Genomic DNA, 139,190 nt, shown 5'->3' on the forward strand with positions numbered 1-139,190 from the left:
GCATCCGCCCCTAGTTCTTGGACAAACTTCCATCTTTGGAGGGCTTCCTGTTTTATGGATCAAGCACTGGGACCTGGATGGGGGAAGGCACCCTCGAGTCACACAGGTCTTGGACTCCTGGGCAGCGCTGTTCCCTTGACCTCTGCGTCTTGAGGACCTCGTCATTGACTTCATACTTGTGGGCCAGATGATGGGCTCTGGTTCGGGATGACCTGGGATTTGAAGTGGACATCTGGGGCTGAGCCTAGCAGAGGGACTGCCCCGCCTCCAATGGGCTTGTGAACCCCGGCCGGAAGAGATGTATTAATATCTGGAATGCTTATGATCGGGGCATGTCCTTCCTCCCCTGGGTGAGGCGTTCAGAGTTTCTCAGCCCCTGCCTGTGAGGGCTGGCTGTTCCCACACCTGCTGGGGAGGAGCAAGAATCTCTGAGTGTCTCCCTTCTTCTTTGGGGGCTTCAGGTTCCCTGCCTGTACAGACTGAGTGTGTTTGGGTCCCCTTCTGGCTGTAGCTTCCCAAAGTGATCAAGATTCTGTCATGTGAACACCCACTGGGGCTCTGATTTTCAGTTTAAGACAAACCAGAATGTGGTCCTCTCTGTGCATGTGTCCTGAGCCCCACCTTGTATTAATACAAAGGCACTGGGCAGACCCTGGAAGGCAGCCCTCCCTGTTCCTTGCCCTCCTTGAGAGTCTGCATTCTCAGGCCTCCCAGCCTGGGCTCCCAGCTCTGTGCTCTCCTTGGGATGTTGCCTTCTCCCTGGGCTACTTGTCCTCTCAGTGGCCATTTCTCCTTGGAAGTCTCGTGTCGACTCCCTCCCCTGCCCAAGGTAGGTTTGAGGCCCCTCCCTGGCTCATCCAGGGGTGACATGACCACACCACTCTGTCCTAATGATCTGTTTACTTGTTTACTTGCTGGCTTTCTCATCAGATGAACAGCCACAAGAAGGCCAGAGCCCAGAATTACTTGCCTTAGGGTCTCAGAGCAAAGATGGTAGGGTGTCAGAGTTGGCTAAAGAACCAAAACAGGAAAGGGAAAACAGACAGAACCTGCCCTCGTGGATTTTGCAGTCTGTCTCCCCAGAGAGGTTCTTGATTACAGCTAAAAGGACCACTTGGGCACCTTCGAGAGATTCTTGGATCTCCAAAGAATGGTTACATTTGATTTGCAAAGCTCAGGAAGATCTGTGATTTGAATCTCCCCCACCCCCGATTTTTTCTTGGCCAAGAATCGAGAACCATCCTCCTTTGCATCTGGTCAATCCCTCCCTTGCAGGGCGGGGTGCCTTCTCATCCCCACCCTCCATCCCCGTGGTAATACTGTGGCCCTTCTCAACCTGAGCCTCCTCCCAACTACTCCCCCACAAGTTCCCATGTGGTTCGAGGTGCTTTCACGGTTACAGGAACCTGAGAGTGACCTCAGGCTCCGAGGGGCCCTGTCTCCCACTCCCCACCAGGCTTGATCAACGTCTCCGGAGCTGTCACAAACAAGGGGGTGTGGGCTGTCATGTGGCTTTGAGTAACCACACTCTCGCTTCCGTCTTTTACACACGGCCATTGGGGGTTGGCGCGATCCAAGGCCACGGCAGGGGTGCCACAGCTGTGCTCGGCAGCACAGGCTGGGTCCTTGTCGCTAAAGCAGAGGAACCACTTCTCCTGGGCCCACGAGGTGGCTGTCCCATGGTCTGCTGAGCACGGTAAGTGCCAGCTTGCAAAACCACGGGGAGTGGCTGGGTGGTAGAGTCCCCAGGGGCCAGCAGGCCTGCCTGACAGACAAGGGCAGGGTGGGGGCCAGCCCCGGGCAGGGCCTGAGCTGCAGCCGCTGGAAAGGGCATCCCAGCACTCTGGGCACTCAGGATTGAGGTGTGCATAGAGTTCATAGCTTAATTCTGCTGTCTCTTCTGGGTCCTACCCCCCTCAACTTTCATCTGTCCCTTCCCACGAGTTTTGCCAGCAACTGCTGGCTTGGGGGTTACTGTGAATTTTTTTTTTTAATGGAGAAATCAGGAATGTTTCCCTAAAAATCATCCTACCCCTTCATGGGTGGGAATCCAAGGCCCAGAGAAGAGATTTGCTCAGGCTGTGGATCCATTTAAAATTGCATTTTTCAGACCTGTGTTCTTCACATTTTTATAGGACTGAGGAAGGGATGTGTGTGCACAGCAAATTATTAAAATATTAGAATTAAGAAACTACTGCTAGCAAAAGAGAAAGTCAGAATAATGATGAGAATATTCCTGTTTTGTGTCTGGAGTGCTTTAGGGGCATATAAGGGCATGGTGGGGGGCTGGTGGCTCAAGCAGTGTCCCCCTATACACAAACATACACAGAGACAAGGAAAAGATCAGGGCTGGTAGGCTCTGGTTGCCTGGAAATCTTTTTTTCTCGGAATGTGGCTCCCCTTGCCTCAGGCAGGCCACACCCTGCATGGTAGACATCTTCCTCACTGGGCTTGGCCGGCAGACCGGGGAGACTGAAACTGAACCTCAGCCTTCAGAGGGGTCAGGGAGTCATCTGAGAACTCTGTGCCCCCTTTCAACAGATGAAGAAACCAAGGCTTAAAGGGGTGAAGCAGCTGCCCTTGGCGGCATGGCTGGGAGGTGGCTAGGCTTGCACTTGTGGTGGCCCCATCTGGGGCCCACAGAGATCCCAGGCTTTGGTCTCGGTCTCCTTTTGCTGAGCTGGAGCAGGCAGAGGGTGGGGGTGGACTCCGGCTAGAAAGAAATAGGATTGTTACTGGTTGCGCTGCTCACTGCAGGACAGGACAGTCCATCGAGAGACAAGGTGTTGGTACAAGGAAGAGCAACTTTATCCAGAAAGCCAGCTGGCTGAGAAGATGGCCCACTAGTGTCCCAAAGAACCATCTTACCTGAGTTAGGATCCAGGCTTCTTTTACACTAAAAGGGGAGCGGTAGGGTGGCTGGTTGATGCAAACTTCTTGGAGTTGGAATCCTTTGTTCTTGCAGCTATGCACAGTGGTTCTGGTCACGGTGTTCCTATAAACCTCTATCAAGACAATTGTTGTTTTTTGTTCGGCAACTTTTTAATCTCTATGTGAATGGAAAACTGTTATACCTTTAAAGGTCAGGTATGGGAGGCAGAGCCTTGAGAAACAGTATGTGTATTTCTGGCTATAGGTGACACTTTTTTTTTTCTTTACAAAAGTGCAGAGCCAGAAGGCCTAACCAGAGGCAACTGAATAGAAAGGTTAGAGCTAAAGGAATAGATCTAACGTGGAGTCAGGTCTGTTCTCCCCTGTTACAGTTCCCTACTGTCCATGTCCATTCCACACTGTTGGCAGCAGTGGGGGTGGGGAGGGTGGGGGAAGGGTGGGGGTTGGGGGAGGGGAGGGTCAAGTTGAGAAAGGCCACAGTAATACCACAGGGATGGAGGATGGGGATGAGAAGGCACCCGGCCCTGGAAGGGAGGGATGGACCCTGGCTACTTCCTGCTGAACAAGAGCAAGGAAGGGGTGATGGTGGAATGGAATGTATCACCTTGAAACTGGAAGTGTTCCCAAGTCCTAGGCCGAGCATAAGCCGTTTGCATCATGAGGACACTGCCCCGCCTTTTTACAGTTCTGCCACACTTAGACAAGCGGACTTCCCAGGTGGCTCAGCCTGCCAGTGCAGAACCTGAAGGAGACGTGGGTTTGATTTCTGGGTTGGGAAGATCCCTTGGAGGAGGAAATGGCAACCTACTCCAATTCTCTCAGCTGGAGAATCCCATGGACAGAGGAACCTGGCAGGTTACAGTCCATAGCGTCACAAAGAGTTGGACACCACTGAGTGAGCGTGTATGCACACTTAGACAAGCGCTTGAACACACACACGTGTGTGTATATATGTATAATTCCACTTTACCTATATATAAACTCTAGCACTTGAGGGCACCGAGGCTGCTCTGCCATGTGCTATCTTTGTATATTTCCCCTGTTGGCCACACTTGGACAGAGCTTGATTAAAGCATTTCCTTTCCAGCAAGTACCAGTGAAATGAGAGAGTGAAGTCCTCAGTACTTATATGGTAGGAGGCTGACTTGAAACAGCAACTTAAGATCTAATGGATTGCAAGGCCGAGTCTGTGGACCTATTGGCTACAGGTTCTGCTGGTCAGGAGAATACCAGGAATCCAATATTTCAAAAGGGCTTAATTTAAGCTTGCTTCTGGGAACCACTCTAATCCATTGCAGGGCAACTGGCAAGGCCTTATCCCTAGGTACATGAGTAGTTTCCAGTCAATGTGATACTTGGCTTACATTTGTAGATATAAGCAAGCGCTCTGTCACTGATGTTAGGCAATACAGATTGGGGGATAATTTGCCTTTCTTGGGATGCCATTGGCCCATACTTCTGGTCTTACCTTTCTGTAGACCTCAGGAAGATCATCTAAGTTTTGTCCATTTTTCTGAGTTTTCTAGGAGAGTCCTCTGTAGGTTTCAAAGCAGGTTTTGGTGGGACTCTGATATCTAGCGGTCCTGTCGGAAAACGTCACTTGCGCATTGAGTTTACAGAGGTGATCTTGGCCTAGGATGAGGATAAGGAATTCAGGCATGTACAAGAAACTATATTTTAATATCAGATTTCCTAGTTGGCCTTCCAGTGGTTGTGAAAATGATCATCTCTGTACTTCCCCTAACACCCCTGTGACTCAGGTAGACTGGGAGGTTCTCTGTGCTAACTGAGGGTTTCAGTTCAGTTCAGTTGCTCAGTCATGTCCGACTCTTTGTGATCCCATGGGCTGCAGCACGCCAGGCCTCCCTGTCCATCACCAGCTCCCAGAGTTTACTCAAACTCATGTCCATTGAGTTGGTGATGCCATTCCGCCGTCTCATCCTCTCTCGTCCCCTTCTCCTCCGGCCCTCAATCTTTCCCAGCATCAGGGTCTTTTCAACAACTAAACTGAGGGTTTACTATGGAGTTTGTTTCCCCCGTGTCTACAGAAAATCATCCAGTTTGCTACTCATCGTCAGTTTTACCCAGGGCTTCTGTGGGGATATTTGAATTGAGTGTCGTAAATCCAGAGGAGCCTCAGGCCTCCTCATTCATCACCTGAACATTCTTCCCTCTCTACCGTCCGTCTGATCGGCCCCACTCCTATCCTTTCCTATCCGCTTCTGCTGTTGCTACTGCTGCTAAGTCACTTCAGTCGTGTCCACTTCTAGCCCTCCTTTAAAAACATTTTTTTTATTGAAGTATAGTTGGTTTACAACATTGTGTTGTTTTCAAGTATATAATACAGTGATTCAGTTATGCATATATTTGTCTATATCCTTTTTCAGATTCTTTTCCGTGTATAGGTTATTACAAAATACTCAGTATAGCTCTCTGTACTATACAGCAGGTTCTTGTTGTTGATTTTATATATAGCAATATATATAAATGTTAATTGCATATTCTTATTCCTTCCCAACCCCCTTTCCCTTTAGTAACCATAGATTTGTTTTCTATATCTGTAGGTCTATTTCTGTTTTATAAAAAGGTTATTTTGTATCTTTTATTTTGAGATTCCACAAATAAATGATATATTTTTCTTTCTCTATATAGCTTACTTCACTTAGGATAATCTCTAGGTCCATGCATATTGTTACAACTGGCATTATTTTGTTCTTTTTTAATGGCTGAGTAGTATTCCAATGTGTATGTGTGTATGCAATACACATGTACACACCACGTCTTTTTTTTTAAGTAATTTATTTTTTATTGAAGAATAATTGCTTTACAGAATTTTGCTGTTTCTGTCAAACCTCAACCTGAATCAGCCATAGGTATACATATATCCCCTCCCTTTGGAAACTCACTCCCATCTCCCTCCCCATCCCACCCCTCTAGGTTGATACAGAGGCCCTGTTTGAGTTTCCTGAGCCAGACAGCAAATTCCTGTTGGCTATCAATTTTACATATGGTAATGTAAGTTTCCATGTTACTCTTTCCATACATCTCACCCTCTCCTCCCCTCTCCCCATGTTCCTAAGTCTGTTCTCTATGTCTGTTTCTCCATTGTTGCCCTGTAAATAAATTCTTCAGTACCATTTTTCTAGATTCTGTATATATGTCTTGCTGCTGCTGCTGCTGCTGCTACTGCTAAGCCGCTTCGGTCGTGTCTGACTCTGTGCGACCCCATAGACGGCAGCCCACCTGGCTCTCCCGTCCCTGGGATTCTCCAGGCAAGAACACTGGAGTGGGTTGCCATTTCCTTCTCCGATGCATGAAAGTGAAAAGTGAAAGTGAAGTCGTGTCCAGCTCCTAGCGATCCCGTGGACTGCAGCCTACTGCAGGCTCCTCCATCCATGGGACCTTCCTGGCAAGAGTACTGGAGTGGGTTGCCATTGCCTTCTCCAGTTTATATGTCTTAGAATATGGTATTTATCTTTCTCTTTCTGACTCACTTCACTCTGTGTAATAGGTTCTAGGTTCATCCACCTCATTAGAACGGACTCAAATGCATTCCTTTTTATGTGTGTATGTATATATATACACGTGCGCACCACATCTTTATCCATTCATTTGTCAGTGAACGTTTAGCTTGCTTCCATGTCTTTAGCCCTCTGTTTCTTTAATTCCAGGCGTTCTCCGCCCCAGTGTCCTTTCTCTTTACAATAAGTCCATTGTTTCGCAGGTAGTGCTGGCTTACCTTTCTTAGAGCCTCCCGTCTTCCAGGAATCCAACACAGCCGTTAGAAAAAGAGCATTTCACCGTGGTCTTCTTCTGTCTGTGTTGGTTCTCTACTGTTGACTACCTCAAAAGCAATGTCTACCAACTGAGGGTTCATTCTAAAGGCACCGTCTAATTTTTACAACTTTCTCCCGATATCTGGGGCACGTCGCCCCATAAAGTTTCCCTTTTCCTTCGTTTCTAGTGTTTTCAGGGCCCTCAGGATTTGCATCTTTATAGAGTCTGATAAATTCTTCCACCAGATTTAGAGAGGCCTTCATTTGATTTGTGCTGAATTTCTTGAACTTTTTCAAACTCTTGTTTTGGGACCCCTTTTTGAAGCCCTGCCGAGATGCACTTACGGTAGTGCTCTAATAAGGGCTTTGGGAATCCCTGGGGGCTCCGTGGTCAGGACTCAGCGTTTCACTTCTGTGGCTCCGGCTTTGATCTCTGGTCGGGAATTAAGGTCCGCATGCTGTGCGGCATGGCCAGAAACAAGCAAAAACGGACATTGCTCCCCGGCTAAGGCTCCCAGTCTGGTTCAGCTGTAGGTGCTGCCAAGCGGGCTTTGGGTGCACCATTCGGGTCCATCAGGTGGAGCTGGTATGCTTCTTCCCTGGCCTGATCAGTGACCTTTCTCCTTTCATCGCCTATGAAGATCAAATTGAAAAGACTGTGTATGTCTGTTCAAGTAGGGTGGTTAATGGGTAGCAAAACAATTCTGTCCTTTGCAAAGAATCCTCCCTATAAAGAGGGTTGTCCAATTAAATAAATCCAAGGTTGAGAAGGGTCTGTGCATCCATAGAAACCCAGCCAGCTGGCCTTTTTCATTTATGCCCTCTATGGGGTAATTGCCCTGCTCTGGGAGTGGCTCCCGGTCCAAACTGGGTGCCATGTTGGGTCTTGGAAAGTGACACCAGACCAGGTTCCAGTGCCCAGGAAGATAACTGATCCCTTTAAGGAGAGGGAACCAGTCCAACCACTTCCTGAGCCCTAGTGTTGGGAAGTGGGGCTGGAGCAAGAAGAATGGGGGGCAGTGGGAGTGGCTATGTTGGCATAGTGGCTGCAGCGGCTGGGACAGCCAGCTCCGCCAGAGGAGCACTTCAGGTCGGGGGCAGCGTGGCTTCCGGCTCCTTCCTTTCCTTTTCTTCCTGTCACACAGGTTTCCCCTTTGGCTTCTTTTCAAGCCTTTGAAAAGCCTGTATAAGGCAACAACTGTAGGACTTTTCTCATCCTGATACAATTGTTTGCACAGAGGGGATTTTATCATTCTTCCCCACTTCTTCACAGAATGGCTCTAATTTCACGATTGTATTGTAATTTAGAGAGCCATTCAAAGGCCAGTGTTTCTCAGATCCTAATAGGTACAGTGGCCCCACACCATTACAGTACAATGTCCTCTTCCTCTTAGTCATGGGTTCATAGCTGTAATCCAGAGAAGGCGATGGCACCCCACTCCAGTACTCTTGCCTGGAAAATCCCATGGACGGAGGAGCCTGGTCGGCTGCAGTCCATGGGGTCACTAAGAGTCAGACACAACTGAGCGACTTCACTTTCACTTTTCACTTTCATGCATTGGAGAAGGAAATGGCAAGCCACTCCAGTGCTCTTGCCTGGAGAATCACAGGGATGGGGGAGCCTGGTGGGCTGCCATCTGTGGGGTCGCACAGAGTTGGACACGACTGATGCAACTTAGCAGCAGCAGCAGCGTAGCTGTAATCAGACCACTCACTTACCCAAAATGCACCCCCAGAAGACTCTTTTTGGAGATATTTGAAACATCCCCCATCTTTTAAAGGCAGACAAGGTGGAGTCAGGCTTGTTCTTCTATTACAGGATGGCTGGTGTGTGTGTGTGTTTGTGTGTTGGTCCGTCTGTCTGTCTACAGATAGCCTCTGAAAATTGTCAGTTCTTAAGCCAAAACCAAGTGTAGGTCTCAGTGAATTCATTTGTGGAAGGACCTCACCTCCTCTGTTACCAGACCAGCAAATCTGGGTACGACAGTTGAGACTTGAGGTTTTGTGTTTTTTTTTTCCATTTTTTTTTGTCCACACTGGAGGGGCCTGTGGGATCTTAGTTCCCCAACCAGGATTGAACCCACGCTGCTTGCACTAGGTTGGCGTCTTCACCACTAAAACCACTGGGGAAGTTCCCAGAGCTGGGTGTTTTGGAGGATGAGAGGAAGGCAAAAACCAAACCTTAGATGTCACCATGGTTTGTGTCCCTGTAAAGGTCCACATAACATTCACCAGCTATGAAAAAAATGAAAATGTTAGTCACTCAGTCGTGTCAGACTCTTTGTGACCCCATGGATTGTAGCCAGCCAAGCTCCTCTGTCCGTGGAATTCTCCAGGGGATCCTCCTGACCCAGGGAAGGAACTGGGGTCTCCTGCGTTGCAGGCAGATCCTTTACTGTCTGAGCCACCAGGGAAGCCCAGCTGCCCCCTCCGGTATCCTCACCTGGAGAATCCCATGGACAGAGGAGCCTAGTGGACTGCAGTCCATGGGGCCGCAGAGTCAGACACAGCTGGAGCAACTGAGCACACGTGCGTGATGTCTTGATAGCACTGGGGTAACCGATAAGAAAAGGTTGGGAAGCGCGGGATGGCACACGTGAGGCCAAAAGCCTGCAGAATGCACGTCCTGTGGGGCTGCGAGCCTGTTCCCAGGTCTCACTTTGGTGTCCACTCCTGCAGCACGCCTTTGATGAGCCCCCAGGATGCCAGGCCTGTGGGGACTGGGCATCCACTGGAGACTTGTGGTCTGAAGGAGGTGGCCGGCCATGCTGCCTGCGCTCCGAGGGACCAATACCACAGCACCTACCAAGCACCTGTCTGTCTGCTAAGCCCTGGGCATGTAGCATGAGTCATAAGAGTCTCTGGTTCCTATTTAGCATTTATGGACTGATGGGAATGAATGTTTTGAAAGTAAATAAGCATTTTTTAAAAAAGGTTTAAACACCTGGATTAATCATGCCTGGGCAATCTGGGAGGGCTTCTTGGAGGAAGCAGCATTTATTCTGGCTCCAGAGAATGTCCAGGCCTGGTTCACAGGTGGTACGGAGCTGTGACTATGAGGTGGGCTCTGGAGCAAGACCACCCAGGTTCAAATTCCTGGTCCTTTTACTGGCCATGTGGTTCTAAGCACCAGGTGAGCCTCAGTTTCCCCACATTTCACATGGGGTTAATATGAGGAGGCTGTAGGGCCTGAGTGAGCTAATAATTCATGCATAGCTCTTAGAACAGTGCTCCGGGCGTTGTCTACACTAGGTACATGTGATTCACAAACCACAGGAGACTGACGCTGGGTAGGGTACCCAGGCTTCAGGGGCTTCTGGCCCTCGCTCTTTCTGACTGACAAGGTCAGAAGTGTGTCACAGCTACCCCAGGCTTGTAGATTTTTCAGGGATATGCCCTTCCGTGCAGAATGATGATGACAGCAGCTGGCCTTTAGTGAGCGCCTACCAGGTACTAAATGTTCAGCCTGGACCAGCTCACTTCAACCCGTAACAACCCCACAAAGCATAGGCGCTACTGGAATCTTGTATTCCAGATAAGGAACTCACGGCTCAGAGAGGTGGGTTCAGTTGCCCAAGGTCACACAGCTTGTATGTGACAGAGGTGGGACTGGATCTGGTTTGATACTGGATTTGATCCTGAGCAGGGCCAGGGCCTGCCTGTTACCAAAACTGGGGTCCGCTGTCTCGTGTTCAGTCAAGCTAGTCTACTGACACCATGTTGTTGGGGAGGAAAAGGCAGTGTTTACTGCAGGGTAACAGACAAGGAGACTAGGACAGCTAGGGCTCAAAAAGCCGGAACTCCCCTACGAGCCTTTGCAAAGCACGTTTATTTTTTTAAAGATCTTTTTTGGTGTGCACCATGTTTAAAGTTTTTATTGAATTAGTTACAATGCATGCTTCTGTTTCTATTTTTTAGTTTTTTGGGCTGCAAGGCATGTGGGATCTTAGCTCTCCAAGGATCGAACCCCCAGCCTCTGCTTTGAAAGGAGAAGTCTTAACCACTGGACCACCAGGGAAGTCCTGCAAAGCATTTTTCAAGGCCAGATGAGGGAAGGAGGAGAGTTGCACAGTTCTGATTGGTTGATGGTTAGGTAACAGGGCAGCATTACAGAGGTTAACAACATCAAGCCTCAGGTGCCAGGTCTGGGGGCTATGTGTTCATCTGCCTAGTGGGAGAAGGGCTAACATCTGTAAAACAACTCAGGAAATGTGCATCAGGTACTGTTATCTAGGTACTTCAGGGAAGAGCAAAAGCAGAGAATATCCGGGGGGGAGGAGGGGTGCGGTGTATGTCCTAAGAAGGCCCCACAGTGTCCTCCTTGATCACATGTCCAGTCTAGCAGGACTCAGACCTGAGCTGGGATATCAGGGTGAGGGGAGGGGGGACTCCTGGGCCTCCATTGGATCCCCTCTCTTGAGGCTGCTCAACCCACACCCTGAAATGTTCCATCCTTCAGATCCTCAGATTTCAAGCTTTTGAATGCTGGTATTCAGGATTCCAGCTGGGAGGTCCCAAACTTCTTGAGTCCCATGAGCATCTTTCCTGAGTGGTCCAGGGCAGCTGTGCAGAGCTTGAGGATAGGGTGGGGGTGGCCCCTGGCAGCTCGCTAGTCTGCACTGCCTGAGTGCGGCTCAGGCAGAAGTACCCCAGTTTAGGGTGGAAGGAAATGGGCAGTGTCTGATGGCCTCCGTCGGGCAAGTGACAAGACAAATAGGATGTGGCATCTCTCTGCCCCTCTCTCTGTGCCCCACCCACCCCTCTCCAGTGGTAACTGACTATTTTCCTGCCATCAGAGGAGAGAAGAGGCAAAAGGTGGGGGCTGAAGGAAATGGTTTCACTGCCCTCAGCCTTCCCTTATCTGTGTAACAGGAACCAGAGCAGCCAGCGCTGGGGGGATAGACGAACGGGCCCCCAGATGATGAGGTAGTGAAACGATCCGTCCACAGTGGGGGTTTATACCACGTTGCTTCGTTAGGGTACACGTGTCCAGGCAGGGATGAAAGTCATTACTCTACCTGCCACAGATGGTGCTTTACTCTGCTCCTCTCCTTGTTACCCGCGAGGCTCTTTGGAGTCACAGAGCCCTGGGAACCGTGTGGGTTTCAGTCATATGGGTGAGGCCTGCCCAGCTGCAGCCTGGCTCCAGGCTGCTGTGTCCCCGGTAACCTTTCCCTTGAAGCCAACAGTATGGTAGGTCCCAGGGTCCTGGATTGCCTGAGACTGATGGGGACGAGGGATGGTCAGTGCTAACACTGGGAACATTTGGGATGAGCTGTTTGGCTTAGGCCCAGGCAGGGAGATACTGGCTTTTCCCAGTGCTCCCTGTTGCATCCCGAACAGGCAAGGAAGTCTCTGCTCTCACACAGATCTTGGCAGCTTCCGTAACGTAGGGAGGTAGGGAGGTTGCCACCTCTGTACCCTTCCTGAGTCAAAAGGCCCTCCCCCACCACTTCTCTGCTCCTCTGTCCGTAGCCCCCTGCTGGACAGGGGGGACCTTCCTGCAGCATCTTGTTCAGTTCTCATCTTTGAGACAATACTACCCATCTTACAGATGAGGAAACTGAGGCTCAGACTTGGTAAAACGATCTGCTTAGGTTATACAGCAGCTCAGTGGTCTCTCTTCCGCCCCAGGCTGCCTCTGTGTGAAGGGATGGGTGCAGGGGGAGAGCCCACCTTGGGAACCACAACCTGGCCCCTTCCATGGCACCCTCCCAACCTCCCTGACTCACCCAGGTCCCTCCCTGACCCAGGAGCCAGTGGGTTGGGTATTCTGCTTTTGCTTCTCCCTTTCTGCTTCCAGGAAGTAGCTGAGAGCTCTGCCTTCCAGGAACCAAGCACAGCCCAAGTGGGGATAGTAGGGGTAGAGCCCAAGCTCATAGTTACGAAATATGTCCTAAACATGGCTTCTTCTTCAAGTCCCCTGCCATCAGGAAAGTGGGGCCAAGGTTAGGCCATACACTCTTTCCCAAGGTGCAAAGAATGTCTGCCTCCCAAAGGCCAATGCAGAGGCAAAGACTGTGTGCGTGCACGTGTATGACACACTTACTAAGCATGAGCTGCAAGCTGGCATTTTTGAATTCATTTGCTCATTGCATTCTCCCCAAAACCCAATGAGATGGGTGGCGTTTGTTGTTCCCATTCTACAGATGATGAAACTGAGGCTCAGAAAGGCAAAGATCTGAGTCAAGGTGATTTCACTTGTAAGGGACAGAGCTGAGACTTGAACATCCTTTTGTTGGACCTCAAAATCTGTGCTCTCAACCTTGTGCCCTGCACAGTACCCAGTACAGAGAGCACCAACCTTTCTGGGTGTTACGACCTTCAAGGTCCTCCTGATTCCTTCTTTGCCCTCCCTCTCCTAACTGGGTCCCCAGTGGCAGGCACAAACCCACCAAGCTAAGCTGTGTTCCAAGCCTTTGCTCCTTCTGCCCTCTCAGCTAGGTCTCTCCACAAAGCCTTCCTGAGTTCTCGCTAGCTTCGAATCTTGTCTCCGCGACTTGGCAGCCGTTTGGGCAAGTCGCTCTACTTCTCTGAGCTTCATCCCTCCTCAGTAAAACGAGGATATCTGTGAGAGCCAGATGTGTCTGGTGCAAATATCGTTGTTTAGTTTAAGAAATTATTTTAAAGTACGATCAGACTGGTATCTTAGAAACCATCGTAATTTTAACTAACATGGGAGAGGCTAAATTGAGTCTAGAAGCAGAGGGTCTATGAGTGAGTTACAGACATTCAACAAGTGATGAACAACTGCTCTCTGCTCTGAAGTACATGGAGTACAAGGAAAGTACAATGAGAAAATGCTCTGAAAAAATAGATATATGTATCGACAGATGTATACTGGAATCACCTTGTTGTACACCTGAAACTAACCCGACATTGTAAAATCAATTACACTCCAACTGAAAAAAAAACACAAGGAAAAGTTTTGGAAATTATCCAGGCTCTGCTCCACTCTAGGATGAGCTGGTCGGCTTAATCCCAGGAAGGGAGATATTGGCTTTTCCCAGTGCTCCCTGTTGCATCCCGAACAGGCAGGGAGGTCTCTGCTCTCACACAGGTCTTTGCAGCTTCCCTGACGTGGGGAGGTAGGGAGGTCGCCACCTCCGTATCCTCCTGAGTCACAGGCACCTCTCATCTCCTCTGCTCCTCTGTCCGTAGCCCCCTGCTGGATGCCAGCATCAGGGGACCTACCTGCAGCATTTCATTCAGTTCTCATCTTTGAGACAATACTGCCCATCTTACAGATAAGGAAACTGAGGCTCAGACTTGGTAAAGCAATCTGCTCAGTTTACACAGCAGCTCAGTGTTCCCTCCTCTGCCCTGGGCTGTCTCTGTGTGATGGGGTGGGTTGGGGGAAAAGTCCATCTTGGGGACCACAACCTGGCCCCTTCCATAGTACCTTAGATTGCATATTGCTGAAGGGTACTATGTCAGGGAATCGAGGAATCTCACCCCAAAACACAGGTGTTGGTCACCACAGGATTCTCAGCTGCAAGATTTTGAATCCCACAAATACCAGCCACTGCCAGGGGCAGAATAAGGGGAGAGAGAGAAACCCAGGAGGCATGAGTGTTCACAAGGCCAGGAAGAAAGACCAATCAGACGGTCAAAGAGAGAGGCACTGCCCTTTCTGGCTCCCTGGTTCGGAGGGAGGCTGAGGGGTGACACGAAGACAGACAGTCACTTTTGCTACCCACAGGCAAACGAGATGACTGTCAGCTCCCTGAGGACAGGCTGTTCACAACAGATTTGAGTTTTTCTCCTGGCCCCAGATAGAGCAGTTGATGGCTCTGAGCCCTTGAGGACTTACAGGATAGATTTACCGAAAGAACCAAAGTAGCTGCTATTTGCAGAAGCTGGAGATGGGAGCAAGATGCTAAGAGCTTTCTAGGTATCACCTCATTTTTATCCTCACAGTAGTCTACAGGTAGGTGCTGTCATCCCCATCATGTAAGCGAGGACCTACCCAAAGGGAACTGGATCAAGCCAACACATTGAGGAAGGATGGGAAGACTGAGAGTCTGAGGGACGGGCCAGGGTTGTGTGGGATGGGAGCCAAGATAAGGGGAACTGGAACAGAGGCGTGCAGAGAGAGGAGTCAGCATCACACTCCAAGAGGCCTCAGAGGGCCAAGCGAGCATCTTTATCCTGTAGTCCCGCGGTCACCAAACTCTTGCCCCATCGATGGACAAGATAGGTACATTGCTATATTTACAAACTGTATACAGGTACCGCTGTGCTCACGAGACACTAAACGTGTACAGAAGTAGAAGTGAAGTGACATAAAGGTTCCTGTAAGCAGAAGAGCTAACGCTATCTTTCCACGCCTCAGTAGACTGTCTTGTCCACACTGCACGGGGTCTTCGCTGCCGCACGTGGACTTTCTCTAGTTTTGACGAGTGGGGTGGGGGGGCTGCTCTCCAGTCTCAATGTGCAGGCTTCCCGTTGCGGCGGCGGCTTCCATCACAGAGCACAGGCTCTCCGGCTCGCAGGCTTCCGCAGGCGTGGAGTGTGGGCTCCGCAGCGGTCGCTCAGGGGCTCTGGAGCACAGGTTCAGTAGACGTGGTGTGCAGGCTTAGTTGCCCAGTGGCGACATGGAATCTTCCCAGACCAGGGATTGAACCTGTGTCTCCTGCACTGGCGGGTGAATTCTTAACCCCTGGACCACCAGGGAGGTCTGAGGCGAATATTAATACATTTGTGTGCACTGGGTCAAGGGAGTTGAAGAGCGCCCCCAGGTGGATTCACTGATGCTGGTAAGTAGTAATAGCTGCTATTTGTGGAGGGGCATCTGTGCACCAGGCGTGTGCTGGGGGGTGAGGATGCCCCAGACCAGGTGTGTTACCAGCTGTGGCTGTTCAGGGTCACAGTCAAGGGCGCTTGGTGGGCCCAGGGTGTAGCTCTCCTGACGTCCCGTTGTCCATGTCCCCCTCCAGGTGCCATGCTTCTGCAACTCCTGCTGCTTCTGGCCCTGCTGGGCCCTCGCAGCAGCCTCCAGCTGGCGGAGACCAGCAAGAATGAAACTGTGAAGGCCCCAGGCCCCCTATACCCAGGTGATCATGGGGGACACCCAGAAGATGATGAATCAGACTATGACTATGTGGTACAAACAGACCCTCCGGAGATGCTTGACAATAGCACCGAGGTCCCCAACTTTCTGCCTATGGTGGCAACGCTGGGGCAGAGAGAGTCTGCAGGGCCTACGACACCTAAGTCATTCATTCTAGGGATGTCCACAAGGGACTCTGCTGTCCTGAATGCCACAGGGGCAACCACTGAGAAACTGAGCCCAGAACTGGTCACACTGGTCTCTCTGACCAGAGAACTGGTCACTGAAATCCCTCCCAAGATGAAGGATCCGTCCACAGAGCTGGCTGCAGCCACAGAGGCCACGTCCACGGAACCCAGGCTTACAGAGGCCCTGTCCACGGAACCCAGGCTTACAGAGGCCCTGTCCACAGAACCCGTGCCCACAGAGGCCCTGTCCACAGAACCCGTGCCCACAGAGGCCCTGTCCACAGAACCCACACCCACAGAGGCCCCGTCCACGGAACCCAGGCTTACAGAGGCCCTGTCCACAGAACCCACGCCCACAGAGGCCCCGTCCACGGAACCCAGGCTTACAGAGGCCCTGTCCACAGAACCTGCGCCCACAGAGGCCCTGTCCACAGAACCCGTGCCCACAGAGGCCCTGTCCACAGAACCCGCGCCCACAGAGGCCCTGTCCACAGAACCCGTGCCCACAGAGGCCCCATCCACGGAACCCCGGCTTACAGAGGCCCCGTCCACAGAACCCACACCCACAGAGGCCCTGTCCACGGAACCCAGGCTTACAGAGGCCCTGTCCACAGAACCCGTGCCCACAGAGTCCCTGTCCACAGAACCCAAAATCATAGAGACTCTGCCCACGGAACCAGCCACCACAGAAGCCCCTTTCAGGGAGCCCACTACCATACCAGCCCTGCCCACAGATCCAACCACTGTGGAGGCCCTGCCCATGAGACCTGCTACCACCAGGGGCCTAACCACAGCCCTTCCTGTGGCCTCTGATACTCCCAAGGGCACCATTGTGGCAGCTGGCGACTGGTCTGATGACTTCACTGGGAGCTCTGTGGCCCCGATCCCCCCAGAGGGCCTGCCGGACCCGGGCCCCGTGAAGCAGTGTCTGCTGGCCATCCTCATCCTGGCCCTGGTGGCCACCGTCTTCCTCGTGTGCACCGTGGTGCTGGCCATCCGCCTCTCCCGCAAGAACCACCTGTACCCCGTGCGCGATTACTCCCCCAGCGAGATGGTCTGCATCTCGTCTCTGCTGCCCGAGGGGGGCGAGGGGCCCGCTCCCACGCCCAACGGGGACCTGCCCAAGGCCAAGGACCAGGGCCGGAAGGCAGGGCCGGGGGAGGACCGTGAAGGGGATGACCTCACCCTGCGCAGCTTCCTCCCTTAGCTGCCGAGCTGCTGAGCCGGGGCCCATGCTGAGGCTCTAAGCTATGGGTCGGACTGCCTTGGATCCCCCAGGAGACGGGAATCTTCAGGGCGGGGACCCGGGCCGCCACACACAGGACTGAGAGCAGCCAGACTCCAGGCACCGAAGCAGGCCTGGCAAACAGAACCTCCAGTAGAGGCTGCAGACGACCCCCCAGCTCCCTGCCCAGCCCCCGTGTGTCCTGGGCTCCCTCTAATGCCTCCGTTCCCCGGCCGCTGGAGTCTCATGCTCACGCACCCAGGGGGGCTCAGAGTCTGTCCCTGCCGCCATGCCTGCGACCCTTTCCTTCTACGGCCACGGCACAGGAAGGCGGCACTCGGCACTGGATTCCTTGGTTCACTTCCTGTCGTCCCCCCTCATTTGGGGAATCTCTTGGGGAACCCACAGTGAGTTGTGGGGGCTGGGCAGGTTCCTTAGGGGACCTACAAGCTGTTGTCTAGTGATAGCCTAACCCCATCCTGGCCTCCCTCGCCTCCCCCGGGGGTCTTGAGGTGCTCACAGAGGTCTCCGGGGCCTAGCTCAGGGCCCACGATGGCACAGACGCTCAGTAAATGTTTGGTGGTGAACAAGTGATGGCTGAGTGAATGCTTCATGCTGCCTCCTTCAGGTGGGGAGGGGGTCCTTTTGCTGTTCCCCCAGCCCCAGGGCCCTTAGGAAGCCCCCTGCACAGGCTATTAAGGTTACTTCAGGGGGCACCTTGGTGTATCCTTGGGCGCTGGGTAAGGGGTTCAGGCTGCTGGCCCCAGGAGCCACTTTGCCCAGTGGTACCCACGACACAGTTCAAGCCTGCAGAATTTGGTCCCCCCGCACCCCAAATCTCCGCCAGATACCCCCTCTAAACATCAATGCCATGCACCCCAGAAGCCCACCCTGACCCTTCTCTGTTCTGCATGAGGCTCATCTCCCCTTAACACCCAGTGGCCCCCTCCTCACAGGGGGAGCCTGGCTACACCCCACAAGGCCTTCCTACAACTGACTGGTTGTCTTACAGAGTTTGAAGAAGTGAAGTGAAGTCACTTCAGTCATGTCCGACTCTTTGCGACCGCCTGGACTGTAATCTGCCAGGCTCCTCTGTCCATGGGATTCTCCAGGCAAGGATACTGGAGTGGGGTGCCATTTCCTTCCCCAGCATAGAGAGTCTGGGGCCCCGTAAACTTTTTCTTAAAGGGCAAGATCATAAATATCTTAGGTTTGGCAGCTCACGTGGTCTCTGTTGCATCTTCTCAACTCTGGCATCCTGGCACGAAGGCCACGACTGACTCTGCGTCACGGATGAAGGGGTTTAGCTGAATTCTATTGAAACTTTGTTTAAGGCAGCAGGCTGGGTCAGGATCTATAAGTTAGCTTGTCCCTGACTTCAGTGTAGGGTGACCAGATGTCCTGAGACTTTCCTGGTTTCAGCACTGAAAGTCCTATATCAGTGGGATACAAGGCTTTCAGCTCCAGCAGATTAGGACAGCGAGTGGCCCTATTTAAGCACTGAAACCCAGGGGGACTCTGAGGGTCAGAACAGGAAGCCAAAGCCTTAGAGAGGAGAAGGGTGTGGTTTACTTCCTGACATGGCTGAGCCAGGGTTTCAGACTTTTGATCTTTGCTTCCTAATGCCTTTTAGTCATTTCTGTACACGGGGAAGGAAACACACACACACACACACACACACACACACACACACACTTCTACCTTCTAGAACATTCATCTCAGGGGACTTTTTCTCTTCTAGAAAAATGCCTCCAAGGGCCTCTTTGGGAATTCAGGACCTCCTCCACTCCGTGGCATAACCTGCAGAGAATGAATTCAAAGAAAATATCGAACTGGGGCAGGGGAAGCGGGGGTGTTGGCTGCAACTCAGAGAGAGGGATGGGGGGAAAGGCAGCAGGAACACGGAAATCAACAGGGCCATAGGGAACAGAGTCAGGGATAAGCGGAGAACTGCCTGGTTCTGTCCCCCCTGCCCCCTTGCCCTTGAACCTCTACAACAGCTGTGATACACCGGAAGGTGTGTTCAAGGTGCTTCGGTTGGGGCGCTGGTGGAGCGGGCTATCCGCCATGGGCGGGGACAGACAACCCTGCAGAAGGCGGGTTCCTAAGGCAGCAACAAACAGTGTTTCACTTCCCCTTTATCCGGGATCAGAAAACTCAGCTGGTGGATTCCACATCACTGGGGTGGGGCCCCAGAGGCTGGAGGACTTGGGGGACATTTCAGCAGTTCCTCCGGGACTTTGCTACCCCGTCCGTCTCGGCAAGGAGCAGGTCTCCGGGCTCCCTTAAGGGCCCCGGCGAGCGCCTCTGCTCCCGCACGTTGGTTTTCCGTCTTTACCGAAAGAGGACCGCTTCTCTGCAGCCCTCCTTTCAAGGTGCAGGATTCGTCAGCAGCGGAGGTGGCGAATGCTTGACGATGCCACCAGGGGGCGCCCACCACCAGCTAGTGGAGCCAAGGGCAGCCTGGCGCTTCGCTTGGTCCAGTCTCGGAGGATGAAGGAAGGATGGAGCCAGATCCGAGCTCCAAACCCAGTGGGGTGCTGGTATATATTTACCAACTGGCTTCTCAGGTGGATTGGTGGCCAAAACACGATTTGCAGTGCTTGCCAATGTATTTGCTGTAAATACTCCCGTGGCTGATTTTGAGCAACCAGCCATTTATACGGTAGGTCATACAAAAAATGTAAATAACGCCAATGGCGTAGATAGGATGTAATAAGATCATGAGGAAGCGATGAGTTTTAAGCATTGAGACCTTGCTTTTTAACATAATGTAACTTAATTTTATGTAACAACTGGTTCAAATAATTCTGAAAATTTGACAGCTGGATCTGAGACTGATAGAGGCCGGCTCCTGCTTCCTAGTGCGTCCTTCCACTTGTCTGGACCTCCCTTGCCCTTGAACATCACCCCGTGAATTGCCCCATCCATCCACTGAGCACGAATATCTGCTATGTCTCCATGGATCCCCTCGTACAGCCTATGAAGGAGGAACTAGGATTCTTGCCATTTTACAGAAGAGGAAACTGAGGCTCAGAGAAGTGCAGTCACATGTCCCAGATCGTACATGAGGATCTGAGATTGGAATCTAGGCTTGAATCAGAAAGCCACATTCTTACCACTAAGTCACGTGGTCCTTGAGATCATAGCGGGGCTCTGGGGGAATCCCGTGCCCCAAACTCCCACTCCTGCTGACCTGTCCTGGTGTCTGGAAGTCCCCCTCAGTCACCCTTTGTGGCTCTCAGTTGCTGAGAGAAGGCATTGGGACCTGTTAGTTAGTGGCTCAGTTATGTCCAGTTCTTTCCAACCCCATGGACTGCAGCCTGCCAGGCTTTCCTCTGTCCCTGGGATTCTCCAGGCAAGAATACTGGAGTGGGTAGCCAATCCCTTCCCCAGGGGATCTTCCCGACCCAGGGATCGAACCTGGGTCTCCTTCATTGCAGGCAGATTCTTTACTGTCTGAGCCGCTAGGGAAGCCCCAGGACGACACAGTTGAACCCAGCTTGCAGAGAGCAGGCACACAGCAGACCTGGGATGCAAGACAGACAGAGGTGGCTGCAGCAAGGCGCTGGCATTTCCTGGGCACTCTGTCTATGCCCAGCCCCATGTCAAATGCTTTATCTGCCTGATCGCATTCAGGTCTCACAACAGCCCGTGCGGTGATGACAATTATTACCCCACTTCTCTGCTAGGGAAACTGAGGTTCAGAAAGCTGGACCACTGGCTTCAGCAAGTTGCACTGCTGAGAAACCAGACTCCGCTGACTTCATCTCTGGCAGTAGGGAAGGAAGGAGGGTAGACAGGAAATGGGGGACAGAGGGTGGCATGCTAAATTTACTCTTGTCCCTTTGGAGGGGGGGTGCTGCCAGCCCTGTGGGTGCTTCATCTGGCAGTCAGTCTGGACAAAGGCTCCCCAAACCCTCCTCCATACCCCACCCCTGCCTGCCACTCAGCCAAGTCTTACCTGATGCCTAAGCACAAGATACATCCTCCATAAACCATAGTTTTTAGGATTATCAAATACAGAAAAATGACTGGAAGGAAGTACACAAAATCATTAAGAGAGATTAGCCACCAAGCATGGGATTATAAGTGAATTTTATTTGGTTCTTTTGACTTTCCTGTGTTTTCCTAATATTTTTCAATGGGCAGAACAAAATCATAAGTATTTAGGAAGTCTGGGGGTCCCAGGTCTGGGTAAAATCATCCACTCTTTAGCTATGAATGCCCACACAGGAAGGCTCTGAGCTGGTGGTCCTGACCTGGGGACAACTTTGCCCCCCCAGGGGACATCTGGCAATGTCTGGAGATGAGCTGGTTGTCAGGACTTGGGGGAGCATTGCTGGCATCTAGCAGGTGGTCATGGACCCCGACAAACATCCCGCAGTGCACAGGCCAGTCCCCCGAGGCAAAGAAGGGCCTGGTCCAAATGTCAGTGGTCCTGAGGTGGAGAAATTTGGCTCTTCCCACTTGGCAGTGAGGGCCCGTTGGAGTTCCCCTTCTCCAAAGTGTTTGGAAACCCGAACTGTGCGGCCTGGAGCTTGATTGCTGAGTCTCCTCTTGGTGGCTGGAAGCCTGTAGCCATAATTGCTCAGGCTTTTGCCCCCCGGGGTCCCACAGAGCCAGTGCCCCATGCCTAAGCCTGGCAAAATAAGGATGCTGTTGCTGAACCTGGCAGGGGGGCAGCCTTGGAACTGCTTTTCCGAGGAAAGGAGCAGAAAGGAATAGGCCTAGGGCAGGAGACAGGAGCACCAAAGGGGTGAAGATGCAGTCCCTTTCCCAGGCACATGAACCCTGCGAGGGGCGAAGCATGGTCCCCTCCTGTCTCAGCACTGCTTCCGGGCTGCCCCCTCCTTCGGGGCAGTCCTTCCGGGAGACTGATTGTTCTTCCTTGTGTCTGGCCTCCAGACCTCTCCGGCCTTCAGGGGATTTCCCCCAGAGCTTCAGTGGCCGGCTCAGCAAATCACTGGCTATAAATGAATCTGTAGGACGGTAGGGTGCCTTAATCCCGCCAGCAGCCGAAGCTTCTGGAAGCCAACCCTGCCTGTTTGAACCCCCATCTCACCCACTGACAGACATGTTGGCTGGATGAGGGCAGGAAAGCTGTCACCTCTCACTGTCCTTTGGCTCCGGCCCCAAGAGCCTGCTGGTTCTTTCTTCCTCGCACTCGCCTGCCCCAGGTCCTTTGCACCTGCCGCTTCTCTGCCTACTGCCCTCTCCCCAGAGGTCTGCGGGACCAGCATCTTCTCACCCTCGTGTCTCAGCGTGAATGCCGCCTCTTCAGAGGGGCCTGCTCTGCAGCCCTGCCCCGCTTTGGCTTTAGGACAACCCCCTGCTCCCCTTCAGGGTGGTGGTGGTGGTGCTCGCGCTGCCATGTCTGACTCTCCGTGACCCCGTGGACTGTAGCCCACCAGGCTCCTCCGTCCATGGGACTCTCCAGGCAAGAATCCCGGTGTGGGGAGCCATGGCCTCCTCCGGGGGATCTTCCCGACCCAGGGACTGAATTGCATCTCTCACGTCTCTGGCATTGGCAGGCGGGGGCGGAGGTCTTTACCGTTAGTGCCACCTGGGAAGCCAGGTGACCGTGTGGATGTACGGATTTTTGCTGTGCAAGGGGGGGGGGGCCTCTGCCCCTCACATCACTCTGTCTATGACTGCACAGTGCCTGGCAGTCCGCAGGGGTTCAGAAGACATTGACTGCATTAACAAATGGGTAAGGGAGTTTGGCAAGGGGGTGAAGATGCAGGGACAGCAGTGGGCCTGGCAAACATCTAAGCACCAGAGGCAGAAATCAAAAGAGCCTTAGGTTTAAGGCTTAGGGCCAGGCCTGGCTTTCAATCCCTGCTCTGCTGCTGCTTTCTGGATGTCGGGCAAGGCTAACCTCTGGGAGCCTCAGCTTCCATACCTGTGAAAGGGGGAGAAAAGTCCTTGCTATTCCACAGCTGTGACGTGGCTGGCACACTTCAGGTGAACAACGAGGGCCCACGTTCGAGAGACAGTCCCTGGCTATGGGAGCAGGCGTGGACCCTCTGAGGGGCACCGGGGGGCCTCCACATCCCCCCATGCCTGGAAGTCCAGCCCCCCTGTGGTTTGGGGAGCAAGCCCCCGCCCTGCTGAGCGCGCCGTCTTTTGGCCTAAAATTAGCTCACAAATTCCATGGCTGCCTGGTCAGTGCTTCCAACTGACAATTCAAACCAGATGTTTCCAGCTGTTGGAGCCCTTCCCCCCTGGCCAGCGCCTGCATGTGCCCCGGGGAGGTCGGACTCTACCCGGGGGAGATGGATCGGAGCCCGCACTCGGGGGCCCTGGCAGGAGCGGGAGCCAGCCTGGGCCTGTGGGCTCACCCCTCTAAGGATGGGGGCACCCTCGCCAGCTGACCTGCCAGCGAGTGGGGGCTGGGGTGGGTAACCGCTCTGCCTTTTTCCATTCAGGAGCCTTGTGGAGCGCCTGCTGTATGCCAAGCCTCTGTATTTGCTGCTGTCCAGATACTGTGAGAAAGAGTCCGAGGCGCCGCTTGCGTTGCTGTTATTATTAGCGTATGCATTTAGTGCCAGGTGGCACTACTGGTAACCCTCCTGCCAATGCAGGAAACTTAAGAGACGCAGGTTCGATCCCTGAGTTGGGAAGATCCCTTGGAGGAGGGCAGGGCAACCCACTCCAGTATTCTTGCCCGGAGAATCCCATGGGCTGAGGGGCCTGGCAGGCTACAGTCCATAGGGTTGCACAGAGTTGGACACGACCGAAGTGACTTAGCACACACATATGCACCAAGCTTATACGGGCTTCCCTGCTGGGCTCAGTGGTAAGGATTCCTTCCACCTGACAATGCAGGAGAGCCAGGGTCAATCCTACAGTTGGGAAGATGTCCCGGGAAAGGAAATGGCAACCTGCTCCGGCATTCCTGCCTGGAAAATCCAATGGACAGACGAGCCTGGTGGGCTCTAGTCCAGGGAGCCACAGAGGAACTGGACATGACTTAGCGACTAAACAACAGCAAGGCTTGTTACGTTCTCACAATAACCCAGGAAAGTGTCACTAGTGCTCCCATTTTACAGATGAGGGAACTAAGGTCCAGAGAGGTGGAGGAACTAGCCCAAGGGCTCTCGGCTCAGAAGCAGCAGAACCCAGAGGCCCTGAAGGGTAGGTGCTCTCAGCTCACCCTGGCTGAGTTTCCCTCCTTGCTGTCACCCCCACGGGGCCCTTTCCCTCCTGGTGGATGGATCTGGGGGTTATAGAAGACCCTCTCCGTGAGGCTGTCCCTGGGCTCGGGTGCAGAAGATGGCTCACAGCAGCTGCCAGGAGAGGAGGTTCATTAGGAGACCCGGGAGCCAAGCGTTGGGTTCCAGCTGAGTCAGAAGCCGGAGGCTTGCGGAGGGGCTGTGGGGATCTGCGTGGGCTTCACGGGGGCCTTACATGGAGCCGCTTCCCCAGCCCCAGAGGCGGGACCCAGAGCCCTTTCTGAGGGTCCTCGAGAGGAAAGGTAAGTCTGCACATGCATGTGTGTGTGTGTGCGTGTGTGTGTGCGTGTGTGCGTGTGTGTGTGGCATCGTGCATAAAGAGGAGAGGGGCTTGATGCAGGGAGGAGAGGGCTTCACGCATGTGGGGGGACCGTGGTTGGCCTTCACTCGTGGTAAGAGCCAAAGCCCCCTGCAAATGCCCGCAGAGACCTGGCAAGATCTGGCGCCAGTGCCCCCTGACCTCACCTCCTCCCACCCTCCCTCTCACTCACTTGGCTCCAGCTTCACCGGACACTTTTCTTTTCCACGCCTTGAAAACGCCAGGCAGGGACTCGCCTAGTGGTCCAGCCTCTGAGCCTCCGCACTCTCAGTGCAGAGGGCCCGGGTCCCATCCCTGGTCAGGAAGCTAGATCCCACATGCTCCAATTAAAACTCCTGCTTGCTTCAAGGAAGGTTGAAGATCCTGGGTGCCTCAACCAAGACCCAGTGCAGCCAAAAAAAAGAAAAAAAGAAAAGATTCTCTATGATATCTCTTGCAAGCCTCTCACTGACTGGAGATAAATTAAAAAAACAAAGCCCAGCACCCCCTACCTCAGGACCTTTGCGCTTGTTCGTGCCTCTGTCTGGACCACTCTATCTCTGATCATCTCCCTGGCTCACTCTGCCACGTCCTTCGGGTCTTTGTTTGAACATCACCGTTTCCCTGCTTTGTCTTCCTCAGTACCCCTTATCACCGTCTGCCATTCTGTATGTAGTTACTTAATTACTAAACTACCCTCTTTTTTGGCTGTGCTGGGCAGCATGTGGGATCTTAGTTTCCTGACCAGGAATGGAACCTCTACCCTGCTGCCCCCGAAATGGAAGTGCAAGTGTGTTAACCACTGGACCACCAGTGAAGTCCCAGTGTTATCTTCTCAGGTATTTATTCGTCTGTTCTTAGTTGTGGCACTCGGGTTCTTCGTTGCGATCTTTCACTGAGGCGCGAAGACTCTTGCGGGCGTGTGGGATCATAGCTCCCCATCAGGGATCGGACCTGCGTCCCCTGCGTTGCAACGTGGAGTCTCAGCCGCGGGACCACCAGTGAAGAAGTCCTGCTCCCACCAGAAGGCAAGCTCCCCCGGGACAGAGACTTTTCATCCGTGTTGCTCTCTGCTGCAGTCCCGGTGGTGGAAAGTGTCTGACACATTGCATGTGCTCAGTAAGGACTGAGAGAGACAGAACAAGAAGGGAGAAATGGAAGGGAAGGATAGGGAAGAGGAAAGGAAGGAGGAAGGGGAGAAGAGGAAAGAAGAGAGAGGGAGGGAAGACGGGACAGACGGTCTTAGTGTAAAGGGAGGGGTCGCAGAGCAGGAGACACACAGGATGATGAGCTGTTTGGGTGACTTCAGGGCCCCGAAGTCCAGCTCTGAGCCTTCCCCACTCTGCCCCTCTGCTCAAAGACGGGCAGCACCCACCTCCCCCGCCCCTGCCCCCTGATTTCCAACAGTGCTGTATAGACGATTCAGGAGCACCATCTCAATTCCTCTTCATGATGGGGGCTGGGGCGGGGCAGTGGGGGGCTCCTGCAGAACGGCCTGCCGGAGGGCACCTCACCGAGGGCACCCCATTGGCAGCTGGCAGAGCGGGAGAGCCAGGCCAGGTCTGCAGCCAGGGGTGTGCGTCTACACCCCTACCCTCTGACACGTGGGCTCCCACATGGGCTGCACGGAGCCGCTGCTTGCGCCGGGCTTGGGGAATGTACATGTTTACAAGGCTGTGTGCAGCTGGCCAGGTCACCATGGACATAGGAAGCCAGAGATCCTACTGGCTCTGGTGCCCCCACCCCACCAAAAAAAAAAAAAATGAGAGGGAGGCAGGGCTCTTAATTTTTAAAGACAACTTTGAGTCATACCTACGTAAACCATAACCATCTGAAGTGTGAGGCTTGATTTTCCCATACACACGTGCCCACATAACCGCCACCCAGACATTGTCCGGCTCCAGCCCGAGAAGTTTCTCCGTGTCTCTTTCCAGTCAATACCGCCCCCAAGGGTAACTGCCTTCTTCTTCTTTTTTTTTTTTTAATAAATGTATATCTTTCTTTATTCAGCTGCACCAGGTCTTAGTTGTGGCATGTGGGATCCAGTTCCCTGACCAGGGATCGAACTCCGGCCCCCGGCATTGTGAGTATGAAGCCTGAGCCACTGGAGCACCAGGGAAGTTCTGGGTAACTGCCCTTCTGACTTCTGTCTCCATAGCCTGGTTTAGCCTTTGTTCTAGAACTTGTAAATGGAATCACCCAGTCCGTGTTCTGTGGAGTCCATTTCTTTTGCTCGGTGTGTCTATGAGATTCGTCCAACTGCCTGCCTCCCATCTATCTCATCCTCCCACTGGGGAGGAGTGTCACACGGACCACAGTCCGTGCATCCATTGTCCTGCTGATGGCTATCTGGGTAGTTGCCAGTTTGGTGTGTTTTGGCTCTTACCGGTGGTGGGCTGTTTGCTGGAGTGGGAAATTCACTTAGAATCACACAGCAAAAAGAGTTCAGAGGAAACTCGGCTGACTCCTCCTGGTGTGGGAAGGGAAACCGAGGCTTGGCTCACAGCAGAGCGTGTGGGAGGGGCAGAGCTGGGAGTGAGGAAGGCAGGTCTCTCGGTTTCTGAGCTTGAATGACTCCTGGGCGAGAACCAATTCAGCAGCCCCTCTGGTTTCCCTGTAAGACACTTGGTGCCAAGCCCTTTTCCACCGCAGGGCCTTTGCACTTGGCTTTCTTGGCCCTGGAAGCTGTTCCTCCTGCCCCTTGAGTGCCTGGTTCCTCTTATCTGCACATGTCAGTGCCGATGCCTCTTCCAGGAAGACAGCCCTGACCACAGTCACTAGAATAGATGACCGGACACCTGCCCCCGCCCCTTTCCAAGCTACTTCCTGTCTCCTTGGCCTTTTGATCTCCTTGATGGCATTTTGCAGTGTTAGGGTGTCTTCTTGAATTGCCAGTTGACTTGCTTCTCAACCGATTCCCCTGAGAGGAGCTCCTTGAGGCGGAGCAATATTATGTCAGTGAATCCCTTCCCTGGGCCTCAGTTTCCCCATCTGTAACATGGGCAGGTCGGACGAGAGCCATTCAGCCAGTGGAGGGCACTTACTGAGCACATACTGTGTTCCAGGCACTGGTGCCAGGGATATGGTGACAGAAAAAGCCCTTATTCTGGACCTGAGAAACTGACAGTCTAGAGACACATAGAAACAAGTCCTAACAGGGCACCAGGGGTGCAGGAACATAGAAGGAGCTGCTCATCTCCCTCCCTAGAGGCTGGGGTTCAGGGAGGGCTTCCTGGAGGTGGTGATAACAGAGATGCAACATAGGCAGGCGGGTCAGGCCAGGGGGCACATGGAGGACAGTGCTTCAGGCGGAGGGAAGTCACTTCAGCATCTGTCTCATTCACAGTCCTCTCCAGGCCGCGGGCAGCTCCTGGTTCACGGAGACACTCGGTAAAGAGCTATGGAATGAGTGAACGTCTCTAGTTTACAGATGGGGAAGCTGAGGCATGGGGAGGTTTCACAGTGCGCCTGAGCCCTGGCCACTCCACCTCCTTGGAGCCCCCCACCAGGGGCCACTCCACGGGTGTCCACCCGCAGGCCAGGCCTGTGCTGTGATGGGGCCGCAGCCCAGGTCTCTCCAGCCACATGAAAATCTTGCGATATTTTTGCCCAGAAGGCAGGCCCCAGTGGCTTCGGGGGCTGTGTAATTAGAAGTGGCTCTGAGCCCACCAGAGGCTGGAGCTGGGGGCTGCGGTGGGCCAAGCAGCTTGCCCAGGCTCAACCGGGGAGCACTCTGGCAGGGACTCAAGCCTGGGTGAGGTTTTCCCTCCTCTTCCCTGCCTCCTCAGTCCTGGTTGGTCAGTGGGGCAGGGGTGGGGGTGGTCACAGCTGCTAATTGCAGGCTAGGCACAGGGTGGGGGCTCTGAACTGCTTCAAGGCTGGGCAGAGGACTCTTTGCTCTGTTTCTGAAATTGTGGGTTGCAAGCGAGTGGCCTGGCCCCCTCCAAGCCACAGGCCTGCCCACCCCCGACCCTTGGAGCCATGCGTGGCGCTGTGGGCCGTGGGATTAGCCGGGCCAGGCCCTATCGTGGGTCCTGGAGCTGGAGAATGTGGACCGTGAGTCCCTCAGGATGGATGAGGAGTGGCTAGATCCTAGGAACGTGAGCGTGGAGGGCAGAGTGGTCACTGACATGGTCACAAGCATTTATTGAGCACCTACTGTGTTCCAGGGACCACCCCAGATGCTGGAGTTACGGCCACTCACAAAACAGGTAGAGTTCCTGGTCGCCCCGCAGGCCTCGTTCATGGACTTCTGCTTGATGATCAGAAACTGCTCTGAAGGCGCTGGCTTCCTGTCTGTCCCAGGGCCTTTGCACATGCTATCCTCTTGCATTCTTGCCTTCCTAAACACCTCCACCAGTAGCTCTACTTTCACCTCCTCATGGAGGCCCCCATAAGCCCCAGGACCAGACTAAAGCCCCCCAGATTAGCCTCTCACAGCCTCGGAAATGCCCCATTCCAACTCTTAGCACAGTTTGCAGTTAGATATTCATTTCTTTGTTGACTTACTTATTGCAAGTCTCCTCTCTGAGCCTGTGTCTGCTCATTACTGTCTTCCAGGGCCTGACAGTGGCTGGGTTTAAACTCGATGCTCAAGAAAGATTTGTGGACTGAATACAATTTAGAATGTCACAGCGTTGGAGCTTCAGAGCTGGCAGGCTTGCAGCGGGCATCGAGCAAAACCCCACATTTAGCTGCAGCCCAGAGAGGGACAGAGATTTGCCCAGCCACTCACAGCTGATGAGTGAGCTGGGGCTGGAACTCAGGGATCTTTTTTCCTCCCATTGGTGACTGAGGTTTTTGTTATTCTGTCCTTAGATTGTGTCGGGATATTTGGCTTAAGGGGTGTGTGTGTGTGTGTGAGAGAGAGAGAGAGAGAGACAGAGAGAGAGAGACAGAGAGAGAGAGAGAGACAGAGAGATGGTCTGATAGCTGTCTAACAGGGTCACTGGCCTGGTAATTTTCCTGGCTTTATTTTCTAAACAGCTGGCTCCTCTTTGGGGAGGCGAGTTGGGGCTGCTGGGACCATCAAAGGGAATAGCTACAATCTAGGGCCCTGGTTCCTAAAGGGTAGGCATGATCTGTTGATTCTTGTACTCTCCATGCTCCAAACCTTCCCTGGCTCCCTGTTGCCCCTGATGAATGCTGTTCTGAGCCTTTAGCCCCGCTCTTCCCTCGCCCTCCTCATTTGCTCCTCCCTTTTATCTACTGCGTGCTCCAGCACTGTTTCGTCACAGCCCCCTGTCCGTGTGTGGCATTCTCAGCCACCTGCCTTCATCCACGCTGGGCTTTCCTCCTGGAATGACCTTCCTGGGTCTCAGCTCATTCACAGTCACAACCTCTAGGACAACTCCCCTGCCTCTTCCAGTGGACCTCTCTGTCCTGGGGTTCCCTGAGCTCTTGGCTTCTCTCCTGCCGTGGACCCATTTATGTTTTTTTTTTTTTTAAGCGATTAATGTATGTGTGCTTCTGCTTGGAAGTCCGTGAGCTTCCTGAAGGCTGGGCTATGTCTGATTCACCTCTGAAACCTGCTTAGCACCGGGCCTGGTGCACACAGGTGTTCCTTAAGCACTTGATGGACGAATGAATGAATGAGCGCAGGAATAAATGAATGCAAGGACTGCTGACTCACTGGAGTCCTCAGATCAGCCAGAGAGCCTAGTTCCAGTGCCCACAACTGACTTATCTCAGTTCCCTGGTGGAGCCTCTTGAATGCACCTTGCCTCACTTTCTCAGTCTGTGAAATGGGGCCATGAAAACCTGTGTTCTGGCTGCTTCGTTTTGGGGTATCGCGAGGCCGTGGATCTCAGGATGTTAAGAGGGAACCCACAGAGCTTCCCACCCACCCCTGTAAATGGGGAAACGGAGGTCTGCGGAGGAAAAGGCTCTGACTTCGGGTGTCTGAATTCCCTCCCTGTCTCAGGCCTGACCCTCCACGAATCCTTTAAGCCCAGCTCCCACTCTGCTCCCTGAGCTTTGGAAAACCTGAGTCACAGCTGGAACCAAGCACAGGGAATTTTCCTCCTCACTTCCAGGGGCCTCGGAGCCTCCCTGACCTTGTCCTCTCGGGCTGGGAGGCAGGATCCCTGCTTGCTGGCCCAGGGGTGCTCGGCAGGACGGCCCTGCTGTGTGTGTCTGTCGGCCTCAGTCTGCCCTGGGGACCCGCGGTCAGGGAGGAAATGCCACATCTGGTGTCCTGGGCTGTGGAGGGGGCACCCGTGGAGGAGAGGGTGTCCGCGAGTGTGAGCGGGGAGGGGGACTGTGTGTGGCCGGGCTTGGCCCCGCCCCTCCCCTTGTCCCCACCCCAAACCCACTTAATGAAATCAAGCTGGACGGAGGGAGGGAGTGAGGGAGGGAGGGAGGGAAGGAGGAGGCGGGGAGGGCCAGGGAGGGCGGGTGGCAGCCCAGAGCCGCGGCCACCGGGCACCGCCAGGGACTCTGACTCGCTCTGCTCCACCTGGCGGGACACCCTGTGTGCAGAGGAACCGGTGAGTCCTGGGGCCCCCGCCTCTCTCGGGGAGCCCGGGCTGTCTTGGAGTTTAGGGGGCCGGCGTGAGTGCTTTCGGGGGCTTCTCTAAGTATGTGTGAGCCTTGAGTGTGTGTCGGATGCTGTGTACGTGTGTGACCTGTGTTAACAGGACGGGTGGCCAGCTGTGTGTGCACCGGGACGATGTGTCCTGAGCGCAGCGCTGTGGCGTGTGTGTGCGGTTGGGGCCTTGCTGTAGGGGGTGTGCTGGAAAGTGGGCGCCGGGGTGGGTGTTCCCGGGGTCCGCAGGAGGGTGGTGTGTATGGGGTGGTCCCATCTGTGGGGATTCCCAGCGGGTCAGGGGGTACATTGTGCAAGTGCTGCGTGCATCCGTGCGTGTTCTCTGTGTGTCTGGGCTGGGGTCCGGGTAGCCATCCGGGGTGTCGGGACTCTGTGCATCTGTGTCTTTGGTGCCTGTGTTGTGTGTCTGTACTGTGTGTATGTGTGTGGGTTTCAAGACCTCAGGGAAAGACTCCCGTCCTTCCCCAGGCCTCCCCTCCAAGGGGCCCAGGGCCCTGTCCTTGGCTGCCCTGGAGCAGGGGCTTCAGAGCTTCAGCCAGAACCCCTCCCCCCAAGGCCACTAATTGAAGCCAGGTTTCTGTGGGCTCCCCTCCCCCTCTGGCCACCAGTCCCTGAATGGGGGCGGGGCTGCCCCTGGCCCCTCAGCCTCAGGTCTTGGCGGGGTACCTTAGCCTTAGGGATGGATTTGAACTATCTGCCTATTCCTGACCTCAAGTGTGGGCATCACATTTGAAAACAATGAACTGTGAGTGAGATGGGCTCTGGAGAGGGGCCCTGTTCCCAGCTTGGAGTCCTGGATAATCACGTGGTACTACTAATTGACATCTCCACCGCTATTTCTTGTCCTAACAATAGTCCAGGAAGGTGACCTTCTCCCCATCGTACAGATATGGAAACTGAGGCTCAGAGAGGTGCCATGCCTGACCTCAGGACACACAGCTGGGAAATGACCTCCATTCGGGTGTTCAGAGCCGCCTCTCCAGTCCGGCTCCATTCTGACCAACTGTGTGACCCTGGGCAGGCCTTTCCCAGTGTCGGGCCTGGGTTTCCTCTTGGATGAAATGAGAGGGGTTGGCCTGACCCCACCTCCTCATGGCCCATGAATTTCTGCGTCCTGGAAATAAAAATGAGGAGCAGGGAGGAGCTGAGGGCAGCTGATGGGCAGGACAATCATGTCAGAGCAGCCCAGGTCAGCACACCCATTCTACAGACTGGAAACTGAGGCCCAGAGAGGTCAGGGGGCTTGTCCAGCAGGGTCACACAGCCATCTCCTGTGAAGCCCCGCCGGCTCCCCGCACTCAGCCTACATGTTTCCCAGGGAGCCCCGGTGAGAGGGATGAATAGACTCAGAGAGTCAGGGTCTCAGTCTTTAAGAGCCAGAAGTAGTTTGCGTGGCCTCTTTCCTTATCCTCTGCCCCAGCCCCCAAGGCTCTTGGGGAAAGGAACACTTTACTCTGTCTGACTCATTGCTGTGCGTGTGTGTATGTGTGAGTGTGTGCGTGTGTGTGTCTGGTCCCGGATTCCTCGTTGGCTACAGCTTGGGGAGATTTCACTCAATGAGGTATTAATACAGATTTGGTCTTTCCTGGACGATGAGGGGAAAGAGTGAGCACATTTACATGTCAGGCAAGGATAATCATCATTTGTCCACGGGCGGGGTGGGAGAGTGCCCGCTGGTCTTGGATCTCTGCTGGGGTAGAAATTCGGCTGCTTCTGAATTCCATCTCCTCCCGCCCCCGCCCCCACCCCCTCCAACGGAGCAGCAGCTCCCTACCAGGCGTTTTCTGAACTTGTGGTCTCATCTGATCCTAACAGCTCCAAGAGGCAGGCCCTGTGCTCACCTCCTTGCCCCGCCCCCAGTTTACAGATGGGGAAAGTGAGGCCCAGAGGAGCCGGGCAGCAGAGCCAGACTCGGAACCAGGATCCTAATCCCGGCCTAACTGGCCTTCTCAGTCCGGTGCCTGTAGAGCTTCAGGGCGGAACCTTGACGGCCGCCGCTGCAGGGAAGACCCTGGTCTTCAGGCCCCACCTGGCCAGCAGTTTACAGCGAGAAGTTTCAGCTGCCACTATGAGAGGTCATTCCAGGGCTTACTCGAGGCAGCAGGCAGGGAGGTGACTGGTGAGGGAGGGGCAAATCCACCAAAGATCAAGGCTGTCTGTAGGAACCTAGGCTAACAAGTACCAGGGGAAGGCTCCTGAAGTTCATGGAACTGCTCAAATCCTGGTCCCAGCTGACAAGTCAACCAGGGAGTGTGAGCCCATTCCTGGGTCAGCCGGGGGCACATCGGAGGGTGAATGTGTGTGGGTGTGAGTGAGTGTATGTGTGGATTCTCAGAATCACAAAGAAGGAAGGTTCAAATCCCAGCTCTAACACTTAGCATCTGTGTGTCCTTGGGCAGGAGGTCACTGTCTGTCTCAGGACCTCTAATTCCTCATTTGAGAAATGAAGACAATACTAGTGTTCTAGGTGTCTTTGGAATTGCACCCACAAAAGGGGCTCAGATGAGCAACTGTGGTAAACGTACATGGTGACCTACTCATTTAAAATGAATCTCTTGACTTCCCTGATGGTCCAGTGGTTAAGACTCTTGCTTCCAATGTGAGTTTGATCCTTGATCAGGGAAATAGGATCCCACATGCCATGGAGCCCCCCGCCCTGCCCCAACAATTTTTTTGAAAGAGCCTCTGGGTGAGTGTTGCCTTGTCTGATATCCTGGGAATTTCTTTTGTATTTTGCTATCTGAGCCAGTCTGTCTACATTCATGTCATATTGGGAGGCACCAGGTCACTTGGAACAAGCCAGTCAATGGCCCCATGTCATTCCTACATCACCTCCTGAATCCCCAAGTCACCACGAGTTGGTACCATCACCTGCTTTGCAGAGCGGGGCCTGAGACCTGGGCTCTCATGGGGACCTGCTGCAAGATGTTGGGCACCTGACTCCTTCAGCCCAGGAACTTGCTGTGTGGCCTGAGGCCTGCCCCTTGCCTTCTCTGGGCTTCTGTCTCTCCCAACTGCATCCCCGAGAGGGGGTGCCACAGTCAGGGGCGTGTGAGGCTTTCCCATCCTGGCACATGCAGCCTCATCCAGCATCAGGGTCCTGGGCCCTCTGCTGGGCCAGGCAGGGACTCTCAGGGGGCGGCCTGGGGGGCATAGAAGGGGTCCCTGGGTTGTCTGAGAGGCCAGGCCAACTCACACCAGCTGGGAGAGTTAATGCTTTAGAAGCCAGGCTCCTCTGTAAAGCTGGGCCATAAGGAATTTATTAGTCATTCGGGCTGTCTGGGCCAGGGAGGGTCTGGGGGTTCATGTCGGGAGCAGCCTTCCCATGGGGGAGGGAGGTGCGGAGTTCATCTGGATCCCATTTGGTGGCAGCCACAGGACTCCAGCTCCAGCTTTGTTTCAGGCATAAGGGTTTCCCCGGGGGGCTTTGAGGTGGCGGTTAGCCGTGGGGCACATGCTCACTCAGGCCCCTGCTGAGCTCAGAATCTGGATGCTTCAAAACTTATGAATCTTTTGGTGACAGGACAGCAGATAGGCCAGGGGCAGTGGGGAGGGCTTCCTGGAGGAGGGGGTCAGCTTGCTCAGTTACTCACTGAGCCCTCCCTCCGGTGCCTGCATCCAAACTCCAGCTCTTCCTTAGCAAGTTTTTTGAATTCCTCTGAGCCTCAATTTCCTCACCTGAAAAAATGGGGAGAATGTAGTACTACCGCCAGGAGGCGGTTCCCAGGAGTCAAGAGAAATTTCATCTAAGAAAGATAAAATAGGGCCTGGCACATGGCAAGCGATGAAAGAGTAAGTTCTTCTTATTCGTTGAGCCAAGTCCATCAAGATGCATTTATTGGGTGCTTACTGTGGGGTCCAGGACCCAGATACAATGCAAAACCCTGAAGCTGCCAAGACGAGTAAGATTCAGCCTGTGCCCTCTATAAACTCAGATTGCGGTGAGTCGTTGGGGGCGGGGGAGAACCGACGTGAACCCCGGGATGGGGTCCATTGAACAGTGGGGAGGCTCAGGCCCAGGGAGGGGAAGCGATTTGCTAGAAGAGGTTCTGTGACCCCTGCACCTCCTCGGGGTCCCCTGAGGCCCCGGGGTCCCACCCTGACGTCTCTCCTGCCTCCCTTCCCCACAGGTCCCCGGCAACATGGTTTCCGCAGCGGCGCGCAGCCTCGCTGTGTCTCTGCTGCTGCTGCTGCTGCTGCTGCGGGTCCTGCCCACGGCGTCCCACTCCATGTCCCTGCAGGCTGGCTTCCTGGAGGACACGGGGGGCAGCGGGGAGGCCGAGGGCTCGTCGGCCTCCTCCCCGAGCCTCCCTCCGCCCCAGACTCCGGCCCTCAGCCCCACGTCGGTGGGGCCCGAGCCCACGCCCCTGGCGGGCCCTAAGCCCCCCACCAATTTCCTGGATGGCATCGTGGATTTCTTCCGCCAGTACGTGATGCTCATCGCCGTGGTGGGCTCCCTGGTCTTCCTGCTGATGTTCATCGTCTGTGCGGCTCTCATCACCCGCCAGAAGCACAAGGCCTCTGCCTACTACCCCTCGTCCTTCCCCAAGAAGAAGTACGTAGACCAGAGCGACCGCGCGGGGGGCCCCCGGGCCTTCAGCGAGGTCCCCGACCGGGCTCCCGACGGCCGGCCCGAGGAGACCCTGGATTCCTCCCAGCAGCTCCAGGCTCACATCCTCGCCGCCACCCAGAACCTCAAGTCTCCCTCCAGGGCCGCCCCAAGCAGTGGAGACCTAGCCAGGGCACTAGAGGTTAGGTCAGAGGAACAGGAGAAAGGCCCCCAGGAGGCGGACCTGGAAGTCCAGGGACGTGCGCTTCCGGCGGAGAAACCCGAGGTGCCTCCTCCGCCAGAGGAGCCCTGCTCAGTGGAGATGGACGCAGCTGCAGGTGCGGCGGCAGCCACTGAAGGTCAAGGAGAGCCAGACATGGCTCCCTCACTCGCCCAGGAAGCCGGGGGCCCAGCTGGTCCCCCCGAAAACCCCTGTGCTTGCGGCAGTGTCCCCCCCAGCATCTAACTGACCCCTCTTGAACTGTGGGCCCTGACTGTTGGACCCCTAGCGGTCACCTCCTTGGGCCTAGAAAGGCCCTTGGTCCCCACCGCGCTCTGACCACCCTGCTGCCTCCGCCCCCCCCCCGCTGCAGATCCCAGTGTCTGACCCTACCACAGTGGGCGGAGATGCTGGTCTCTGTCCCACCTCAGGAATCTCACCGACTTCCAGAACATCTTTCTCCGCAGCCCCAAGGGGCTCATCCGAAAGGCAGAGCTCCTCTGGGGGCTGGCGCTTGGAGGCGGGTGTCCCAGTCACAGACACGTCCGCTGAGAAACAGAAGTCTCAGCTCCCTTGTGACAGTCCCTTGCAACGCCGCTGCTTTCCATCAAGGCAGGAAAGAGAAACGGAATAATGACATTTTGGAAGAGGTTGAATGAATGGGGAGACGCACAGGGGCCTGCAGGTACCACAGAAGATCCATCAGGAGGTTTCTGTGAGGGCCCCTGCACGCAGCGCGAGCATTTCCCAAACTGGCTTCCCTGGAAGAAAAACTTTGAGGGCCAATGAACCAGTCGACAAAACATTGCTTCTCTGCTCTGCGCACCGCCTCACCCCCAGCCCGCCCGACTGAAGTCCTCCAAGGCTTTGACAAGTCCTGCAGTAAAGGCGCCCATGGAATCCGGTTTCCCTTAGCCTTTCCCAAACTGCTTTTGACCGTGGAGTACTTTTGTTTTTGTTTTACAGCTACAGAGTAAAATCCTGCAGAGAACACTCTGGAAGTTACTGCTCTAAATGTTCCACGGGGTGCCCCCTCTCCAGTTTCCCGATGGTCCAGGGTGAGGGTGGTAGGGTTTGGGGTCTCAGCCTCTCATCCTGCTACTTACTGCTGTGGGGATGGGGCAAATGAAGTTCACCTTTCTTGCCAGGGACTCCAAGCAACCTAGAAGCGGGCTGGGAGGTGCTGTGTGTGAGGGGACCCCATTCTAGGACGGGTCTGAAGGTATGGGGGAGGGTTTCCGACATCCAGGCTGGAAGCAGGGGTCAATGGCCCCCCATCCTTCACACACACACACACATGCCTGGCAGCCTGTGCCCACAGCATTCTTTAGTCTTCAACAAGGGAGCCTGAGCTTCGTCCAGGATTTGGGGAGGCCCTGTGAGGGGGTTCTTGTTTCTATCCCTCCGTCCAGGCTCCCCCACCTCTGCACAGCTGTCCAGGTGCTGGAATATAATAAACCAGCACAATAAACCTTTATTCAGGCCTGAGCATCCTGGTTTTCTGGGGGTGGGGAGAAGGAGTCTGCTGGGAGGTTGGGGGGCATTTCCTCTGGGCTGTTCTGTGGGGGTGGGGCAACTTTCTGGGGGGTGGGACACATCGACCTGGCCTTGGGGGCCGGATGGGTGTGGGAAATGGAGGGAGGGGTGGATGCCCCATGGGAACAGGGTCCAGAGATTGTGCCCCAGAAGCCCTGGGCTCATGGCCACCGAGGCAGTGTCCATGCGCACCTCTGAGGCTTACGCTGTCTGCAGGAGAACCACCCACCTCTCCGTTTCCCCCAGGAGAGAGGGGCCGTGGAGGGGCTTGGGGCCAAAGTTTTAGTTCCCCCTCTCCCTGCAGAATGGCTGAGGGCCGGTCTGGGTCTCACGGACAGCGCCACACTGGGCGCACCCTTGGCCTGCGGTGCTGGGGTGGAAGGCAGTCCCTGCCTTTTGTCTCCTCACCCACCAGGCTCCTCCTTGCCTTTGATGGCAATTCCTGTGACCACTGCTCCCCCAGCTGCCAGCTGGAATCCAGACATGGCTGGGCTGGGAGCATGTGCTGAATCCCTGGGGTGATGGGGGCAGGAGGCTATCCCCAACCCCACCCCCTGCAGCCCCTCTCCTCCTCTGACCCCACATCCATCTGGAGGGGGCCGGGGTTTGGGTTTGGGTTTCAAAACACACAATGGCCACTGTCTGACTCAGTGGGGAAGGACCCTCCCTATCTCAGCCCAGACAGGTGACCGCCCAAGGACGTAGGGAGAATTGAAATACGAATACTGAATACCAGGATGCTGTGTGGCTAGGACCAAGTCATTCCACCTCTCTGGGTGTGATGAGCCCTCTGCTTGTTCCTGAGCTCCTGCGGGGTCCTAGGCATAGGGGTGTGGCTAGAAAGTACACGAAGCTTCCCCAAGTCAGGCAAAACCCAGGTAAGACAGCAGCAGACATTGGAGATCCCTGGGGAGCAGGCAGGGCTGGGTCTCCGATCAGCAGTGGCCTGGCCAGTGGCTCCTATTATTGTCCACTGGGCCCTCCAGAGGACGTGGGGCGTGTGGTTTTAGCCACAGCCTGTTTCCCCAGGGACTGGGGAGGAGCTTAAGGAGGGGGTCTGAGCCCCAGTGCAGGAATCAACCTCTCTCTCACCTCTGAGCTTTTACAACTACTATTCCCACTGCCTAAGACACTCTTCCACCCCCTGCCTTGCTTTGCTAACTCTAATTTTCTGTTTGGCCATGCAGTGTGGCATGCGGAATCTTAGTTCCCTGACCATGGATTGAACCCTGCAGTGGAATCTCGGAGACCTAATCACTGGACCACCAGAGAATTCCCGTTAACTCTCATCTTTTAGCTTCTGGCTTAGATATCCCCTCCTCCTGGGAGTCTTCCCTGACACCCTCCTCCCCCCCTTCCCCCTTCCCAGTCTCTCTTCTACAGTCCTGTGGGCTCAAGGATGACAATAATCCCTTAGTTAAGGAGTATCTGTTATGTGTCAGGCACCGCTCTAAGCCGCGGACATCATCAACTCAGGCACTGTTCTCATCCCCATGTCACAGCTGGGGAAACTGAGGTCCAGAGAGAGGAAGTCAGCTGCCCAGATCACAGAGCCAGGATTCCAGCCGCGCGGTCTGATCCCGGAGTCTGAGTTCTCCGCCGGGCTCCCCTGCTTTTTCGATGAATGAACGAGTGATTGAATGAAGGACGCCCTTGGGGAGGACAGAACGGCCGCACGACCTCTAAGGCTTGGAGCCCCTCCACCCTGCCCCCCGCATCTGTGATGGAGTCACCCAGGAGAGGCCTTTGATGGGCTCACATCAGGCCGGCATCAGCGGGCAGTGAGCCGCGGAGGGAGACCACGGTGGGGGTGCGTGTAAGGGAGCGGGTGGGGGTGAGGGGTTCCAGCGTTCCCAGGGATCCCGGCGTCTGCCAGGGCAGAAACAGGCCCCCACTGTCCCGGGCCTTGTAAAGCCGGCAGCTGCCCGCAGTCAGGGAGTCTGCCCCGGGGCCAGCCCACAGCCGCCTTCGAGGGGGAGCGGGGGGGGGGGGGGAGGGCGAGCAAAACCACCCTGAGACTGAACCCCGGCTGGCGTGGGAATGGGGCTTCAGGTGACGCGAGGAGGGGCTGGGGTGCTGAAGAGCCCCTTCCCCGTGTCCCGCTCTGCTCTGATCATCTGCCAGGCTGGGCGTAATCTGGCTGGCGTTTTGTTGAGAACAGGAGGGACAGAACCCACGCCTGCCGGGCTGCTCTGTGTTGGGCTCATCATCTTTACCGCTTGGGGTGCTCACCGTGGTCTGGGCTCTCCGGCGAGACCACCTGAGTCAGTGCCAGCTCCACGCTTGCTTTCCTGGCTGTGTGGCCTTGAGGGAGTCGCCTCGCCTCTCTGGGCCTCTCTGGGCCTCTGTGGATAAACAGAAGATGAACCCACGCCAGCCCGCAGTGTTCTCCACCTGCCCAGCGGGGTTACCTGGGAGCTTTGAAACTCCTTTCTACCTGGCCCCCACCCAGACCAATGAAATCAGAGTGTCTGAGGCTACAGCCAGGCAGTTGTCACAGCCAAGATGCAAAGTCCCCCGGGAGAGGGGCCGGGGGTCTGAGCATCACTGTCTCCCCAGCACTCAACACTGCCCCTGGCACATAGCGAGCGCTCTGTGTGTGCGCATGCGTGTAAGGCAAAGGCGAGATGGTGCCCGCACATCCATAACCACATCGAATCCTTCCTACACTCTCCACGGAGAGAGGAGCAATATCATTACCCTCCCCCCATTTTGCAGATGAGAAAACTGAGGCTCAGAGGGGCGTAGTGACTTACCTAAAGTCACACAACAGGGCATAGCTGGTCTTCGAACCCAGGTCTGTCTGGCTTCTCAGCCTGGACTCTTCAGTGCCGAGCCTCCCACCTCATTTTAGAACTTCCTGGTCCAAAGGCAGAGCCCCTTCCCTGATGGTGGGGTGGGCCCGAGCATTTTGCATCCATTGCGTTTCATCTTGAGTCCCCCTTCCTTGTTCTGACCCCACCCTTCCTCCTGGGGTGATGACAGTGACTGCCAACTGCCTGTCTTTGTTTTCATTCATAGATTCTTGGAATCATCCAGTTTTTTTCCTTGCCTGGGATGATGTAACCCTCTGAGTTCCGAGGTGGCCCAGAAGTGTGTAGCAGGGTCATAGATCTTTTGTTTCCCAAATACAGTTCTTTATGAGCACCTACCGTGTGCCGTGTATTGGGGAGGAACAGTTAGCAAAACTTATCTGAGGCTACATTCTAGCAGAGGAAATGAAACTTCATCAAAGAATCATCCAGATGCAACCACAATGATTAATAACGGAAATAGCCACCATTTATAAGTGGACTGTTCTGCACGTGTCTGGCATTTTACCCATATTACTTTTTACAGCTTTACTGAGGTGTAATTGACACACAATAAAATGCACATATTCAAGGGTGCAATTTGATAATTTTGACACGTGTTTAAAGCCATCACCACAATTAATATAATGGATATACCCATTACCCTTTGTAATCTCTCCTTACTGCTTCCCCACCCCAACCCCAGTCCCCAGGCAACTATTGATCTGCTTTCCATCACTTTTATTTTCTGGAGTTTTATATAAGTGGAACCATACAGTGTGTACTCTGTTTTTATGTATGGGTTCTTTCATTCAACATAAATATTTTGAGATTTATCCGTGTTATTATATCTACCAATATTTCATACTTTTTTATTGCTGAGTAGTATTCCCTTGTGGGCGTCCCATGTGGCACAGTGATAAAGAATTCTCCTGCCAATGTGGGAGATGCAAGAGATGTGGCTTTGATCCCTGGGTGGGGAAGATCCCCTGGAGTAGGAAATAGCAACCCACCAGTACTCTTGCCTGGAATTTCCCATGGATGGAGGAGCCTGGTAGGCTGCAGTCTATGGGGTCGTGAAGAGTCGGACACGACTGAGCGACTTCACTTTTACTTTTCACTTTCATGCATTGGAGAAGGAAATGGCAAGCCACTCCAGTGTTCTTGCCTGGAGAATCCCAGGGACGGCGGAGCCTGGTGGGCTGCTCTCTATGGGGTCGCACAGAGTCGGACATGACTAAAGCAACTTAGCAGCAGCAGCCGCAGCCAGTATTCTTGCCTGGAAAGTTTCATGGACAGAGGAGCCTGGGAGGCTACACTCCAAGGGGTTGCAACAAATTGGACACAACTGAACACACACACACACACACACACACAGAGTATTCCCTTGTATATACATATGAAAACTTATCCATTTTCCTGTTGATGGATGTTCATGTGGTTTCCGGCTTTGGCTATTACAAAAAAAGCTATGAACTACTGGATGTTATTTTATCTCTCCTCCCAACCTTATTAAAGAGACGATTGTTAGTGCTCCCCATTTTACAGATGAGACTCATGGAGACTCTGAGAGGTCAAGTAACCTGTCCAAGGTCACACAGCCAGTAGTTGGAGCACAGAATCTTAAAAGAATGAGAATTTTTGAGCTAAGTGACTTTAGAGAACCTCTAAAGTTGAGAGAGACTCAGACCAGGCCCTCATTTTATACTTGGTCATTTGAGGACCAGACGGGCTGGGTCTCATCTAGAGCTGGGTGAGAATTCGGGGTTCTGCTGGGCAGTCTTGCACGGTATCCAGCTGCACTCTGCTTTATCCGGGCTCTTCATCTGGTTTGGGGGAAGGATCTGTCTGGAGTGGGACAGGGATTTGTCATTTTTTCAGGAGGTTTTAATTTCGGGATTCCTCCGGCTGCTCAGAAATAGCAGGAAGGATTTGGTGCTGGCTCCAGGGCCCAGGAGATTCCCCCGCAGCTGCTCCCCCTCCCCAGGCGGGTGCAGGGTTTATGGTGGCAGCTGCAAAGTATAAAATAGCTCTGCTCGTAAATCCGCTCTTGCCAGGGTCCCTGATGCCAGAGGCCTCTGCAATGCTCAGCATGGTTTCCCCCTCCCTGCCTACGGGGGCCCTGCAGTTACGCTGATGGTGCCGGGAAGGCTGGAGGGTCCAGGTCTAGGGTGGTCACCTGTGGCCTCTCACTTAGGGTTTGGAGAGTTGGTCTCAGCTGGAGGGCCTGGAGGGGGAAAAGACTAGGATTGCACAGGCCGGACTGGGGACAATGAGGGGAGAAGGTTGTGGTGGACATGGAAATAAGAAACAGAGACCTAGTCAGGGTCCTCTTATGTGCGACTTGGGCATGTCAACTTGTTGAACTGTAGGTTCCTCGCTTGTAAAGCTGGGGCCCTATCTCCTCAGAATGCTGTGAGGTTAATGGATGTGAGTGCGCTTTACACTGTGTGGGGCAGGGTAGCCTGATGGGTAGGGGTTCAGATGACCTGGGTTGGAATCTCAGTTCTGCCACTTCTCAGCTGTGTGACCTTGGGCAAGTCACTTAACCTCTCTGGGCCTGAGTGAGTTTCCTCGTTTGTGAAACAGAACCTCGGAGGGTTGAGGTGGGAGTTGAGTTCATTCTCGTAGAACAAATCCCCCACAAGTGCTCATTGAGTGTGAGCTCTTGTTTGCTGTAAACTGTGAAGTGCTGTTCCTCAGAAAGAGAAAAGAGGGAAACTTCTGGCTCTAAATGTCTGGTTGTTCTGGGAGTCACTTCTTTCCAGGTCTAGGTTTAGAAGCTTCAGTATCCTAAGATCAGTGATTTTAGAGGCTTGGAACTTCTCATTTTAAACATCTATTCTTGAGGGGCAGGGCAGAGGGTGCTAGAAGGGTTGGTGGACTCAGAGCACCACCGGGAGCCAGGAAAGTCCTCTGAACCCTGGGGAGAGGGCGACAGATGCGGCCAGAGTCAGCAACAGGATGCTGTGGTCATTTGGGGGTGAAAAGTCACCCCCACCCCATGTGCCCCTCTGCAGGGGCTTGGCTCCCAGTAGGGGCCAGGGGTCACATGGCAGCTGTTCCCCGTCTCCCTCTGGGGTGTGGTGTCCCCGCCAGGGTTTGGATACTGTCTGGTGGGTACAGCTGGAGACGTGGCTGTCGATATGGGCTGGGGAGCCCAGGGACTCGGGCGGGGCAGGTGCTGGGGCTATTTCTGGGGGGTTGGAAAGGTGAAGGGGACCCAGTGGGATTAATTGCCAGGTGGCCTGGAATATCTCTCCTTCCCTCTCTGCTGTGTATCCAGTATAAAACAAACCAAATGCTTAGACTGGCCAGAAATTTCTCTAGGCACGGTGGGGGAAGGGCAGAAGGTGTCTGCATCCTGGAAAGCCTGGGGTTCAGATCCCAGCGTTCGGATCCCACCTCCAGGCTGCTCAACCCTGGGCAGTTTCTGCTCTCTCTCAGCACTTCACCTGTGAAACCACAGGTCCTGCCCTGTTGTGAGGCTTAGATGAGAACAATGCTACTTGAGCATGTGGCCTACATGGGAGACCCCCAAGTCCCCCACCTGTGCCTTCCTCAGGATTTAAATCCCACCATGAGGGTGTTTCCATCTCTTCTTCAACACCCACTGTGTAGCAAGAGTGGCACTGAGGACTTTCTACACATTGGGTTCTCACAAAGCTGCGGGTGGCAGGGCATGATCCACCTTCTGCAGAGGGAGGCATGGGGCTCAGAGAGGCCAGGTCACTCCCCCAAGGTCACACAGCCAGAAAGAGCATGAACCGGGTTTTGAATCTCCTGGGCTTGTAGGGATCCCATGCATGCGTGCTAAGTTGGTTCAGTCGTGCCCGACTCTTTGAGACCTCATGGACTGTAGCCTATCAGGCTCCTCTGTCCATGGATTCTCCAGGCAAGAACACTGGTGTGGGTTGCCACGCCTTTCTCGACCCAGGGGTCGATCCCATGTCTCTTATATCTCTTGCAACGGCAGGCAGGCTCTTAACCACTAGCTCCACCTGGGAAGACACCAGGATCCTGTAAGTAGGGCTCTAACCACAGCTCCACACTGCCTGCAAGCCTACTCGTCAATGAAGGAGTGAATGAATGAGCACATGAATGCAGGATAACGGGGTTGATGGGGCCCGAGGCCAAAGTGTCCAGACTTCCATGTGACCTCCACAGCTCAGCTGGTGGCAGGGGGGTCATCGCAGTTGTTGGTACTGCACCCTTGCGGTTCTACGAGGTAGAAAGGCAGCAAAGAGTGCGTTGACGGTAACGGGCCACGGGGTCAGGCCCCGCCTACGCACCAACAGAGGATGAGATGGTTGAGTGGCATCACCGATTCGATGGACATGAGTTTGAGCAAGCTCCAGGAGTCGGTGATGGACAGGGAAGCCTGGCGTGCTGCAGTCCGTGAGGTCGCCGATGCAACAACTGCGCCTGCGTACATCTTGCCTGGGGGCGGGGTCTGGGTATGGGGCGGAGCTTGGCGTCCCTGCGCCTCCCACCACTTGGGGCCTGCCTGCCGGTGTTCAAGTGTAGCTGAAGTGGCCTTCCAGTCCACGTGGCCGGGGAATGACCAAGCTAGTCTGCTAGGCTCCAGCCAATGCTTTGACCCTGCCCAGGATGCCGCATGCGGTCGACGCCGAGAGTCCACCAGGTCTCTGGGGCCTAGCCCACGGGCCCTGAGCTCTCCGGAGGGGAGGCATGAACTTGGAGGTGAGGGGCCAAAGGCAGTCACTCACCCTGGGTCTGGGGCCCCGGGGTGAAGGTCTGGCTCTGCCCCTTTCCTTGTTATGCTTCTTGAGGGAAGTCACTCACTCCTTCTGGCCCCCAGCTGCTTCTCCCACAAAGGAAAGAAGGAGGCAACATCTACATTTCAGGCAGCTGGTGGGCCTCGAACTGTTCCCGTGTGAGGCAGCGATTGTCAGCAGCTGAGACAAGGGCTGCAGAAAGCCATTTTCCCTGAAGTAAAAAGAGTCGCTTGATTCTTGGATGAGAACATCTCGGGAGAACCTGGCGTTTTTTTACCCCCTTGAATCCATTGTGGGGAGAGCAACCACACCCCCACCTTAAGAGACCCCTGGAAGAGGTGTCCCAGCTTCTCGGACGGTCTCTCCAGCATCCGAACAAACCCTTTCAGAAGCCAGTTTCCACCTAAGGGAAGTTGAACCGGCTTGGCCCAAGGGCCGGTTTCCCCCAGCAGAGGCCTAGCTGGGTGGACAGGGCCAGCCATGGGCGAGCCAGTTAGAAACTCTTCTGAATTTTTCCCCTGGCCTCTCACGAAATAAGAACATCTCGACTTTGTCCAGATCTGATCCCCGCACTGTCTGGTTTTGAGTATACTTCAGAAAGAGACAGAAGGAGGCTTTTGGAAGGTGGTGGGGCCACATCGATCAAGCTTGTCCATGTGTTTGCCCCTGAGATTCTTTTCCAGAAGGTACTATGGAAATACCTCTGCATGGGCCCTGAGATGGACCTACAAAGATGGTTGACGCTAGCGCTGATGCGAATAAATGAGAAAAGGGAAAATGACTTAAGTGCCCATCGCTGGGGGAGGGTTAGGGAGATGGCGGCCCTGTCGAGTTCAAGAGGATATTCAGAGAGAATTCGCTTCTGGGAGCAGGGTCTGGACGTAAGGACTGTCGTCAGCACATCCTAATTTGTTTTTCACGTGAATGATTTCATGTTGAAAGATCACTGTGAAGTCGATTCCATCAGCTTCATTGAGCTAATGAGGAAAGCACCCATGCTCAGAGAATTGTTGACGGATGTGGTAACCCCAGGGGCGAGGGGACTTGTCACACCGTGGGTGAGCTGGGGAGAGGGCTCAGCTCCTGGGTCTGGTCTGGCAGCTCATCGCTCCTATGGTGTCTTACATGAGGGAAAGGGCAGCCCTGGCGTGGTGGATTCACGCCTGTGAGTCACCTGTTGGAAGTGTGAGCCCAGACGTCCGCCACCCAGGCTTCGGGCACCCCAACAATGGAACCATCTCAGGGTGCCTCCAGGTCAGGCATGGGGGTAGAGCAGGCCCTGGGTGAGCTCACAAAGGGAGACCACAGGCGGCGGAGCTGGAGGGCCCTGTGTCACCAGGCCATCCTGCATGTGGGTGTCTTTGCAGATACCAGGTCCTACTGGAGGGGCCTTGCCAAGGCCAGGGATAGAGGCATCACGTTTTCAGCAGTGCTGCCAAAATGCGTCACCAGTTTCCATCACCATCTAGGTGTAAGGGTGGTTCAGGGTCCCCACACCCTTGCCAGCAGTGTGAGTTTCCAATCAGAGAGGTGAGGAGTGGTGTTTCATTGTTTTCAATTTGGTTCTCTGATTATCTGTGAGAGAGAGGGGGCTTTTAACCCCATGGAGTTCCTCTCCTACGAGTGACCTGTTTCTGGCCTTAGTTTCCACGTGTTGATTGATTAGGTACGTACTGGTTTTCAACATTTTTTGAGCCATAAAATCCTTTGTTCGAGTCAGCTCTTCCTAGGAATCCTAACATAAGTTGAGTGAAAGCAAAGCTGCCTCCTGGCGGAGGGGGTGTGATTCCCAGAGGTACCTGTTTGCCCCTCTTCCCCCTCTTCAGTAGCCCCTAGGGCTTATAGTTTGCAAACAGTTGGTATAGTCCCACCACTCCAGGTCTAAGTGGGGAAACTGAGACCCAAAGTTGCCCAGAAAAGATCGAGGCAGGTCCCCAGGTAGGCTGACTGTCAATGGTCATTCAAGAAGGATCTCTAGGGAGATGGTCCATCCATCAGTGACAGGCTCGTCACGTTCAGTCTGTGCCCTGCACGCCATTTGTTTTTTGTGTGATGGTGGGGGGGTGGGTGGGTGATGGATGGTGCTGGAGGTGGTGACCTCAGTGTGGAGGTGGCTGTGGTGGTGAACATCTTTGCTTGGTTCCTGATCCTCATGGGAGTGCTTCCAAAGTTTTCCTGTGATGTTTGCTGTAGTTTTCTGGTAAATGTCTTTTCTTCAAGTTAAGGAAATTCCTTTCTATTCTTAGATTGCCAAGATTTTTGAGTTGCAGATGGACAGTGAAGTTTATCAAACGCTTTCCAGTATCTGTGAAGATGATATTGTTGTTGAGTCGTTGTGTCTGACTCTTTCTGCAACCCCCATGGAGTGTAGCCCGCCAGGCCCCTCTGTCCATGGGATTTCCCAGGCAAGAATACTGGAGTGGGTTGCCATTTCCTTCTCCAGGGAATCCTCCTGACCCAGGGATCGAACCTGTATCTCCTGCATTGGCAGGGGAGGTTCTTTACCACTGAGCCAGCAGGTGAGATGGTTCTTTCTTCTCACCGTGGGGCACTGTATGAAGACCTCCCTGGGAAAGTCCAAATGAACTGATTTTGTCTCAAGCATGGAAACTCGCTCTCTCTCTCTCATCCACTTTCTCTGTCCCTTCTTTCTCTTTACCTAAACACAGACACTTTTTCAGGCCCAGGGAGCTGGACAGTAGAGGAGGGCGAGGCATCAGAATAGAAATGATCTCCCGTGCTGGGTCAGCGCTTTCCGCCTGCCTGACTTCTGCTGCTGTTTCCTGTACTAATCCCGGGGGGACCAGCTCCCCCCCATCTGGTTCCAGACATAGCCCGAGACATTCTGAGGTTGCGTTAAAATGCTGGTGGCAGACAGACAGGGGAGGATCTTGAAGCCTGGCATTCCTCCCCAGGATGCTGGAGGAGGGGGGAGGCCGGGCGGGTGTGTGGTGGGGGAGGAATTTGTCTTGAAAGGGGGGCGGGTTGGCTCGGGATGTGGGGAGAAGGGCTGGTTGCTAGGCAGAATCGGCAGAGATGAATCATGTCCTGGCGGGAGCTGGTTATGGGCTAAAATGAGAAGTTATCCAAGGATATGGAATCTTGTTGTTTGAGCTGGAAGGGAGTATGGATTCATCGGGTCCAGTCCCCTCATTTTGCAGACAGAGGAACTGCAAATACAGAGAGGGAGAAAGGTTTGCCCAGAAAGTAAGGAACGGGTCTCTTGCCTCGTAGCTTTTTCCTGGGATGGTGGCCAAAATAAGCCCTTGGCACCACCTCCTGTATTGTACGCAGTTACTGTTCTAGGTAACCGAGATTTCATGGTGAATCCTTCGACTCGCTTTCCCCGAGCAAGAAAAATTCAGTGTTACTCTGTGAGACAAATATATGGACAGTGTGATGTTGGGGTGGAGGGGGGAGGCCTGTCTAGGGAGATGGCATTTGAAGTGAGCTGCAGATGCTGGAGGAGAAGCTCTGGGAAGAGGGCTGCAGGCAGTGGGGCCAGTCTGTGCAAAGGTCCTGTGGTGGGGATGAGTTTGGTGAGTTTGAGACACAGCGGGGAGACTAGGGGGCTGAGGGAGGCATAAGGAGGACAGGCAGAGCCTTGGAGACCAGAGAGAGGTTCAGTGGGAAGCTGTTGCCTGCCCTGCATCAGGGGCGTGATCCCCATCGTGACCCCTTCTCCTGCCCCGTGTTGCCTGCTAAGGGCCTATCCTGTGCATGAATGAGCATTTAGTAAGCCCCTACTGTGTGCTGAGCTGTCCTGGGCCCTTCGTCCACGTGGTCTCATTTCATCATGTGGCAGTCTCTCCCAGGCTGACCATTGGAGGAGGACAGATGGGAGAGGCCCACGTAGGCATCCCTGGCCCAGGCTCTGCCCCTCACTGAGACCCTCTGCTTAGTTAGCTCAGCCGGGAAAGGACCAGCCTGCGTGAGCAGCTTGTCCTTTGGTTCAGCTCCTGAAGAAAAAGAGTGGGAAAGGTTGAGAGGAGACTCCAATCCCGGCGGCCGCCCAAGAAGACTTGCCAGGAAGCAGGGCCATGCTGGCCTGAGCCTTTGGGGTTGGAATGGATGCGCACCCACTGGAAGGGCGGTGGTCCCCAGGGGCTCTGCTGTGGTGGGAAAGTGAGGATCTTGAGCTGGAGGGCAAATGGGACAGTGTGAGAAACTCCCAAAGGGCTCTTTGCCCCAGGATAGTAAGCCCAGCAGATGCCTGGAATTCCACCAGTGATTTACTTGGTGGTGTTATCAAGCCTTCCTTTTGGCTTCTCTTCTTGTAAGATGCAAATCTCCTTTGGAGAAAAGTGAGAAGATGATGTCGCAAACCCAATATTGTGATAAAATTTAGAGATTGTAAGTGATAGGGGCCCAGATGCTGAACAACTCTGAGGGGCCATCAGAGTTTTGTTTTGTTTTGTTTTTCTCCATGGGGTCGCTGGAGACTTTGTTGGGGTTACCCTGCCACCCATCTTCTCCCTCTGCTCAGTCCTGCTTTCTTAGCCAGCCTTCCCCAGGTGTCAATCCCAGGAACACTCCTGGATCAACACCCGGCTTGTTAACTCCACCCGAGAGTCAACCCTCTGGGGAATCTGACCTAGAATACTGAAGGTGGTAATGATGATGGTTATAAAGTTGATGATGACGGTGATGTTGATGATGAAGGTGATAATGTTGATACTGATGATGATGACGGTTATAACGATGGTTTTGATGATGGTGGAAACATTGATACTGAAGATGACACTGATGCGGATGGTGTGATGATGTTGATACTGGTGATGACAATGATAATGAGGCTGTTGATGCTGGTGGTAATGTTGATACTGGTGATGATGGTATAATGTTGGTGATGGTGATAATGTCGATGCTGGTGATGACAGTGATGATGAAGGTGTTGAAGATGGTGGTGATGTTGATACTGCTGCTGACAGTGATAAGGATGGAGTCATGCTGATGATGGTGGAAACGTTGATACTGATGCTGGCAGTGATGATGATGGTCGATGTGCCAGTCTGCTCAGGCTGCCGTAAGACACCACCGATGTCGTGGCTTGAACAATAGAAATTTCTTTTCTCGCAGTGCTAGAGGCTGGAAGGTCCAAGATCAGATTTCCAGTAGGGCTCAATTTCTGTGGGAGCTTTCTGGCTATTAGATGGCTCCTTTGTCCTTGCATGGCCTATCCTCTGAGCATGAGTGTACCTTTGTACCCTTATACCTTTTTTAACCTTAATTACCTCCGAAAGATCCTATCTTCATATGTAGTCACAGTGAGGTTAGGGCTTCAGTATATGCATTTTGGGAGAGGGGACACAGTATAGTCCGTGGCAACGGTCATGGTGACAATAACGATGGCGGTGACCGTGATGGTGACGTTTGTCACTACTGCTGACGGTGGTGATGACGGTGGTGATGATAATGACAAGAATAACTGTGATAGTATTGAGGATGATTATGGTGATGATGATGGGGATGACGGGGATGATGGGGATGTGATGGACAGAGTCATTTCCTAGGCAGGTTGATAAGAAGTCTAGGGGTCCCCAAGGAGAGAAGGGTCTGGAATTCTCAAGGAGGAAAAAAGGACAAACATTTTTTTTCCTTCTACATTCCTTAGGATTATGTATCCTGCCTGAGGACAGTCTCTGGATTAAACCTTCTGGCTAATCCTGTTATCTTAAAATGTAAGTTATGGGAGTAGGTCTGGTGAGATCTTTACAACCTCCAGACATTCTCTGGATTCATTCAGTTCAGTTCAGTTCAGTCCAGTCGCTCAGTCGTGTCCAACTCTTTGCAGCCCCATGAATCGCAGCATGCCAGGCCTCCCTGTCCATCACCATCTCCCAGAGTTCACTCAGAGTCACGTCCATCGAGTCTGTGATGCCATCCAGCCATCTCATCCTGGGTCGTCCCCTTCTCCTCCTGCCCCCAATCCCTCCCAGAATCAGAGTCTTTTCCAATGAGTCAGCTCTTCGCATGAGGTGGCCAAAGTACTGGAGTTTCAGCTTTAGCATCATTCCTTCCAAAGGAATCCCAGGGTTGATCTCCTTCAGAATGGACTGGTTGGATCTCCTTGCAGTCGAAGGAGTCTTCAAGAGTCTTCTCCAACTCATTGGAGAGTATATAACTCCATTGCTAACACTAGCAAGGGGTTACTCTTTCTACCCCCTTCTGATGTCTATGTCAGAAGCTTTCTCTATCTCCTTTATGCTTTAAGAAAACTTTATTTCACAAAAGCTCTGAGTGATCAAGCCTCGTCTCTGGCCCCAGATTGAATTCTTCTCCTCCGGAGGCCAAGAATCCTGGCGTTTTTGCATGATTCAGCAACAACCTTTCATGATGATGGGGATGATGATGATGGTGATGATGGGAATGATGGGATGATGATGGGGATGGTGGTGATGGGGATGGTGGTGACGGTGATGTTGGGTATGGTGATGATGGGGATGGTGGGGGTGATGGTGGGGGTGATGATGGGGTTGATGGGATGATGATGGGGATGGTGGGATGGTGATGGTGGGGATGGTGGGTGAAGATAATAGTGATGGGGGTGATGATGATGGCGATGGTGATGATGGCTAACATTCATTGAGTGTTTATTACATGCCTGGTAATGTGCTTTTTTTTTTTTTCCACTTGTGATCATTCTTTTAATCCTTACAACACATCTATCACTTGCTATTGCTAAGTCACTTCAGTCGTGTCTGACTCTGTGCGACCCCATAGACGGCAGCCCACCAGGCTCCCCCGTCCCTGGGATTCTCCAGGCAAGAACACTGGAGTGGGTTGCCATTTCCTCCTCCAATGCATGAAAGCGAACGGTGAAAGTGAAGTCACTCAGTCACATCCGACTTAGCGACCCCATGGACTGCAGCCTACCAGGCTCTTCCATCCATGGGATTTTCCAGGCAAGAGTACTGGAGTGGGGTGCCATTAGGAGCTAGTATTCTGCTGATTTTTCAGGAAGGGAAATCAAAGTTCAGAGAGGTTAAGTACCTGCTTAAGGTCACATAGAGAGATCACGACAGAGCTGGGATTAGAACCCAAGTCCCTAGATCCCCATCCAAGGTTATTCCCTCACATCCTGTGGTCCTGCTCAAAGGGGCTGTGTGTGGTGGAGAGATGTTTGGTGGGGAGGGGTCCAGCCTGACTTCCCCGCTGGGGCTTCCTCTGCTCCAGCAGCCTGAGGCCCCAGCGGTGGGGTGGGGGGATGGAGGCCCCCAGGACCTCTTTTGCACCAGCAGCTCCAGGGCATCAAGCGTTGTCCTTACCCGGGGGGCCTCCAGGAGTTATTCTGGGATGTGGGCTTCCCTGAGGTGAGGCCACAGGCTGGAGTGCCCAACAGGACATTTCCAAAGATAGCTGGGCAGGGAGGGTGCCGGTGGTATTTGAGGCCTGGCCTTGGGAGTAGCTGTGCTCTGTGGCTGACCAAGTACAGTGGAGTGAGCTTGCCTGTCAAGCCAGGTGTGACAGAAGTCACGTCTGTGTGTCCCTTGCACAGGGGCAGGCAGACTACAACTTGTGTAACTTTGGAGGCCGTGCTCTGAGGGCTCATTCCAAGGCGAAGACACCATAGGCTGGAAGCCTGAAGTTGTAGTATTTTGTTTTACTTTATTAATTTTTATTTCCTGTCACTCTAGTTTTTTGCCATGGCTTGAGGGATCAGAATACCCTGACCAGGAATTAAACCTGGGCCCCGGCAGTGAAAATGCCGAGTCCTAACCACTGAATCGCAGGGAGTTCCTTACAGTATTTTAAAAATAGTAATAGCAGCAGTGATGGTGACAGTGGTTGTAATAGTGACCGTTGCTACAAGTCATGGTAATGAGACCGATGTTAACAGAAGTGAAAACGGCCGTAAGAGAGAATAGGCCAGTCACGGTCTGAGCTCTCGGGCTGGAGCCCCCCTGCGGCCACTTCCTGGCTCTGTGACCTTGGACACATGCCTTTACCTTTTAGTTTCTTCATCTGTAAAATGGGATGATCATAGAATTTTAGGATTTCTGTGCAGAGTAGATGAGCCCATCTGTATAAAGCACCCAGCAGCTGTGCCGGGTGTGTCTCTGCGGCTAAAGAGCCATGCGACCGTGACAACAGTGAGCATTAAGTGCCGCGTGCTTCACACGCTTCCTCTCATTTAATGGCCACGTCAACCAGACCAGGTGGGTTCTACTGTCACCCCATTTTGCAGATGAATGAATGGAGATTTGGGATGGTTGAGGTCTCTTGTTCAGGGTCACACAGGGCTAGGCAGCATTTGAAGCCACTGTTTCTGACTCCAAGGCTCTGAGCTCACCCTGCTCTGTCCTGCTGCTGCTCCCTGGGTGGAGAAGGTCTTCTCTGGGGAGCCCTCCTTGAGGGCTGAGCTGATGTCATCTTGAGGGATGAAGGAAGCAAGCAGACAGGCCACAAAGCCACCAATGAGAGAGGTACTCATATCCATCTTCTGGCTGGGGCTGGAGCTCATCCGCAGGGTCCCTCTAACTCTGCCAAGATTCAGTGGGACCCGGAAATCTGTTCCATCATGAAAATGGACACAGAGTCTGCTCTCTTCTTGTCTCAAGTTCAAGGGGCCTTGATCACCTCTCATTTGCTTGGCTTTTTAAGAAGACTCCAGGATACAGATAGCCGGTTTTGGCAGGACAGTGCTTAATGGGAAGTTGTAAAAGTGCATTTCGACGTGGTCCCAAGTGGCTGGAATCCAGGACTAACATCTAGGAAAGGTTAGACTACAGATGTGGTCATGGCCGCGGTGTGGTGCTTTGGGGGTGGGAGGTGGGCAGAGGACCACAGCTGGAGCTCTAAGCTACCACTTCCTCACTGTGCTATCTGAGGAAAGTCATTTCACCTTTCTGAGCCTCTGTTTCTCCATCTGTCCTTCATCCATCCACTCACACACCCTCCACCCACCCCCTCCATCTACCCATCCATCCACTCACACATCCTTCCTCCCTCCATCCATTCACTAAATAAGCGTTCATGAAGCCCCTAATAAGACAAGAGCTGGACCAGAGGCTGGGTCCCATAATTGACATTTGTTGTTCAGTTGCTAAGTTGTGTCAGACTCTTTGCAACCCCATGGCCTGTAGCCCACCAGGCTCCTCTGTCCATGGGATTTCTACTGGGGTGGGTTGCCATTTTCTTCTCCAGGGGATCTTCCCGACCCAAGGATTGAACTTGCATCTCCTGCATCTCCCACATTGGCAGGGGGATTCTTTACCACTAAGCCACCAGTTCGTTCAGTTGCTTAGCTGTGTCTGACTCTTTGCGACCCCATGAACTGCAGCATGCCAGGCCTCCCTGCCCATCACCAACTCCCAGAGTCTACCCAAACTCATGTCCATCCAGTTGGTGATGCCATCCAACCATCTCACCCTTTGTTGTCCCCTTCTCCTCCTGCCCCCAATCTTTCCCAGCATCAGGGTCTTTTCAAATGAGTCAGCTCTTCACATCAGGTGGCCAAAGTATTGGAGTTTCAGCCTCAGCATCAGTCCTTCCAATGAATACCCAGGACTGATCTCCTTTAGGATGGACTGGTTGGATCTCCTTGCAGTCCAAGGGACTCTCAAGAGTCTTCTCCAACACCACAGTCCTAAAGCGTCAATTCTTCAGTCCTCAGCTTTCTTTACAGTCCAACTCTCACATCCAAACATGACCACTGGAAAAACCATAGCCTTGACTAGATGGACCTTTGTTGGCAAAGTAATGTCTCTGCTTTTTAATATGCTGTCTAGATTGGTCATAACTTTCCTTCCAAGGAGAAAGTGTCTTTTAATTTAATGGCTGCAATCACCATCTGTAGTGATTTTGGAGCCCCCCAAAATTAAGTCAGCCACTGTTTCCCTATCTATTTGCCATGAAGTGATGGGACCGGATGCCATGATCTTAGTTTTCTGAATGTTGAGCTTTAAGCCAACCTCTTCGCTCTCCTCTTTCACTTTCAGGGAAGCCATAACTGATATTACTGTCATCAATAGAAGGCCAAATCATGAACCATCCTACATGGAATCCTGGGTAGCTGTTAATGAGGCTGGTCTACAGGAATTGAAATGGAGAAATATGGTTAAGAGGAAAATAAAAAGATACAGAAGTATGTGTAGTATGCTACCATTTGTGTAAAAAATGAAAAAATGAACAGGCATTTCCAAAGCATATCCACATGAAAATTTCTGGAAAGACAGCTAAGAAACAGAGATCAGAGATTGCCTATGAGGAGGGAGACTGGGGAATTAGTAGGGGTGGTAAGGAAGCTTATCTATCATTCTGTTCCTTTTCAGGCTGTTTGAATTGAGTTAGTTATATTTATTATTCTTATTTTTTACATTTTTATTTGTTTATTCTTGGCTATGCTGGGCCTTCTCTGCCACGCGTGGGCTTTCTCCAGCCGCAGCGAGCTGGGGCTGCTCTCTAGCCGTGGTGCAGGGGTTTCTCGTTGCAGCGGCTCCCCTTGCTGTGGAGCACAGGCTCTGGAGTGCTCAGGCTCAGTAGCTGTGCGGCTCTTGAGCTCTAGAGCTCGGGCTTGGTTGCCCCATGGTATGTAGGATCTTCCCAGATGAGGGACTAAACAGATGTCCCCTGCTTTAGTGGGCGGATTCTTAACCACTGGATTCCCAGGGAAGTCCTGAATTTAAAAAAAAAAAAAGTATATTACCTATTTATTTATTTATTTTTACCTATTTAAATATGAAAAAAAATTTGTTTAAAAAAGACTCAAGTTTCTGAGTAATGATGCAGAAAGACAAGGCAAGGGTGGAGTACAAAAACCATCCGTAATATGTATGGGATCAGGGAACGGCAGGTGCTCTGGGAGCAGCGATGGCGCCTAGCTCAGCCTGGGGGAGTCGGGATCGGCTTCCCTGCGGAGGCAGTGTCTGAGATGAGGCTCCCAGGCTGAGTGGAAGTTAAGGGAAGGTGCCTGGCTGGGCTCTTGCTGGTCGGGGGAGTAGCACAGGGCTGAAAGGAAGGTTTGGTGGGCCCGGAGCAAAGAGATGGATCGATGTAGTAGGAAGTTTGGATTTGTTTGAAGGGCGATAGGGAGCCAGGGACAGGTTTCAAGAGGAGGGACAGGGTCAGAGTAGGGACTGGATTCCAGCAGTGAGGCTGGAGGCAGGGAGGCCTGTGGGGAGGCCAGGAGAGAGGTGATAGAGACCCAGACAAAGGCAGATGCATGAGGTGGGAGGGGCAGAGAGGGAGCTGGAGGTGGAAAGGGACACCTTCTCATAGGAGCGTCAGCCTCCACGGAAATAATTTCAGCAAACTGCTTGGCAAAGTGCAGAGCACTCCACGGTGGTTCTCTCTCAGGGCTGCATTCTGTGAAACTCCCGGCGAGCTTTGGGAAAACATCAGTGCCCAGGCCCTACCCACAAAGCATCAGATTTAATCGGATGTTGGGGTTAAATTGGGCTCCCGGATGACTGAGGCACGGCTGGGGCCAGGCACAGTGCTTGGCGGCAAGTTGGCCAAATGAATGGATTAGGGCTCACTCTGTGTTGGGGGTCACCTCCCGCTGATGCTCAAGGCACAGGAGAGCCTCCGGCGGTGTCAAGTTCTGCAGGAAGCAAACAGGGCAGGAGAATCTCGGCCTCTGAGGTCTCCCAGCCCACGCCCAACCTCGTGGCCTGGGAGTAGCTGACCTCCTGAGCCAGTTTGCTTGTTTGAAACAATGCCCACCCCAGAGGGCTGTGCTGAGGATGGAGGGGATTACAAATGTGAGGGCCTGGCCCGACGCAGGAGTGCACGGAGCTTCTGTCACTTACACGCTGGGATCTCCCGTGGAAGAGTTTATGTGGAGATGCGAAGATTGTTGGGATGTCAACATCTGTAGACTTGAGTTCACCCACGGGGACATGGTGCCCCCCTGTGGTTCAGACTAGCTGTGTCTGGGCCAAGGACAGTCTCTCATGGAAGTTCAACCAAAATGTTCTCATCTTTCAGCTACATGACCACATATTTTGAGGTTTGGGCTATTGCCGTGGCTGTTTATGAAGAGCTTCTGATGTGTAGAATTTAGGCTTGGCTCTCAAAGGGTGTAACTGGGACAAAAATGTCTCGTTTTAAAAAAGTTGCAAAGAACAGTGGTGGGGAATTGCAGGGCGGCCACATATAATGAAGAGACAAGCGCAGCCTAGAGGCACCGTGAATTAAACAGCAGAGACGCCACACGGGACAATGTGACATGGTTCCACCCGGCTGCTCTAATTTGAGATTCTGATGAAGGCCTTGCTCTGTGGCCTTCCCCACTGGGTGTGGGGAAGGGCCTTTGAAATTCCATGCCCTTCCCCAGAACCCAGAGGAGTTTCGTTTCATGTTTTTTTTTTTTTTTTTTTTTAAACAAAGGAGGTATGTTTAAGAGAAGACCCAGCCAGCCTATGCCTGAACGTCAGGACATCTTACTTTTGAAGTTGGAGATCTGAGTCTTAGCTGGCATTTTGAGGTCATGTTTTCACTAGACCATTGGACCTCCTGTAGTGGGGCTTTGAGCTGCTGTGTGACCAAGGGCATCTCTGCATGACCCCCCACCCATCGCCTGTCTACCCTGGGGGAGGATGGGATAGGCGGACAGAAATGAGGTGCCTGTTACTTGTCCCTGAGTCAGAGGTGGATGTTTTAAAACTTTAGATCACCGTATACAGACGGACTGTTCAGAATGAACTACTTAAGTTATCACAGCTGTGCAGGTGTGGACCAAAGAGGTTTCTTCCTGATGGCTTGGTTCATCGCCTCCACACAAAACCACCCAAGAGGTTCTCAAGAGTCGGGTATTGGAACAAACTTATGGCTGCTGGTTGGGGGGGAAGGATGGGGAAAGGGATAAGTAAGGAGTTTGGGATGGACATGTACACACTGCTATATTTAAATTGGATAACCAATGAGGGCCTGCTGGACAGCACAAGGAACTCTGCTCAACATTGTGTGGCAGTCTGGATGGGAGAGGGCCGTGGGGGAGAATGGATACATATATTTGTATGGCTGAGGGCCTCTGCTGTCCACCTGAAGCTATTACAATTGTTAATTGGCTATACTCCATTAAAAAAAAAGTTAAAAAAAAAAAAGTCAGATACTGGAACTGCCTGGCCAAACCTGGAGCAGACCCTGGGCCTAGAAACTGCTATTTAAAGCTCATTCCTCAGGCCTCTATCTGTTTTCGGTCCACAGCTTTAGGGTAGAGTCCAAGCCAGAGTTCCTCAGATTTCAGAAGCCAGGGGAGTTACAGAAAGAATCTCTTGGAGTCACTTTGAGTTGCCAGCCTGCTATTCTGTAAAGACCAGTGAAGAGTAATGGCCATATCCTTCCCCCACTCGTTTCAGGAGACGTCACTGACATCGGCTTTGTGAAGACCTTCACGTGTGATCTTTGCCGCCCAGCTTGCTTGGAGAGGAGCCTCGGTCATCACCCCATCCAGCATCTATGAACGAACCCCGTCGGGCTGAAGGCAGTCCTGTGAAGGAAGGGAGGGGCCCCAGCGACAAGGCTTACCAGAGAGACACTCTTACAACATTCCTTTATTTATTATATAGATGCAAAATCTGCTTTATGTACAATACTTGTATGTTATTTGGTCCTACCAAATAATCTTACCAAGGCATTCTACTGGTCATCTTTCCCCAAAAGATTCAGGTAGAATTAGATATTGTGCACTTCACGACTCCCCAAACCTGAGACTTCGCTACTGATTTCAGTTTTGGGGCCATACACACAGATTGAGATAGACACGCGTGAGGTTAAGGCGATGCAAGTGAGCTGCAGGAAACCCCAGGGTTCAGAACAACTAGGCTGTGTATTTTGCTTGAGTTAGACTCGCAAGGTGAGCAGCACAGGTTGTGTGGACCTCAGAGCGCTTTTATTTAGTGCGAGGGCTCCGGGACGCCTCTGTGGCTGTGTGGCGGGGGTGCTGGCGGCCTGCAGGGCGCTGAGGCCCCTGTCACCGGGGCTCACTTCTTCTCGGCCTCTCCTGCTTTGGGCTCTTGTTTCAGCTTGTAATCAGCCAGGGCGGCCTTGATGGCGTCTTCAGCCAGCACTGCAGGTAATGGAACAAAACACAGCCTGTAGGTTTCTACATCTTTAAGAGCTGAGACAGTGGTGCTGGGACGGGCTTGACAGTCCCCTCACCAGGGTGCAGGGTCAGGAGCAAGCTGGCCGTTTCCTGAGCCACTCCTTGGGGCGGCTCTGGGACAGACCGGGGGGCACACACCTGGGATTCTACGTTAGCTCAGCCTCTCGCTGGGATAGCGTGAGGGCTGTATACGTCAAGTGTCTGGGGCACTGGGGCAGGGGTGGGCGGGGAACGACACAACAGATGTTAGTCCTCAGCTGCTCACAAGGAAGTCGGGATAACACGGTGGATGTCGGTGATGCTGGCTGGCATAACTCGGGTCGCGTCAGTCTGGGGGTGGGATGGCATTTGCCGGATCACTCTAGTGATCCCAAGTTTGGCAGCTTTTATGTTGGAGTCGGTATTAAAAGGGAGGCTTTTGGGGAAACAAGCATTGAGAAAGCTGGAGTGGCGGTGGAGAGCACTGGCTAAGTTCCAGCGCCCATGAAGGCCTGATGAAAAGGCAGGGGTTTCTCTGAAACCACGTGAAAATGTTTACAAGCTATGGCCTTTATTCTCGGGTATTTGAGACTCCAGCTTAAGTGGAAAGAACTAGGGTCTCAGCAGACCTCCGTCCGGGCCCTGGCACTCATGTCTTGCCCTGTGAGTCCTGCCCTGGCAGGAGGCCTGGCTCGCTGCTGATTTTTAACTAATTTGGTCAGTAAACCTCCGTCACTTGGTTAAGGCTACTGTGTCTCATTCCCTCCTTCCCCTAGAAGGGTGAGATTTTTAAGGCTTTAGACTGAACGGGAAAGCCAAGTAAAAGCCTTTGGCACCTGGGCTTTCTCTCAGGACAGTGAAGAGAAGGGTACTGCACAGCTGGGCTGAGTCATCCCATATACACAGATGTAGACCCCGAGAGTAAAGGCCTCTGGAAAGGAAGTGATAAAATGCACGGCAGATGGGATCATGGTGGAAGCCGCATTTTCTCCTTCACCGGTGCCAACTTCACCACGGTGGGGTGGGAACAGCACAGATTCCGAATCAAAGTCTGGGCTTTAGACTCTGGCCCTTTCCTGAGGAGCTGTGAGGCTGGGCGGCTTGAACCTGAGCCCTCATTTCCTGCTCTGTGAGGAGGAGGTGAGGACACGACTGGAGGACATTCTGAAGGGTCAGAAGTGAGGCCGCGACCAGCTCGGCATGATGCCCAACCCACAGCACCCGCCGGGAGACCCTGGGTCCCTGCTCTTCTGGAGGCTGTGAAGACAACCCGAGCTCTAATCCTCTGAGGTTATAAAGGTGGATTCCACGACCCCAAAGAACTCACCATTCACCTGTCCAGATGCACGTGGACACCATTACGGAAACGCCCCAGTCCCGCCCCCGCCCCCGCCCCCAGCCCAAGCCTGTTGGCGTGCTGGAGGCGACACGTACTGGAGCAGTGCAGCTTCACAGGCGGGAGGCACAGCTCCTTGGCGATGTCTGTGTTTTTGATGGTCAAGGCTTCCTCCACCTGAGAGGCAGACAGGACAGAAGGGCAGCTTTAGTGATGCTCTGTCTGGTGGGGCTGAAGAGCAAACATTGCTGGGCTGGGGTGAGCCCAGCCTGCAGAGACACTGTCACAGCCAGGAGCAGAGCCCGGGGAGGCTCGGAGGGATCTCCTTGAGGCCAGCAGCTCCAGCCGTTTTTTTGTTTTTTCTCGGCCAAATGGCATGAGGGAGTGTAGTTCCCGACCAGGGATTGAACGTGCGTTCCCTACAGTGGAAGCACCGAGTCTTAACCACTTGACCACCAGGAAGTCTCCTCGAGCCTGTTTGCCGAAAGGCAGTGATTTCCTGCGTTGGTTGTGTGACTATGAGTTCTCTGATGTCCATCGATTCTGTGAGCTGGATGGTGTCAGCGAGGTGGGCGGGGCCAGGGCCAGCAGCATAGATAGCTCCTAGGAGGAGACCTTGGGGCACATCCCCGGCCTGTAGGAGGACTTTTCACCTCCAGGTGAACTGAAAGAACGCCTGGACTTTGTCTCAAGCCAAGGGCAGACCCGGAGGCAGGCTTCTGTGGAGCAGGGCCTGCTGCCTTAAGGAAAGCATTTTCCCAGCCTGTCCCCCAGTCTCCCAAGTCCACTAACTCTACTGAATTAAGCTTCAAGTTCTGTTCCTGCAAACTCAGATGGGAGGCTCTCAAGGTCAGAGAAACGCTCTCTCTCCACTTTCTGAGGTGCCCTGTCTCCTCATGCCTACTCCCCCTGAGGATCGTTCTGGACAGATCGGCCGGCACAAGCTAGGTCTTTGCTTCCTGGTCCTGAGGAGCCTGCTGGCCAGGAGGCCCTGAGTCACAGGGGACTGGTGGCACGTGGCCTGGCAGGCGGCCTGGCTGCAGAGCTGCCCGACACAGGCCTCTGTGACTCAGCCTGCTGAACTCCGGCTGCTGGGGCTGCAAGGACGAGCACCTACAGTCTGGCCTTTCTGAGAGGTTTTAATGAGGATGGGACTTTCGAAAGGCTAGTCAGTTATCTCATGAATCCTTGTAAGCCACCTGCAATCCTTCCGGAAACCAGATGGGAAGAAATAAACAAAACAAACCATGGTACACCCACCCCTGAGCAGACTTAGACTTCTAAGAAATGATAACATCCATGTCCTTGGAGAAAGCCAAAGACTTCTCTCCACTTCTGTTGTGTTCTAGGAGTAGGTGGGGACCTTTTTTTGATTTAGTTAAAACACCACCAAAACCCCCAAACAAATAAAAATGGTCCACAACAACAGAAAACCCCTAACTAAAAAAACACTTAAGACTATCCATAATTCCCAATGTGGAGAAGAATTTGATAAAAGTCTGGGTAAGCAAAATTAAGAAAGAAAATCCTTGGAATATTTAGAAAAAAATTATAGTGTGTTTGTTTAAAACCTTCCCTTAACCAAGAGGCAGGTGTGTGGGGATATGACTTAATTCCAGTTTTCAAGAGCCTTACCGTCTTCCCCTTGACCCATTCGGTGGCTAATGAGCTGGAGGCGATGGCAGAGCCACAGCCGAATGTTTTAAACCTGGCGTCCACGATCCTCCCCTGTTCATCCACTTGAATCTGGAAAAGAGGCAGGAGTTAGCAGGGTTCTGGCACTGCCTGCAGAGCCCGGCACTTAGGGAGGCCCGCAGGGCATTTCCTAAGAGTTTTGCTCCTGCTTTCCATACTTAAAAGTTTGGGCGTTGATTATTGAGGCCCCTCTGTTTCAAAGAGTTCAGCAATGAAAAGTTGCAAGCAGGAACAACTATACAGAATTATACGGGCCTCGCTGGCAAAGATCAGCCACAAAGTGTGCCTCCTGCCCAGTCTCCTCCCACTCCCAAGCCTGACTTTTGGCTTCCCAGCTGCTGGGTCAGTGTGTGCCTTTAAGCACTGCCAGAGCTGGCAGTGAAGGTCACTGGCTGGTGCTTTCCCCTTTGACGTCAAACTGCATGCAGTGTGTTCCTCCCTGCCTTGCTTCTGTTCTCCAAGATAGGCATGAAGCCGCCTGGCCAGCTTCCCACCACAGTGACGAAGGAGATGTGGAGAAAGCTATGGTTTACCAGAGTGCCGGGCGCTTCCACCGGGGCAGGCAGAGTTTACTTTGTGGCATTTCCCGTCCCTCTGGGGATAGCTAACTGATACAGTGAGTATGAGCGTGAGATCTGTTTATCCTGTCAGAAGGGGCAGCAGTTTACCAGGAGGACTAGGATTCAGCCCCTGCTGGAATCATTTGTAACACTGACTTCTCCCACCTCACAGGAATCAAGATGGGGACCAGAGGAAATGCTGGACATGTAAATGCTCTGTCAACTACAGAACACCGTTCAAGCAAAGGGGTCACCGTTACCACCAGTAAAGACGGAAACCAGGGGTACCTGTAATTTCATGACATCACCACACGCTGGAGCCCCCACCAATCCAGTCCCAACATTTTTAGATGTCTTGTCAAGGGACCCCACGTTTCGGGGATTTTCATAATGATCCACAACCTGAAATGAGAGTGAAGAGAAATCACAGTCACTCTTTTTTGCTGTTCATCTCCCCGACTTTGATGGCAAGCTCCTTCAAGTCAGCAAGCTGGACCTGGCAGGCCATCACTAAATACCAAATTTCACTTGGGCAGGATTTAAGAGATATGGGGATCCTGGAGAAAAATCAGCAAAATCATGTCTTAATTCTGTGGGGTTTTGAACCACAACTAATTACTTGACCTCTAACCACCCAAGTCACAGAGTTGGGCTCAAACAACACTTGTGTAATTTCGGAAGAAAATCCATTCTCAAAAGAATGATTACTATTCAAAAACCTATACGTCTGTATGGTCCCAGAAGCCTCATGGAGATTGTTACGGGAGGAACAAGGCTATGGAATTCGGCCATTTGTGTGTGGTGATAAATAACCACCATGACTGTATTTCGGGGCCCTGAAATCTGCGGTGCCGCAGCGCGCTCTGGTGGCGGAAAGGCTGCGCGCGCCAGGTCATTCCGCGGGTACTGTCAACAATATACAGCCCTGGGTCCGCGGGGAGTGAGGTCTGTGCGCAAACGCGTGGAAGCCAGAACAGAGTAGACATCTATTCAAACTGGCACATGCGAGGCTTTAAAAACCTTGCGGTTTGTTTCCCAGTTAGTCGTTAAGTATTCCGAACTTCCAGTCCCCTTCCCCCGACCTATCCGACCACGGATTTTGACTTCCAAGTCCAAGGATCTGTAAGATAATATCCAGTTTCGACTTTCTGCCCCGGGGTTGATTTATCGCACTTTTTTTACTTAACCGGTTCCCAAGCGAGACACGTCTCATGTGGCTGCCAACTACCCAACCTGTCTTAACTCACAGCATCCCACCACCCCCAAACCAAACCAAAACAAACACAAAAACGTGACGACTGTTGGTTACACGTCCATGTCCACTCGGAGGCTCTGAGCTCCTGCAACAGTAACACCGACCCTCAGCGGCCTCCCTGTGCCAAGCGCCCTGCCCAGGACTCCGCAGGCAATGGACTCGCGTACGGGGGCGCTGCCCAGACCCCATCTGACGAGCGCGGGGCAGTGACTCGCCCAAGGTCACTCGGCCGCTGTGTGTCCGGCTAGCCCGGACAGAGCAGGACCCTGCTTCCTGGGCAGCCGAGAGGCTTAAAGGCTGGATGGATGTTTCAGATTGAGGGCAGCTGCCGCTAGGCTAGCGGGAGCTGTCATTCCTGTTTCAGGCGCGGTTAGTCGCCCCAGCGCAGCGAGGGAAAGCCATTCGAGGCGGCCTCTTGAGAGGAAGGCCCCTCCATCCAGGGTTGGGGGCGGCCAGGGCCCTGGGCTGCAGTCGGGGTTCCAGGGCCGCGCAGAGCGGGGAGGGCCACTAGGTTGGGCTTCCGCTAGGACCCCTAAGTCCTCTGGGGGGTCCTCGCACTCCCGCCCGCCCCCCCGCCCGGTGCGGACCCTCGGGCCGCTCTTACCTTCTTGTGATAGAGCCGAGCGGGAGCTGAGAGCTCCCGGGCGGGCAGGCGCGGGGGCCGGAGCAACAGGGCCGACGCCGCCCGCCTCAGACGGCCCGCTCCAGCCGCCGCCATCTTGAGGGCTTGCGCCTGCGCAGGTGGAGCGCGCGGCCGAGGGGAGGGGCGCGTGCGCGAGTCGGCTCCCAGCTGGGAGCGCGCACCCTCTAAAGTACCGGCGACCTTGCGCCTGCGCCCTCCCGCTGCGTTCACGTGTCCCCGTTTTGTTCCCGGGGCGCGGAGCCTAAAGGTTTGAAGTCGTTCGAGGGCTGGTCCACCGAGCTGGGTTGTGAATCTTGAGGATCCTTGAGCTGGAAATCAGGACCCAGCTTTGCGTTCACAAAGCCCCACCGCCTATTTCGGCGCAGAGGCTCAACCAGTCCACCCTTCTTGGCTCTATTTTGCCGCTTAGGAATTTAAGGATCAGAACGGTTTAGTAACTTGCCCTAGGTTGCCCAGAGGGGCCCAGTTGGGATTCTGACTTGAACAGTCCTGAGTTAGAATCCCATTTCTGCTCCTAACTGGCTGTGTGCTGCTAAGTGAAACATAGTGTCATTGTAAACCTCGATCTTTTTTGTACTAATTCAAGGACAGTTCTTCATCCATTGAGCAAATCTTGTGTTGAGTATCTACTTTTTGTCAGGGTGCTTTGGGAAAACAACCCAAGACGACACAATTAAGCTTGCTACTGAGGGAGCAAGGCAATAAATAGACCCACCAAGGCTTTTCTACCACTAAAATGAGAAGCTTAACTAAAGGAAAGAATACTTTGCTCTGATTTTAAAAATTGTATATGTTTATGTCTCTATTAAAAAGCAAACTGGCACAGATTAAATCACAAGATATAGCAATGAAGAGATTCTAAGTAAATATTTATTAATGTAATTTATTGATACTGGTTTGCAGAATATGATCCTATAAAATCAAAACTCACGTGTATTTAAGTGCTAGGCGCCAGGCATTAGATAAAGAGAAGGAATCTCTGGGAAATGAGTTATTCTCATGAATGGTGCAATCGATCCTTCCCTGAGGACTTAAGACTTTTTTGCGCGTTTGAGGCTCAGTTGCTGGGGAGACTGACTCACGCGCCAGGTCATACTAGGTGGTAAGATATTTATTCCAAGAATCATTTTTGACCTTCTCAAGATGGCGCCAAACCCTTAACTACAACCATCACGCTCACTCAGTGGCTGCCTCTATGGCTTCCACTTCCTGCCTAAGGCCCCAACTGCTGTCCGACGTTGTGCCGAAACGCATGCCCTGTTGGTGAGCTTTTTTATTCGAACAAGAGCTACTGAAAGTATATAAAATAACATGAATCTCGTGTATTTCGAGATTTCCATGTCATCCGAGGCGCATAGTTTCTCTTCAGGTGGCAGACGGGCGGGATTTTGACCAGGCGCGCGCCGCGGGCAGCTCCAACTACTGCGGGTCTTTGGCGGCCAAGTGAGGACCCGGGAGTCTCTGGAAGTCCAAGATGGCGACGGCGGCCGCAGCATCGGCTTCTGAAGCGGAGGCTGAGCCCAAGGCCGGGCCCGAGGCCGAAGGAGAGGAGGATGAGGCTAAGGCGGCTCGGGCGAGGAGGAAGGTGTTATCGCGGGCCGTGGCCGCCGCGACGTACAAGACCATGGGGCCAGAGTGGGACCAGCAGGAGGAAGGCGTGAGTGAGAGCGATGGAGATGAGGAGTACGCCATGGCTTCCTCAGCCGAGAGCTCCCCTGGGGAGTACGAGTGGGGGTACGACGAAGAGGAGAAGAACCAGCTGGAGATAGAGCGGCTGGAGGAGCAGGTGGGCGCGGGCGTGGGCGGCGGCGGCGGGCTCTCTCCCTCGGGTTCCCAGGCCCCGGCCCACCTCCGTGGTCCTCGGAGGTAATATAAAGCGCCAAAGCCTCCAAATCGCAGTGTCCCAGCGCGTCTCCGGTCCTCGGAGCGCTTACTGCTCGCCAGGTGCTTCGCAAGTGTTATCCTATTGAACCCTCGCCAGAACCCGGCGAGGGAATTGCTGTATTTCCCGTTTTGTGGGAGGACCCTGAGGCTCCCGGTGGAGGGAATTCTCTTGTCACCATTACACTTCCTGCAAGTGGCGAGTCAGGCTTTGAACTTTGAATCGACTCCGCAACTCCCGCTCTTAGCCATACGGGTCAACTGTGTCCAGGCCTAGAAATAAGATTCTTTTCCTCCAAGAAGAGTTGTTTGCTTGTAGGAATGACGAAGATAAGGAGCTCTGGCGTGGTAGGGAAAATAGTGACCGTGACGGTGATAATAGAAACGGAATAGCGTCTGGAGGCTAAGGCCCCAGTTCTAGCTCTTCCACACCCGTGTGTGCTGGGGCCAGTATTTTAACGTCTCTCATCCTCCACTCTGTAAACTGGGACAAACGGTTCCCGCCCAGAGAATTGTCCTAACGGTAATCAGGGCTCGGGGCCTGGCAATAGTAGCTATGTGATTTCTAATCTGTAACTTTAGAAGGTACAGGTGTTGGTGTCTCCTATGTAATCTAGGATCCCAGCAGGAAGTTAGGTGGCACATTCAAGTTAGGAGAGTTTGGAGTAAAGGTCCATAAAGAGACTGGGCCTCCCAGGTGGCTCAGTGGTGAAGAATCCGCCTGACAGTGCAGGAGAGATGGATCCGATCCTTGGGTCAGGAGGATCCTCTGGAGAAGGAAATGGCAACCCACTCCAGGATTCTTGGCTGAGAAATCCCATGGACAGAGGAGCCCACCAGACTACTGTCCGTGGGGTCACAAAGAGTCGGACAAGACTGGGCACAGCACAGCAATGGAGAGACTGTTGAGTCTGGGGCAGGGAAGTCAGGAGCAAAGGTTTGGTTTCCCAGGGCTAGTAGTAGCAGGACCTTTAGGTGTCCACTTTAGTCCTGTAGAGGTGATGGAGTGACTGGTTTTCTAGATAGTTTGCGGAGGATCCCTGAGAGGAGTTGAGATGTTTGTTCCAGGGAGGTAGCCCCCGTTTCCCATTAGGAAGGAGGGTGGGCAAGAAGTACCCTGACCTACTTCAGTGCCTCGCTTCCACATGGCCTGTTGGGCAAATCCTGCTGGAACCCCGAGACCCAGAGACCCCATGGATGTGGTCCACATGGTGGGTCTCAGGACAGGGAGGGGAGAGAGTGGAGTAGTCTTGGAGGGGAAGAGATGGAGCTCCATCTCATTTTACGGACGAGGACATGGAGTCTCAAAAGGACTGATGAAGTGTTTTGGTCAGAGTCAGGCCTAAGGGCATTTGAACTTTTCAAGGTTGTCTGTAGACCGAATGCCACAGTGGGTGTTAAATCAGTTAGTGATGTGGGGTTGGTAGCCTGGGTTTCTCAGTTAACTTGGCTGGGTGTGAGATTCCTTATAATGTCCTCTCTGGTGGTGACGTTCCTGCTAAGTTGTGAAATAGTTGTATCTTCTTTCGGTATATCTGTCTCATTTGTCATCCCGTCTGAACCAGCCAGGGGTAGGCCGGTGGTTACCCTTCCTGCCTTCTATAAACAAGCCTGCCGCAGTCCATTCATTCTCTTACTCATTTGGCAGTTGCAGTGTAATGTCAGGTGGCAGGCCGCCTGTGACCCTGTCCTGGTGGCAGTCTGTCTCTCTGGCCTTTGGCCTTTCAGTGAGCCCTTATCTTGCTTAGTTGGGGAAATAGAATTACCTGTTGAGGGGAAGGGGAGGCTCGGAAGCGGAGCGATTAAACCCTCAGTGAGGGTATTTTGCTTACTAAAGTGGAGGACGGGTCTGGGCAGAGGTGTCCTGGCCACTGGTCGTGTGTACTTGTCAACCCTACCTCAGGCCACCGCACAGGATGGGATCCGGCAGGTGATGGTGAACTGAAGAGCCTTTGGCTTTATCCTCTTCCTGGGGTCCAGAAATGGACTTTTCCAGTTTTCCCAAAACTCCCTCCCATGTCCTCTTAATCCCGGCCTCTAGTTCTTGCTGTAACGACTCTCCTGGTGGAGTGTGATGGTCAGTAACTTCCAGAGAGGCCTGCGAAGTGCTCGGCCTTGTTGTGTTTGAATTCCACTTCTGACCCCAAGTGTTTTTATGAAAGCTCACAGTCAGCTGTGAAATCTGTCCAGATAACAGAAGCGGAGATGTCCCGCTGTGTGTGTGGTCGTGGCTGAAACTAGGAGCGGCACCTCGTGGTCCCTTCCCGTGATTGGGCCGAGTGTGGTCCCACCAGGCGCCTCTGTCACCTCTCTGTGCAGGTCGTGCTGTCAGGGCGAGAGGAAACCTATTGCAGAGCACTTGCACCATGGCTAGGCCGCCTCTTTCCTTGAAGCGTCCTTTGTCCGTGGCGATGTTCTGAGACCAGACTAGATCGGCACGTGTGCGCGTTTGTCAGCTCTGGTTGAACTCTCTGGATGGCCTCTGCGATGCATGTCTTTGTGTATTAAAGAGTGCCTCTCTATACACAGTATCTTCTTCATTTGGGCCTGAAAATCAGAAATGTAGACCGAAAACCATCCTAGAGACATGTCTTCAGTGGGTTTTGTACATTTCAGTCCTTACCTCCCTGTGGTGGTCACAGGAGGGCTTGCGTAGATGCTACTCCCAGGACTCGCCGCCGCTTCGTGCTCAGGGAACACATAGAGACCCGGGGGAGTGGGAGTGCTGGGGTGACCTGGGGAGCCATGCCTGCGCCTCCATGAGGACAGTGCGCCTCCCACCATCTTCTCTTCTTTCACTGTTGTTACTTGTTGACGCACTTGAATGTTGATTTTGAGACATCGCTGTGTCACGGGAGCCCACTTGAGATCCAGAGGTGCACTTTAGTGCCTTCCAGGACAGGTAGGGAAACAACTGGTGGGCGTTAGAACACTTGTGTCCTGACCGAATTCTGACCTTTTTCAGCCCATCACGTAATCATGGGGCCGGTTCAGCCTGTCAAGTTTTATCAATCATGAGCAGGAGGCGGTTGCTTAAAGATTTTTAAAAAATTCCGGGTCGTGGGCTTCTGTGTTATTGGTTCTTTATTATCTGTTTGCACGTAGTTTATCTGTTTGCTTGTGCCGGGTCTTAGTTGCAGCACGCGGGATCCGTGGGATCTTTTGTTTTAGCTCCCGCATGTGAGGTCCAGTTCCTGACCAGGGATTGAACCTGGGCCCCCTGCACTGGGAGCCAGGAGTCTTAGCCACCAAGTCCCTATTTATGTGTAATTCGGTGTATACAGAGCAGTTCACATCTGTAAATTGTGAAGGGTGGTAAAGAGATGCACACCCTTGTTCTGCCGCTCACTCTCAGAGTGGGGGCTTCGTCACTGGTGCTGCCTGTCCAGATGGCTTCTCCCGTTCCAACGGCCCTGCTTCGATGCTCACCGCTGCCCCACAGCCCCAAACCCAGGTGACTGCTTTCTTGAACCTCATGGACTTCTGCTTCCTTCTCTTCTAAAATGTATAATTTTATCCACTAAGTTTGCAGCCCTGAGCAGATACTTTTGTTTGTTTTTGAGCTTTTACAAAAGCGTATCCTGCAGTATGTAATCTGGGAGTGCTCTCCGCTCAGAGGTGTTTCTGAGGTTCCGCCATGTTCCTTCGAGTTATCCATTTTGACTGCTGTGTATTCAGTACCCCAGGGTGTGAGTAGCACACAGCTTATCAGTTGTTGTGGCGTTTGAGTTGCCTGCAGTTTTTCCCCTAATACAGACTAGCTACAATGAACGTTGTTTCTGATAAACTGCCACTCTTGAAGCTGTGTAAGAGTTAGTATTGTTCAAACTGGGCTCATGGTCATGGGTCATGAATTTGTTTCGGTGGCTACCCCAGTGTCCCTCTGTGATGTCCCTTTCTGTGTGCGGGGGTCTGTTTCTGGGCACTCTGGTGTTCTGTTGGTCAGTTTGTCCTGTGTCTGTTCCACGGTCTAACTCATTACCTGCTGAGACAGACCCTCTTATGTGCAGTTTAATGCAGTAGCTGGTGTCTAGATTACTAAGAGTGTATTGTCAGAGGGCAGTGTTAGTTGAATGAATTATCATTCATCTGTCATCTCTGGAGAGGGAAATATTTATTGCTGAAATGTTGTGGCAGATGTTGGAAGAGTAGGTACTAACCAGTCTCAGTGTGTAGACTTAAAAAAACACGACTCACTTGGCTGTGCTGGGTCTTCATTGCTGTGAGCGGGTCCTCTCTAGTTGCGGGAACTCCTCTCTGGTTGGGGTGCATGGCCTTAGCGCGGTGGCTTTTTGCAGATCGTGGGCTCAGCAGTTGTGGTGCATGGGTGTAGCTGCCCCTCCGTGTGTGGGACCTTCCTGGACCAGGGATCAAACCTGTGTCCCCTGCATGGGCAGGCAGATTCTTAACCACTGAACCACCAGGGAAGTCCCTAGACTTTTTTTTTAAAATTATTTATCTGGCTGCTCTGGGTCTTAGTTGAGGCATGTGGGATCTAGTTCCCTGACCAGGGATCACGCCTGAGCCCCCTGTATTGGGAGTGCAGAGTCTTTGCCGCTGGACCATCAAGAAGTCCTTTGGTGTATAGACCTAATGTAACCTCATACCCTAACTCATTTGAAAGCTTTTTTAAAAAGTGAAACTTCGTTTTGAGGTAATTGTAGGTTTCCTTGCAGTTCCAAGAAATAATACAGACAGATCCTGTGTGCCCTTTATCCAGGTTCCCCCAGCGGTACTCTGGAGTGCAGTTTCCCAGCCCTCGTATTAACGTTGCCAGAGTCATTACACGGATGGGCTCTGCCACCTCAGGCCCCTCCTGCAACCCAGATGGAGCCGCAGCCTGACCTCGGACGCCCACTAAGCTGATCCCTACTCCTATCGTTTTATTATTTCAAGAATATTACATAAGTGGAATATATAGTATGTAACCTTTGGGGAGGAGCTGGATTCGTCTGAGTTGTGTGTGTATATTAGCTTGTTCCTTTCATGGCTGAGTAGTTTTCCACAGCGTGGGTGTTCCACGGCTCGTTTACCCACTCACCCACTGAGGGACCTCTGCCTTCTTTCCGGATGTGGTGGTTGGGAGTACAGCCGTTACGCACAGTCCTATACAGGTGTTGTATGAACCTAGGTTTTATTGCTCTGGAAAAATGCCCAGGGGTGCACTTGTTGGGTGGTACAGTGGTTGTATGTTGAATTTTAAAGGGAACTGTTTTTTTTAACCTCTTCTCAAGCATTTGGTGGCGCCCCCATTTTCCCTTCTGGCCATTCTTGGTTTTCTTTTCTTTTCTTTTTTCCTTTCTTTCAAAAAATGTAGTCTTGGCCGTGCTGGGATCTTTGCTTTCTCTAGTTGCGGCAGGTGGGGGCCACCCTCTAGCCGTGGTGTGTGGGCTCCTTGTGGTGGCCTCACTGGAAGAGCTCGGGCTCTAGGCGTGCAGGCTTCAGTGGGGTGGCAGGCGGGCCCAGTTGTCCCGCGGCACGTGGGATCTTCCTGGACCGGGGCTCCCACCTGTGTCCCCTGCGTTGGCAGGTGGGTTTTGACCACTGGACCCCCAGGGAAGTCCCCTTTCGGCCTTCTGACAGGTGTGCAGCGATAGCTCATTGCGGTGGCAGTTTGTACTCCTTATAGCTCGTGATGGTGACCACTGTCCACTGCACTCGCTGGCCATCTGTGTCCTCTTCGGATGTACATGTCTGGTTCATGTCTTTTGCCAGTTTTTGTTTGGATTGTTTGTTTTCTAACTCGTTTGGAGTTACGTCTTCTAGATGTTAACTTCGCCAGATACTTGTTTATACATTTTTCCCCCCAGCCTATAGCTTGTCTTTGCAGCCTCCTAACAGTCTTTTACGGGGCTTTCTAGGTGGTGCAGTGGTAAAGAGTCTGTCTGCCAGAGCGGGAGACACAATTCTTGCCTAGCAAACCCGAGGGACAGAGGAGCCTGGTGGGCTGTACAGTCTGTGGGGCTGAAAGAGTCGGACGTGACTAGGAGCTGAGCACGTGTGAGCACAGTCTCTTACAGAGCAAACAGTTGAAAGTGTTTATTGTTACTGCTTGTTTTCTGTATTAATCAATACCATGAATTTTGCCTCTTTCTTTGTGATACAGTGGAATCCAGTGATTTAGTTTTTACAGAGTGAACTTGCCTTGTGCACCTGGAATGACTCCTACGCAGTCATGGTGTGTGCTTCTTTCTGTACATTGACTGTAGCTCTGTAAGTTTTCCTCTCCACGTGGTGCTCGCTGCAGTCTGCTTATTTTGATTTGCTGTGCTTTCATTTTCATTCAGTTCTATGTATTTTAAGTTTTCTTCGAGATTTCCTCCTTGATCGATAGATTATTTAGAAGTGTATTGCTTGGGACTTTCCGGCGGTCCAGTGGTCAAGATTCTGCCTTCCAGTGCCGGGTTTGCGAGTTCAATCCCTGGTCGGGAACTAGGATCCCACGTGCTGCAGGATGTGGCCAAAAAAAGAATAGCAAGAAGGGATAAGAAAGCCTTCTTTAGCGATCAACGCAAAGAAATAGAGGAAAACAACAGAATGGGAAAGACTAGAGATCTCTTCAAGAAAATTAGAGATACCAAGGGAACATTTCATGCAAAGATGGGCTCGATAAAGGACAGAAATGGTATGGACCTAACAGAAGCAGAAGATATTAAGAAGAAGTGTCAAGAATACACGGAAGAACTGTACAAAAAAGATCTTCACAACCCAGATAATCATGATGATGTGATCACTAATCTAGAACCAGACATCTTGGAATGTGAAGTCAAGTGGGCCTTAGAAAGCATCACTATGAACAAAGCTAGTGGAGGTGATGGAATTCTAGTTGAGCTGTTTCAAATCTTGAAAGATGATGCTGTGAAAGTGCTGCACTCAATATGCCAGCAAATTTGGACAAGTTAGCAGTGGCCACAGGACTGGAAAAGGTCAGTTTTCATTCCAGTTCCAAAGAAAGGCAATGCCAAAGAATGCTCAAACTACCGCACAATTGCACTCATCTCACATGCTGGTAAAGTAATGCTCAAAATTCTCCAAGCCAGGCTTCAGCAATACGTGAACCGTGAACTTCCTAATGTTCAAGCTGGTTTTAGTAAACCAGAGGAACCAGAGGTCAAATTGCCAACATCCGCTGGATCATGGAAAAAGCAAGAGAGTTCCAGAAAAACATCTATTTCTGCTTTCTTGACTGTGCCAAAGCCTTTGACTGTGTGGATCACAAGAAACTGTGGAAAATTCTGAAAGAGATGGGAATACCAGACCACCTGACCTGCCTCCTGAGAAATCTGTATGCAGGTCAGGAAGCAACAGTTAGACCTGGACATGGAACAACAGACTGGTTCCAAATAGGAAAAGGAGTACGTCAAGGCTATATATTGTCACCCTGCTTATTTAACTTCTATGCAGAGTACATCATGAGAAACGCCAGACTGGAAGAAACACAAGCTGGAATCAAGATTGCTGGGAGAAATATCAATCACCTCAGATATGCAGATGACACCACCCTTATGGCAGAAAGTGAAGAGGAGCTAAAAAGCCTCTTGATGAAAGTGAAAGAGGAGAGAGAAAAAGTTGGCCTAAAGGTCAACATTCAGAAAACGAAGATTATGGCATCTGGTCCCATCACTTCATGGGAAATAGATGGGGAAACAGTGGAAACGGTGTCAGACTTTATTTTTTTGGGCTCCAAAATCACTGCAGGTGGTGACTGCAGCCATGAAATTAAAAGACGCTTACTCCTTGGAAGAAAAGTTCTGACCAACCTAGATAGCATATTCAAAAGCAGAGACATTACTTTGCCGACTAAGGTCCGTCTAGTCAGGGCTATGGTTTTTCCTGTGATCATGTATGGATGTGAGAGTTGGACTGTGAAGAAGGCTGAGTGCCGAAGAATGGATACTTTTGAACTGTGGTGTTGGAGAAGAGTCTTGAGAGTCCCTTGGACTGCAAGGAGATCCAACCAGTCCATTCTGAAGGAGATCAGCCCTGGGATTTCTTTGGAAGGAATGATGCTGAAGCTGAGACTCCAGTACTTTGGCCACCTCATGTGAAGAGTTGACTCATTGGAAAAGACTCTGATGCTGGGAGGGTTTGGGGGCAGGAGGAGAAGGGGACGACAGAGGATGAGATGGCTGGATGGCATCACGGACTCGATGGACCTGAGTCTGAGTGAACTCCGGGAGATGGTGATGGACAGGGAGGCCTGGCGTGCTGCGATTCATGGGGTCGCAAAGAGTCGGACACGACTGAGCGACTGAACTGAACTGAACTGCTTAATTTCCACGTGTTTAGAGAGATTGATTCCTACAGTAACTGATTTCCAGTTTGCTTCTCTTCTTACCAGAAAACATACTCTCTGTGATTCAATGTTCTTAAAATTTGTTGAGGTTTGTTTTACGGCCCAGGATATGGTCCCAGTGAATGTTCTTGGGCCCTGGAGAAGACTGTGTTACCCTGTTACTGTTGGGAGGGTGTTCTTTATATAGCAATTAGATCATGCTGGTTAATGGTGTTGTTGAGTTCTTTTATATCCTTGCTGATAATCTGACAGTTCTTTTAGTTTCTGAGTGGGGGCTTTGAAATTCCCAGTGTAACTGTGGGTGTGTCTGTTTCTTCTTTTAGCTGTATCAGTTTTTGCTTCCTCTGTTTTGAGATTCTGTTGTTTGGTGCCTGCACGTTTGGGATTGTTTTGTCTTCCTGGTGGGTTGATCCTTTTATCATTACATAATGTCCTGTTTTATCTCTGATCATTTTCTTTTTGCTGAAGTTTGTTTTATGTGATATTAGTGTAGCCACCTCTGCTTCTTTTTGTTGGTTGCATGCTAGATCTTTCCCCATGCTTCTGCCTTGTATAATTTTATTTGCTTATTTATGTTTGGCTACGCTGGGTCTTTGTTGCCCTGCAGGCTTTTCTCTCCTGGTGGTGAGTGGAGGCTGCTCTCTACTTGTGGCGTGTGGGCCTCTCATTGCGGCGGGTTCTCTTGTTGTGGACTCAGGCCCTAGGGCGCGTGGGTTTCAGTAATTGCGGCAGGAGCACTTGGTCGTGTGGCTGCCCGGGCTCTAGAGCAGAGGCTCAGCAGCAGGCTTGCTGTGCAGCAGGTGGGATCTCCCCGGATCAGGGCTCAACCTCGCGTCTCCGGCACTGGCAGGCGGATTTCACCACTGAGCCACCAGGGAAGCCCCCCATCCTTTCACTTGAATCTGAAGTGAGTTTCTGGTAATCAGCATTCAGGTAGGTTGTGTTTTTATTCACTCTGCTATTCTCTGCCTTTTAACTAGCATGTTTAGACCAGGTCCTTTAAAGGCAGTTGCCGATATGTTAGGTCTGAAGCCTGACATTTTATTCTCTTTTGTTTCCTGTGTTTCTTGCTCTCAGCGTTCTCTCTTCTTGCCTTTGCATGGGTTACCTGGACATTCTTTGGATTCCAGCTTGGTTACTCATACCAGTTTTTAGAGTCTTGCTCTGTATAGTTTCTTAGTAGTTGCTTTGAGTATTTCAGTGTATTTGATTTACATGGTATCTGTGTTTTATCCCTGAGTAAAGTGTTGAAATATTCCTCCCATTTAGGTCTCTACCATTTTTCCTTTCTAGTGTCGTCGTTTCGGGTATCAGATAGTCTTAAAGTATTTCAGTTATCACACACAGTTTAGGAGAGTCAGGAAGAGAAGGGTCGTTTGTTGTGCTTACCTGTGGTTCTGCTCTTTCTTGCTGATGCTCCAAGGTTTCTCTTATCATTCTCCTTCTCTTTGAAGAGGTTCCTCTAGCTGTTTAAGAGTAAAAGCCTGCTAGTGACAGGTGCTTTTAGTTTCCCTTCGTTTCAGATGTCCAGTATCTTTGGAAGCCGTGATCTTAGTTTATTAAACTTTTAGTTTGGAAAGTTTGAAATAAATCTTTTTGTACCTATAAAATAAATCTTTTTGTGCCTGTCACTCACCTTCATCTGGTACCAGTCTGTCCCCATTCTTGTTTCTCCTGGTGGGTTTTTCATTTGTTTGTCAGTAAAAGAAAAGAGCTCTTCATACATGTCGCTGGCATGCGCTGCAGTGTGATACTGAGTTACCTTTCAGAATTCTCACCCTCTGGTGGTGTATCCTACTTTACAGATGAGAGAAGGGAAGCTTAGAAAAGTGAGTGATTTGCCTCAGGTCACTCTGTGTTTGTTTCATTAGGCTGTTTCCTGTGTTTCTGGGAGAACCAAGTGTGTTCCGACAGGACCTGTAACAGATTTGAAGGAGTGTTCCATTTATTTTAAAATGTCTCTCAGAATTCCCGGCGGTCCAGTGGTTAGGACTCTGCCAGGGCCCCAGGTTCAACCCCTGGTCAGGGAAGTGAGGTCACACTCGCCGAGTGGTGTGCTCAGAAGAAACAGAAAGTCTCTTGTGTATTTTTCTCCATCTTCCTGAGGGAAATGTTGCCTCGCTGCTTCTGTGACTCTTCCAGAAAACACATATCTTGTGCTCGTAGCAGGCGTGCGCTTTCGCCGGTGGTGACAGAAGCTGAGCTGTTTCGATGATCGCATTCTAAGTTTCCACCTGTGTCCCTTTTCCTTCCAGCTGTCTATCAACGTCTACGACTACAACTGCCACGTGGACCTGATCCGGCTGCTGCGGCTGGAAGGGGAGCTGACCAGAGTGAGGGCGGCGCGCCAGAAGATGAGCGAGATCTTCCCTCTGACTGAAGGTGGTGCCTCCGCAGCTGAGCTGCTCTCACAGGCGCAGAGAGTTGAAGGGTCTTTTTTCCCGTGCTGAAAGTGGGGCATGCTCCTCATAAAAAATTCAGAATAGATAAGTGTAGTGGAAAGAAGAAAATCCATCCAAAGGCAGCGACTTTTAGTTTCTCATCTTCTAGGGTTTTGCTACACATAGTTGTGGTCATGCAGTACTGAGTCACATTTCAAATCTTGATTTCTTTCTCGTAATGTTACGATAAAATATTTCTATGTCATTAAAATTTCCCCGTTCCCTTTCTGTTTCCCATTCTGGTATTTATGTGTTTAATCTGTTCTCTCAGAAACAGATAATTGTAACTGTAGTATAGTTAAACTTTCATAAGCACTTTTAAATTTAAATGTTTCATACCTTATTTGGTCCACAGTAATTGGGCATTTAAGTTATTTCTACTTAAGTTGCTTATTTGAAATGTGATTACGCCAAGTACCTCTGTAGTTAAATCTCTATGCGTATACGTAATTGATCTTTTAGGGACAAGTGAGGTAACACAGATTCTAGATCCAGCTCTGTCCCCCTTTCCCTCCCACAAAGCATGACTGTGGAGTGTAGAAGCTGAAATCCGATTGCCTTTCAGATGTCTTTCTAGCTGTGTGACGTTAAGTGCATTATATAAGCATTCTAAGACTCAGTTTCCCCAGCAGTACGACGGGGATAACAGTAGTTTCTGCTTACGAGGCATTCTGTGTGCCTTGCTTAACACGTGCTTGGCGTGTCGTAAATGCTTGGATAGATGCCACTGTTACTAGTGTCACTGTGGCCTGCCTCACAGGATTTTGATAGATACTGAAAGAGAAAGTGTGTAAGTACTTTGCAGAAAATGAAACGCCCCGTAGCTGGAGGGATAGTATGACTCCAGCGAGTTGATCTTTCTTGGAAGCGTCAGCCTCGTGTGTGCTTAGTGCAGGTTGTAAGAATTGAATTTCTGTGAACTGGGCCAGGGTGGATGAGGCAGACGAAGCCTGTGTGTGCTGACGCCTCGGGGTGCGGCGCCCGCTCTGCCCGCCTTCGGAGCGAGGGCCGCGGGATGGGCGGTGACGTGGGGCGCGGGTGTCTTGCAGAGCTCTGGCTGGAGTGGCTGCACGACGAGACCAGCATGGCCATGGACGGCCTGGACCGGGAGCACGTGTACGACCTCTTCGAGAGAGCGGTGAAGGATTATATCTGTGAGTCCCCTGTGGGCCGGCCCAGGCGGGTCTGGCAGGCTCCCCTCGCGTCCCTCTCGGCTGCCGGGGCCACACCGTGAGGCGCTGCCCCCGGGAACGTCCTTCGACCAGCAGTGGGGAAGACTGGAGTGCGGTTATTATCGTCACTGTCTGTGGTTTTCAGTTGAGGCTCTTGGTTTCACAATGCGCGTGGAAGAAACAGTTGAAGGGAGGAGGGGAATAGACTCGCCCCCAGCATTTATCTCCAGGGAGAACTTAGCTGCTATTTCCAGGTGACTAAAGGCTACCTTTTACATATTGAATGGAATTTTAGACGCTTTGGACAGGATGCTTGTTTTCCCCCATACTCAGTTCAGTTCAGTCGTTCAGTCGTGTCTGACTCTTTGTGACCTCATGGATTGCAGCATGCCAGGCCTCCCTGTCCATCAGCAACTCCCGGAGTTCACTCAGATTCACGTCCATCGAGTCAGTGATGCCATCCAGCCAGCTCATACTAAAAAACTTAAAAAAAATTGAAATTATTATGGATTTATAGGAGTTTGCGAAGATGGTACAGAGAGGTCTTGTGTCATTTCTTGATCCAGTCTCCGCCAGTATCTTACGACTGTAGTATATGCGTGCTCAGTCGCTTCAGTCGTGTCCCACCCTTTGCGACCCTATGGACTGTAGCCCACCAGGCTCCTCTGTTGATGGGATTCTCCAGTCAAGAGTACTAGAGTGGGTTGTTATGCCTACCTCCAGGGGATCTTCCCAACCCAGGTATCGAACCTGCGTCTCCTGCGCTCTAGGCAGGTTCTTTTCCACTGAGCCACCAGGAAAGCCCCATGACTGTAGGACAAACTCAAGGAAACGGCCCTTGGTACATACAATGTCTGCATATAGTTTTGTGATATTTTATTTCACCACTGTCTCGAGCTACAGAATCTTCCATCACCACGGAGATCTGCCTGGTCTGCTGGCCTTTCACTTCAGTGAAAGTGAAGTGTGAACGCTTTATCTCTCTTTAAATCCAGTTTGATATAAGTATATCAAGTCTCTAAAATATTTTCTCTGCAGACACTGAGGACTGTATCAGACAATGTTGTGGATAAAATGTTTTTTAAAAAAGTCCCCATTGATAATTAAATATCCCTTTTCCCTGTCTAATTGTCCTCACTCCCCGTGTGGGCATTTCCCCTTGTGAGAAGTGTAGAGCCCCCTGTAAACCTGACTAACCCTCACTGAAGGAGCATTCTGCCTCAGAGAGCTAGTTCATTTTGTATTTCACAGCCCATGTGGCAGCTCTGTACTGGTGAGTGAAAACAGAGCCGCTAACAAACTTTAGCTAAGTTCTTTGAAATAGATTTATTTCATTGAAAAAGCAAGCCTCAGGAAAACATGCAGGAATTCTCATGTTAGCTTTATCTTTTTAGAATTTTTATTTTCGAAGATTAGTGTATAAGCATCAAATTATTTCCAGATTTCTGAAAAGTGACTTAATAGGCAAAATGTGTTTGGTAAAAAACAATGCATTTATCAAGAGTTTAATTCATTAGTTTTAAAGCTGCAGGAGTGAGCATATAGAAAGTTTATTAAAGAGGGAAAGAAACAAGGCAGCCAGGTCTCTTTGTTGTATTTTAGAGATTTAAAATCTTTGGTAACAGGATTGGTACTTTTTTTTTTTTTCATTTCAATCAGAAGGCTTAAAGATGAATCAAGATTTAAAAGTTGGAACAGTCTAGGCTTTGCAGTCTTTCTGAAAATTCACTCAGATTTCTAACTATTTTCATTGAAATCTGTTAAGGGCTCCTTCAGTTTTAATAAATCCGCTTGATAACCGGTCGTAAGATTACATATTACCGCCTGGTGTGTGCTGTTTACACAGTCAGGTCTCACTGATGAGGCTTCGTAGGCGCGTTGGGTAGACGTAGGTAACCTGGTGACCTGCGATGCCTGTCAGTGATGCTGTGCTCTTTCTCCACGAATGAGCACTTTTTCAGTGGGCTCATTTCTTCTGTTTGCTTCAGAACAAAAGTTTTTACATTCGGGCATTTCCTATCCTGAATATACCTCTCGTTTTTAGGTCCTAACATTTGGCTAGAGTACGGCCAGTACTCAGTTGGTGGGATTGGTCAGAAGGGTGGCCTCGAGAAAGTCCGCTCTGTGTTTGAAAGGGCCCTCTCGTCCGTTGGGTTACACATGACCAAGGGACTTGCCATCTGGGAGGCGTACCGGGAGTTTGAAAGTGCCATCGCGGAAGCTGCCCGGGTGAGTGCCCAGTGCTTGCCTTCTACCAGTCTTCGTTAGTGGTCTTGGAAGAACACAGTTAACAAAACGGTCTTTGCCCATCCCTTAGTGGGCGGGCAGTAAAGTAAATAAAATCAAGTATCTTTGTGGAGTAGTAGGGATGTCTTCCTTGACTAAAAAGCAGATTCCCTACAAGCTTTTTGTAGTGTTTAAAAATACTGCTGTTTTAGTTATGGTTCCAGGTGAATGTACAAGGATAACCAAGTCACCTCCCCCAAATTATGTATTAATATGAAATTCAAATTATATTAGTATAATATATAAATATTGATTATATTAATATATACAGATGTTAGCTACTAATGTAATATAAAATATAATTTATATTAAAATGTAAATATGTTAATTTAAATTACTTGTTAATATATATATAATTTTGAAGGGTGACTTGGTCGTCCTTGTACACTGTACATACAGAGAGTGTCCCATAGTAACTGTGAGGTTTGACCTCACCATGATTGCGTTTTTTTAGACTAGACTATGATTTATAGGGTTTTAGAGTCCGCTCCCTGGTGTCTCCCCCACGATGTGTGTGACCACACTGTTGTTGGTGCTCAGTGGAGCCCTGTATCACTTAGATCGTCATGATTACGAGCGCCCAGGCCCTTCTGGACGGAGTCCCTGTTGAAGAGCGTGTGGTGGTGCCTGCTCCCCACCCTCACTGAGGCGCGGGGCAGGGCCGCTGGCTGACACGTGTCAGTCGTGACCCCATGTGGACTCGGGTCCCGCGCTCCCCTCAGTGTTCCTGCAGTGGCTGCCTCTGTTCATTCAATGCTGTTCATTCACTGGGGAGTCTGTTTCTGCCTCTTTAGTTCTGGAGAGCCTGCAGACATGTCCCCAGTGCCAGCTCCTCCAGGAGTCCTTCCTGACTCTTCCCTTGAGAGCTGCAGACAGCCCTAAAAACCAGCCTGAGCAAGCCACGAGCCTTTGATGCTTGAGATGCCTCTGTCCTATCTCATGATAGTCTTTTGGGTCCATTTGTTAGATTCCTTCTTGCTCTCCCCATCACCGTCACTTGGTAGAGATAACATTGACATTTGAGCCTAATACTTTGGCATAACACTTCATGTGTAAGGGGTCCTATGAATTTTTTTTAGTGTGAGCTAAAAAATGTGCTAAAATAATTTTTGAAGTAGGCAGAACCAAAGTTTGTTATTTACTACGGGTTTGCTTCTTTAGCCCATGGCTGGCTTCCTTTCCCCTTCTGACTGGGAACAAACCTTTGATTCACAGCTGGAGAAAGTCCACAGTCTCTTCCGGCGACAGCTGGCGATCCCACTCTACGGTAAGAGAAACTGCCCTGTCAGCAGTTGGCGCTTTGGGGCGTGTCATGATTAGGCCTTTCCCAGCATCTCATGAGGCAGACGTGGCTGGCGTTTGTTTTCTTTTTGGACAATGTCACTGTTGACAAGGCCCTGGGTAAAAATGTATCTTGGATTGTTAACGCTCAGGAGAGTTGTGAGGGTTAGAGGTGGGACTCCCAGTTTCCTATGTTAAGATGTGGTGCGTGGGTGGGCAGAGACAGGGTCTCTGAAAGGACTAGGGAAGCTGACCCCCTGTATTATCTGGGGGAATAAGAGTTCTGTCATAAGCATTTTCCCTTCAGAAGAAACCTCCATTACAGGGTGGGCTTTGGAGGTGATTTGGTTCATGAGCACAGTTGATTGGAGTAGCTCTGTCCGAATTTTTGGGGGTTGGGAAAGATTCTTTTTCGTGTGAACGTAATTTGGCAAGCCAGACCTCCTTTTTTTGAATGCAAGAAGCACTGGGAGGACTTTCCCAAGCGTGGGAAGGGTTCGAGGCCACTGTCTTGTGTGTTCCCTGGGTGCGGTTATGCACTGCACACCTTGGGAACCTCTGAGCGACTTTACTTAAACCCAGGTGTTACTTCTCTTTTTACTTCCCTGGTTTATTTGGGTTTGATTTGACAAATTATAAAGTGGCTCTTCAGTTGAATCCTTGGGTGACAAGCAGAAAAGTCCAGAGCGGAGCTGGCTTGTACATTTCACCTCACATACCAGTGTGAGATAGTGCAGCATGGTGAGTGAGCGTGAACTTGAGGCAGAAGACTGCCTGGGTTCAGAGCCTCGCTCTGCCACTGACTGTGGCCGGGTGACCTGATCCTCTGCTTGTGTTTCCTCAACCGCAGCTTGGGAGTCACTGTAGAACTTCCCTTGCAGAATTGTGAGGCTTGAGTGAGGCGATGGATGTGAAGTATTAGAACACAGGAAGCAGTACGTACGTGTGGTTCTAGCCTTGCTGGTAGTTCCATTTACTGATGGTTGGATTAGCTGGTAGGGCTGCCCAGGATGGGGCTTCAAGACAGAGTCTGGGGCCAATACAGGGCTCAGCAGAAGAGGTCAGGGTTCAGTCAGTAAGAGCCCATGGCCAGAGATGCGGGAGGGGCCCGGGGCACCTGTCTCAGAGTTTACTCTGTGTTTGAGATGATAAAACCCAACGGCCAGACCCACAGGGCTGACTCCATCTCTCAATAGATATGGAAGCAACGTTTGCAGAGTATGAGGAATGGTCTGAAGACCCCATTCCAGAGTCAGTAATTCAGAGTTACAACAAAGCACTGCAGCAGCTGGAGAAATACAAGCCCTATGAGGAAGCCCTGGTGAGTATGGCCCTTTCTGCGTTAAATGTCTCTCTCCCAGCTGCTCCCTACATCAACAGTTGCGAGTGAAACAGTATCTTTGTCATGGAATGTGTAGAGTGGATGAATGTGTACATTCAGTTTCCATCCTGATGAGAGTTGAGCGTCCATGTGCCCACCGCCAGGTTAAGAAGTAGCGCATTGCCGGTCCCTCAGGAGTCTCCTCTGTGCCCTCTCCGGCTGCTTCCTCCTCCCTCTCCGGAGAGGCAGCCACTTTCCTGACTTGTCACCATCATCCCCTTGCTTTTCTTTATAGTTTTATGCCCTATGGACGTATCCTTAATGTGTAGTTCAGTTTTGCTTGTTTTTGAGCTTCTGTATAATGGAATCAGGCTGTATATTTTCTTTTCATTCAAGATGTCTTTGAGTTTGACGTTGATAAGTATAGTTACAGTCCATTTGTTTGCTGTAAGGTTGTCTGTGTATAAACTATCCCTTTCATAGGTAGTTGGGTTGTATCCAGTGTTTTGCTAGGAGGAGGAGAATTGTTCTGATGATTCTCAGACGTATCTCTTGGTACACGTGAAAAAGAGTCTCTCTAGGCACATATGTAGCGATTGTTGAGGCACCTATGTCACAATGGAAGGAAGTGCTGGGTCCTGAGGCAGAGCTGAACTGTTTCCAGGCTGTAGCCGCTGCTTCTGCCGGCAATATCTTAGCGTTCTCATTGCCCTGCCAGCTGGGATGTTGACATTTTAGCCAGTCTCATGGATTTGAAAGTACAGTTTTAATTTGCATTTCTCTTTCATTACTAATGAAGTTGAGCGTCTTTTCACACCTCAGATTTCCTTTTTTAAAAAATCTTTGAAGTAGCTGTTCAAGTCTTTGACTCAGTTTTCTTTCGGTTTGTCAGATTTTTTCTAGCTGGCATCTGGGCGTCCTGGGTCTTCATGCATACTTTCGGTTGCATGTATTGCGATTTCTTCCTCCCAAGGCGGTGGCCTGTTGTTGCCATCCCCCCCGCAGTGGCATGTTTTGATGACTAGTTGTTCTTCAGTGATGTTACTTAGTTTGGCTGCGCCGGGTCTGTCTCGCTGCAGGGGCTTCTCGAGTTGCGGTGCGCGGGCCCCTCATTGCGGTGGCTTCTCTCGTTGCGGAGCACGGGCTCTAGGGCACGTGGCTCCCGGGCTCGGGAGCGCAGGCTCAGTGGTGGCGTCTCACAGGTTTAGTGGCTCCTGGGCGTGTGGGATCTTTCCGGACCAGGGATCCAGCCCACACCTCCCGCGCTGGCAGGCAGATTCTTTACCGCGGAGCCACCAGGGAAGCCCAGTGAACAGGTCTTGATTGTAATGTAATTGGATTTATCGTTCTTTCTCTTAGAATTTGTGAATAAGAGTTCTCTCCGTACTCTGGGGTCACTAATCGACTTAGCTCTTGTTTTTCTCCTGAAAATTTATAGTTTTGCTGTTTGTTTCTCAGCTTTCATCTGGAATGGATCTTTGGGCATGGTCTGAGGTGTGGGCTAACTTCGTTTTTTATGTAGAGAAACAGTTGTTCATTGCTGACTTTGGTAATTCTCCCCGGCCCTCACTCATGTGTTGCCCCATGCCTGTCAGGGATTAGCTGTCCATTTCTGTGTGGGTCCATTTCTGGGCTCTTTGCTCCACCCCGCTGGTTTATGTTACACTGTTGCAATGATGCGATGGTTTTATAATTAAGTTTTGATCTTCGGTAGCATGAGTCCCATTCATGCCGTTCCTCTCCTAGAGGGCCTTGGCTTTCTTTAGCTGTTAATGCTTCCGTTCAGAATGAGAATCAATTTTTCAAGTTCTACTTAATAATATTATCGTTACTGTTTTTTTTATTTGGCCACACTGTGCGGCACGTAGGATCTTAGTTCCCTGACCAGGGGTGGAACTCGGACCCTTGGCAGTGAGAGCATAGAGTCCTAACCATTGGACTGCCAGGGGACTCCTTTGAATTTTGATGGGAATTGCATTGAATCTGTAGGTGAATTGTTGAAGAATTTGCATTTTTTAAACATCAAATCTTCCAGTCTGTGAACATGGTCTGTTGTTGCTATTCAGTTGCTCAGTCGTGTCTGGCTCTTTGTGACCCCGTGGACTGCAGCATGCCAGGCCTCCCTGTCCTTCACTATCCCCTGGGGCTTGTGTAGACTTAATGTCCATTGAGTTGATGGTGCCATCCAACCACCTCATCCTCCGTCGCCTGCTTCTCCCGCCTTCAGTCTTTCCCAGCATCAGGATTCTTTCCAATGAGTTGGCTGTCCGCATCAGGTGGCCAGAGTATTGGAGCTTCAGCATCAGTCCTTCCATTGAGTATTCAAGGTTGATTTTTTTTTAGGATAGACTGCTTTGATCTCCTTGCTGTCCAAGGGACTCTCAAGAGTGTTCTCCAGCACCACAGTTTGAAAGCGTCAATTCTTTGGTGCTCAGCCTTCTTTCTGGCCCAACTAGCACATCTGTGTATAGCTATTGGAAAAACCATAGCTTTGACTATAAGGACCTTTGTCAGCAAAGTGATATCTCTGCTTTTTAATATGCTGTCTAGGTTTGTCATAGCTTTTCTTTCAAGGAGGAAGCTTCTTAATTTCATGGCTGTAGTTACCATCTTCAGTGATTTTGGAGCCCAAGAAAATAGAGTCTGTCACTGTTACCATTGTTTCTCCATCTATTTGCCATGAAGTGATGGGGCTGGATGCCATGATCTTAGTTTTTTGAATGTTGAGTTTTAAGCCAGCTTTTTCACTCTCCTTTTCACCTTCATTAAGGCTCTTTAGTCCCTCTTAACTTTTTGCCGTTAGGGTGGTGTTATCTGTATATCTGAGATTACTGATATTTCTCCCAGCAGTCTTGATTCCAGCTTGCGATTTCTCCAGGCCAGCATTCTGCATGATGTACTCTGCATATACATTAAATAAACAAGGTGACAGTATACAACCTTGACGTACTCCTTTCCCAATTTTGAACCAGTTTGTTGTTCCAGGTCTGATTCTGACTGTTGCTTCTTGACGTGCATCCAGGTTTCTCAGGAGGGAGGTAAGGTAGTCTGGTAGCCCCATCTCTTGAAGAATTTTCTGCAGTTTGTTGTGGTTCACACAGTCAAAGGCTTTAGCATAGTCATCAAAACAGAAATAGATGTTTTTCTGGAATTCTCTTTTTTTTCCTATGATCCAGCGGATGTTGGCAGTTTGATCTCTGGCTTCTCTGCCTTTTCTAAATCCAGCTTGAACATCTGAAAGTTCTCGGTTCACGTTCTGTTGAAACCTGGCTTGAAGGATTTTTAGCATTACCTTGCTAGCATGTGAAGTGAGTGCAGTTGTGTGGTAGTTTGAACGTTCTATGGCATTGCTCTCTTTGGGATTGAAATGAAAACTGACCTTTTCCAGTCCCGTGGCCACTGCTGAGTTTTCCTAATTTGTTGGGCATATTGAGTGCGGCACTTTAACAGCATCATCTTTTAGGAGTTTAAGTAGCTCAGCTGGAATTCCATCACCTCCACTAGCTTTGTTTGTAGTAATACTTCCTAAGGCCTCTTGATTTCACACTCTAGGATATCTGGCTCTAGGTGAGTGATCGTAGCATTGTGGTTATCTGGGTCATTAAGACCTTTTTGTACAGTTCTTGCAGCCTCTTAGTATCTTATGCTTCTGTCCGGTCCATACCATTTTTTATTGTGCCCATCTTTGCATGAAATGTTCCTTTGGTATCTGATTTTCTTGAAGAGATCGCTAGTCTTTCTTTTGTTTACTCTCTTTCTTTGCATTGTTCACTTAGGAAGGCTTTCTTCTCTCCTTGCTGTTCTTTGGAACGCTGCATTCAGATGGATTTATCTTTTCTCCTTTGCCTTTTGCTCTCTTCTTTTTTCTGCTATTTGTAAGACCTCTTCAGAGAACCATTTTGCCTTTCTTTTTCTTGGGGATGGTTTTGATCACTGCCTCCTGTACAATTTTACAAACCTCTGTCCATAGTTCTTCAGGCACTCTATCAAATCTGATCCCTTGAACCTATTTGTCACTTCTTGTGTATAGAGGTTTGATTTAGGTTATCCCTAAATGGCCTAGCGGTTTTTCCTACTTTCTTCAATTTAAGTCTGAATTTGGCAATAAGAAGCTCATGGTTTGAGCCACAGTCAGCTCCAGGTCTTGTTTTTGCTGACTGTATGGAGCTTCTCCATCTTCAGCTGCAAATGTAATCAACCTGATTTGGGTATTGACCATCTGGTGAATTTCATGTGCAGAATCATCTCTTGTGTTGTTGGAAGAGTGTGTTTTCTATGACCGGTGCATTCTCTTTTCAAAACTGGGTTAACCTTTGCCCTGCTTCATTTTGTACTTCAAGGCCAAACTTGCCTGTTATTCCAGGTGTCTCTTGACATCTTACTTTTGCATCCCAGTCCCCTGTGATGAAAAGGACATCTTTTCTTGGTGTTGGTTCATGAACATGGTATAGGCCTCTGCTGTTGAGGTCTATCTTTCTTTGAGGTCTTATAAATTTATCCAGTGCCTTGAACACATTTTTAGATGTATTTCTAAGTGTTTTTAATACTGTTGTAAGCAATATCTTTTGAAAGATTTTCTGTTCTGGCTGTTTGTTCCTGGTATATAAAATGTAATTTTTAGTGGTATTTTAATCAAACTTGTTCAGTCCTTATTAATACTGGTAATGTATAGATTTGGGGGAATTTTCTGTGTTGACAGTAATACACACATGGTATTAGTTATAAATGGCCTTTATTCCCTTTTCTTGGCCTTAGAATATTTTTTATTTCATTCACCACTCCTCAGACTTCTGCTTTTGTTTTCTCGAGTTTCTTGCCTTTCAGTTGGCCCGCAGGTCACTGTTAATGCTGCGTTTTGCAGCACCTGTGTGGTCGCGCTTGCTGCACACATTTCCGGCTTTCTCGGCTTCCTCTCACCACACCCTAGATCTTTCACTTGGAGTCACTTTTCCTTTGATTCAAGTCCACCCTTTAGTGTCATGTGCTTGGATATTTATTTGTAACATTTTCTGTTTTTTTTAAAGAGGTCTTTGTTCTCCTTGAGAGTTAATTTCTCAGGATATAGAATTCTAGGCTGACAGTTCTGTTCTCTGAGCAGTTAAATATGTCTTTCTGGCTTCTGTTGTGCTGCTGAGAAGTCAACTGTCTTAAAGAACTTTTGCTTCTTGAAAGGAAATTCTTGATTGTACCCTGGCCAGTTTTAAGATGTCATTGTCTTTTGTTTGTTTTTGTTTTATTTCTCTATTTTTTGGCTGCACATATAGGATTCTAGTTCCCTGAGCAGGGATCAAACCCTCTTTCCCCGCGTTTGAAGAGCAGTGTCCTAACCACTGAACCACCAGTGAAGTCCCAAGACGTCTTTGGTTCGGTTTGATGTCCCGCAGTTTGGTTACAGTAGGGCCAGGTGTGTGGGTTTCTTTGTATTTATCCTGCTTAAGGTTTGTTGAACTTCTTGCCTCTGCTTTTGGTATCTTTAATGGGCTGGTGAGTAAGAACACAGCTTTTAGCTCTGGGCTAGAACTTTACTCCTGTGACTTGGTTTCCTCAAATGTCCGATGGGATTGAAATGATAACTGCCTCCTGGGATTGTTGTAAAGATCAAATTCTTAATATTATCTCTTAAACTGGCAAAAGCTTAGCCTTCTCTTAGCTTAACCACCTTCATTTAGATTTTGTTTGTGATATTTCTTGTTTCTTTCCCAGTTGGTTGATTTGCAAGAATTTTTTTTTTTCAATATTCAATCTAGTACTTTCTGCCATTTTCAGTGGCACAGTTTGTCTGGGTAACTGATTTTGGGCATTATTTAGTAGAAACTGAGCCTCTCCAGTATCATCTTTTTAAGATCAGAGCTGGCCCGCATGAGCACTCTCTTTTTCACATGTGAATAATTGGCATTTAGGTGTATTTCACAGAGGGCTTCTCTGGTGGCTTAGATGGTAAAGAATCTTCCTGCAATGCAGGAGACCTGGGTTTGTTCCCTGGGTCAGAGAAGGAGAATGGCAACCTATTTTAGGATTCTTGCCTGGAGAATTCCATGGACAGAGGAGCCTGGTAGGCTATAGTCCATGGAGTTTGCAAAGAGTTGGCCATAAGTGAGCGACTAACACAACACCACTGTACTTCACAAAGCCTCATTCATGAAACCCTGGGCCAGTTGAATTTTGTTTTGACCATCAGCAGGGAGTGGCTGAGGAAAGAATGAACTGAACAAGAGGATTTTGTCTAACGAGACTTCTGGCTGGCTGTCTCTGGGCCAGTGCACAGTGGCCATACATAGCCTCTTCCGTCTCCTACGTGTGCCTGCGCTCTGGCAGGAGCTGATACTTGGAATGACAGGCGTGAAGCGACGCAGGGCGCCAAGCCACTCTGGTGTGGTTGCGTTCACCCCACTCAGTAGGCCAAGAAAGCCGTATCTGTTTCGGAAGAGGGCTAGCAGTGGTCATTGGCCAGGTATTTCTCTTTCATGCAATTCCTGGTTGATGGGTGGTTTCAGTTCTCTGTGATCTAGGAGTAGACTTAGAAAAGGAATTATGGAGCCTCTGTAACTCTTGCCATGAGGTGGTACTTTGGACTCACATTCTGTCTGTCAGACTTGCAGATCCGGTGTGCAGAGGTTCTGAGAGTGGGGATTGGTGGGGTCCTTATCTTGTTGTGGCCATTCTCGCCATGGTTTACTGTGGACATGTGTGTGCTCTCCAACAGTGACACGTAGCCCATTGCAACTTCACTGCCATTCTCCTTTGCCCCAGCTGCAAGCTGAAGCGCCCAGGCTGGCCGAGTATCAAGCGTACATCGATTTTGAGATGAAAATTGGCGACCCCGCCCGCATTCAGCTGATCTTTGAGCGCGCCCTGGTTGAGAACTGCCTTGTTCCAGACTTATGGATCCGTTACAGTCAGTACCTAGTAAGATAACCTACCTGTTCTAATCTCACTTTATTTTTACCAATTTAGGTTCTACTTTAAATCAGAAAGAGTGCCAGGAGTTGGCGATGTGCTGCCCCTCTCTGCTTGATCCACTAAGGAAGTCTTCTCGTGTTGCATTGTAAACTGATCACTAACTGTGAAAAAAAGTTGGCATAGTCTTACTATCAAGGACTTTATAACAGATTAATTTTTCTTTTACCGTGTTATTATGGAAAAATTAAATACATAAATACAGACAGGTTAGTAAAATGAAATGACAAGTACCCATCACCCATCTTCAACACTTAACTAATGGCTTAGTCTAATTTGATCTATAATCTTAACCAGTTTTATCTGTTTCCTTACCTATTCCCCCCTTCCATGTTATTCTGAAGCAAATCTAGAGATCCCATTTTGATGGTAACTTTCAGTACACGTGTATTAAGAGGTTGACTCGGGATCTCAATTAAGTCCATACGTTAGGATTGGTTGATGTCTCTTAAAGCTCTTTGATCTGTAGGTTTTTCTCTACCTCTCTCTTCTCCCCTCAAACCCCGGGTGGATTCTTTGTTGAAGACACCAGTCATGTTAAGGAAATTTCTTCTGTTGGTTGGTTTTGCTGAGAGTGTCTCTTGAATGGTGGCGCCTGAATGAAACTTCGTCTGCTGACCCTGGAATTCTTTATCATAGGACCGGCAGCTGAAAGTCAAGGACCTAGTCTTGTCTGCACACAGTCGTGCTGTTCGAAACTGCCCGTGGACGGTTGCCCTGTGGAGTCGGTACCTCCTGGCTCTGGAGAGACACGGAGTTGAACACCGCGTGATTTCAGGTGTGGATTGTTTCTGTGGGAAGACCTCTAAGCTTTTTGTCCCAAGTCAAGAACGTTGGGCTGTGACAGAGTCATTGTTCTTTTGGAATATTTGGTGTTGTGACAAAAAGGGCTCTAAGTGAGAGATAAACTAGATCTATTTTTGACTTCTTAAAACCTTTTAATGTTTTACTCATCACGATTTTCCTGGGAGTCGTCGTCTTTTCTCCAGCTCAGTTGACCTGGAGCACTTTACTGCAGAGCCTCCTGTGGGACTTGCCCTTTCTACAAAAAACACAGTTTGTGCACCACTGTGGTAGCCTTTCTTCTGAATATTTCTCTAGCTCATTTCACTTGGTTGCATCCCATTGTTACTGTGAGCCATATAGTGTCTTATAAGAGGTTTTTATAATCTTGATAATTTTATATTAGCTTCTTCTTGAAGTGACCACGAATCCTGGCTTTTTCTTCAACTCTAGTGACCTTTGAGAAAGCTCTCAGTGCTGGCTTCATTCAGGCCACCGACTATGTGGAGATCTGGCAGGCATACCTTGATTACCTGAGGAGAAGGGTCGACTTCAAACAAGGTATTAAAGTTCCTGTGTTTCTGTCAGAACTGAACTGTTTCTTCACATGTCTTGGTGGGAGGAGGCAGTGGCCCGAATACCTCACGATGGGGCAAGCGATGTAGACCAGCCACTGGTAGACACTGTAGCTGTTTCAGTCTGTGCTGAGTCACACCATGGACGCTAAAGGGAGAGAGGAATGTCCTTGCCTTTTATGCTGGCCCCTGCCAACCTCTTCAGTCTCATTTCTCCCGTCTGTGTGTCCTGAATAGTTCTTTACGTGGGACGGCTGTGTTCCCTTTAAGTCGTTGAACCTCTGCCTCCATGGGATCCCTTGCCTTCCTCCCTCCCGAAAAGAAAATAATGAAGAGCAACCAGAGCCCTGCCGTGCTCCCACCCCCGCTGTGCTCCCACCCCCGCCCCATTGGTGCTTGCTTAACGCATGCAGGTGGATTTTGGCTCTTCTGCCGGCTTGGGGAAGACCCCTCCACTGTGGCCCCACCTGGCCCCCTGGCCCCCTTTGTCCTTGAACCGTCTGTGACGTGCGCGCTCATGGGTCTGCCCCCCGTCCCGTGTGTGATCAGGGCAGGAACGGGCAGTGTTCTATCCGGCGTCCCCAGCGTGAGCTCAGGGGGTATCAGTATGGGATTGGACAGCACTTAGAAGACGTGGTATGTGGTGTCGAAGAGTTGAGCCTGCCCTGTGCTTTCTCACAGACTCGAGTAAAGAGCTAGAGGAGCTGCGGTCCGCGTTCGCCCGCGCCCTGGAGCACCTGAAGCAGGAGGTGGAGGAGCGTAAGTGCGTCCTCCTGCCCCCCCACCCGTGCTTCCTCGTCTGGTCCTGGGGTCTCTTCAGGCCAAGGCGGTTTGCCTCTCTGCTGTTCTCTTTGCTTTTAATGTTTATTCATTTGCCTGTGTTGGATCTTAGTTGCAACATGCTGTGTTGTGCGATGTGTTGAGTCCATAACAGACTCTAGTTGTGGACCTCGGGCTTAGATGCCCTGAAGCATGTGGGATCTTAGTTCCCCGACCAGGGATTGAACCCATGTCCCCTGTGTTGCAAGATGGATTCATAACCACTGGACCAGCAGGGAGAAGTCCCTCGGTTACTTTCTAATTTTGTCTGCTACTCTTCTTCAAGGTTTCAATGAAAGTGGAGATCCGAGCTGCCTCATCATGCAGAACTGGGCTCGGATTGAGGTAAATGTTTTAACAGACCTGTTAGCTTCATCCACCTTTGCGGGACCTTTGTCCCATAGCGTGGCTGAAGCTGAGTTGGGGTCCCAGATGACCACCTAGGCCCTGCAGGGCTCTGCGTTGTTTACCTCGCTTGACGCGTGTTTGTTAATATCTGGCGGCATCCAGGCTCCCAGCCAAGTTGCGCAGCAGTTGTCTGCATGCCAGGTGCTTACTCGTGTGTTACTTCTCTCCCACTCTGGGCCCCAGTGATGAGCGTGTTCTAGGCGTGAGCAGTTTGCCGTGCCTTTCACTTTGGGCTGGGGATGAGATAGACCCTGTCCCTGTGCTAGAAAGACTTGAAACTAATGTGGAAGACAGATGATAGCGGATATGATGAGCTGAATATTATTGCTGGCTCGTGGACCCCACAGTGAGTCAGACGTGGACTTGGCCCCTGTGTCCTCTTCTCTGAGGGGGGTCCGGTGTTGAGTTGGTGGTGGATGGGATGGCTGTGCTGAACCGTGTTAAGGGTGCAGCAGCGGAGGCGCGGAAGTTAAGGCAGCGTCAGCTTCTGGTGCTCTTTCTGTCCCTGCCTGGGCCTTCGGATGAAACACGTAGAGTTAAGGCTTGATAAAAATAAAATCAGATGCCTGGCCAGCACTGTCCTCAGTGCCTGTGTGCTTGCTCGTGTGGTTCTCACGGTGAACGTAGGCAGACAGCCTGAGGCTTGACGCTGCAGAAAGGCCGGGTGCTTGGGCCGGGCTGTTACCATGGGGGGTGGGCGCGGCGCCTGGCAGTGTCTGAGGAGCTGAGTAGCACAAATAGTTTTGGGGTGGGAGGTTTTCAGCACAGTGAAGTATGTTTTGTAACGGGTGTTGACGTCGTCAGGCCGGAGTCCTTTCCTAACTTGGTCTGTTCATGCGTTCAGGCTCGACTCTGCAACAACATGCAGAAAGCGCGAGAGCTCTGGGACAGCATCATGACCAGAGGGAATGCCAAGTTCGCCAACATGTGGCTCGAGTATTACAACCTGGAGAGGTAACGGGCCCGGGGTGAGGGGAGGCGCTTGTCAGGTGTGACCGTCCTCGGCGCTCGTGCCCCAACCCCGCCCGTACAGCTCAGACTGCTGCTCATGGGCGCTGCTCCCTTTACGGTCCTGCCTCTCTGTGCCTGGGCTTGTTGGGTGGGCTCTAGAGAACCACACATGATATTCCGTGCCTGGGCTCTTCTTACGGCCATGTGTTACTTGCCACTTATATTGGTTTGTTTTGATCTGGGGACATGAATATTTTATTTGACTTCTTAGGGAGCTGTATACTTTTTTTCATGTTTGCTTTATCTATAGTTAAAAATACTGAAAAGCAAAGAGGGGAAAAACCCCCAAATTTTTTTCAGTGACAGACCCACATAAAACCAGTTTGCTAATAGTTTGAATATGTTCTTTGAGACTTTCCTGTGCTTAAATTTTTAAGAAATGGTGATGCAATTACAGTATACATATTCTCAATCTCTAAAATTATTTTAACTGATGTTTATAGCATGAGGGAAGATATAAAGAAGAAAATCAGCTTTTAAATTCAGTATATCTTGGATGGTGGTGGTGTTCAGTTGCCAAGTGTTCATTTGTCCCACTCTTTGAGACCCCATGGACTGTAGCATGCCAGGCTTCCCTGTCCATCACCACCTCCCGCAGTTTGTCCAAGTTCATGTCCATTGAATCGGTGATGCCATCTAACCATCTCATTCTCTGTTGCCCCCGTCTCCTTCTGCGTTCAGTCTTTTCCAGCATCAGGGGCTTTTCCAATGAGTCAGCTGTTTGCATCAGGTACTCTAAAAGTATTGGAGCTTCAGCTTCAGCATCAGTCCTTCCAAAAAGAATTCAGTGTTGATATCCTTTAAGATTGACTGGTTTGATCTCTTTGCTTTCCAAGGGTCTCTCAAGAGTCTTCTCCAGCACCACAGTTCAAAAGCATCAATTTTTCGGTGCTCTGTCTTCTTTATTGTCCAGCTCTTACATCCATACAGGACTATGAAAAGACCGTGATCTTGACTGTTTTTAATTTTGTCGGCAAAGTGATGTGTTTGCTTTGTAACACAGTCTAGGTTTGTCAGACCTTTCCTGCCGAGAAGCTGCTGCTTCTGATTTCATGGCTGTAGTCACCATCTGCAGTGATTTTTTTTTTAGAGCCCAAGAAGAGGAAATCTGTCACTGCTTCCCTTTTCCCCCCTCCGTTTGCCATGAAGTGTTGGGACCAGATGCCGTGACCTTAGTTTTTTAATAATTGAGTTTCAGGCCGGCCTTTTCACTCTCCCTCTTCACCCTTATCCAAAGGATCTTTAGTTCTTCCTCTTGGCTTTCTGCCATTTGAATGGTGTCATCTGCATCTGAGGTTGTTGATACGTCTCCCAGCAATCTTGGTTCCAGCTTGTAACTCAGTGCGGCCTGGCGTTTCTCATGATGTGCTCTGTGAAAAGTTAGATAAACAGGGTAACAGTCAACTGTCCTGTACTCCTTTCTCGATCCTGAGCCAGTCAGTTGTTCATACAGGGCTCTAAATTCTATCTGTTTGTTCTTGACAGGTTTCTCAGGAGACAGGTAAGATGGTTTGGTATTCCCATCTCTTTTTAAGACTTTTCCATAGTTTGTTATGATCCACAAGTCAAAGGCTTTAGCATAATCAGTGAAACAAGAGCTAGGTGTTTTTCTGGAATTCCCTTGCTTTCTCTGATCTAGTCAATGTTGACAATTTGATCTCTGGTTCCTCTGCCTTTTCTAAACCCAGCTTGAACATCTGAAAGTTCTCAGTTCACATAATGCTGAAGCCTAGCTTGGAGGATTTTAAGTGTAACCTTACTAGCATGGGAAGTGGGTACAGTTGTCCCGTGGTTTGAACATTCTTTAGTACTGCTCTGTTGGGAATTGGGGTGAGGGTTGACCTTTTCCAGTCCTGAGGCCACTGCTTGGTCTTCCGAATTTGCTGACGTATTGAGTGCAGCCAATAGAGTCCTCTCTTAGGATTCTAAATAGCTCTTCTGAAATTCCATCACCTCCTCTAGCTTTATTGACAGCAGTGCTTCCCAAGGCCCGCTTTGCTTCACACTCCAGCATGTCTGGCTCTGAGTGAGAGAGTGTACCATTGTGGTTATCTGGGTCACTAAGGTCTGTTTTGTACAGTTCTGTGTATTCTTTCCATCTCTTCTTCTTCACTTCTACTTCTATTAGGTCTTTACCATTTCTGTCCTTTATTGTGCCCATCTTTGGACGAAATGGTCTTTGGATATTTCCAATTTTCTTGAAGAGATCTCTCGTCTTACTCTTTCTGTTTTCCTCTTTTTCTTTGCATTGTTCTTTCAAGAAGGCTGCCTTGTCTCTCCTTGCTATTCCCTGAAGCTCTGCATTTAGTTGGGTGTACATTTCCCTTTCTCCCTTGCCTTTCACTTCTCTTCTTTCCTTGGCTACTTGTAAAGCCTCCTCAGACAACCACTGTGCCTTCTTGCATTTCTTTTTCTTTGGGATGGTTTTATTCGCTGCCTCTGTACAGTATTATGGACCTCTGTCCATAGTTCTCCAGGCAGTCTGTTTACTAGATCTGATTCCTTGGATCTATTCATCACCTCCACTGTATGTTCATTTGTGTTTTATTATTTAGTTGCTTAGTCCTGTCCAACTCTTGGGCATTGCATGTCACTAAACATTTTTTTTCTGTTTTGAATATTTTGCCTCCCCGATTTAAAAAAATAATATGTGCTCAAGTTAAAATAGAACCTTTACAGAATGTGAGATAGAAAGTTTCTTAAAATCCTTCCCCAGAGATGACCATAATTAAAGCTTGTTGAGTATTCCACTAGATCAGTGGGTCTCAAATGTTTTGGTCTCAGGACCACCTCAAGAGCTTTTGTTTATGTGAGGTATATTTATTAACATTTACCATATTAGAAAATGAAACTGAAAAATTAAAAAAACCTTTTATTCATTTAAAGTTCACTGTAAAGACATTAAACATTAATGTGTTTTTATAAGAAATGACTGTTTTCCAGACTCCAAAGTAACATAGTGAGAAAGTGGCCTGGTTTTATACTTTTTACAAATTTCTCTAATCTGGCTCAGTAGCAGACAGCTGGATTCTCCTGTCTGGTTCTGCACCCTCTCCGTGGTGACGTTTTCGTTGGAGACTATGAGACTGTTCTGTTAACATCCAGTGGTCTGTCTTGCCCTGAGCAGACCTTTTTCCCCAGCAGGATTCCGTGACATGCGTCGTGTGTATAGAAAATGCTGACCCATCGAGTTCTGCGGCTCTTCTGAATATTGGCGCATTTCGTTTTCCCGTTTGTTCATATCTGCACTGATCTTCACAGAAGGGTCTTTAAAGCAGGAGGCTGTCAAACTCACAGTGGCAGATGCAGGTTTTCCAAGTTGTGATTTTCACTTGAAAGCCCCAGTTTTATCAGTCAACAAAAACTCTTCAGTGGTTTTTCTGGAACTGACAGCCTCACTTCATTAATTTTTGAAAATGTCTGCCAAATACACACGTCTGAGTCACTGTAGTTTTTGTCACTCAGCTGTTCTCTCAAGTGAAAATGATGTTCCATGAGAAGAAAGGAAGTAGTCCAGCTTGCAGCTCAGACAGTCACCTGATATTTGTTTGCTCCAGCCGCTGTACTTGGGTATGAAGAGGTGCTTAATGTGTGCTCTCCGTTTGTCACCCAGAATATCATCAATGTGCACTGTCTTGATTTGTGCCAAGGGCCACTGTAGCTTTGGCAGCCTCAGTCCAGATGTCAGCACAGCGAAAAAGTCCGATAAAAGTATGTCAGTATATAAATGAAAGGAGTTTTGACTTTGCAGACCTCCTGAAAGGGTCTTGGAGACCTTTAGGTGTCCATGGATCATACTTTGAGAACCGTTGCCCTGAGTTTTTTCTTAGTGTCCTAATGTGTGTTTACAATGTTTATGTATGTTTATTTTTTAAACAGGTGAATATGGTGTCTTGTAACGGTTGGGGTGAAGAGAGTATTGTTTTGTAACTATTGTGTTGAGCAGTATCTCATTTCATGTCAGTGTGGGAAGATTTTTGTGACCCTGGGCACAAAACCTGATAGTCGCTGTGTTGGTGGCTTTCCCCTCAAGGGGGATGGCATCCTAGAGTCTCTCTGGGGCCTTTCCCCTGTCACCCCAGCTCTTGGGTCCTCCCACACACCTTGCACACGCGGAAGCAGAAGGCCTGGCTGTGGACCGCTGTTCGCAGGTGCCCTGGCTTCTGAGGGGAAGAGTGGTCTAGAAGAAAGCCTTCAGGTTTGACCAGGGAGCTTTCTGGGACAAGGAAGAAGCATTAAAACCATTGGCACGAAGAGCGTGGTGTCTCCTCAGAGCTGAAGGTGACGCTAGGCTTTGCTGCCGTGGCGTTAGCTGTGCGAGGGTGCCCCCCGCCCATGTCTTCCGCTGGGTCCCTGTGGCCCCAACTCTGTGTTTTCCGCCCCAGGGCCCACGGTGACACGCAGCACTGCAGGAAGGCTCTGCACCGGGCCGTCCAGTGCACCAGCGACTACCCGGAGCACGTCTGTGAGGTGTTGCTCACCATGGAGAGGACAGAAGGTGGGGACCTCAGCGCTGCCTTGGGCTTGGGCCTTGTTCCTGAGGCCAGTGTGGTTGCAGGGCTGTAGGTGTAAGGACATGTGTGTTTACGGCTCCCCCCTCTGGGGGCCTCTGCGATGAGACCATCATGCGGTGCTTGCCAGTGAGAGGGGAGTCCCGCGCCCTTCTCAGTCTCCACCTGCAAAGGGACCTGTGACGGGGCTCTAGCACAGGCCTCTTGGGGGACGGGGCACTGCTGTCATGCGCAGCTTCCCTGGACCCGCTCTTCCCTGCTGGGTACCAGGAATGCTCTTCCTGCCCCCAGTCCTGACGAGCAGAACCATCTCTGGGCGTTGCCAAGAGCTCTCTTGGATCAGTAGAGCCTGTGTTCCAGCACAGCGCAGCGAGGCCCATGGCGAGACTGCTTTCTAATCACGTGTGCCTCCCTGGTGAATTTCAGAGCCTCCGTATACAGTTTCCACGGGCATTAGTCTGGATTTTGGGTACTATGACTCTTTTTAGAACTGGAAATAGACACCTAAACAGCAGCATCAGTAAGAAAAACACCTCAGCTTTTATCATCTGAGGAGCTCTTAAAATAATCTTTTGATCTTAGTACAAATGTTTTGTACCTTTTGCATTAGAACGTTTTCACTAATCTTTGCCACTGAGAGCTTGTAATAGAATCTAGTCTGGTTTCAAGTCTCTTTTCTAAGAGAAGGAGTGATCTAAACACACCTGGAAGAACTGTTTGAGTTCTGAAACTTAAAATCTACACAAATCTTAAAATGGAAAACCAATTCTCCAGTTGTTACTGTTTGATGGAAGAGCTCTCTCCTGGAGGTGTGGGGAAATTGAGACAATTCTATATTTTTATATCCTTCCAAATCCAGAGAAGTGAAACTTTGCTTCTCCTTCCCCTCAAGGTACTTTAGAAGACTGGGATATAGCTGTTCAGAAAACCGAAACGCGACTAGCTCGAGTTAACGAGCAGAGAATTAAGGTAAGGATGCTCTTTGTTTCAAGTCTCTGAACCTCTGAAAGCTTTTTTTTTTTTTTTTTTTAATTTCTTATTGGAGTATAGTGGATTTAAAATTCTGATAGTGATTTTGACTGTGTTTGGTATGAATGTTCCTTGTTAAAACCTTTGGGATCATCCTCTAAGAAGTGTATTTTATTCAGTGAGTTAACTATGAGATCAGTGTTTAAGACTATCTTTTTTTTTTTTAGATTGGCTTAAAATGTTAACCCCAGTAGTAAATCCTTTAGGTAGTGGGGTACTTAAAGGTTACTGAAATAGATGAAGAAGATAAAAAAGGAGCCTGACTGGTGTAGCCTAGTGGTTGGAGCGTGAGTGCCCCCAGATGAGTCAGGGCCCGTTTTATAGATGTTTTTCTTTTTACTGGTGAGTCATTCCTGGGGATCTTGGGAGACATACTGTAGACTCGAGATGCAGCTCCTTAAGGGCCTGAAAAGGTGGAACTTAGCCCCTGACCTGCCCCGCGCCCTTCCTGGTCTCCTGGGGGTGGCCGACCTCCTGGTGTGCTCACCTCTCCCGTCACAAGTCAGTGGACTTCGTGTAACAGCCACATCCAGTGACACGTCATGTCCCGACCTTCCAGGCCGCAGAGAAGGAAGCAGCCCTTGCCCAGCAAGAGGAAGAAAAGGTTGAGCAACGGAAGAGGGCCCGGGCCGAGAAGAAAGCATTGAAGAAGAAGAAAAAGATCAGAGGGGCGGACAAGCACAGAGCCGACGAGGATGATGAAAAGGAGTGGGGCGACGATGAGGAAGGTAAGGCCTGGCAGGACTTTCATACCTGGGACATCCTAGATCTCCAGACAGGGTGCCGAACAGCACAGAGAACTTCATTCTGGAACCGTTTGAGGATAAGGTCCCAGCGGGCTTCCCTGGTGGCTCAGGTCATACAGAATTGCCCTGTCAGTGTGGGAGGCGTGGGTTTGGTCCCTGGGTCGGGAAGATCCCTGGGGAAGGAGCAACCTGCTCCAGTATCTTGCCTGGAGAACCCCATGGACAGGGAGCCTGGCGGGCTACATGGGGTGGCACAGAGCAGGACACAGTAGAGCGAGTAACACGCGGAGTGCCCGCCGCCTTCCCTGCCACTGCCTCCCCTCCACCTGGTGGCGCCCCCCTCCCCTGCTCAGCTCCCAGGCCTGCACCAGGTGCCACCCCTGCCGGCACACCGGGCACCTCTGTCCCCTTTCTGAGTGGCGCCTGCCTTCTCCCCCGCTGCGGACTTTCCCTCCCCTCCTCACCAGGTGTGGGCGTTTCTGTGCCCTCAGGCCCTGGCACCTGGCTGCAGCCCTGCCCTGCGCCTATACTGTACCCCACCCTGCCCTCCCCCCACCCCACCACCGACACTTGACTCCCACTTGGTCGTTTGAGTTGTTGAATTTTCCGGACTGTGTTTCTGTCACCCCTGCCATTTCACGTGTGGGCAGTTGTGGGTTAGATTTATTTCAGCAAACTCGGTCAAGGTAAAGAGTGGTCTCTAGACGCGAAAGGAGGCTCAGCATCTTCCTAGTGCGGAGCTGTCAGCCGGAGTCAAAAGTGACGGAGTCATCGTTCATTTCTTGGGGCCCTCAGAAGTGATCGTGGGTAGCTCACTGCTCTTTTGGGGTCCTGCTGTAGCAAGGGGAGGCACAGGGGACCTGTGACCACAGTGACGTGTCATGGGGGCTCGGGGAGCTATGGGTGAGAGTCACGGTGGAGGGTGGGGAAAGCACTGGGGCCAGCGGGCTGCCGGAGACTGTGGGGCGCCTCCCCCGTGGGCAGTGGCGCTGTACCCGGGCATCAGTGGGGGTGAGCGAGTGTCCAGAGAGGGGGCCGGGGCCTGCAGAGCACAGCGTGGCCCGCTGTTCCCTGCAGCCTTGGGCCTGATCCTGGTGGGGGCTGGGGGCTGGGGTCGGTGAGGCCGGCAGCCCGCCCATCAGTGCTCTAGAATGCAGAGTGCAGTGGGTAGGCCCCATCTGGAGGGCAGTGGGGAACTGACAGAAAGGTCTGGCAGCAGGCGGCCCACCCTGGTTGGTTTCAGTCCCGTCCCCCTGGCGGCACTGGGGAGTGTTGGTTGGAGTAGAGTGTTGTTGTTAACCTCTGTGGAAGGACATGGGACGGTCATGAATGTGGGGAGGAGCTAGTGCTCTGTACCACTTCCGGGTTGGCCCGGGGAGTATCCACTTCTGGGTCACTGAGGTGCTTGTTTACATGTGGCCCCTGGGCTCCATCCCCATCTCTGCCCTGGGCTTTCCGGGAGGGGTCCTAGGGATTTGCCGGGACAGTGTGGAGACCTCCAACCTGACCTCTTGTATGGTTGAGCATGGACGATGAGCATTTAGGATGTCACTTGCACCTGAGTTGTCCCCTCCCCCAGATGTCACTGGGGCCAGGCAAGGAGTGGGATGTGCTGGGAGGGTTGGGAGAGACCTGGCAGAGGGTGGGGGGCGTGCACCCTGGCGTCCGCATGGGTCTTGGTGTCTGGTGGGGAGAGCTGTCTCCCTGCTTGGTGCACCCTGGCTCAGCTCAGTGCCAGGAGACCATTACCTAACCATCCTTTCCCAACGACCCACAGAGCAGCCCTCCAAGCGCAGGAGGGTGGAGAATAGCGTTCCTCCTGCCGGGGAAGCGGAGCCGGGCTCTGAAACCAACCTTTCTGGGAGCAGCGCCCCCACGGGCACAGAGCCCCCCTCGGAGCTGAAGGAGGTGCGGGTGGGCGCCCGGCGGAGGGACGTGCCCAAGGTGCCGCACGACAGCAGCAAGGACGGCGTCACCGTCTTTGTCAGCAACCTGCCCTATGGGCTTGGGGAGCCGGCCGCCACTCTGCGGCCGCTCTTTGAGGCCTGCGGGGATGTGGTCGAGGTGCGCCCCATCTTCAGTAACCGCGGCGACTTCCGTGGCTATTGCTACGTGGAGTTCAGAGAGGAGGCGGCGGCTCTGCAGGCGCTCCAGCTGGACCGGCAGAGTGTTGAGGGCCGGCCCATGTTCGTCTCCCCCTGTGTGGACAAGAGCAAAAATCCCGACTTCAAGGTTGGTATGAGGGGTAAACCCGCCTTTCCATAGGTTGCAGTGGGACAGACTAAATGCTCTTTGCCTCCTGTCTGTAGAATCTTAAGTGGAATGTTTGTTTGGAGTGAAATGCCTGAATTAGCTGGGTCCATTCAGAGCTGGTTCGCTGAGGTCTGCACTTGGGGCTGGTCACTTGAGCTGCTGTAGGTGCCGTGTAACAGCTCCTCGCCGTGGGGTGGTTAGGAGTGACGGGGCTGCGCCCAGCGTCTGGTGTGTTACCTTTCGACCCTCACCCAGACTTGGAGAATGGCGGCCTTTATTCTGGCTGTTTTCGAGAGGAGGAAGTGAAGGCTTCAAGAAGTGAGGGCCTGGCCCAGGGCGAGTGGGCAGTTCTTCGCACCCAGAGCCAGCTCTGGCCCAGCCTGTGGATGAGGCCTGACCCTGCGGTGTGGGGAGCTGGGCTGGGCCCGGGGTGTGAGTCCTCTCTCTCCTCCGCAGGTGTTCAGGTACAGCACTGCCCTGGAGAAACACAAGCTGTTTGTGTCGGGCCTGCCCTTCTCCTGCACCAAAGAGGAACTCGAGGAGATCTGCAAGGCCCATGGCACCGTGAAGGACATCCGGCTGGTCACTAACCGGGCTGGGAAACCCAAGGTTGGTGTCTGAGCCTGGAGCCCGGGGGAGCCTCTGTTCAGATTACTTGGTTCTAGAGTGGTTTCTGGTTTGTCTGCTAAGAAACAGACAAGAAGTTAACAGAAGGATAGGTGCACTAGGCTCTCCATTTGGAGTCAGGTTAACTTGTATGTGCATAACTACACTGAAAAGAAAAAGGCATTGCAAGAAAAGCTACCACAGATTAGCAGGGGCTCCAGTGTGGTCCCAGGCTGTGGGGCCGTGGGGTGTGGTGCCCCCCTTTGCAGTCTGCTTCCTCCCGCCCGGACCCCTCTTCACGAGGCCTCCGGCATCTCCCCGAATCCCTGCCCTGGTGTCCTCCTTACCGTGTTCTCCCCTCTGGTTCCTCAACTTCCTGTGAAATCCTTGACCACGTTTTGAGTAGTTGTTTAAGAAGAGTTCGGTTTGAGAGAGGCCCCTTCACGTTTGTCCAGGTTAATTGAGAGCTGACGAATATATGGGCATTGCTAGGTTTATGCTGGCCCATCTCTAGCACTTGGTGCATAGAAGTTGATGAGTTGTCTGAAGTTATGGTCCGTTGCAGAAATAGGGGAGACTAGGGCAGGGAAGGAACCTATAGGCCAAGGGAGGGGCTCTCTGAACCGGCCTGGGGCCCTGAGTGGGGAGCTGTGTCCTGGCTTGCAGCGTGACCGGCCGGGCCTCACACACCCTCAGGGCCTGGCCTACGTGGAGTACGAGAACGAATCAGAGGCGTCGCAGGCCGTCCTGCAGATGGACGGCATGACCATCAGGGAGAGCGTCATCAAAGTGGCCATCAGCAACCCGCCGCCGAGGAAGGTGCCGGAGAAGCCGGAGGCGAGGAGAGCCTCGGGGAGCGCCCTGCTGCCGCGGCAGGCCTACGGGGCGTGAGTGTCGTGCGCGCTGGCGCGGCCTTGTGGCACCACGGTGACCCTGTTTCCCTCTAGGGCGGTGAGTTAGGCGGAGGGTCAGGCCTGCCTGCTCCGTCCTGGGGCAGGGGTTCCCCACCAGGTCCATGCCGAGGGCCAGCCCAGAAGTGGGCCCTCTCTCGTCTACGCTGGTTTACACCAGTGGTTTTTTTAAGTTTTAAAAAGATTTTTTTAAAGATGATGGTCACTCTGAAGTCCCCTTTGGCAGGTGGATCCACGTGTGTGGGTCCCAAACCTGACAGCCGGGTGTTCGCCAACTGTGACCCCAGCAGAGCTGTGTCCTCAGCCATGGGCATGAGGCAGCAAGGCTGCAAGGTTGTCTGGTGAGGTCTGTATGGTCACAGCCGTTCCATCCACCCTACGCGTGTGACCGTGTTGCACAGGCATGGCCCTGGCCAAAAAGTTGTGGAAAAGGTGGAGTTTGTTAAAGTCACTGTCCCCTGATAGCCAGAGTCGGGGAGCTCAGGGCCCATCTCAGCCTTCCTGTGTGTTGCTTTTCACCTTTTGTGTTGGGGTGGTCCAGGACCAGCCTGGCTCACGCCACCAGTTGTCGCTTTGGGAGGTCCATGCAGTGTTTGCTCTTCCAGGCGCGGGAAGGGGAGGACCCAGCTCTCTCTGCTGCCTCGCGCCCTGCAGCGCCCCAGCGCCGCCACCGCCCAGGCTGAGAATGGCCCTGCCGTCCCGCCGGCAGGTGCCACCCCGGCCACCACTGAGGCTCCCAAGATGTCCAATGCCGACTTCGCCAAGTTGCTCCTGAGAAAGTGAGTGGGACGGTGCGAGAAGGGAGATGCCTTACTTCACGCTGGCCGGGAAGACGCCTGGTGCCCAGCAGGGCCCTGGCCATGCAGGGCCAGGTGCAGGGCACGGCCACACGCTTCCTCTGGTTTAGGCAGGACTGGAAAAGGGTGTCCAGGGAAAGAGGTTGTGAGTGCTCCCTCATATTGAGGGCAAGAGGACGAAAACCACCACTCCACAGGCTGGGTGCAGGGTGTAGTGTTCTGAGATACTTTTGTGTCTTGAAAGAGCTGAGAAACAGAAGTGAAACTCGAACACACTGTTCTGAGACCCACTTGTCCAAGTATTTTTGGCCAACTCTGGTCCCTTTTTATAAGACACTTCCGTACACCCTGCACAGCACATGTGCCCGTCACTCTTTTAATTTTTAAAAGACAAAATGGCAGATGCTAGTAATTCACCAGAATGGCCTATTTTAGTAAAGGGGTGGGGAGGGGACATCACTTAAAAAACATCTGATGGAGTTTTGTTCACGGGGGCTGTGCGTTTTTATATTATGTATTTGTAAATGACTTGTCAACCCATTGTTTTGTTTCCTCAAAGCAAAATATTTGTGACATTTGTTTTGTGTAGGAACTTTGCGCGCCATCTGCTATGGACCATTTTCTTTGCCTAGTGACTAGTGAACTGTGTTGTCTAAATACTGAGTTTCAGCCCTTTGGTTTTGTTTAAATACCATGTCAAGTGCAAACTTAAATTCTCTCCATTTAGCTTTGTTTATTAAACTGAAGTTCTCTTAAAAACTTCTTGCAGAAAGGTACTCAAATGTGTGTTCAAATATGTATTTTGAAATGGGTGTAGCTGGCTTTACCTGATAGATGTGTAAATAGACCTTTTGTAAGTCAGATCCGGCCATTTTGCTTTAACCATTTCAGCTGTGAGACCTCCAGTTTACAGCAGTTGGGCGCTTACAGCTTTTCTACCCCTCATCTTTTATCCAGCATTTATTCCTTTGAAAGTGATGTTGCCAGTTCAGTAGGAAAACTGACTTTATAAAGGCACTCTGGGGGAAAATATCGGAATTCTTTCCTTTGTGATGAAAAATCGGCTCATTTATCTGCTTTTAAAGGTTCTATGCATCAGTCAGGCTTTACTGTACTTTCTGGTGTAACATTTTTAATGGGCTGTTTGAAACAGGTAAGTAGACGGAATACTAAACTAAGCCCCACACGCCTGCCGTCGAGCTCCAGCCTTGCTCAGCCCGTCTTCGTCTCCACCTCTCTCCAGTACCCCTGGGTCCCACAGGGAGACCCCAGACATCACAGCGCCCCTACTATTGGAGCACCTGTCTCTACGGACTTGAAGACCACGGTTTTATCGTTATTTCTAGAAACATGAGTAGTGTTAATGTCAGCCAGCCAGCCAAATTGTCAATTTCCTATTGTTTTGTAATAACCCTTTTAATCTGTAGGTTCTCTGTACCTCATCCTTTGCACAGAACACTTGTTAGGTGTTTTTGAATTCAGGCAGCAGCTTTAAAGTTGTCGGAAGAGCCTGTGTTCTCTGGGGGTGGCTGGCCGTCCGCTCTCCTGCAGAGGCCTGTTCTGTGGGTGAGAGGCTGCGGGTCAGGTGGGACCGAGGGGCCGTGAACCTCTGCTCTCAATCCAGGTCGCGCGGCGCTAGGGAACGGTGGTGGTCTCCTGCTGTTCCAGTCCTCTGACCGCACTTCGTCCTCTCAGGCGTACACAGAGCTCGTTAGAGGTGGGCCTTTCAGACTTGAGCAGGACCCTAATGGGTGCAGGGTGTCGACTGTTCTAGAAAGAGATTTTCAGGAACATAGGAGTGGGTTTGTGTTGTCCCTGGCTTGAGGGGTGGAGGGGGAACGGATGGGGAACGGATAGATGAAAGACCATTTCAGTGATTTCAGTCTTAGTGCGAGGTCAGTGGTTCAGCCCCGTTAGCATAATCAACCAGTTCTGTGTCTCCTTCTTGTGACGTTACCATCTTGGGTCTTTCCTTTTTTTCTCTCTCAACAATACAGGGCTAAAGTTCTGAAAGAGTCCCTCCTTCATCCCTAGGACAGAGGGGAACATCTCTTCAGGAAGGAAGCAAAGTCTTAGGCATTTATGTAACAAAATACTTTATTAGTAATGTCTTAAAATAATACCCTTCAAATATAGCTAAAGTGCAGATCTCTCCCTCTAGCACAAAGCAAGCCCTCAGTCACGCTTCCTTGGTGTGCTTACAAAACGTAGAACGGTAGAAGAGTTAAGGTTTAAGAAATATCATGGCATACAAATAGAAAAATATCTTTTATCAAGGTCAGAATAACTCCTTTGGGGCCATTTCATACATCTTTTCACTTATCTTTTAGAAAACTGCTCTGCTTGTTATCAGAAGAGGGTCCTCATTACCGTCAGGAGCTGAACTGTCTCCTCACACAACACTCGGTGGGCATTCACCCTCGTTCAGACACTGACAGTCCAGGGCTGGACACCACCAGCTCGGCCCCTGGAAAACGGGCTCGATGGTGTCTACCCTCAGGGCTCAACGGCAGCAGTCGTGTTGGCATCTGTGCCAGGTAATGATTGAAAAGACTCTGCCTCCATAACGACAGTGTGGGTGCGTTACATGTAACATTTCATCTTTTTACAAGTTGCTAGAAAAATAAGGCCATGCCAAGGCAATCTATGCTGCTTCCCCCGAGGGGACAGGGGCTGTGGGGCAGGTAAGTGGACGAGAGGGATGCTTCCTGGCTGCGGTCAAGGGTGTTTCTTGGTTCCTACAGAGCGGCGTCCTAACTCATCACAAACACTTGTCTGGCACTGACTTGCCATCTGTCTTCAGTGGGTCCTAACACTTGATTTGCAGCAGGATTTAACTGTCGGGTGACAAACCAGAGAACCTTTAGACTAAAACATCTGGTCTGAATTGCTGCGAATACGAGAAACATCAATAGAAACCAGGCTAGCCACACCCCTGTTCTTAATCAGAAAAACAGCCACCTGTGGTACCAGCATTTGGAAACTGTGGCTAAAAGCATGTTCCTTGGACTAAGCAAGGTGTCTAACTAGAGACATGGTGGACGCTCGCTTCCTGTCTCAGAAGTCTGCTCTACCAGTAAGATCAGTCACAACACTAAGCTCTCTGTAGGGGAGCCAATGCCTGTAAGAAAGCAAGCTTTCAGTCCTTTCTCAACTGCGACCGCCCCAGGGAGGCACAGACCCCCTCAGCCGGTTCCAGAAAGTGCTGGGAGGAGTTACTCCTCCAGGCCTCAGCCCACACTCCTCACCTTAGTGCAAATTTTGCTCCAGAAACTGGGTTCTGGTCACACGAGCATGGATGCCCCCGAAGCCGCTGGGACCACCCCAGGGGTCAGGGCCACCAGCAGACACCACACGTGTGCCAGCTCAAAGGAAAATAAATAACTTGGCTCAGTTATAAGTTATCTTGGGGACAAGGCTTAATAATTTAGTTTTCTTCTTTAAAGAGACATTTGGAGGTAAAGAATGTTTTCAGTTTCTTACCCATCTCCTTCTGCTCTGGGAGATGACTAGGTTTCTAGAAATGTGCTTTTTTTTTCCTCCGCTGGGACATCCCTTGCCACCAAGGAGGGATTTACAGCGTTAGGGCTTCACCGGCAGTGTCTCCTTGAACCCAGAGTGGTTGGGTCTGGCCTCTGGCAGTGCCACCGGGTACTCCGTGGTGGCGAAGAGCAGGGTGTCCAGGGTGGTCTCCGTGCACTTGGCGATGAAGCGGATGAAGGGCCTCACGTCGCCCTCGTTGGCGACCTCCAGCACATGGTAGTACTCGGACCGCTGCTCCTTGCGGATGGTGATGGGCGGGTAGCCCGCCTGCATGAGGATGAGGTTCATGAGCAGGCGCGAGGTCCTGCCGTTGCCGTCGATGAAGGGGTGGATGTAGACGAGCTTGTAGTGGGCCAGGGCCGCAAACTCCACAGGGTGCAGGTTCATGGCGTCCTCCGAGTTGAGCCACTGCACGAACTCCTGCATCTGCTTCTCCACCTCCTGTGGGTGGGGCGGGATGTGGTGGCCCACCAGGACCTGCGTGGCGCGGAAGCGGCCGGCCTCCACGGGGTCCACGTAGCCCAGCACCCGCCGGTGGATCTCCAGCACGTCGCCGATGCTGACGGAGCCCACGCGGGACAGCAGCGTCGTGTTCACGTACGTCATGGCCGCGTGCATGCCGATGACCTCGTTCTGCTCCTCCAGGCTCTTCCCCGGCACCGCGTAGCGCGTCTCCAGGATGTGCCTGATCTCCGAGAGCGTGAGGGTGTTGCCCTCGATGGCCACTGTGTGGTAGATGTGGTGGTAGTAGGTCTCCTCCATCACCCGGCGCAGCGCGGAGTTGCCCTTGGGGATGGACATGACCTTCTTCACTTTGCTGTCGATGATGCTGAAGAAGCGCTGGTCGATCTCCTCCACCAGCGGCAGCGTGCGGTCGCGGTTGACCAGCGCCTTCTCGTGGTGGGGTGCGATGGCCAGCGCGCGGGTGTACAGGTAGTCCGCCTGGATGATGTCCTTGTCCTCCTCCGAGAAGATGCCGAACTCGTTGAGCGCGTCCACAAAGCCCGGGTCCATCTTGAGGGCGTGCAGGAAGAGCTTGTGGGCCTTCTGCCGCTTGCCCTGCCGTTTCATCTCCAGGGCCTGGTTCAGAGCTGCTTTGGCCTCCAACTTGCCTGCTAGGAAAGAGCCAGAGACACGGGTCAGGGAGGATGGGGGCAGGCAGAGAATGTTCAGAGGGGCTGTCACTTGGGCTGTCTCCCCCACAGCCTCAGGGCCCCTCCAGCCAGGCTACACCTGCCCTTCTGTGTGTCTGTCTGTGCAGACAGGTTTGTTCCCTGCAGCCCCGTGGGGCCCCGGGCTGGTCACTGTCCACTCAGTCCCTGAGCCACTCTCTACTGTGCGGGCATCAGCTGGGTGCCCTGGTCCCCTCTGAGCGATCGTGCTCCTGGACGGCCACAGCGCCCATCAGGAGGCCCTCCCCTACAGCTGCTCCAGCTCGCGGCCACTCTAGTGACTTCTGGAGGTGCGGGTCCCTTCTCCCTGCATCCATCCCCCGCCCCTTTAGACCCTGACTGTGAAAGGTTCCCCGCTGCTGCTAGGCCCTGGGGGGCCTCCTCATCCCTGGACCTTTTGACCTAATGGTTTTCAACCAGACCCTCCATTACACCTGGCCCTTTTCTGCCACCCTCCCACCTTCAGTGCCAGCCGCACCTACTGGGTGGCCTTTAGTCCAAGGGTGCGGCGCCCTCCTAGCCTTTCCACCTGGCTCACTCTCCTCTTGCCCCTTCTTCCTGAGGTCTCCGCAGGCGGCCCCTCCTCCAGGGAGCTTTCCTGGCGTGTGCCCTTGGCTGCCTCTGCTCCATAGCACCACCCCTATCTGGGCCACCTATCACCTTGTCTAGCTGGGAGCTCAGGGCGACCACGTGCCCTGCACACAGGACATAGCAGGCCCTCTGAACACCTGTGGGATCAACGACTGTTAAGAGATGGCCAGTCTTACCTGGGGAGGCCTTGGTCTTGACCGCCAGCAGCGCCGCACCCCTGGAGGTGAGACTGAGCTCCGTGGACGGCCTGGTGCACCTGGTGACCGCGGGCTGTGCCCGCTCCAGCTTGCTCCTGAGCAGGTAGAAGCCCTTGAGCACAGTCAGACAGTGTTCTTCCACTGTCCCCAGCGGCAGCAGCAGGGCCAGCAGGGAGCCCAGCACCATGCTCAGCAGCATCGCCCACAGGAAGCGGCCCCAGACCGAGACCCACTTTGGTTCAGTCACTGCCATCACCGAAGCCATCGACATGAGTGTCATCTGGGCCCAGGGGCAGGCCCCTTACACACATCCACAGGGGCCTGGGAGAGAGCAGGACCTGTAGGAGGTGAAGCAGGGGAACAACACCTTCAGGACACAGGTTTGGCTTCAGCAGAGTCTCAGAGACCTACCCCCTTGCCCCCACGCCTCCTAACTGATGACCAGGGGTAGGGGCAAGGCAAAGATGGGTACCATGTCCAGGGTGGTGCGACTGAAAAGGAACACTGCTGCCGCTCAACACTAAACACTTGCTGCGTGCCAGACCCCATGCTGAACCCTGGTGGCAGCCTTTTAACAACCTCTCCTGTGGTTTTCAAGTGGAAGCCTGGCTCTGCAGCTGAGACAGGTTCAGGGAAGTGAAGGGCCTTGCCCAGAGGCACTTGGACAGCAAGTGATGGCCTTGGGACCTGAGTGTGGAACCCATGGCTCTAGCCTCCCCACTTGGGCACAAATCTCTGGCCTCAGACCCAACACTGGGTGTTCTGGACACATAAGACACAGGTCCAGAACAACTAAGGCAGTTCTGAGGCTTGCTTGAGAAGTACAACTGTTCAGGGGCCTGACTTACTGCCGCCTGGGCAACCACCTCCCCCTGCCCTGGCCCTGACATTACCCAGGATACTGGTTCCTGCTCTGGCCACCTTTTTCTGGCCTGTCCAGCAGGCATCTGGCCTAGAGTTTGCGCAGTCTGAGTATCTTAAAAGGAACTCAGGTTGTGGGTCTGAGGCTGTGATTGCTCTCTGTGACAATGAGCAGGTGCTTGGGGCTGGCAGTGGGAGTGGAGGGGTCCAGTCTGCAAGCACCATCATGCTAACAGTAAGCATTTATTAGGCAACTATGGTGTGCCGGGCACTAAGCTGAGTACCAGCTGTACCTTATCTCCCCACTCATTATCCCACCGAGGTAAGCTGCCCCTGGCATTAACTTTTCAGCTGAGGAAAACTAACTCATAGAATAAGTCAATACCCAGACGACCCACAAGAAGTAAACAGGCATCAGGAACGAATCCCCAGTGCATCTGTGTCTAGAGTACCTAGGTCTTTTAACGCACAACCAGGGCCCAAGCAGCTACTCCTGGTACTAGACCAAGATCCAGAACTGATGACGTTTCAGGAGGAGCCTGGCTGGTCGATACAGAACATCTGAAAAGGCTTGGTACAAACTCTAGTGGGGAGGTACAGAAGACGGTGCGGGTCACTGCTCCGTCCAGGTGGTCGGGGCTCTCCGGCCGGGCTGCAGCTTGCCAGGGAGGAAGTGGCGTTCCTGGGAGGCACGAATCTCAATGCTCACTAGCTAGGAAGAGGGAACCTGAGAGGACACTGAACTAAGGTCATCCTGGAGGCCCGCCCCTTTCCGAACCCCATCCAGGGTTCACTGCCCCGCTGCACCCTTCCCCGCCCACCCCCTCCTCACCTCGCGCCGCTGCGGGGCCCTGTTGCCGCCTTCTCGGCGCTCGCAGTCTCTGCTGGCGGCCGGCTCCCGGGACCTCCGCCGCCGGCCCGTGGCCCCGCCCTCGGCGGCCCGCCATTGGTCGGCCCATCAGCCTCTTCGCAGCGGATTGGCTTCCTCGACTTGTCGGCGTCTCGCACTTCCGGGTTTCCGCGTCTCCTCCGCTTTCCCGGGAAAGACGCGCCGTGGGCCACTCCCATTGGCTGACTCCTGTATCGGTCTCGTGCTCGAAAGGGCCAATAAGCAATGGGGAGGGCGGGGCCAGGGCGACCAGCGGGAGCCCTGGGCACGGGGAAAACCCCCGCCTAGGCGGTTTTGGGGCCTTCTGGGTAGCGACTGGGAAACGAAGTTCCGACTGCCTTTCTCTTAGGCCCACGGGAGGATGAAAAGGGGCCCCGGGAAGGAGGGAACCTGTTTCCTTAGGTGTAAAGTGAGGAGGCTGATGGTTTAAACCTGTGTCTGACTTCCCAGCCCGCATTCACAGCCTGGTCTCTGCTGCCAGGGCTGCCGGCTTCTCTATCACCTTCTTTTCCTCCTAAGTTTTAAATTTACATACTCTTGAGAAGAGCCAGCCTGGTTCTCCTGCCTTCGGGTGTGGACAAAGAATGTTGCCTGCCATTTTAGTAAACAAAGAATGTTGCTGCCATTCCGGTAAACAGACTCTGGCCATCCCAGAAGCCATCAACCAGCTGCCCAGAGGGTGTGTCCTGAGGGGAATTCAGGATGGAGAAAAATAGGATATAGGAGGCCTAGACAATTCAGATGCGATCAAAAGAATAATTTCAATGAGCCTAGATTCTTCCATCTTCTCATATATAGGAGAGCACTAAAGTTAACTTGAGATGTCTGTTTTGGTGATTAACGGTCATGTTTGGATGTTCAATTATCTCTCCGCCACCCCACCCTCCACAGGGCCCCAGCAAAAACTCATCGTAGCTCCTTCCTTCCCTGTTTGGAACAGATCTTCAGAGCTGAGAGACTGTATTGGGCCATATAGCCCTCAGTAATGTGCCCGAATAAAACAACTTTGAGGTTGTATTTTTTTTTTTTCCCTTCAGTTGACAGAAATTTTCTTTGAAGCAGAGAGTTGAAACCTCCATCTTAATTCACAAATATTGACATTAAACATGCAGGATGCATCTGGAAATGCTAAGCTCTAAGTACATGAGGTTAAAAAAAAATTGTTACTGCTGCAGATTCTGAAGTCAGAGAGACCTGGGCTTAAGTTCAGACTTTGTCACCTCCACTCTGTGTGTCCTTGGGCAAGTCTCAGTTCCCCCATTTGTAAAATGGGGGCTAACAGCCTGCCTCGCTTTTGCCCTGAAGTTTGGGATTTGCAGAAGCCCTGACACCAAATCAAGCTCCTCTTATCCCATGCACAGCACACCAAAATGCTGAGAAGCTGAGGTTTACAACAAAGAGGATTTATTCAAAAGGCAGCCAAGTGAGGAGACAGGAAAACAAATCTCAGATCCTTCTCTCTGAAAGCCAGGGGCTCAGGGTATTTACTTGAGTTTCTCTTGGGTTTCCCTTGTGGCTCAGCTGGTAAAGAAACTGCTTGCAGTGTGGGAGACCTGGGTTCAGTTCCTGGGTTGGGAAGATCCCCTGGATAAAGGGAAAGGCTACCCACTCCAGTGTTCTGGCCTGGAGAATTCCATGGACTGTATAGTCGATGGGGTTGCAAACACTGAGCGACTTTTTTAACAGGAGGGAAAGGGGTAGGGCACAACTTTTGAAAGAATGATGTAGCCCAAGGACAGGAAATAAACCAATTAGAATCAAGTGGGACCAAGATGGCAGACAAAACTAGACCTTGATCCTCAATCCTCAAGTGAAATGACACACCCAGAGGTGCCATGACAGTTCCAAGGCACTGTCAAAAGACCAAGAAGTGGGTCTCCACCCCTTCTCAAAAGTAGTTGGAATAACCCTCCCGCTCATTAGCATATGAAATTACCCAGCCTATAAAAACTAACCCTGCCACATTTTGTGCTGCACTTGCCCTTTGCGATGGCCCATGCTCTATCTGTGGAATATGCTTATCTCTATATCTGAATAAATCCACTACTTACCTATCATTTTGTCGCTCACCGAATTCTTTCTGTGATGAGACATCAAGAACCCGAACTTCATTAGGTCCTGAAACCAGGTACCATGGGTTTTGGCTGGGCTTGAGTCCCAGCCATGTGGGTTCAAGTTCCAAGCAGGGTTTGCGCTGGATTTGAGTCCCAAATATTGTTTCCTTGGGCTCCAAAATCCCTGCAGATGGTGACTGCAGCCATGAAATTAAAAGACGCTTGCTCCTTGGAGGAAAAGTTATGACCAACCTAGACAGCATATTAAAAAGCAGAGACATCACTTTGCCAACAAAGGTCCGTCTAGGTAAAGCTATGGTTTTTTCCAGTAGTCATGTATGGATGTGAGAGTTGGACTATAAAGAAAGCTGAGCACCCAAGAGTTGTTGCTTTTGAACTGTGGTGTTGGAGAAGACTCTTGAGAGTCCCTTGGACCGCAAGGAGATCCAGCCAGTCCATCCTAAAGGAAATCAGTCCTGAATATTCACCGGAAGGACTGTTGCTGAAGCTGAAACTCTTAATACTTTGGCCACCTGATGTGAAGAGCTGACTCATCTGAAAAGATCCTGATGCTGGGAAAAACTGAAGGCAGGAGGAGAAGGGGATGACAGAGGATGAGATGGTTGGATGGCATCACGGATTCAATGGACATGAGTTTGAGTAAACTCTGGGAGTTGGTGATGGGCAGGGAGGCCTGGCGTGTTGCAGTCCATGGGGTTGCAAAGACATGACTGAGCAACTGAACTGAACTGAGTCCCAGTCACATGGGTTCAAGTTCCAAGCAGGGTTTTGGCTGAGTTCAAGTCCCAGCCACATGGGTTTGAGTCCCAAACTGGGTTTAGGCTGGGTTTGAGTCCTAGCACATGGGTTTGAGTCCCAATCTGTGGTAAACGATTTCACTTTCACTTTCAGGGTATTTACGAGATGAATAAAGCTGCTGCGTGATTGGAGGCATGGGGACCATAGGGCAGGTAACTGGAAGAAGGCGTGAAAATGATGGTTCTGTGCAGGCATAACTAAGCTACAGGCCTCCACACATTCAAAAGGTCACAGAGGGACCCTCACCATGCCCAGGTAAAGGGTGGGTGATCCTAACCCGTCTCAACCAGCTCAGTTCAATCTAGACACAACTGACTCTGACTCTGGTAAACATCTTATTGTTTAGCTATGGGCACTTGTGACACGTAGCAGGGTCCTATAGTTCTTCTCCCCATGCCCCCTGCCTGCCTTTTGTCTGTGGAGAAACTTTCACCAAGAATGAGTTTAATCAGAGAAGTGAGAAAATACAGACACAGAGGAAGAGAGTCCAACAAGATTAAATAATAGCTTTGTCATTATGCACGGTCAAGGACCTTTCGTGGGCTATAGATTCTATTCTAAGTCATATCTTGTGAGCTGTCTGATAGATTCTGAAACCCCCGCCAGTGGAAGAAGTTAACTACATGATGTCCATGACATAAGCTGCCACGATTCCAAGAACGGGCCTCAAGAAAATGGGAACAAACCTACCCTGGACCTAAAGATTAATTGTACTTAAAACCATCAAAACAATGCGGGTCAAACTGCCATACAACCAGTTTCAAGATGACTGTCGGAGCTGACGGTGCTGTTTCTACGTGCAGCCCCCTTCCCCCACCTATAAAAGCTCTTTCCCACTGTCTATGGTGGGTGGGGGTGAGAAGTCAGCCTATGGACTGAAATCCTTCCTCCACCACCCTGGATGCGGGCAACAAAAATAAAGCAAACTTTTGTTCCATTAGCGCTGCTTCTTTGTCAGCTTTTGAGCAGCGAACAGTCCATGCTCCACTTTTAGTTACGCTTGGGGGACACACAGCTCTTAAAATGACCTTAGCGGAGGCAGATGAAATAGATGCAACCCACGGTTGCCCCTATTTTTGGATCATTCCTTAATCTTAAGGAATAAAGGCAACAACCGTTCTGACTCCTTCTTGCTGAGAAGGGGTGTAGCTTGATGAATCAAACCATTTAGCACCATTCATTTGAAAATATTCTCTTGTTCCCAGATTCAAGTTAACATTTTGATCCCAATAAACAATCACCACCTACGTACCAGCTGTCGGCATTTATAGGCCCAAGATTGGTAACTGAAACCATAAAGACGTAGCCTGAGGGGAGCACAGAATGCAGACATTGGAAGCTCCAATACTTTGGCCACCTGATGCAAAGAGCTGACTCACTGGAAAGGACCCTGATGCTGGGAAAGAGGGAAGGCAGGGGGAGAAGGGGACGGCAGAGGATGAGATGGTTGGATGGCATCACCGACTCAATGGACAGGAGTTTGAGTAAACTCTGGAAGTTGGTGATGGACAGGGAAGCCTGGCGTGTTGCAGTCCATGGGGTCGCAGAGTCGGACACGACTGAGCGACTGAACTGCACTGAAGTTCTTGTGGAAGGAACATAGCCTGGGAAAACAGAGTACACTTTCTACAATATCTTGACTGAGTAGAACCTTGCCGGGGGCAGACACCAGGGTCTTAAAAAACAAATCCAAGCAGAGGGCCTTCCCTGGTGGCCCAGTTGTTAAGACTTCACCTTCTAATGCATGAGGTGTGGGTGCGATCCCTGGTCAGGGAGCTAAGATCCTATATGCCTTGAAGCCAAAGCACCAAAACAGAAACAATATTGTAATAAATTCAATACAGACTTTTAAAAAAAAGGTCCACATTAAAAAACAAAAACAAAACCATGACTTTAGAATCTAAGAACGCAAGGAGAGGACCAAATTTCAGCTTAGTCAAGAAAAAAACGGGACAGGAAATTTTTTATTAGCCCAATTTATTGCTTGTGAATGGAGAAGGAAATGGCAACCCACTCCAGGATTCTGGCCTGGAGAATCCCATGGACAGAGGAGCCTGGAGGGTTATAGTCCATGGGGGTCACAAGGAGTCCAACATGACTGAAGCGACTTAGCACAGCCTTGCTTGTGAAGACAAAGTGAAGTTAGGGAGAGTCAGAAAATTAATGAGAGGCACATTAAAGGAATCAGCATGGTCCAATACAGAAAAAAGATTTTGGATGACATGTCCAACAGCTAGAGAGATGAGCACTTTTCAAACTTTGGCACAAGTAGGTAATGGCTGAATTGTCCTTCCAGGCCTGGGAGGGTCGAAGCCAAGAGAAGGCATAACAAGAGAAGAATCATCCTGGTATCCAAATGAGAGAGTTAATTCTTAAGGTAGGTTGATAAGGAGTCCAGGGCCCTTGAGGAGGAGAAAGGGGTCTGGGGTTCTCAAAGAGCAGAAAAGGACTTTTTTTCCTACATTGCTTGGGCTTCTTTGCTGGCTCAGCTGGTAAAGAATCTGCCTGAGGTGTGGGAGACCTGGGTTCGATCCCTGGATTGGGAAGATCCCCTGGAGAAGGGAAAGGCCACCCACTCCAGTATGCTGGCCTGGAGAATTCTGTGGACTGTATAGTCCATGGGGTTGCAAAGAGTCAGACCCGTCGGAGCGCCTTTCACTTTCATGTCACTTTTGTATTAGTCTCATAAAGCGTTTTTTTCTTAAACTCTGAGTTGTTATGACAACAGTCTTTAAGACGAACTTGCTTTAAGCCATGAAATTAAAAGACGCTTACTCCTTGGAAGAAAAGTTATGACCAACCTAGATAGCATATTCAAAAGCAGAGACATTACTTTGCCGACTAAGGTCCGTCTAGTCAAGGCTATGGTTTTTCCTGTGGTCATGTATGGATGTGAGAGTTGGACTGTGAAGAAGGCTGAGTGCTGAAGAATTGATGCTTTTGAACTGTGGTGTTGGAGAAGACTCTTGAGAGTCCCTTGGACTGCAAGGAGATCCAACCAGTCCATTCTGAAGGAGATCAACCCTGGGATTTCTTTGGAAGGAATGCTGCTGAAGCTGAAACTCCAGTACTTTGGGCACCTCATGCGAAGAGTTGACTCCTTGGAAAAGACTCTGATGCTGGGAGGGATTGAGGGCAGGAGGAGAAGGGGACGACAGAGGATGAGATGGCAGGATGGCATCACGGACTCGATGGACGTGAGTCTGAGTGAACTTCGGGAGATGGTGATGAACAGGGAGGCCTGGCGTGCTGCAATTCATGGGGTCGCAAAGAGTCGGACACGACTGAGCGACTGAACTGAACTGAACTGCTTTAAGCCCAGAGCTCATGATCACACAACAAAACAACTCATCTTGCTCAAGGGTTTGTTTTTCCTTAAGCTCTGGACTAATAATTATATAACAATATCTTGCTCAAGGACACATAGCACCTTCTTAACAAGAAACTTCTGACTAATGCTGTTATCTTAAGATGTCTGTTGTGGGAGTGGGTCTGGTAAAAGTGTATCAGGCCTTGATAAGACTAGTGAGCAGGGCCCTCTCCTTCCCCTTTCTGATGTCTGTGGCAGAAGATTTCTCTGTCCCTTTTTATAATTTAATAAAACTCTGCTACACAAAACCTCTTGAGCGGTCAAGCCTGGTCCCTCGTCCCGAAGTTAAATCTGCAGAGATCATGAATCCAACATCATTCACCGTAAGCTGTCACTAACAGGTTAATTAAATTGTGTTCTGGGACTTCCTTGGCGGTCCAGGGGTTAAGAATCCACCTGCTAATGCAGGGTACATGGGTTTGATTACTGCTTGGGGAAGATCCCACATGCCTCGGGGCAACAATGCCCATGTGCCTACTACTGAGCCTGTGCGCTCAAGAGCCTGTGCTCAGCAACAGGAGATAGTAATGTTTGGTAGAAACCAACACAATTCTGTAAAGTGATTGAAAGTGAAAAGTGAAGTCACACAGTCGTGTCCGACTCTTTGTGACCCCATGGACTGTATGTAGCCTACCAGGCTTCTCCGACCATGGGGTTCTCCAGGCAAGAATACTGGAGTGGATTACCATTTCCTTCTCCAGGGCATCTTCCCAACCCAGGGATCGAACCCGGGTCTCCCGCATTGGAGGCAGACGCTTTAACCTCTGAGCCACCAGGGAAGCGATTAACATTAATTAAAAAATAGAAAGAGAGAAGCCACTGCAATGAGAATCCCATGCACAGTAATTAGAGAGTAGCCCTTGTTTGCAGCAACTAACGAAAGCTGGTGCTCATCAACAAAGAGAGTGCAGCCAATAAATGAATAAATACAATTTTAAAGTAATGATAAATAAAATCTAGAAAAAGAAAAAAAGAATCTACCTTGTAATGTGGGGGACATGGGTTCAATTCCTGGTTGGGGGACTAAAATTCCACATGCTTAAGAGCAACTAAGCCTGCGTTCCACAGCTACTGGGCCCCCGGGTCACAATGAAAGATACTGACTGATATAACCAAGACCCGGTGCAGCCAAATAAACAAACAGATGTTAAAGAAAAAAGCAAATTGCCCTCTGAGGATTACCAGAAGACAATTGCCACCTCTGTAGCAATTGTGCTCACCTCAACTTCTTTCTCACAGCTTCTTTCTGAAAAGAAACTTGAGATTCCATAAGGGGCTCACTGCCCCCTTGCAGAAGTCAGTGGAACTTCTGGAACCAGCCAAGGTTTGGATGATCTTGGTCCCGGTTTTTCTTCTGTGGCGAGCACGGTTTGTGTTTCCCCATCATGTTCCTCATAAGGTCTGATCCAGAGAGGATGGAGCTGGTTTTCTGGATGTTTATTCTTTAAGATTTCAGTCTAGAGGCTCATTGTCTCCTCTAAGAGCTTCCTAAACGAGTTTCACTATAAGTCCAAAGTTGGGGATCTGAATGTGGCAGAACCCAGCCCCCCCCCCCCCCCCCCCAGGAATCCCCGTGGGTCTAGAGCTTCCTTTCTGTCGGGGAGCAAGTCTCTCTATCCCCGTGAGGGTTCAGAACCGAGTATTTCACAGAGGGCTGAGAACTCTGCCTTTCTCTTCGACTGCCCCCACTCCCCCACCCCCCACAGCCTCTTTCAATCAAAAAAGTTCAAAATTGATACTCTATTCTGGTCTGAGGTATTTGTTTTATTGGACATCAGAGGACCGTCCACAGCACTGGAGCAGGGCTTCCTCCTTTGGCGGAGGGCCCCTCAAATCTTTTGCCAGAATTTCTCCAAACTTCACGGGAGGAATTTTTAACCCCCTCAGGAAGCAGTGTCCTAGAGTAGTGTTGTTTAACTCCTGCATCTAGATCTTCCTATCTGACAGCAAACAGAGAGTGGAAATCTCCATCTTAGCTCACAAATATTAAAATCAAACCTCCAAGACATGCCCCAAAGTGCCAGGCATTAAGTTGTTGTTAGCAGTACAGATTCTGGAGTCAGGGAGACCTGGGCTCAAATTCAGCCTGTGTTCTCTCCGCTCCATGTGAGCTGAGGCAAGTGGCTCCAAGCCTCAGTGTCTCCATCTGCAAAATGGAGACAACTTTCCTTACTTTTACCATCGAGTTTGGGATTTGTAGTAGGCTGGACACTTTAAGCCATGCCCGCGGGCCAACCCAAGATGGGCGGGTCATGGTGGAGAGGTCTGACAGAATGTGGTCCACTGGAGAAGGGAATGGCAAACCACTTCAGTATTCTTGCCTTGAGAACCCCATGAACAGTATGAAAAGACAAAATGATAGGAAACTGAAAGAGGAACTCGCCAGGTCGGTAGGTGCCCAATATACTACTGGAGATCAGTGGAGAAATAACTCCAGAAAGAATGAAGGGATGGAGCCAAAGCAAAAACAATACCCAGCTGTGGATGTGACTGGTGATAGAAGCAAGGTCCAATGCTGTAAAGAGCAATATTGCATAGGAACCTGGAATGTCAGGTCCATGTATCAAGGCAAATTGGAAGTGGTCAAACAAGAGATGGCAAGAGTGAACGTCGACATTCTAGGAATCAGCGAACTAAAATGGACTGGAATGGGTGAATTTAACTCAGATGACCATTATATCTACTACTGCGGGCAGGAATCCCTCAGAAGAAATGGAGTAGCCATCATGGTCAACAAAAGAGTCTGAAATGCAGTACTTGGATGCAATCTCAAAAACGACAGAATGATCTCTGTTCGTTTCCAAGGCAAACCATTCAATATCACGGTAATCCAAGTCTATGCCCCAACCAGTAATGCTGAAGAAGCTGAAGTTGAACGGTTCTATGAAGACCTACAAGACCTTTAGAACTAACACCCCAAAAAGATGTCCTTTTCATTATAGGGGACTGGAATGCAAAAGTAGGAAGTCAAGAAACACCTAGAGTAACAGGCAAATTTGGCCTTGGAATGTGGAATGAAGCAGGGCAAAGGCTAATAGAGTTTTGCCAAGAAAATGCACTGGTCATAGCAAACACCCTCTTCCAACAACATAAGAGAAGACTACACATGGACATCACCAGATGGTCAACACTGAAATCAGACTGATTATATTCTTTGCAGCCAAAGATGGAGAAGCTCTATACAGTCAACAAAAACAAGACCAGGAGCTGACTGTGGCTCAGATCATGAACTCCTTATTGCAAATTCAGACTGAAATTGAAGAAAGTAGGGAAAACCGCTAGACCATTCAGGTATAACCTAAATCAAATCCCTTATGATTATACAGTGGAAGTGAGAAATAGATTTAAGGGCCTAGATCTGATAGATAGAGTGCCTGATGAACTATGGAATGAGGTTCATGACATTGTACAGGAGACAGGGATCAAGACCATCCCCATGGAAAAGAAATGCAAGAAAGCAAAATGGCTGTCTGGGAAGGCCTTACAAATAGCTGTGAAAAGAAGAGAGGCGAAAAGCAAAGGAGGAAAGGAAAGATATAAGCATCTGAATGCAGAGTTCCAAAGAATAGCAAGAAAAGATAAGAAAGCCTTCTTCAGCGATCAATGAAAGAAATAGAGGAAAACAACAGAATGGGAAAGACTAGAGATCTCTTCAAGAAAATTAGAGATACCAAGGGAACATTTCATGCAAAGATGGGCTCGATAAAGGACAGAAATGGTATGGACCTAACAGAAGCAGAAGATATTAAGAAGAGGTGGCAAGAATACATGGAAGAACTGTACAAAAAAGGTTTTCACGACCCGGATAATCACGATGGTGTGATCACACATCTAGAGCCAGACATCCTGGAATGTGAAGTCAAGGGGGCCTTAGAAAGCATCACTACGAACAAAGCTAGTGGAGGTGATGGGATTCCAGTTGAGCTGTTTCAAATCCTGAAAGATGATGCTGTGAAAGTGCTGCACTCAGTATGGCAGCAAATTTGGAAAACTCAGCAGTGGCCACAGGACTGGAAAAGGTCAGTTTTCATTCCAATTCCAAAGAAAGGCAATGCCAAAGAATGCACAAACTACCGCACAATTGCACTCATCTCACATGCTAATAAAGTAATGCTCAAAATTCTCCAAGCCAGGCTTCAGCAATACGTGAACCGTGAACTCCCTGAAATTCAAGCTGGTTTTAGAAAAGGCAGAGGAACCAGAGATCAAATTGCCAACATCCGCTGGATCATGGAAAAAGCAAGAGAGTTCCAGAAAAACATCTATTTCTGCTTTATTGACTATGCCAAAGCCTTTGACTGTGTGGATCACAATAAACTGTGGAAAATTCTGAAAGAGATGGGAATACCAGACCACCTGACCTGCCTCTTGAGAAACCTGTATGCAGGTCAGGAAGCAACAGTTAGACCTGGACATGGAACAACAGACTGGTTCCAAATAAGAAAAGGAGTACGTCAAGGCTGTATATCGTCACCCTGCTTATTTAACTTATATGCAGGGTACATCATGAGAAACGCTGGGCTGGAAGAAACACAAGCTGGAATCAAGATTGCCAGGAGAAATATCAATCACCTCAGATATGCAGATGACACCACCCTTAAGGCAGAAAGTGAAGAGGAACTAAACAGCCTCTTGATGAAAGTGAAAGAGAAGAGTGAAAAAGTTGGCTTAAAGCTCAACATTCAGAAAACAAAGATCATGGCATCTGGTCCCATCACTTCATGGGAAATAGATGGGGAAACAGTGGAAACAGGGTCAGACTTTATTTTTTTGGGCTCCAAAATCACTGCAGATGGTGACTGCAGCCATGAAATTAAAAGATGCTTACTCCTTGGAAGAAAAATTATGACCAACCTAGACAGCATATTCAAAAGCAGAGACATTATTTGCCAACAAAGGTCCATCTAGTCAAGGCTATTGTTTTTCCAGTAGTCATGTATGAATGTGAGAGCTAGACTTGTGAAGAAGGCTGAGCGCCAAAGAACTGATGCTTTTGAACTGTGGTATTGGAGAAGACTGTTGAGAGTCCCTTGGATTGCAAGGAGATCCAACCAGTCCATTCTGAAGGAGATCAACCCTGGGATTTCTTTGGAAGGAATGATGCTAAAGCTGAAACTCCAGTACTTCGGCCACCTCATGCGAAGAGTTGACTCTGATGCTGGGAGGGATTGAGGGCAGGAGGAGAAGGGGACGACAGAGGATGAGATAGCTGGATGGCATCACTGAATCGATGGACGTGAGTCTGTGTGAACTCTGGGAGCTGGTGATGGACAGGGAGGCCTGGTGTGCTGCGATTCATGGGGTTGCAGAGAGTCGGACACGACTGAGCGACTGAACTGAACTGAACCCTTTAAGATCCGACCTCCTTCCTCTGTGACTCATATCCCCCCGGGGAACCAGTTCCCAGCAGTGGTTGTGTCACCAACGGAGTCACCAGCCCTGGGTTCAAATCCCAGCTCTATTTACTACTTGGGAACTGAGTTGCATTAAGCAACTGACTTGGCCTCAAGGACGTCCCTTTTGGCTGCTCCGGTCAGTGGGGATAGACCCCACTGGCCTTTTGTGGGTGTCAGTCTGTTTCTAGTTTAGGGAAGCCATTGACCCAGAGCATAGTGGGAAGCGTCCAGGTCCCTGTCACAAAGTGGGGCACAGCAAGCTGAGGGACCCAACAGCTCTGACCCTGGCCCTTTGCATCCCTGTTTATATCTGCTAACTGGCCCTGTTTCCACCAACTCCCCGCCCTTGGCGTGGGGCGGAGCACTTAGCAGAGGTTGAGAGATCTTGTGGACTTGAGCAAGAAATATCGGAAGCAGGACAAACCGTGGAGTGTTTAGGAAACACAATCAGGATGGTGGTTATTTCTTGTTTCTCTCTTTTGAACAAAGGCCATAAACATTATTACCTCCCCCTGAATCTCACTTTGGATGGTGCAAGCAGTGATGTCCTTATAAGAAACCCTCCCCAGAGGAGGGCCTTCTTGGCCAGCTAATTATGGAGGACAGCAGATGGAGTGGAAAGCGGTGAGGCTCTGGGCTGGACAGATGTGTGTATTCAAGTGCAGGGTCCTCCACGTCCTGGCTGGACGACCTTGAGCAGGACACTGACCCTGTCGCTGAGCTGGTATCATGGAGCTTGTGAACCCCATCCCCTGCCTGGCATAAGAGGATGTAATCACCTGCTTTTAAAGACATCGTCCTCTCTCCCTTCCTTGGAACACCAAGTATAAACTCTTTAATGAGCTAGGAACGTGGTAGCAAATCTGGAAGCCATTCAAGAACCAATAATGAGACATACTGCCTGGGAGTAAGATGCTAGGGAGAGGTGGGGAGTGTGGAGAAAGAACAGTAGTCCAAAGCGGGCAGCGGTTCTCAGCTCTAGCCTTCTGTTTCCCTGACCAGGGATTGAACCCCAGGCCCCTGCATTGGGGCCTTAGCCACTAGGGAAATCCCATCTCGCCTATGTTGATGATGCTGGGTGCAGCCCAAAAGTTGACAGATTTTTCCAGTTTCTCCAAAGAAACATCAGGCCTAGGTTTTAAATAAAAATGTCCTTATTTGTTTTAAACAATTGGCCTGTCTGCCCACTGGCTACAGAGGGCTGCCAGATTGTAATCCCTGTTGTAGGCTTTTAAAACGTATGCGGAGATAGTGGTAGAGAACACAGAATTACTGGTAACACACAAGACCTTTTTAGCAAATGGAGGCACTACTGTCTATGGACACCAGGGGGCAGTACCTCACTTGTCATCGCTTCTTCCATTCAATCCCCGGTCAGGAGATCCCACTCAATTTTCTGTCTACATTCAGCTGTGCACAAAATATGGTCCCTGAAGCGGTATTGAAAAGCGGGCTTTCTCCATCTTAAGCACTCTGTATTTGGTGGAAATTGCCTCCCCGTGGTCCACGGAGCGGTTTTCTAAACGCTTACCTTGACTCTTGACAAAGAACCTGGGAAGTGGCTGCCTGGGAGATGTGTCCATTATGCAAAGCAAAACAAACCAGAAAGCCCTTATGCATCTTTAAGAAACAGCAGTCAAATGCTTCCTCCTGGCAGAGGTGAAATCCGGATGATTCAACTTCATTTAAAAGAAAATTCTCTTGAGCTGGGACTCTCCTCACTCTTACTCCTTTGCCTGGATTTTTTCATTTCCCTGTAGCTCAGGTGGTAAAGACTCTGTAATGCAGGAGACCTGGGTTCAATCCCTGGGTCGGGAAGATCCCCTGGAAAAGGAAATGGCAACCCACTCCAGTATCCTTGCCTGGAGAATCCCGTGGACAGAGGAGCCTGGCGAGCTACAGTCCATGGGGTCGTAAAGGGTCGGGCATGACTGGATGATTAACACAACCTAAGGCTGAAGAGGCCTCAGCAGGCCTTCTCTCTGAGTACTGATCAGTCCTTCTTATTAAGCTCAGTGTGGTCAGGCCCAGTTTCTGAGGCATTCCCCTCCTACCCCAGAGACAGGAGTTTGAAGACCCTGTGTAGGTGTCCCTGGGCTGATGGCTCATGCCCTGGATTTAGGACGCATCTCAGGTCATGGGGTGTCGGATTGATTTTCACCACTGAATGGATCTCAGACATGCAAGGAAGTATTCTCAGAGCAAGTCACTTGGGGAAGCCATAGGTCCTACTTTCAAAAAATTAAACCTATTTTTTCTTGTTAACAAATCAATGACATTATTTCTTAAAAGCAAGATGGGGTTATTATAGATGTAACAGAAGGCACAAATAAACAACAATGAGAAGAGACTTCCCTGTGGTCCAGTGGCTAAGACTCCATGCTTCCAATGCAGGGGGCCCAGTTTTGATCCCTTGTTAAGGAGCTAGATCCCACATGTCATAATTGAAAGACCCTACATTCTGCAGTTAAGACCTGGTGCAGCCAAAATAAATAAATAAACTTTAAAAAAAAATAAAGAAAGGGAGGAAGATGGTAGGTAAGAAAATTGGTAAAGTTAAAAGCAATAAGAAGAAAATCACTCATGCACAATTGCCCTTGATATTTTTCTATGCCCATCTGTGTTTAAGAAAGATTTCAGGCACCCAGAATGCATGGATAATACAATAAGCACCTGCATACCTGCCACCCAGTTTAAGAAATACCATGTCGTATTACAAATGCACCATACAAAGCCCCAAGGAAGCGCCCCTCCCACACACACCCTTCCCCTCCCAGGGGTAACTACTATCTTGAATTCAAAGCTTATTATACTCATGCATGGCTTCTTGCCTTCATTCATACATATGTATTTCTAAATAATATTCAGCAATTTTCCACTTACCTATCCGTGGGTACTTGGATTGCTTCTAATCTTTCGCTGTTACAAGTAACCTTTCCCCATTACAAGTGGCACTGCAGTGTGATTCTTGTATAACTTTCAGGGCACATGTGTTGAAGTTTCTCTCTGGCAGTTTCTCAAAGAATCACCCGGGGAACTTTTAAAGATGTACCCCTACTAAGACTGGACGCCTCTGTGGTCCAGTGGCTAAGACTCTGCACTCCCTGTGGAGGGGGCCTGGGTTCGATCCCTAGTCAGGGCACTAGATTCCACATGCTGCAACTAAGACCTGGCACAGCCAGATAAATAAATAAATAGCACCCCTACCTTGGCCTGCTCCAGATCAGTCAGTTCAGTTCAGCTGCTCAGTTGTGTCTGACTCTGCGACCCCCATGGATGCAGCATGCCAGGCCTCCCTGTCCATCACCAGCTCCTGGACTTCACTCAAACTCATGTCCATTGAGTTGGTGATGCCATCCAATCATCTCATCCTCTGTTGACCCCTTCTCCTCCGGCCTTCAATCTTTCCCAGCATCAGGGTCTTTTCAAACGAGTCAGCTCTTCGCATCAGATGGCCAAAGTATTGGAGTTTCAGCTTCAGCATCAGTCCTTCCAATGAATATTCAGGACTGATTTCCTTTAGGATGGACTGGTTGGATCTCCTGGCAGTCCAAGGGACTCTCCAGAGTCTTCTCCAACACCACAGTTCAAAAGCATCAATTCTTTGTCACTTGGCTTTCTTTTTAGTCCAACTCTCACATCCATACATGACTACTGGAAAAACCATAGCCTTGACTAGATGGACCTTTGTTGGCAAAGTAATGTCTCTGCTTTTTCATATGCAGACCAATAAAGTCCTCCAAAACTCCCCTTAATTCTTAACAGATTTTTATTATTATGTAGGATTCAATATTTGCTTACTTAAAAAATACAATAAAATTACAAATCTTTAGGCCTACCATTGATGATTTCGACTAGTGTATTTCTAGTGTAATGCAAGCTCCTTTAGAGATAGAGAAGATTACTGGAACTCCCTCTCAAGCTGCCAATCCCTGTACCTACCCCTATCCCCCACCAGAAGCAACCACTCAAACTCTCTGCATCCTAAGTAGTTCAGTTCAGTCACTCGGCCATGTCCGGCTCTTTGTGACCCCATGGACTGCAGCACGCCAGGCTTCCCTGTCCATCATCCACTCTCAGAGCTTGCTCAAACTCATGTCCATTGAGTCGGTGATGCCATCCAACCATCTCATCAATCATCTCCTCTTAACTAGAAGAGGAAATAATTGTAGCTGTCACAATATCTCATCATTAGTAGTGGCAACTCCCATTCGTTAAGCACTTACTGTGTGCTAAGTAGTTTATATGTATTATTTTAATGGAGTTTTGTAATGATGCCATGAAGTAGATATCCTTAAACCCACTTTATAGAAGGAGCAACTGAGGCTCAGAGACGTTAGGGCACTAGCCTGAGGTCACACAGCAAGCATGTGGCAGAGTCAAAGTTTGCAAGCAGTCTTCCTGACTCAGAAGTTACAGTTTTAACCACCAGTGAAAAGTGGAAGTGAAAGTAGCTCAGTTGTGTCCGACTCTTTGGGACCCCACAGCCGGTAGCCCGCCAGGCTCCTCTGTCCATGGGATTCTCCAAGCAAGAAGACTGGACTGGATGGCCCTTCCCTTCTCCAGGGGATCTTCCCAAGCCACGGATCAAACCCAGGTCTCCCGCATTGCAGGCGGACTCTTTACCATCTGAACCACCAGGGAGGCCCTTTAACCACTAGGAGACGCTACAATTTCAGAGCCAACAGGTCACACTTGAACTGCTCAATTTTATGGTGGAAGCTGAGGCTGATGGGAAAGACGGAGCCCTGACACATATCCAAGTCTCTAGATTCCTTATCCGCCAACACAACACTTTCTCAGGTCAAAGCACTTTGGGAAAAGGAGTGAGGAGCAGGGAGGGAAAACTCTTCAAAAGCCATCTTTTATTCTCAAGACAATCTCTGGCTATCCGAGGGGCATCTGGATCTGTTCTACCTCAGTTATCCATTGCTCCATAACAAATAGCCCCCACACTTAGCAGCTTAACGGAAGTCACACACTGTCACTTCTGCCAGGCTCTATTGGTCACAACACAGACCAAACTTGGTAAAAAGTGTGGGAGGGGACTACCTAAGGTTAATGGAGAAGTGGAAATCACTGGGGACCATCTGGGAAGCTGCTGACCCTACACCCACGGCCCCTGCCCCTCCTGGTCCCAAGAGGTCTGCCCAACAGCACGGCAGCTTGGACTGCAGGTTCCCCGGGCAGGGAGTCTTTGCAGGTGTGAGTTTCTCCACCTGTGAGAACAGTGGGCTCCCAGTTACCAACTGCCATTCCTCCAGTTGCTTAATGAAAGCTTTCTAGCCATGTCACTCTCATTGGCCCCAGGAGCTGCCTTGCCTACTCCTGCCTGAAAACATGGTCATGTTGATGTGGAGACCGGCTCTGATACTCGAGACCCTGCTTTAGACCACAGCTTCTAAAAGTTGCGGCTGACACCGTCGCCTCTTCCCACACGGTGCTGGCGACTCAGGGTGACCACTAACCAGCATGGAGTGTGGACCCTGAGGTGCCACCGCCCGCATCCTCAGATTTCCCCGCCTCACCTGATTCCAGGTTGCCCTTCCTGCCGCGTCCATCGGCTAGGCATCTGGTGCCTGGGAGATGCTGGGTAGAAGGCTGCAGACCACCTGGGTTCAGAAAGCAGGCCTTTTGGGTGCATCCTAAAAGCTCTCGGTGAAAGCTTCCTGTTGCCATAGTAACGTGTTGACATGGAAATTAACATGGGTCCCTTGCTAGCCAAGAAAGCCAAGCTTTTAGATAAGAATTCCTAGGAGGCCTTTGGAGGGACATCAAAGCGTCTTTTTCAGGTGTTGAGGAAATGCTTGTTAAAAATTACTGTGAAATGAGTGCGGCCCTAATCAGGGAGATGGTGGAGGGTTTGGAACTCTTAGAGGAATTAGAGGCATCAGTTTAGAGCCAAGGCAACTTAAAAAAAAAAAAAAAGGCTTTCTGAGATACAATTTGCACAGCACAGTCCACCCATTTAAATGTATGCGATTCCATGTTTTTTTAATACACTTAGAATTGTAAAGCCATCCCCACAATGCAGAGACCTGGGTTCAATCCCTGGGTCGGGAAGATACCTGGAGGTAGGGCACGGCAACCCACTCCATATTCTAGCCTGGAGAATCCCCTAGACAGAGGAGCCTGGCGGGTTATAGTCCATCGGGTTGCAAAGAGTCAGAGGTGGCTGAGCACAGAATTGTAAAGCCATCCCCACAGTCAATTTTAGGACTTTTTATCACTCCCCCTGAAAAGAAACCCCCATCCCTTTCAGCAGTCACTCTCATTTCTCCCGCACTGTCCTTCCTCAGCCCCCGGTGATCTATTTTCTGTCTGTGTAAATTTCTCTATTCTGGACAATTCCTAGAAATGGAATCATACAATATGTGGTCTTTTGTGACTGGCTCCTTTCAGCGTTTTTATTCTTCTTTGCTTCCTTAAGCTTCTCCATGGTTTCTCTGACAAAGGCGTCTCCATTCTCTTTAAGAACAATTCGCTATGTCTGGAGGGAGGTACAGCTGCCAAGTTAGCCACCGGGGTTGGAGATGGATGGAAGGAGGCAGGTTCTTCCGAGGCTGCCAACCCTGGCCCTCATGTTCGTCCATGAGGTTTCTCTTCGAGAGATACAAGCCACGTGTGAAGGGACTTTTGGTCGCTGGCAGCAGGGAGCTGAGTGTCAGAATGACACAGGCCACAGATGGATGGCCTTGGCCCAGCCTGGTGGATAAAACACTGACTCTGAACACTGACCTGGGTTCAAATCTGAACTCCACCATGTCCCAGCTATGCAACTCCGGCGACTGACTCCACCTGCCTGAGCCTCAGTTTCTCTAGCTGTAAAGTGGGGCTAACAATAACACCTATATCAGGATTGCATGTGAAAATAATCTGCTTCCTAGGTGGCTGAGTGGTAAAGAATTTGTGTGCCCGTGCAGGAAATGCCAGAAACTCGAGTTTGATCCCTGGGTTGGGAAGATCCCCTGGAGGAGGAACTGCAGCGCACTCCAGTATTCTTGCTTGGAGAATCCCATGGACAAGGAGCCTGGTGGGCTACAGTCCATGGGGCTGCAAAAGTCAGACACGACTGAGCAACTAAGCGTGCACACACACACACACACACACTGGAAAAGAAACCTCATCATGCTTTTAGCCCACCTGTGAATCATCTGTTTTATGATTTTGTAGTGTTGTTTAGTCACTGAGTCGTGTCCAGCTCCTTGTGAACCCACAGACGGCAGCAGGCCAGGCTCCCCTGTCCTCCACTATCTCCTGGAGTTTGCTCAAATTCATGTCCACTGAGTCAGTGATGCTATCCAACCATCTCATCCTCTGCCGCCCCCTTCTCCTCCTGCCTTCCATCTTGAATCATCTGTTCTATGATTTACTTTTTTCCCCTCCAGTTTTTGACTGTACCCCATGAAATGCGGGATCTTAGTTCCCCGACCGGGGATTGAACCCACACCCTGTGCAGTGGAAGGCAGAGTCTTAACCATTGGACCTCTTCCAACATGTCTCTTTAAATCATCCTTTAAACACAGAGTTTCATCCTAAGGCAATGATACTGGTGACATCACGGGGTTCAAAGGGGTTTTCCCTAACATACACTATAATGATACTTAAAAAGTGATTGTCCCAGAAATTAAGCTTCTTAAACAAGGCCAGGAATTTTTACGTATTTTGCTTTCTGACAGACCTCCAGCCCAGTGCCTGGTACACTGCAGATGCGTAGTAAAGGTTTGTTGAATGAATAAATGAACAAATGACCTTAAATCATCCTCCGTGCTTTGGGGAACATGGAGGCCGTGCACAGGAAGTGTGCTTGGCTTTTGGCCCACGGTGAGCATTTGATAAATGTTGGCGATAATGATTATGAGCTGGGATAGCCAGAGGAACCGGGGTCCTTGGGCAGGAAGCCCAGCTGCCCTGCCCCCAGCCCCCAGCAGCCATCTTCCTGTCCCTTTGGTGAAGGGGGGAAGGAGGTGGGACTCAAATCCACTGAACCTGAGGCAACTTTTGTTTCCTCTGAGCCCTCGGTCTGGATGGCTGGACTGCACTGAACCTTGACAACGGGAGAGCATCCGTGAGATCTTGATGGGGATGTTCACGGTCTACGAGGGCTCAGGGTACACAGCGGCCAGACCAGTCTTCGGCCACTATTTTAGCGTTGCAGGCACTGTTTTGAAAGAGACGGCAGGAGTTTGGGCACGTCGCTGCTTCCAGCTGTCCCCCATGAATGCTGTGTGCTTGCTTAGCTTCCAGGAACATAAAACCCGCTGTCAATGGACTTGCCCAGAGCCTGCATTCGCTGCATTTTTGTTCTTGTTTAGTTATTACATTAAGTCTCCTGTGATTACAGAGCCGACAGCTGGTAAGGATTTGCATATGGCATGAAATTAAGTTAGTTCATTTTAATGTCTAAACTGAGCAGGGTGTGAATTTGTCTGGTGGAAGCTCTGTCTCCCTTATCTGTGTTTGCACATCTGCTTTGGGCACTAGCTTCTGAGGTCTTCCAGTTTAGTTTCTCCTCACTGCGCCCAGGCAGGACAAGGGGTTGGCTGCCCCTGCGAGAATTCCAGAAGGGATTTCTGCACGTGGGGTTTAGAACGTTCTCTTTTACGTTTCAGGAGGAATGAAGACTCGAGGGCTACTGGGAAGCGAGTTAGAGTTCCGGTTCCCCAGCTTTGCATCTTTCATGGCAGTGTGTCCTTGGGCAAGTCACTTTCCCTCTCTGGGCTTCAGTTTCTCCATCTGTCAAATGAGGGGTTGGAAGTAAATATGTGTTCATCTGCGAGGCTGACCTTTGGAGTGAAATGACATTTCACTGTGTGGGACTAGGACGGACATCGTATAGTGTTTAGCATCCTGGGTCCTTGGGTGTCATATGCCAAGTCCCCCCAACCAACCCCAATCGCCGCCAACCCCAGAACCCCTGTGCACGTTTCCTGATGCCTCCGCAGCCATCACAGTCAGGGCCCTGTGCACCTCCGGGGCCGGTTTCCTGTTTTCAGATGCACTGCCTTCCAAAAGTCTCCAACGACCAGCACCTGAGCTCTTTACTGGCATACCAGCCTCATGCTGCCAGAATCCGTTCTGCCGGGGACTTAAGTTTCCCTACCCCTGGGCAGCCCTTAGTCAATGACGCAGGGGTGTGGTGTCCAGGAGTGGAGCGTAAATACTTCAGCTCCCTCGCCTCTGGCCTGGTCAGCTCTAAGATGGGGCAGCTGCAGTGTCCCCAGACCTCCCTGGGGGGTAGAGTGCAGGCTACCCTCTGTGTGACTGTGCCCAGAGATAAATCCATGCACCTACAGGCAGTTAACAAAGGCAGCAAGAATATGCAATGGAGAAGAGACAACCTCTTCTACAAGTGGTGCTGGGAAAGCTACTGGACCACAGTGAAATGTGAATATTCCCCTGCACTGTACATGAAAGCAAACTTAAAATGGTTTAAAGACCTTAATGTTAGACAACACCACAAAACTAGGAGAGGACAGAGGCAAGACATTCTTTTGATGTAAATCGTAGCAATATTTCCTTAGATCAGTCTCCCAAGACAAAAGAAATAAAAACAAAAATGAACAGATGCAATCTAATCGGACTGGTCAGGGAACCAGATCCCGCATGCCACAACTAAGACCTGGCACAGCCAAATAAATAAAAATTAAAGAAGAAACAATCAACAAAATGAAAAAAAAAAAACCCTACAGAATGGGAGAAAATATTTACAAACAACACAACTGAGAGGGTATTAATTTCCAAAATACATTAATACAAACAGTTCAGTATCAAAAATCTCAAATAACTCAATCAAGAAATGAGCAGAAGACCTATATAGATATTTCTTCCAAGGAAATAATATGTGTTGGAGAGGATGTGGAGGAAAGGGAACCCTTGTACACTGTTTCTGGGAATGTTAACTGGTGCAGCCACCATGGAAAACAGCTTGGAGCGTCCTTAAAAAAACTAAAAGCAGAATTACCATATGAAGCAGCAATTCCAATCCCGGATATGCATCCAGGAAAAAAGTGAAAACGAGTTTGAAAAGATACGGGAAAGCAACCCAAGTGCTCATCAGCAGACGACTGGCTTAAGAAAATGTGATCTGTGTATATTCAATGGAATATTACTCAGCCGCAGAAAAGAATGGAATGTTGCCATTTGCAGCAACACGGATGGCCCTAAAGGTTAGTAGAGGCTGAGTGAAACAAGTCAGACAGAGACAGATACTCTGTGATATCACCTATGTGTGGAATCTAAAAAAATAATACACATGAACCTATATACAAAACAACGACTGGGGCCCAAGTCCAGCTCTTGCACCCAAGTGGCAATCAAGCCAAGGGGACTTGGTCTTGGGCTGGGCTTTCCAGAAGGCCCAGAGACAAGGATCTGTGTGTCTCAGGGGAGTGAGCGAGGCAGGGCGGGGACAGGAAGGACGCCAGACAAGGTACAGCCTCAGCAAAGCCGCGGGGAGGGAAGCCTCAGCCCGATCCGTGGGGGAGCCCGGGCGGGTGAGTGACGTCCCAGGAAGAGAGCTGGGCTTCCCAGATTTATCTCTGGGCACAGTCACACAGACGGCCCTGACAGTCATCAGCTAAGGGCTTCCTGGGAGAAGCGCTCAGGCAGTGCTGGCCCCTGCAAGCACCAGGGGAGAGCCTCCAGCAGCTGAGGGTGGGGCTGCAAAGAAGAGGCCCGGGCTGGCTGGTGGATCTCACTGGATGGAAGCAGGGCCCCACCTCCTCCGGTACAGACCCGGCTGAAGGTGGGAGATGCTGGGACATACTGGAAAGGCTGCTCTCAAAATCCCAGACTGACCTGGTGTTCTCTCGTCACTGTGTGACCTCGGGCAAGTCTCTGAGCCTCTCTCAGCCCCAGTCTTCTCATCTGAGAAATGGAGGCAGCATTTGTCCCTCTCCCCAGCCGCCCAGGGCTTGGCAAATCGTAAAATACGACACACGCGCAGATTGTTTGCCCTTCTCTGGGTTAAGGGTTTCTCTGTTTCACGCCTCTGTTCGGTGTTCTAAATCGAATGGAATTGTGTATTATGTTAGTTTGCCAGGGCTGCTGTGACAAAAGACACAGACTGGTGGGGGTGGGGGAGGGGAGGGGAGCTTAAACAACAGAAACGCGTCTTACTCACGGTTCTGGAGGCTGGAAATCCAAGCTCCGGGTGCTGACAGGGCTGGCTTCTGGTGACAGCCTTCTCCTTGGTTTGCGGATGGTGTCTTCTAGTTCTGTTCTCCTTCCTCTGTGCACACAGGGCAGGATGGGGGGCTTAGGATCAGTACAGTCTTGTTTTCTATTTCTATTTTTAGTTTTTTTTCCTATTTCTTAATGAGAGTAAGATTACTGCATGTGGGTGAGGTGGGGGCTGCGGGGATCAGGCACCGTTACTGTGGTAGGCTGGTTGCACTGATGGTCCCAGTTAACGTTCTCCCTGTGTTTATGAAGTTCGTTTATGAAGCTCGGTCCCCTCCCGCTCTGGATCTGGACCATATGACTTTCTTTGGCCAGCAGCGTGCTAGCATTTGTTGCTGTGTAGTTGCTAAGTCGTGTCCCACACTTTGCGACCCCGCGTGGCCTGTAGCCCGCCAGGTTCCTCTGTCCAAGGGATTTTCCAGGCAAGAATACTGGAGTGGGTCGCCATTTCTTTCTTCAGCGGAATCTTCCCTACCCAGGGATCGAACCTGTATCTCCTGCACTGGCAGGCATGTTAGCAAGCAGAATGCAAAAGCAGACTGGAAAAAGTGCTTACCTGTCTCCATGGCTCTGATGGGCTCCTGTCACCGTGAGAACATGTCTGGGCTAGCTGGAAAATGTGCCCAGGCCAGAAAGTGAAAGGGACGTGCATGTGAGAGGCACGTGGGAGAGAGCCGGGTTGTACCAACTGAGGCCAACAACCAGTTGACCACCAGACACATGGGTGAGGTCGGCTGAGGTCAGACCTGCTAGCCAACCTGCAGACTTCTGAGCAGCAACAGGAAGTGTCGTTGTTTTCAACCACTGGGGTTTGGGGATGTTTGTTACACAGCATTACTACAGCAGCAGATAACAGCTATATTTGCACTCTGTGCAGACTCCCTCCCTCCTTCTTCAGCTCATATTTATTGAGTATCTGTAAAGTGGCAGGAATACAGTGATGAACGAAACTAGATACAGTCCTTGCCCTTAGGTATTCAAGAACACTGCTCCTATTTGTCACTCACCTTGAAAGACTGAATTCAATAAGAAGTTGGCTTATTTTGTGCTTAGAACAACACATTCTGTTCTGGGCTGATCTAGGATGGGTTGTTTCTCACAGCATGGTTTGTTCCTTCTCTCGTACCCATTTTAATTGGTCCCCAAGCCTCTGCAAAGACCACCACTGGTAGACACAGCTCTTCCCAGTAACGGAAATCCTTTCAAAATGATGTGTTCAACCAGGGTGCTCTTAAGTAATTTATGTAAAGAGTGAGCAATTCCTTGTAGGTTTTTTTTTTTAATAAGGTAGGGAGAGTTTTATGCACTATAAAGTATGATGTATTGTGATAAATGATGCTTTGGTCTGAGGTCTATGCAGAAAAGCATGGTGTTTCTCTGAGTTCTGGGAAATACACTGTAAATAAAAGTGGTGGTTTATTTTTTGGCTGGGCATTTTTTTCTAATAACGCAAAGACATGTCAACACCTATTTCTTAAGGGCAAAATACGAGGTTCTCTTCCCTTCTCACCAGTGAGAGTGACTAAGGCTTGCTGAAACCTTTAGTTGCTTACTGGAAGCGGGGTCTGGTCTAGAGTATGGGTCACATTGTGGTCCCCATGGTTCCTGCTGGCTTATCCGAGTTCAGGCAAACTGGGGAAGTTGGCACCCTCTGACCCCGGGCTCCTGTTTCCCTTTGGATGTCATTCCCAAAACAAGTCATCTCTGTGATCAGGCTGCGGTCGGCAAATCCCCCTGTAAAAGTAGAAAAGTCGGTCACGGTTCCATTCCTGGCCTCAGTTTCCCTATCTGTACAGCTACCCAGTGATAGCTCACTCCCTCTCTAGCTGTGCCCCTCTACAAACAAGCCCAGCTGTAATTCCTCCCCGGCTTTATGCGTTTGTCACAGACGCATCTTGGAGACACAGAGACAGAGAAATGGGTCTCTCTGCTGGCATTTCAGGCAGCGTGATGGGAAGTGGGAGGCCATTCTGACCTGGCGTGTGCTTGGGGAATGCTGCTGCTTGCTCCTTGAATGTGCTATGTGGGGTGGGGTCCTAGGGCTTTGATGAGCTCCCTGAGTTGGCAGGGTTCCCCTTCTGGGCTTCACTTTCCGTTAGACGGAGCTAGCAGCTCTTGCTTCACTCTTCTCACTGACCCAACGCCATGGTCAAGTGGGATCCAGGACACGGGTGTGGGAGGAGAGCCTGAAGCGCCACGAAACCCACCATCACCTTCCTTGACCTCGTGTTGTTTGAACCCACTGCTGCTGGCTGCACCGGCTGGGTGAACGTCTTCGGTATTGATACGGCCGCAAAGAGCCCAGGCTGTTAAGAAGGACTCTACCAAATACGAATTGCAATGCTCAAGTCCCATTGAGCTGGGGCTGAGTGTGGCTATTTCCCTGGGCCCAGGAACCATTTCTGGGAAATGGGAACCCGGATGGTGGGGTTATCAAACAATTATGGCTATTGGTTTGGGGGGTGAGATTACAAGGCACTGTAGGCTGAGCATCGGGAAATTAAATTTCTTGCATTTTTGACTCAATCCTAATCATGCCGCCAGCCATGGGATTTATGAGGCTGTAAAGTTTTAAGCCTGGTGCGGGCTGGAGACCTTGCTGATGGCTTCTGGCCTGGGTCCTTGACAAAAGCATCCGCCAGGAGCTGGGGGGCTCAGCGGCCCGTGGTTCAGCTACCCCCGGCAGGTAGCTGCGGAGGATGAGCAGCACAGATTGGGAGACCTGCTCTCTTGTTGCCTGCAGCTTCTTCATCGGCACAGCCAAATGATTCCGCAAATAAACACACCAGTGCAAACCGTGGTTAAGGGAGTGAGAGGACATTCCGGATGATCTGGAAAGGAAGAGTGGGTTGAATAGGGGACCCCACAAAGATATGTCCACGTCCTAACCCCAGGAAGCTCTGAAGGAGAATTTATTTGAGGGGAAGAAAATAGGGGTCTTAGCAGATGGAATCCAGTTAAAGATCTTGAGATGAGATTTTCCTGGATTTTCCAGGTGGGTCTTAAAATCCAATGACAAGTGACCTTAAAAGAGAGAAGGGGAGGGACTACCCTGGTGGTCTAGTGGCTAAGACTCTCAGCTCCCAATGCGACCCAGGTTCGTTTCCTAGACATCTAGTTCCCTGCCTAGGAAAGTACACAACTAGGAACTAGTTATGTACATGCCACAACTAAAGGTTCTGAATGCCGCAGCTGGGACACGGGACAGCCAACTAAATAAATACATAAGTAACTATTTCAGAGACAGCATGAGAGAAGGGGAGGAGGGCACGTGAGGGTAGGGACAGAGGGTGGAGGGATGCAGGCAGAGTCCAAAGGACACTGGGAACCACCAGAAGCTGGGAGAGGCAGGCGAGAATTCTTGCCTAGAGACTCAGAGAGGTCAGGGCCCTGCTGACACCTTGATCTCAGACTTCTGCCCTCCAGGACTGTGAGTGATTGAATTTCTACTGTTTGAAGCCATCAAGTTTGGGGTTATGGACCATGCAAACTAATATAGATATAACATAATTATGACCTGCTTTGGGAAATCAAGGAAGGCTTCTGTGAGGAAGTGACTTCTGAGCTGGCAAATGTAGTTTAAGTAGGAGTTCAGTTGGTGAAAGGGTTTGAACTGGAGGTGAGGGTTTTGACAGGGAGGGGAGAAGTGTTTTGGGAAGAAACAGCATGTGAAAAGGCCCCTGAGGTGGAGGAACTGACTGTGTTCCATCCACAGCCCCTCCTGTCCATTCTGTCAGTTTTTCAGAAGTATCCGACTCTGTCTCACCTCAGGACCTTTGCACTTGCTGTTCCCTCTTTCTTCCAGGTTTTTGACCCATCTGCTTCATCCTTCAGAGTTCAGCTGAAAGGAAATTTTTGGCAAAGCTTTTCATGATCACCCTAACTAAATGCATTTCCTCCTCATTCTTTACCCCTTCATCAATTTGTCTCCATTACAGCATTTAAAATAGCAGTGACGAGAATAGCTAAGGCTGAAATAGCCCTCACTATGTCTGATGCACACTGCTAACTGCTTTACATGTATTATCTCATGTAATTTTTCCAGCTCTGCTAGGGGACAAATACTACTTTTTCATGGTTGTTAAATTCCCATTCTACTGATTGCAAAACTGAGGCATAGAGAGTTTAGGTGACATGATAATAAGAGTTGGAACTGGGATTTGAACCCAAGCAGTCTGGTTGTAGAGCTTGTATTCTTGGAAATGATGTCCTACTCATCAAAGTCTGGACCTGGCGGTTTCTTGTTTGTGGTCACTCTTCCTCACTAGACTGTAGACTCCAGGAGGTGTGGTTCCGGATGCTTCTTGCTCACTAATATGCCCCAGAGCTCAGTGTGGCCAGGGCTCATGTTCAGCAAACCCTAGGCAGCTGCCTCCTGCCTTCTGGACTTCGAGAGCCTTGACCCGTCCTGACTGCAGGGTCCCCAGGGGATTAGATTCACCAGGGGACAGTGATGGGTC

General features: G+C 50.9%; 5 protein-coding genes across 24 annotated transcripts; 3 read left to right on the forward strand and 2 right to left on the reverse strand.

The window, feature by feature from the left end:
• Window positions 1-1,312: 1,312 nt before the first annotated feature.
• On the forward strand, window positions 1,313-17,723 carry SELPLG (selectin P ligand). Of its 10 annotated transcripts, none has more exons than XM_069558265.1 (4): window positions 1,545-1,696; window positions 5,830-5,907; window positions 15,608-16,089; window positions 16,270-17,723. In XM_069558265.1, exons 3-4 carry the CDS (start codon window positions 15,613-15,615, stop codon window positions 17,113-17,115), a joined length of 1,323 nt encoding a protein of 440 aa, XP_069414366.1. In that variant the 5' UTR covers window positions 1,545-1,696; window positions 5,830-5,907; window positions 15,608-15,612; the 3' UTR covers window positions 17,116-17,723. The 10 variants fall into 10 exon arrangements, with proteins under 10 accessions (XP_069414365.1, XP_069414359.1, XP_069414360.1 ...); XM_069558266.1 differs by having other exon boundaries at window positions 1,546-1,696; window positions 5,830-5,902; XM_069558262.1 differs by adding an exon at window positions 3,170-3,242 and having other exon boundaries at window positions 1,627-1,696; window positions 5,830-5,902; window positions 15,608-17,723.
• Window positions 17,724-23,564: 5,841 nt separating this feature from the next.
• TMEM119 (transmembrane protein 119) lies at window positions 23,565-37,473 on the forward strand. Of its 7 annotated transcripts, XM_069558271.1 has the most exons (6): window positions 23,927-24,613; window positions 25,531-25,697; window positions 26,680-26,752; window positions 28,016-28,059; window positions 28,839-28,880; window positions 35,347-37,473. In XM_069558271.1, exons 5-6 carry the CDS (start codon window positions 28,851-28,853, stop codon window positions 36,229-36,231), a joined length of 915 nt encoding a protein of 304 aa, XP_069414372.1. In that variant the 5' UTR covers window positions 23,927-24,613; window positions 25,531-25,697; window positions 26,680-26,752; window positions 28,016-28,059; window positions 28,839-28,850; the 3' UTR covers window positions 36,232-37,473. The 7 variants fall into 7 exon arrangements, with proteins under 7 accessions (XP_069414374.1, XP_069414372.1, XP_069414375.1 ...); XM_069558272.1 differs by lacking the exon at window positions 28,016-28,059 and having other exon boundaries at window positions 24,189-24,273; XM_069558273.1 differs by lacking the exons at window positions 28,016-28,059; window positions 28,839-28,880 and having other exon boundaries at window positions 23,565-24,613.
• Window positions 37,474-58,533: 21,060 nt separating this feature from the next.
• On the reverse strand, window positions 58,534-65,695 carry ISCU (iron-sulfur cluster assembly enzyme). The gene is made up of 5 exons (XM_069558284.1): window positions 64,532-65,695; window positions 62,961-63,074; window positions 62,053-62,163; window positions 60,516-60,594; window positions 58,534-59,066 (listed from the first exon to the last, which is right to left on the reverse strand). Exons 1-5 carry the CDS (start codon window positions 64,643-64,645, stop codon window positions 58,981-58,983), a joined length of 504 nt encoding a protein of 167 aa, XP_069414385.1. The 5' UTR covers window positions 64,646-65,695; the 3' UTR covers window positions 58,534-58,980.
• Window positions 65,429-105,413, forward strand: SART3 (spliceosome associated factor 3, U4/U6 recycling protein). Of its 2 annotated transcripts, none has more exons than XM_069558278.1 (19): window positions 65,429-66,356; window positions 77,003-77,129; window positions 78,238-78,342; window positions 80,405-80,589; window positions 81,808-81,913; window positions 83,124-83,248; window positions 89,999-90,154; window positions 90,845-90,983; window positions 91,442-91,549; window positions 92,245-92,322; window positions 92,669-92,727; window positions 93,635-93,744; window positions 98,187-98,299; window positions 99,205-99,281; window positions 99,901-100,069; window positions 101,865-102,319; window positions 102,797-102,949; window positions 103,643-103,833; window positions 104,463-105,413. In XM_069558278.1, exons 1-19 carry the CDS (start codon window positions 66,045-66,047, stop codon window positions 104,638-104,640), a joined length of 2,946 nt encoding a protein of 981 aa, XP_069414379.1. In that variant the 5' UTR covers window positions 65,429-66,044; the 3' UTR covers window positions 104,641-105,413. The 2 variants fall into 2 exon arrangements, with proteins under 2 accessions (XP_069414379.1, XP_069414380.1); XM_069558279.1 differs by having other exon boundaries at window positions 81,862-81,913.
• Window positions 105,414-106,733: 1,320 nt separating this feature from the next.
• Window positions 106,734-112,052, reverse strand: FICD (FIC domain protein adenylyltransferase). Of its 4 annotated transcripts, none has more exons than XM_069558282.1 (3): window positions 111,851-112,052; window positions 110,137-110,495; window positions 106,734-109,309 (listed from the first exon to the last, which is right to left on the reverse strand). In XM_069558282.1, the coding sequence occupies exons 2-3, from the start codon at window positions 110,435-110,437 to the stop codon at window positions 108,237-108,239; spliced, it is 1,374 nt and encodes a 457-aa protein (XP_069414383.1). In that variant the 5' UTR covers window positions 110,438-110,495; window positions 111,851-112,052; the 3' UTR covers window positions 106,734-108,236. The 4 variants fall into 4 exon arrangements, with proteins under 4 accessions (XP_069414383.1, XP_069414381.1, XP_069414384.1 ...); XM_069558280.1 differs by having other exon boundaries at window positions 106,734-109,312; window positions 111,851-111,960; XM_069558283.1 differs by lacking the exon at window positions 111,851-112,052 and adding an exon at window positions 111,471-111,745.
• Window positions 112,053-139,190: the final 27,138 nt, after the last annotated feature.

This window comes from Ovis canadensis, chromosome 17, assembly GCF_042477335.2.
Source record: "Ovis canadensis isolate MfBH-ARS-UI-01 breed Bighorn chromosome 17, ARS-UI_OviCan_v2, whole genome shotgun sequence".
NCBI classification, from domain to species: domain Eukaryota; kingdom Metazoa; phylum Chordata; class Mammalia; order Artiodactyla; family Bovidae; genus Ovis; species Ovis canadensis.

Coding starts and splice junctions, on each gene's coding strand:
- SELPLG (XM_069558258.1), top strand. CDS start 15,613: ATGCTTCTGCAACTCCTGCTGCTTCTGGCCCTGCTGGGCCCTCGCAGC.
- TMEM119 (XM_069558270.1), top strand. CDS start 30,987: ATGAAATCAAGCTGGACGGAGGGAGGGAGTGAGGGAGGGAGGGAGGGA. Junction 31,158..35,346: donor CCCTGTGTGCAGAGGAACCG/GTGAGTCCTGGG, acceptor CCTTCCCCACAG/GTCCCCGGCAACATGGTTTC.
- ISCU (XM_069558284.1), bottom strand. CDS start 64,645: ATGGCGGCGGCTGGAGCGGGCCGTCTGAGGCGGGCGGCGTCGGCCCTG. Junction 63,075..64,531: donor CTCGGCTCTATCACAAGAAG/GTAAGAGCGGCC, acceptor CTCTCATTTCAG/GTTGTGGATCATTATGAAAA. Junction 59,067..60,515: donor TGTGAAGCTGCACTGCTCCA/GTACGTGTCGCC, acceptor CATTACCTGCAG/TGCTGGCTGAAGACGCCATC.
- SART3 (XM_069558278.1), top strand. CDS start 66,045: ATGGCGACGGCGGCCGCAGCATCGGCTTCTGAAGCGGAGGCTGAGCCC. Junction 66,357..77,002: donor TAGAGCGGCTGGAGGAGCAG/GTGGGCGCGGGC, acceptor TTTTCCTTCCAG/CTGTCTATCAACGTCTACGA. Junction 99,282..99,900: donor TTAACGAGCAGAGAATTAAG/GTAAGGATGCTC, acceptor CCGACCTTCCAG/GCCGCAGAGAAGGAAGCAGC.
- FICD (XM_069558280.1), bottom strand. CDS start 110,437: ATGACACTCATGTCGATGGCTTCGGTGATGGCAGTGACTGAACCAAAG. Junction 109,313..110,136: donor CAAGACCAAGGCCTCCCCAG/GTAAGACTGGCC, acceptor GCTCTTTCCTAG/CAGGCAAGTTGGAGGCCAAA.